This window comes from Anomaloglossus baeobatrachus, chromosome 5, assembly GCF_048569485.1.
Source record: "Anomaloglossus baeobatrachus isolate aAnoBae1 chromosome 5, aAnoBae1.hap1, whole genome shotgun sequence".
In the NCBI taxonomy this organism is placed as follows: domain Eukaryota; kingdom Metazoa; phylum Chordata; class Amphibia; order Anura; family Aromobatidae; genus Anomaloglossus; species Anomaloglossus baeobatrachus.
In genome coordinates this window covers 427,319,910-427,464,088 of record NC_134357.1, presented here as the reverse complement: position 1 = coordinate 427,464,088, position 144,179 = coordinate 427,319,910, and the positions used below count along the sequence as shown (strand labels likewise).

The window sequence follows — 144,179 nt, the reverse complement described above, 5'->3', positions numbered from 1 at the left end:
AATGGCATTGTACTTGCTTGCTTTTTTTCCAAGCTCCACAAAGAAGCCTATAGAGAGATTCATGAGATCACATCCACATACAGAAGAGAAAAAAAGGCAAACGAGACATAATTTCACACAAAACTCCAAAAATGGGCCGGACAAAGTTTTTGGCATCTTCAACTTAATATTTGGTTGCACACACTTTGGAATAAATACCTGCAATGAATCTCTTCCTATAACCATCAACAAGCTTCTTACACCTCTCAAGGCCTAAAACACACTTCCGTAAAAAAAAGTCCGTGTGTATTCAGCGTTGGCCGCGAGTAACCTCAGTGACAGCTCAGCTGATCATGCTATTCCCTTCATTACCTGCGTGGAGCTGACAGGAGTGGCGGTGTCTTCTGCAGCTCCGGTCACCTTCATGCAGCAGAGCTGGAAGCTACGCTGGACCATCCTGGAGTACGCCGGACATGGAGGGCTTTTTCGGGCTTATTAAATTGGTGAACAAGGCAATTTGTTAGTGTTTTTTTTCTAATAAAGGATTGTTCGGGTGTGTGTGTTTATTTACTGTAATTTACAGATTAATCATGGAATGTATCTCGGGGAGACGCCTGACATGATTAATCTAGGACTTATTGGCAGCTATGGGCTGCCAAAAACTCCTTATTACCCCGATTTGTCAACGCACCAGGGCAAATCGGGAAGAGCCGGGTACAGTCCCAGAACTGTCGCATATAATGTATGCGGCAATTCTGGGCGGCTGCTGACTGATATTGTTAGGCTGGGGGGCTCCCCATAACGTGGGGCTCCCCATCCTGAGAATACCAGCCTTCAGCCGTATGGCTTTATCTGGCTGGTATTAAAATTGGGGGGGACTGCACGCCGTTTTTTTAATTATTTATTTATTTATTTTACTGCACAGTATAGACACGCTCACCGGCTGCTGTGATTGGTTGCAGTGAGACAGCTGTCACTCAGCGTGGGGGGCGTGTCTGACTGCAACCAATCACAAGCGTCTGTGGGTGGGGAAAGCAGGGAATACGAGATTGATTAATGAGCGGCTGGCATATTCAAAGTAATTGTTGCCGCGTATTCTCTGCACAGCTGTTCCTCGCCGCGCTGGTGATCGGGGAGCGGTATGAGCCGGGGGAAGAAAAAACCGAGCGCCAATGTAAGTATGACTGAGAACAGCAGAAAAAAAGGTAAGTATACTGACTTTAATTTAAAAACAAAACAAAAGAAAAGATCGCTAGTGTAAAAACGCACGCGCACAAAACGTGCTGAGCACGGACATACTCCGTGTGCGGTACGTTAAGGCACGGACCCATAGACTAAAGCGGGTCCGTGCCTGCGTGCTGCCGGCCAATAACGGACATGTCGTCCATGTAGAAAAGCGCACACACGTACTTATCACACGGTCACACGTTCCGTGTGATTTTACGTGTGTGTGCCATCTACCCTTGAATAACATGGGTCTCTGTGTGCACGTGTCTCCGGTACGTGCAAATACGTACCGCACACGTACAAATTAAACGGATGTGTGTTGCGGGTCAAACTGGAATTTTGGACTCTTCTTTTGGAAACTGTTCCAGTCTCTAATATTTGAAGGACGCCTTCTCCTGACATGCTTAAAACAAAGTTGTTTACCCACAATTTTGGAAAAGTAACATCAATTTTGTTTGGCCCATTTTGGTGGTTTATGTGAAATTATGTCCAATTTGCCTTTTTCTCTCTTTTTTGTGTTCTTCCAATACGCACAAAAAATAAACATTGGAATAATAAAACATGTGTAATTGCAATAATTTTCTGGGAGAAACACTTCATTTTCCAGAGTAATTTCAAGGGTGCCAACACTTCCGGCCATGACTGTATGTTCTGTCTTTTTTTAACTTAAGCGCTTCAGACTCAAAACCACAAAGCCGTTAAAAGAAGTTACCTGTCCATTCTTTTGGCGGCTTCCCCTTGGCGGCCACTCACTATTAAAACATACAATTTAAAAAAAAAACAAAAAACAAAATGCCAATCACGAAGCAGGCAAAAAAAAGACCTAAAAGAAGGCACTTCAGGAAAAAAACAGCAGATACGGGGGCTATAAGAAGCCGTGTGCACATGACACATAACCTTAGCTTATTTTCACCTACCCTAAGCTCTATTTTTCACTTCTGAAGTGTCACATTATGTGGTAATAACTCTGGAATGCTTCTTCCAATTCCAGTGATTCTGCCATTGTCGTTTTGTGACAAATTACTTTGTGAGTGCTATACTTATATTGATAATATTTGCATTTATTATGAAAAAATCTGAGATTTGCAAAAAAAACTTTTTTAAAAATTTTAAAAAGTTTTCAAACTTGGAATTTTTATGCCCTTAAAGGCTTGTTCACGCTAGCGTGTAGCTGGCATATAACTCAGATGAGTGCTATGCGATGTTTCATCGTATAGAACTCCTTCCAATGTTACAAAATCATGTTGACAGGTTCTCATTAAAAGGGTTGTTGTTGTATGTCCTTCACTCTGTATAGGGAGGATAGGAAGAGTAAACATAAGTTCTCTGGAAATTTGGAGGATCAACTCAGGGTACAATTAACCAGCATCTTTCATACATGAGGAGATGTAACAGTTTCCAGCAAGCACACTGCTATAACATTGTTCCAGACAGCAGTAGATGGAAGGCTATAATAATCTTCACTCAGGGCTTCCATAATAACATACATTACAGTCTGTTCACAGAATATCTTATTTTCTTACACAGAATCTTTCTCCTTACACAGTAGATGTACACAGAGCAGAACACTGTACCTTAAAGGGAACCTGTCAGCAGAAATTTCGACTAAAACCTAACAGATTCCCCCTCTGCAGCTCCTGGGCTGCATTCTAGAAAGGTCCCTGTTATTATAGTGCCCCCTTTCTGACCCAAAAAAAGAGTTTATATCGAGGTACCTTTTTGGCTTTTGATTCTCTAAATGTGTCACGGGGGCGGGCTGCCTGATGGCCGTTATTCTGCCCCCTGTTCCTGTATGCCGCCCCCATCGCCGATTTCTATACTTCTGGACGCCGCCCACTGCTCCAGCCATCCCCGCGCATGCCCAGTGCTCATCTCTCGTGGATGAGCACTGTGCCCAGTGTCACCGGTGGTGACGTGCACGCAGGGTTAAGATTATGGGCGGTGCTGTGATGTTAATTACCAAGCAACCGCCCATAATCGCGGGACCGCGCATTCCCCCTCGGCCTGCTTCTTTCTGCGCAAGCGCGCTGCAGCTGAACTCCTCCTGATCGGTGTAGTCACTGCTCCGCGCTCCTCCCATCTATTTCCTGCCTCAGGGCAAGATGGGAAGGAGGTGACGTGAGTTCAGCTGCAGCGCGCTTGCGCAGAAAGCAGGCCGAGGGGGAATGCGCGGTCCCGCGATTATGGGCGGTTGCTTGGTAATTAACATCACAGCACCGCCCATAATCTTAACCCTGCGTGCACGTCACCACCGGTGACACTGGGCACAGTGCTCATCCACGAGAGATGAGCACTGGGCATGCGCGGGGATGGCTGGAGCAGTGGGCGGCGTCCAGAAGTATAGAAATCGGCGATGCGGGCGGCATACAGGAACAGGGGGCAGAATAACGGCCATCAGGCAGCCCGCCCCCGTGACACATTTAGAGAATCAGAAGCCAAAAAGGTACCTCGATATAAACTCTTTTTTTGGGTCAGAAAGGGGGCACAATCATAACAGGGACCTTTCTAGAATGCAGCCCACGAGCTGCAGAGGGGGAATCTGTTAGGTTTTAGTCGAAATTTCTGCTGACAGGTTCCCTTTAACATGCAGTGAGGTGAGGGGAAGGGGTGAATTCGTGAATTCTGTACTAGGTTATATCTCTACTCTATACTTCTGCTGGCTGCACAACAAAGTTTGTTCTTGATCTGTCCTGTCTATTCTCCACTCCTGACAGTCTCTTTCCTGGACTGGTTGGACTCTGCAGCTTGACTCTTCTCAGAATATATACATTACACTTTCTGGGCACTGCTCCTTCTTTGCATAGAGACAAAAACACTTCTTTCCTATTGCAGAGAGGCAAATACACACTCACTGCTTCCCAGCATCCCCTGGGTCACTGCATTTCCTGTCTCCTACTGAAGTCTTAGCTCCCTAGTTGCTAGATTATTATTATTATTATTATTATTATTATTATTATTTATTATTATAGCGCCATTTATTCCATGGTGCTTTACAAGTGAAAGAGGGTGTACGTACAACAATCGTTAACAGTACAAGACAGACTGGTATATTAGGTAGATTATGGTAGATTATTTTAGATCATCTGTGCAGTTCCTACTTGTCACAGTAGTATATAGAGGATGTGTCCTGTGTTGTATAGTATATAGAGGCTCTGCGAGCTCTCCTGTGTGGTGTACTATATAGACAATCTAATCTGTGTGGTGTAATATATAGAGAATCTGTCCTGTGTTGTGTAGTATACAGGGGGTCTATTCTGTTCTGTGTATTATATTGAGGATATGTCCTGTGTGGTGAAGTATATAGAGGATCTGTCCTGTGTGGTACAGTATATAGGGGATCTGTCCTGTGTGGTACAGTATATAGGGGATCTGTCCTGTGTGATGTAGTATATAGAGGATGCATCCCATGTGAGAATTTGTCAGCTCTAGTGTATGGTTCTGTAAGGAGGATCCATTTTCTCACCTGATACCATACATGTAAGGCTAAGTTCACATTTCCGTTGATTTGTATCAGTCACATGCGTCGCTTGACGCATGTGACTGATGCGCTGTTCAACGCTGTACAACGGATGACAAAGAACAGAATTCTTTGTCGGATTCCGTTGTGTGCGGGGGGCGGAGTTCGGGGGCAGAGCCGAGCGGGGGGCGGGGCCAGGCGCTGAGGATGTCAGTGGAAGTGCTGCGGTCTGCATGGCTGGGGACAGGTGAGTGTATCTGTGAGTGAGTGTGTGTATGTGCATGTATGTATGTATGTGTGTGCACATGCAAAGTGCGGGAGGGGGCGGAGCCGAGCGGGGGGCGGGGCCAGGCGCTGAGGATGTCAGTAGAAGTGCTGCGGTCTGCATGGCTGGGGACAGGTGAGTGTATGTGTGAGTGTGTGTATGTGCATGTATGTATGTATGTGTGTGTGTGCACATGCAAAGTGCGGGAGGGGGCGGAGCCGAGCAGGGGGCGGGGCCAGACGAGGGTGTCAGTGGCAGTGCTTGTCTGCAAGGCTGGGGACAGGTGTGTGTGTGTGTGTGTGTGTAGATACATGTGTGGAGTGCGGGAGGGGGCGGGGCCGAGCGGGGAAGTGTCGGCCTCCCTGCACACGTGTCACGGCCAGGTGGACGGGCAGACCCAGGAGGTGGATCCACTGGGCCGAACTCCTAGATGGTAGTAAAGAGTCCGGTAGCTGGAGCACTATAAACAGCAGAACAGTCCGTGCACACGAGTATAGCGGAGAAGTCCCTGGAACCACGGAGTCACTGGTGGTAGTCCGGGTGACGCAGCTCTGGTTCGGAAGCCGAGATGATGTCAGGCGGGGTCCGGAACCTTTGGAGCGAGGTGATGAGTCACCGCAGGGATCCGGGATGGTGCGGACTGTCAGGATGGCAGATGGACAGCGTTCGGGGTTCGGGATACGACAGGACTGGATGGCGAGGCAGGCACGGCTCTACGAGAGAGATAGGTAAGTACATGCACAGAAACACCAGGAGACCTGACTCCTAGCTTAGGAAACACGAAGATCAGGCCCCGCCCCCTTGGACAATAACCCCCTTTATACCCTGTACCTGTTTAGCCTCATTTCCTGTTAATGGACGCTGGCCCTTTAAGAAAGGGTCAGTGACCGCGCGCGCGCCCTAATGCGCATGCGCGCCGCCCGGGTGCCAGAAGCCAGGGAAGGAGGCTGCGAGGAGGACGCAGGGGAGCCGGCCAGGACCTGGGAAGCCGTCGGGCGCCGGGATCGGGGACCAGGGGACCTGGGAAGGACGGGCACCGGAGGCTGGAGAGCGGGGAGCGTGGCAGGTGAGCCGGGGAGCGGGGGTGAGGACCCGGGGAGCGTGACAGTACCCCCCCCCCCACGCCCCCCTCCCCGCAACCGGGACATGAAGGCACGGATCAGAGGAGTGCCCACGTTCTCCCTGGGCTCCCAGGACCTATCCTCAGGACCATACCCTTCCCAGTCCACCAGGAAGAACTGTCGACCTCGTACGGTCTTCATGGCCACGATATCCCTTACCGCATAGATGTCGTCCTCGGCAATAGGTGGAGGAGCCGGACTGGCAGCAGCGGAGAAGGGACCAAGGACAACCGGCTTGAGCAGGGAGACGTGGAATGAGTTGGGTATCCTCATCGTGGCCGGGAGCTGTAGCTTGTAGGAGACCTCATTGATCTTGTTGAGGACTTTAAACGGCCCAATGTAGCGAGGGCCCAGCTTGTATGATGGTATCTTCAGGCGGACGTACTGGGAAGCAAGCCAGACGAGATCTCCAGGAGAGAAACACGGAGGGTCCAGACGTTTCTTGTCAGCGTGTCTTTTCATCCGCAGGGAAGCACGCCCAAGGGACGCTTTGACAGAGTCCCAAATAGTTGCAAAGTCACGGGCTACTGTATCTGCAGCAGGGACATCCGAAGAAGGAGATACAGGCAATGGGATGGAAGGCTGAAGTCCGTAAACGACATGGAAGGGAGAGCTGGAGGAGGACTCACTGACGTGGTGGTTGTGGGAGAATTCAGCCCAGGGAAGAAGAGCGGACCAGTCGTCGTGATGGGCGTTAACATAGTGACGTAAGAAAGAGGTCAAGATTTGATTGACCCTCTCTACCTGGCCATTAGACTGAGGATGGTATGCAGATGAAAAGTCCAGAGTCACTCCCAGATGTTTACAGAGAGCCCTCCAGAAGCGGGAGGTGAACTGAGTTCCTCTGTCGGATACGATGTGTAATGGAAAGCCATGCAAGCGGAAGATGTGTTGTATATAGGCGTCCGCGAGTTCCTGAGCAGAGGGCAGTCCAGCCATAGGGACGAAATGGGCCATTTTAGAGAACCGGTCCACCACGACCCATATGACTGTGTGTCCGGAGGACAATGGCAAGTCCGTAATAAAGTCCATTGCTATGTGTTGCCATGGAACTGACGGTATCGGCAGAGGCAGAAGACGGCCATATGGGAGGTGTTTGGGCGTCTTGTTCCTGGCACAAGAGGTACAGGCGGATACAAAAGCAGCGACGTCCGTGCGAAGGGATGGCCACCAGTAATGACGTACAATCGCTCCCCATGTCTTTTTCTGACCAGCATGACCGGCTGTTTTCGAGGCATGTCCCCAGTGTAACACTTTTTCTCTGTCTACCTCGGAGACATAGGTCTTCCCAGGCGGTATCTGGGCCAGGGTGACAGGGGCCACCGGAATGATTTTACTAGGACAAATGATGGGTTGGGTAGTCTCTTCCTCCTGCTCCATGGGCATGAAAGACCTGGACAAGGCATCAGCACGTACATTCTTGTCCGCGGGTCGGAAGTGAAGCTGGAAATCAAACCTGGCAAAGAATAGGGACCACCTGGCTTGCCGTGGGTTCAGTCGCTGAGCGGACCGCAGGTATTCCAAGTTCTTGTGGTCCGTGTAAATAATCACGGGGTACACTGCCCCTTCCAGGAGGTAGCGCCATTCCTCCAAAGCCAGTTTGACTGCCAAGAGCTCTCGGTCACCGATGGTGTAGTTGCGTTCAGGCGCTGAGAAGCCCTTGGAGAAGAATCCGCAAGTCACCATCTTCCCGGAGGAGGACTTTTGCATGAGCACTGCTCCGGCTCCTGAGGAGGAGGCATCCACCTCCAAGGTGAACTGGCGGTTTAACTCCGGACGGTGAAGTACAGGAGAGGAGGCAAATGCCCGCTTCAGAGAGCTAAACGCGGCGTCAGCCGCAGGTGACCAGTCCTTTGGATTAGCCTCCTTCTTAGTCAGGGCGGAGAGAGGAGCAGTCAAGGCAGAGAAGTGAGGGATAAACTGGCGGTAGTAGTTGGCGAATCCCAGGAAGCGTTGGATTGCCTTCAGTCCAGAAGGAGGAGGCCAGTTGAGAATGGCGGAGACCTTCTTGGGATCCATCTGCAGTCCGGTATCAGAGATGATGTACCCCAGGAAGGGGAGAGAAGACTGCTCAAAGACACACTTCTCATACTTTGCGTACAGACGATTCTCTCTCAGTCTTTGTAGAACCAGCTGTACGTTTTCTCTGTGGGTTTGGAGGTCCGGAGAGAAGACAAGGATGTCATCTAGATACACTACCACACAGATGTAGAGAAGGTCCCGGAACACGTCGTTCACCAGTTCTTGAAAGACAGCAGGAGCGTTACACAGGCCGAAGGGCATCACGCAGTATTCATAATGTCCATCGCGCGTATTGAACGCGGTTTTCCATTCGTCACCAGAGCGGATGCGGACCAGATTGTAAGCACCCCGAAGATCCAGCTTGGTGAACACACGAGCTCCTCTAAGCCGGTCAAACAATTCGGGAATGAGCGGCAGTGGGTACTTGTTTTTTACGGTGATTTGATTCAAACCCCGGTAGTCTATGCATGGGCGTAAGTCGCCCTCTTTCTTCTTGACAAAGAAGAAACCTGCTCCAGCAGGAGAGGAGGATCTCCGAATGAACCCCCTTGCCAGGCTCTCTGAGATGTAAGCAGACATGGCCCTTGTTTCGGCTGGAGATAAAGGATATATCCGTCCTCGTGGTGGTGTTGTTCCTGGGAGCAGGTCGATGGCACAATCGTATGGACGATGTGGCGGCAGTACCTCGGATTCCTTTTTATCAAAAACATCTGCAAAGGACCAATAGGCCGAGGGCAGCCCCGGTAGGTTCTCTGGAACCGGAGGTCGTCGGATGGGTTGTATGGACTTTAGGCACCTCTCATGACACGAAGAGCCCCATCGGGTGATTTCGCCAGTGCCCCAACTGACTGATGGTTCGTGTGTCCGCAACCATGGAAGTCCCAGCAGGATCTGGTGGGACATGTGTGGGAGGACGTAGAAAGCGATGTTCTCGGTGTGAAGGGCACCGATACGCAGTTCGACCGGCCTGGTGATCCAGGAGATGGTGTCAGAGAGGGGTCTCCCATCCACCGAGGCAATCACTAGGGGCTTGTCGAGTGGAATAACAGGCACCCGGTACTTGTCCACCGTGGTCTGCTGGATGAAATTGCCTGCTGCCCCGGAATCGAGGTAGGCATCAGCCGTGAACCGCGTCTCTCCTGTTGTCACTTGCACTGTCCATGTAACCGGGTCAGAGAGAGTCCCAGCACCTAGGGTGGCCTCTCCTACCAACCCTAGGCTTTGGAGTTTCCCGGCCTCTCTGGACAGGAGCGTAGCAGGTGTGTGCCCTCACCGCAGTAAAAGCAGAGACCCTTGGCGAGCCGCTCTGCTCGACGTTGTTCAGACTGACGCACTCGGTCGATCTGCATGGGCTCGTGGACGGGAGCCCCAGCTGTTGATGACTGAAGTACGGAGGGTTTCTGCGGAGGAGGGGAATGCCGTACCGGACGTCTCTCACGGGACGCTTCCTTGGATCGCTCCTGAAAGCGAATGTCCACTCGAGTCGCTAGGGCAATCAGGGCATCTAGGGTGGTCGGTACGTCACGACCCGCCAGCTCGTCTTTAATTCGCCCTGAGAGTCCTTCCCAGAAGGCGGCGGTTAGGGCCTCGTTGTTCCACCCTAGTTCTGAGGCCAGGGTGCGAAACCGGATCGCGTATTGACCCACCGTCAGAGTCCCCTGACGTAAGCGGAGAAGAGACGAAGCAGACGCGGAGGCGCGTCCGGGCTCATCGAAGGTGCCACGGAATGCCTGCAGGAAGTCCTGGATGTTCGTGGTCACAGGATCCCCCTTCTCCCACAAGGGGTTCATCCACGCCAGTGCCTCACCCTCTAGATGGGACATGATGAAGGCGACCTTGGCTTGGTCGGAGGCAAACAAATGCGGCAGCTGCGTGAAATGGAGGGAGCATTGGTTTAAGAATCCCCTGCAGGTCTTGGGGTCTCCGGCGTACCGGGGTGGTGAAGCCAACCGAAGTCTGGTGGTATCTGAAGAAGTCGCCACAGGAGCTGGAGCCGTGGCTTGACTAGTGGAAGCCCGGGATGTTGAAGTCGTAACTGCCGCTTGTAGCGTGTTCAGGCGGGCGTCCACAGAAGACATGAATTGCAGCATGCGGGTCTGAGTCTCACGCTGGCGTTGGAGTTCCTCCTGTACGGCTGCTAGTGCTGCAGCGGGATCCATGGCCTGATCTTACTGTCACGGCCAGGTGGACGGGCAGACCCAGGAGGTGGATCCACTGGGCCGAACTCCTAGATGGTAGTAAAGAGTCCGGTAGCTGGAGCACTATAAACAGCAGAACAGTCCGTGCACACGAGTATAGCGGAGAAGTCCCTGGGACCACGGAGTCACTGGTGGTAGTCCGGGTGACGCAGCTCTGGTTCGGAAGCCGAGATGATGTCAGGCGGGGTCCGGAACCTTTGGAGCGAGGTGATGAGTCACCGCAGGGATCCGGGATGGTGCGGACTGTCAGGATGGCAGATGGACAGCGTTCGGGGTTCGGGATACGACAGGACTGGATGGCGAGGCAGGCACGGCTCTACGAGAGAGATAGGTAAGTACATGCACAGAAACACCAGGAGACCTGACTCCTAGCTTAGGAAACACGAAGATCAGGCCCCGCCCCCTTGGACAATAACCCCCTTTATACCCTGTACCTGTTTAGCCTCATTTCCTGTTAATGGACGCTGGCCCTTTAAGAAAGGGTCAGTGGCCGCGCGCGCGCCCTAATGCGCATGCGCGCCGCCCGGGTGCCAGAAGCCAGGGAAGGAGGCTGCGAGGAGGACGCAGGGGAGCCGGCCAGGACCTGGGAAGCCGTCGGGCGCCGGGATCGGGGACCAGGGGACCTGGGAAGGACGGGCACCGGAGGCTGGAGAGCGGGGAGCGTGGCAGGTGAGCCGGGGAGCGGGGGTGAGGACCCGGGGAGCGTGACAACACGTAACCAGCCTAAATATCGGGTAACAGCAAAGCACCCGATGTTTACCTTGGTTACCCGATATTTACCTTGGTTACGGGCCTACACCGCTTAGCGCTGGCTCCTTGCACCGTAACCAGGGTAAATATCGGGTAACCAACCAAAGCTGGTGACGTGTGCAGGGAGCCAGAGAGCATGCGCAGCGAAATCCGACGGATCTCGCTGCTCAAAAAACGTTACATGCTGCGTTCACCCCGCCCGGCGGTCAGTCGTTCCACGACTGATCAGTCGGGCGGAGGGTGCAACGCAGCATCATCAGTCACAATCCGCTGCTCATACAAGTCTATGGGAGCAGCGGAATCCGCTAAACGGATTCCGCTGTTTACAAGAGCAGCGGATTGTGACTGATACATTTTAGCGGAAATGTGAACTTAGCCTAAGCTGACAAACTTGTATTATTTCTATATAACTGCATGGTGGGCTCGAGAATGATTTATCTGCTCTCCTGTCCTGTGTATATAGAGGATATATCCTGTGTGGTGTAGTATATAGAGGATCTGTCTTGTGTGGTGTAGTTTATAGAGGATCTATTGGCTCTCCTGTGGTATGTAGTACATAGAGGATGCATCCCGTGTGGTGTAGTGTATAGGGGATCTATCTGCTCTAGCGTATGGTTCTGTAAGGAGGACCCTTTTTCTCCTCTGATACCATACATGTATGCTACATGTATGCTGACAAGCTTGTATTATTTCTATATAACTGCATGGTGGGCTCGAGAATGATTTATCTGCTCTCCTGTCCTGTGTATATAGAGGATATATCCTGTGTGGTGTAGTATACTGTATAGAGGATCTATCCTGTGTGGTGAGGTATATAGAGGATCTGTCTTGTGTGGTGTACTATATAGAGGATCAATTTGCTCTCCTGTGGGATGTAGTATATAGAGGATGTGTCCCGTGTGGTGTAGTGTATAGGGGATCTATCCTGTGTGGTGTAGTATATAGAGGCTCTCTCTTGTGTAGTATATAGAGGATCTATTAGCTCTCCTGTGTGATGTAGTATATAGAGGATGCGTCCCGTGTGGTGTAGTGTATAGGGGATCTGTCTGCTCTAGCGTATGGTTCTGTAAGGAGGACCCTTTTTCTCCTCTGACACCATACATGTAAGATGACAAGTCTCCCAATTAGCTTGTATTATTTCTATATAACCGCATTCTGTGGCCGAGAATTGTTTTTTTCTCTAGTGGGCACAAGGTACTCCATCGGCAACAAAGACAGTGGTGCCAATGGCAGCATAAGAGCTAGAGCTAGGAGAAACACTGTCCTGTATTACATTTGCTTTTCAGTAGTTGCTCATGCAGTTAGTAACTTATTTCCCGGTACTGGGAAGTGAGCACACAATGATAAGATGCAGTTAATGTCCATTACTCTTTAATACACTACTGCCCTCTACCTGCAACAGTGAGAAGTAACCAATCAATGAAATGCAGAACTGTCAAACTAAAGACCACAGGGCCAGGTTCCCATGTGAGAAAACACTACTTTTTTTGCTGATGCTTTTTTTTTCTGCACCAAAATATGTAATAGCAATCTGTACTGATTATTGCCTTTTTTGTATGTTTGTTTTTTGTTTTTGCCATTTTTTGGTGCATTTTTTCTTAGTGTAGAAACATTGGATTCTGCACTTAAAAATGCAATTGTATTATTTACATGTTTTTTTCAGAAAGCCCCATGGAAACCTACAGGGAAAAAAAACTCACCAAAACATACACAGTTCTATAGGGTCTCAAATGCAGAGTGGCCACAAGTTTTCATTAAATCACATTCACTTTGCTTGAAATTTTAAGTGCAGCTGGTTTACTATAGAAAAAGAAATTTGGTAGGGAAAAAGTAGCATTTACCCTACTTGGGTATATGGTGAAGATATGTAGAATGTGCTCTTTTGGGGCAAGAAACACCTTCAAGAAAGGAATTATGCCCAGATGAATGGATTGTGTTGAGTTTCTCTTTACCTTATCCTTACTCCTTATCTTTTGAGCCAGTAATTATAATGGTATGAACCTGAGAGGACCCTAGAGGACGCTCCGTTCTGAATGAATCTAGTACTATCGTTGATGCAGGATACTTGAGGCCGCTTCAAGATTGGGGCCCAAGAACTCCAAGTGTGGCACCTTACACCCCTCTACCACAGTAAGGTACCAGGTTTGAAGGGCATCTATCAACACTCTGCCTTAGGCCCCCTTCACATGTCCGTTAAAAAACACATGTTTTTACAGTCTGTGTTGAAGGTGCGTATGGCCATCCGCGTGTCGTGATCTTGGCACGTGATAGCACACAGAGTTCAGGAACTTTTTGCTCACCTGTCCCCATGGCTGCTGTCTCCAGCGCTGCTGCTTTCGGGTCCGCAGGGCAGTATTGAATATTCATCAGCATAATGAGTGGGCCTGAAAGCTAAGGGCAGCAGTGCCAAAGACAGCATCACCGAAGACAGCAGGGCCGGAGACAGGTGAGTATAGAAAATCATTTTATTTCAAAGACATGTGTTTTCTCCGGTACGTGTCACACTGATGTCACGCAGATCATAACAGTAGTCTGTGTGATATCAATACTGCTGGAGAAAAATAGACTTGTCTCCGTGCAGAACACATGGACAAGTGTGTACTCCACATGGACTCACGATTGTGAGAAAACACTGATGTGTGCGCAGACCCATTAATTTTAATGTGTCTGCATATGTCCATGTCTCTGGTACGTATGAAAACGTGAATCACGGACGTGTGTGTGACACCCTGGCAAAACCAGGAAGTCACAAATAGGCCTCCGCATAACACCTTCCCTCACTAGGAAACATACAGCCAACAAGAAACCCTAGTCACCCCCCCAAGGGAAAGATAGACACACCAGTGGGCGTGACCAGGTGGTTGGGACACGCCCACCCAGGGGTCTAAACAGCCCGGGGTGGGAAAACAAGCAGTTTAGTTTCAGAGTTGAGTGTTGAAGTTCAGTTTGGAGAGGAGTGTAGGCTGGAGCTAAGTGTAGCTCCAGCAGGAAAGTTCAAGTTGAACGGTACCAGGGTAGGAGCCCTGGTGCCACTGGCTAGGAGGCAGACGGTGGTCTCCGTCAGCAGGAGACGGGAAGATGGCTCGGCAGAACCGAGGTGGACCGGGACAGGGTTGTAGCCCACCGGTACCGACACGGGGAACCGACCAGGAAACCGTAGCACAAAGGGGGGTAATCGGACCCTGAAGCCAGGACCGCAAACAAGTGGACTGGTTAATTCACCGATTGAGGCCAGGACTAGAGATTCTGTCCCACCCAAAGTCCCTCATAGAAGACAACAGCCCACTGATAGGGATAAGAGGTCACCGCCAGGGCCCATAGATCCCACGGGCCAGCGTCTGCGGGCACGGCTCCTTAGGGCACATCCAGCCGGGAGCGGACTCCTGAGTTTCATGCTACGAAGTCCACCTTACACAAAACAGTGCAGAGAAAAGGATAGAGACCACCAGCCGGGTGGGGGACCCGAATGCAACCGGCTGCGGCGGCCGGCCACTACCACCTTGGTTTACCAGAGACTTGTGTGGTTTATTAACAGTGAGTACACCAACACTCCCTGCGGTCGCTATCCTCTGCACCAGAGTCACTGGGTCCCGGGGCCACCATCTCTACCCACGGAGGGGTTAACAACTAGCTGCCGCAACATCTCCCTTGGGTGCCCTACAACAGCAGCGGTGGTGTCCCACTTCACCACACACTGTGGGTGGCATCACAAACTTACTACGGCCTAGCCCGTACATTTACGTCCCCCCATTTATTTGGCGTGTCCGCAAGACCCCCGAGTCCGGAGACCCTCGAGCCATCACCCCAGAAGGCTCGGACCCGAGCAGCGCCGGCTGCTGGCACAGGGGCTGCACATGTGAAGGGGATCTAAAGGCCACTTTACACGCAACGACGTATCTAACGATATGTCGTCGGGGTCACGGAATTCGTGACGCACATCTGGCATCGTTAGCGACGTCATTGCATGTGACACCTACGAGCGACCGCTAACGATCAGAAATACTCACCAAATCGTTGATCGTTGACACGTTGTTCATTTTCCAAATGTCGTTGCTCGTGCTGGATGCAGGTTGTTCGTCGTTCCTGAGGCAGCACACATCGCTACGTGTGACACCTCGGGAGCAATGAACAACAGCGTTCCTGCGTCCTCCGGCAACGAGGTGGGCGTGTAGTTAATGCGGCTTCTCTGCGCCCCTCTGCTTCTATTGGGGGGCCGCTGTGTGACATCGCTGTGACGCCGCACGAACCTCCCCCTTAAAAAAGAGGTTGTTCGCCGGCCACAGCGACGTTGTTAGGACGGTAAGTCCGTTTAACGCGTCCTAACGATATTGTTCGCCACAGGCAGCGATTTGCCCGTGACGCACAAACGACGGGGGCGGGTGCGATTGCTAGCGACATCGCTAGCGATGTCGCAGCGTGTAAAGCAGCCTTTAGTGCTCGTTCAAACAACCATTTTTGTAGCAAGAAAAATGGTCCTAGCTTCATCAGTGATTTTTTTTTCAGTTTCATTTGGTTCCAGTTTCATCAATTTTTCTCACGTGAGAAACAGAAAAATAAATTCTCTACTTTCTTCTATTTAGCAGTCCATGAAAAATGGACAGCACTCTGATGGCATTCGAGTGCTGTCTGATTTTCTCATGGAAGCATAGACTTGCCTTGATGAGTTTGATCCAACGATCAATCAATATTGGTCAAGTCTCCGTGAGTTGGCACATATCCGCTCAAAAAAATTGGACATGTGAGCAGCCCCATAGACTATTATAGGTACAAGTTTCATGTGTGAATAACATGAATAGAACTTCTATGGGAAAAGCTAACACCTGAGAGAGTCCTTAGTTGTCAATTTATATATTGATTTTAATACGAAACTGGCTATTTGCATAATGGGAATAAAAAATAACCATAATAATAAGAGAGCATGGGTGCCTAGAAAATAACCTACTATACATAGCATGAAAGTATATAAGGTAAGGGATGTAACTATTTGGAATATTTTGGGGTGATGACAGGTCCTTTGAATGGCACATAGAAGGTGAGGTCTATATTATCGATTTACGGTATATTATTGATTTTGCATTGGGGCCCTTTGAGTTAAGTCTAATGTTAGAACCTTTTGCAGTATTTAGTTTGATATCTTCTAAAACCAGTTAACATAATGTATTACTGATGATTATTGACACACACTGTTATAGCCTTTCACTGAGAACATGTAAGCGCACGGTGCCACCTACAGTCTGTTCAAAGAAAATCTTTGTGTTTTTTTTGTCCCAGTTTATAAAAGTATACCACAAAAGTGAGTACACCCCTCACATTTTTAAAAAAATATTTTATTATATGTTTTCATGGGACAATGTGACGCCCTGGACCCCAGGGGTCACAGGTAACAACACCTACCACATACACACACACCTCCACCCCCTGTGAGGTCAGACAACAGTCACCCGAAAGGGAGACCTGATGCCTCCCTCAGGGCCAGTAGGGCACACCAGGTGGGCGGAGTCAGGCGAAAGGCCCGCCCACAGGAGACTACTGTCCTGAGGCAGGAAGTTCAAACAGAACAGTTCTAGAGTTGACAGTGAGTGGGAGTAGATCAGCTGTCAGGGACCCGGGTAGGAGCCTGGGACCCTTGAAACGTCAGGCAGGCAGACGGTGGTGGCCGTCTGCAGGAGTACCGGCACAGCAACCGGCGGAACCTTAGGGACCAGGCCTGGGTTGGAGCCCGCCGGTCCTGAACTGGGGAGTCAACCGTGTACCGGAGCACCAGAAACCGGGTACTCAGACCCCATCCTAGCTTAGAAGCCACTGAGTTTAGGCAAATTGACTGATTGCTGGCTGGACCTCACAGGTTCATCCACACCCAAAGTCGCGAAAGAAGGCAAAAGCCCACCGATACCGGGTGAGTGCCACCACCAAGGGCCAAACACCCGACGGGCCAGCGTCTGCGGGCAACCGAGGGCTCCTCCGGCAGCTCAACGCCGGGGAGCGAGCTACCACTGCCCAGGCAGGGGAGCCGAAAAACCACAACAAGAGGTGCAAGGGAAAGGGGCCATCACCAGTCTCACAGGGGACACAGGGGTCTCATCAGCAGCCGGCTGCGGGACCCGACCATACCCGAACTTTAGTTTACCAGTGACTCTGAGTGTGAATTAATCGTGAGTACACCAGTGCCATCCGGGCACGACACTGCACCGCAGCACGGCACCCTGCACCCCGACAACAACATCAGCACTCCAGTCCCCTCACCACCAGGCCTCGGGAGACACCGCCCCTACCCACGGAGGGGCTAACATCTGGGCTGCGGCCGCAACACCGATCCCGGACGAGCCCACCTTACCACTCCAGCCGCAGCGGTGGTACATCCCGTCACCACGACCCGTGGGTGGCGTCACGACCCGTTAGACGACCGCGCGGCCCTCCCCAGCTGCGCGCCTCGTCCCACCTCACCACCACTACTACCTCCACTGCCTCCCCTTTAACAGAGCGACGTGGCCCCCGGTCCGGAGGCGCTTGTGCCACTGACAACCCGAGCCCGGACCTCGAGCGGCTTGGCCCGAGCAGTGGAGAAGCGGCTGGGCCCCTCTCAGGGCGGTACAACAACACTGACGATATGACACTTTGATCCAATGTAAAATAGTCAGTGCACAGCTTGTATAACAGTGTAAATTTGGCGTGTGCCCTAAATAACTCGACACAGAGCCATTAATGGCTAAACCGCTGACAGGAAAAGTGAGTACACCCTTAGGTGAAAATGGCCAACCAGTCTTGTTAAACTGCTGTATGGTCTTGGCCACCATTCTGCAGCTCAGATTCAGGGTGTTGACAATCTTCTTATAGCCTAGGCCCTCTTTGTGTATAATAACTATTGTTTTTTTCAGATCCTTTTTGCCATCAGATGCCATGTAAACCTTCCAATGACCAGTATGAGAGAATGTGTTAGCTATAACACCAAATTTACCACTCTGCTCCCCATTCACACCTGAGATCTTGTAACACTAATGAGTCACATGACACCGGGGAGGGAAAATGGCTAATAGGACACAATTTGGCTATTTTCATTTAGGAGTGTACTCATTTTTATTACCTGCAGTATAGACATTAATGACTGTGTGTTGAGTTATTTAGAGGGCACACCAAATTTACACTGTCACACAAATTGTACACTGACTACGGTACATTGTATTGTATATATAAATTACGTACCCAGTGATCCGAGGCAGATAGATTTTTAAGTGCTGATACAGATCAATGGAAATTACAGAGGGGCTGCTTATCTCTTCCTGAATTTAGAAGGAAGTTCTATCTCCAGTGCCAACCACTTATTGACCCTATTCCAGTCATCTTGTCAGTTTAGTTTGGCTCATGACAAAATCCCTGAGGTCTTTTAGCTTGCCCATTTTTAACCCCAAACTTTTAAGGGTTTGTTCCCTCTCATTAAAAGTTATTACCTGGCTGTAAGGCTTTTCTAAAAAACAAACAACACCCTACCTTGGTCCATGCTTGCCCCAAGTGTGTGTGGTGTCACCTCAACAGTGTGGAAGCCAATCAGTGCTCAGCGGCTCTGGGCAGTGCATTCCCATGTAGACGGGACGACCCGTTAGAGCCACTGAGCTCACGCATTGGCTGCCCCATTGTCAACATGACATTAGTGCAGCTGCCAATGGCAGACACTATGAGCACCGGCAAGACTCCGTCGGTGGAACTTTTTTGTTTAGTTGAATCGACCCGTGTGTAGACTTATTTTTTTGCATGACAAGCTGTACTTTTTACCATTTTGGGATACATATGATATTTTAATTGCTTTATATTGCAATACTCATAGTTTATTTTTTTCTTTATGGCTTTAACGCACAGGTTAATTTTATATTTTTGTAGATTTGACTTTTAGGGACATGGCAGAATTAAATATTCTTTTTTATTTAATTTTCTTTGAATATTTATTTCTTTTCAGATTGGGATAAAGGGAGTGAAGTAAACGTTTATCTATTTTTTTAATTTTAACTACTTAAGGCCCTGTGCGCACTTGCCGTTTTTTGCCACGGATTTCCTGCGGTTTTGCTGCATGTTTCGCTGCATGTTATGTTCATAACATCTCTGCAGTGATTCACCAAGAAAAACCTATGGGAAAAAAAAATGCTGTGCGCACTATGCGGATTTTGACAGCTGCATGTTTTGCTGCGGGATTCCCGCAGCAAAAATAATTGCATGTCACTTCTTTTCCACAGGTCGCTGCGGCATTTCACTCCATTGACTGCAATGTAATCGTGAAATCCCGCAGGGAATAACGCAGGCAGCAAATTCTGTGCAGTTCATTGCGTTTTCATGCGTTATTCCCTGCGGTATTTTGCGGTTTCGGGACATAATGTTCATCGCTGCCCTGCGGTTTGCAGGGAAGTGATGTCATTATGACAGGAAGAGGAAGCCGTGCAGAGAGAAAACACACACACATCACACACACAGACATAGACATATAGAATACACACATATCGCACTCACACACAGACACAGACATAGAGAATACACATACAAATCAAACGGACATATAAAAAAAAAACACGTGGGCTCCGTCGTATTTTTACTTTCCAGCCGCGGTAAACACACATCGGCGGCCCGGTATTCTCAGGCTGGGGAGAGCGAGGGACAGGGTTAATGCCCCCCTCCCGCAGCTGAGAATATCAGCCCGCAGCTGCCCCGGGACTGTCGCATCCATTATGCGGCAGTACCGGAGTGTCCCCGGCTCTTCCTGTTGCCGTGATGCGGTGGCAATCAGGGTAATATAAGGAGTTAATGGCGGCGGATCGCCGCCACTAAGTCCAGGCTTGATCATGGCAGCGTCTATGAGACAGCTTTCATGATTAACCTGTAATTAAAGTGAAAAAAACACACACACAATCCTTTATTTTAAATAAAACACAAAAAAGCCCCTGTTTCACCCCTTTATTAACCCCCCCAAACACACAGCTCCGGCATAATCCACGTCCTGCGATGCTTGCATCCAGCCGCGACTGACACACAGCACTGAATGCAGCCTCGCAACGAGACAGCAGAGGTAACCACAGGTCATTTCCCATGGCCGGTGATGTGAACACACAACCGCTTGGGAGAGATGCAGCATGTGCTCACAGGGACTCTATCTATCTATCCCTCTATCTATCTATCTATCTATCCCTCTCTCTATCTATCTATCTATTCTTCTATCTGTCTATTTATCTATCTACTATCTATCTCAGAAGGAAATGACTTTTTTTTTTCAATGTGCTTTATTGCATTGAATGCATTAAAACACATGTACCAACCCGCACGCGGCAAAACCGCGGCAAAAGCGCAAACAATACCACGGTAAAACCGCCGCAAACCGCATGCTTTTCGGGTGCGGTTAGCCGCGTTTTTTTACCGTGGGTGCGGTAATCTTTCAGACCCTGCAGAATTTTCTTAAGAAAATTCTGTTTTCCAGTGCGCACAAGGCCTTACAGATTGCTAGAGATTGACAGCAACATCTAAATGGTTAACAGCAGCTTTGGAGATAGCACACCTTTCACCCATCATGTATGGAGTGGAGTAAGCTCACGAGCTCACTGCATACACCTACATCAGACCTGGGATGTATATTTCACAGGTTGTTAAGGGGTTAAAAAAAATGTCCACTTGCTGGCTAATAAATGCCACACCTTGACAGGTGCCATTAACAATGAAAACCGCATGTGAGTGTGATTTTTGGCCACATAGCAGCCGCCTAGTGTGGCTCATTAATGCTATGACAGATTGGTTTATAGCCTTCTTTTGCGTGCAAAATCCCCGAAAAGCAAACTCTGTTTATTAAGAACGATTTACAACATTCCTCTTTTACAATCTACGTAAAATGTCGTTGATCCTGAGTTATGGGATTTTCTTCTGGTTTCCTGTTTCCAGGGAGCAGTGCATTGTGGGAGCTCAAAGGAAAAGTGCACAGAGGTAAACAGAGTTTAGAGGTCACATGACTGACAGCAGGGTGGACCAAAAACCCTGTCTGTTTCCAAGGGCAACCTGCAGCATCTTAAGCGCAGTTATAATAACAAACTTATAATAATTACAGTGAAGGAAATAAGTATTTGATCCTTTCTAATTTTGTAAGTTTGCCACTGACAAAGACATGAACAATCTATAACTTTAAGGGTAGGTTACTGTTAACAGTGAGAGATAGAATATACAAAATAAAATCCAGAACATCACATTGTATAATTAAATAAATTTATTTACATTTTGCAGAGACCAATAAGTATTTGATCCCCTACCATCCATTAAGAGTACTGACGTCTACATAGACGCTCCTAATCCACTCGCTACCTGCATTAAAGACCGCTGTCTTACATTGTCACCTGTATAAAAGACTCCTGTCCACAGACTCAATCAGTCAGACTGTAACCTCTACAACATGGGCAAAACCAAAGAGCTCTCTAAGGATGTCAGGGACAAGATCATAGACCTGCACAAGGCTGGAATGGGCTACAAAACCATAATTAAGACGCTGGGTGAGAAGGAGACAACTGTTGGTGCAATAGTAAGGAAATGGAAGAAATACAAAATGAGTGTCAATCGACATCGATCTGGGGCTTCATGCAAAATCTCACCACGTGGGGTATCCAGGGTCATGAGGAAGGTGAGAGATCAGCCTAAAACTACACGAGCCCCTGGGGGGAACTTGTTAATGATCTCAAGGCAGCTGGGACCACTGTCACCACAAAAACATTGGTAACAAAATCCTGCAGTGCCTGCAAAGTCCCACTGGAAGAAGGCACATATGCAGGCCCATCTAAAGTTTGCCAATGAACACCTGAATGATTCTGAGTGTGATTGGGAGAAGGTGCTGTGGTCAGAGGAGACAACAATTGAGCTCCTTGGCATTAACTCAACTCACCGTGTTTGGAGAAACAGAAATGCTGCCTATGACCCAAAGAACACCATCCCCACTGTCAAGCATGGAGATGGAAACATTATGTTTTGGGGGGGTTTCTCTGCTAAGAGCACAGGACTACTTCACCGCATCAATGGGACAATGGATGGAGCCATGTACCGTAAAATTCTGAGTGACAACCTTCTTACCTCCGCCAGGACATTAAAAAAGGATTGTAGCTGGGTCTTCCAGCACAACAATGACCCAAAACATACAGCCAAGGCAACAAAGGAGCGGCTCAAAAAGAAGCACATTAAGGTCAAGGAGTGGTCTAGCCAGTCTCCTGACCTTAATCCCATAGAAAACTTATGGAGGGAGCTGAAGCTTTGAGTTGCCAAGCGACAGCCTCAAAATCTTAATGATTTAGAGATGATCTGCAAGGAGGAGTGGACCAAAATTCCTCCAGATGTGTGTGCAAACCTCATCATCAACTACAAAAAACGTCTGACTGCTGAGGTTGCCAACAAGGGTTTTGCCACCAAGCATTAAATTATTATTATTATTTATTATTATAGCGCCATTTATTCCATGGCGCTTTACAAGTGAAAGGGTATACGTACAACAATCATTAACAGTACATAACAGACTGGTACAGGAGGAGAGAGGACCCTGCCCGCGAGGGCTTACAGTCTACAGGGAATGGGTGATGGTACAATAGGTGAGGACAGAGCTGGTTGCACAGTGGTCTACTGGACTGAGGGCTATTGTAGGTTGTAGGCTTGTTTGCCAGAGGGATCAAATACTTATTTCTCTCTGCAAAATGCAAATACATTTATATAATGTAGACAATGTGATTTTCTGGATTTTATATTGGATATTCTATCTCTCACCGTTAAAATTAACCTACCCTTAAAATTATAGACTGTTCATGTCTTTGTCAATGAGCAAATTTACAAAATCAGCAAGGGATCAAATAATTATTTCCTTCACTGTAGGTGTTGTTCAACACATTAACAACTTCAAGGTATTGGAAATGTTCCTGTGCAGTGAAGTTTATTGAAATCTTATATTTTAGTAAGGACACTTCTGAAAAACTAAAATGCCGCTGTTTGTTTTACATGGCAAATTATCAAAGGAAGAAGGGGAAATGAATAAATAGCACCTGACAAATAAGAGGTTTTATTATAGTTAGATATGTCCGCAGCTGATAACATGGTTGAGCTACGCAGCAGCAGGTCACATTCGCCAACCTCTGCGCCATATAACAATATAGTCAACAATCAGACCATTGTACAGAACAATAGCTGGTATCATCACATGTAACAGCCGGGCAATGATGTATTCTTCTATACGAGGAACAAAAAGGACCAGTAAGCAATAAAGAAATCAATTTTTGCATCTTCCCAGTCTGGTTAACAATATCAAATTGAAAGTTGAGATAGGCCAGCCATTTTGTGGCTTGTCAATGGTCATAAAGGGAAGAGATTCAAAATGGCCATCAACAGGTCTATGTTTCTTTTCTTTTTTTTTTTTAACCAAAATGGTTTTTGGGGTCCATTAGTCTCCTTTGTTTGCCAAGGCACAATGCTGTCATGTGATGTGTCATAAGCTTGCCAGCCTACCGGGTGCATTAGATTTGCTTCAGTAAGTTGTGCTCATTGTGTGATGAGTATGCTGTAAAAGACACAGGAGTGGACCCAAGTCCTCCCACACCCCAACACTCACCATTTACACATGGCCGCCGTATGTAGAGTAGTAGCTTGGCTTTCCTTCTGTTGTGGCCCTAGCCTTGTATCTACAAGAATGGGTAGCGGTGAGGGAAACTGCCCTCTTCTTCATTAAAGGACAATTATTTTTAAGCAATATTTCATAGACAATATATACATAAAGTGTTGAAAGGGATTTTTCAACTCTGCAGTATATCCCACAAATATCTGTACATCTGGATCCCTTCTCTGGGACTTAGTTTTACGTGGCCATGCATGCCATGCACTCTCCATTCACTTCTATGGGATTTCCAAAAATATGCTTGCACTATGACTGTAGGAAGTTAGGCATCTGCAGAGGTGTCAACCCGGGGAAACCTCTCACAGGTAGCAATCGAGCATTGGGTCATGCTGTATAAAAGAGGACTCTGGCTACTCTACTGCCTTGTCACTGAAAGATTCAGCTTAATTCTAAATACCACATGTCACCAGATTAATTTGGCTGGTTTTAACTTTAATTTTATTCCCACTGTTCCCCTGAGAATTATTATTTTTTAATCCAGAGATATGGGCCTCATTTCTTAGGGCAAATACTTTTTATCTCTACCAAGGGTGCATGGTTCACAAGAATATCCGAGGGCATGTCTTTAGGCTGCTCTGCATTATTACTGTTATGCGCACTGACGTGCACATGCGGAAAATGCCATAAAATGTCTAACTTAAAACTATTACAGCTGATGGTCCCAGTTCTTGTACAGTCTATAGGTCCCAGCTGCATAGTCCCTAAAAGCCCCTGTGCAGACTGAAATAACCCTACCTGGATGACTCAGATGACAACTCGGACCTTTGCTTCCAAAGCGGCCATTGAGGGTTCCCCGTACCACCTTATAAATCTGGGGGAAGTTGCAGAGTAATAATAAGGTAAACCAAAAGTAATAATCTACCAGGAGAAACACTAGTAGGAAATGGAAGCCCGGAGAGGCTTTAAATAGTTACCCCCACCGGGTGATAGGGCAAACTGAGTTACTGTATTGGAAACACTTACTGGCAGAAAGTCAATGAACACACAAACAAAGTGTTCAGAACCAGGACAGTGACTGAGCCTGACTGTGGCTCAGTGGAGAAGGAAACAGAGGATGCCAGATCAAATCTAAGGCATGACAATTATTTTGTGAACCATGCCCCTTTGTAAAGACCTTAATAAGTCCCACGAAATAAAAAGTTCGTATCTCTGGAACTGTGTGGTGGATAAAAAACAAACAAACTACAAAAACAAAACTGAGCAGCTGGAATAAAATGAGAACAAAAACTGTCCACTTTTGACATAGTAACAAGTTCTCTTTAAAAGAGTTTCCAAATTCATACATTTAGAGCCATTGAAAGGTGATGACTTGTGATGGTAGAGCGTGCTCGGTACTTGACGGAGCATCGGGGTACTCGACTGAGTATTACGGGTGCTTGGATGTATCGTCCCTCCATTCACTGAATGATACGAGACAATTGCAGTGTCTGAATGGCTCTCCTGGAGGATAAAAAGAACATTTTTGGATGTAATGTGTCAAGAAAAAAAAAAAGAAGATAAAACCCTGTCCTTCCTTCCCCTAGAAGTGCTGTGTATATGGCTAGTTGTATGTAGGCGGCGAGCCGAATCGCTCAATCATTGAGTTCCCTTATACTCGTTACTCGAGTTGAGCCCTTTCAGAGCGTTTGACTTGCTCAACTCGAGTAACTGACTCGCCCACCCCAGGGCTATGGGACACCTAGTGCCGGGCCGGACTAGTCCGGTGGTAGTCAGTGGTGGCTGGGCCCGGCTCCGTGGCCCTGGTGGGTGTCAGTAGAATATGTGGCTTGATGAATAAAGTTTGTGTTCGTGACGCCACCTGTGGTCTGCGGCTATTAAGCCGCCGCTGCTGTGTGAGGCCTCCGGGGTGATGTTAGGGCAGCAATGGTGGTACTGCTCCCCACAGGTGGAGCGGAGCCCCGGGGACACTGTTAGTGCTCGTGAAAGTCTATGGGATTGTGTGGCTAACACGGTGCAGGGCCGACAGGCAATGAAAGAACCAGGCACAAACAACAGTCTCTTTACCTTTTCCTCTTTTACTTTGGGAACAGTCCAGTCCTGGGAGACCGTTACAGGTGGTGATGGGGATCCGGTCGGCCTGGAAGTACTTGGGGTGATCTTTCTGGCCAGCTGAGTATGAGGCCTACTCCTGTGCTTTTCTTTGTTATGATAGGACCCTGCTTCTCTGAATCCAGCAATGGCCCTCTTTGCTGCTGGGACTGATGGTACGTCCCTTTCCCTCTGTAGCAGGCTGCGCAGGCCCTCTCTGGTGCTTCTCTGCTGGAGTCCACACCGGGCCCTGATGCTGCAGCTGTACCTTTGGGATGTTTATGGCCCAGGTGCTTGCAGCTCTCCTGCCCTTCGGATTCGGCTACCAGGGAGTATTTTAAGCCCTGGTGGCCACAGACTCCGATGTCCGAGTCTCTCCGCTGCCTCTCAGCTACTCCTACTTCCCTGGGCCAAGCTACTCTAGCTCTAGGCCCCAGATCCACAGGACAGCTCACTCTGCGTCTGCTTCCTTCCACTTCTCTCTACAGACTGACTACTACTTCCTCCCTTAGGCTAGACTTGAGGAAAGCTCCCTGGAATTCCAGGTTCAGAGCTCCCCCTGCTGGCCGGAGGGAGAACTGCGTTGGGTGTTAAACTTGCTGGCCAATGGACCTCCCCATTACCTCCAGGCTCAGCATTAACCCTTTGGAAGGTCAATGCTGTTGTGGTGACCAGGTCCTGGGGTGCCACACTCCCCCTTAGTTAAATTCAGTACTCCCGGACTGTGGAAAACAAAACAAGACATACATGTTACAACCTTAAACAACTTTAAGAGTCCAGTGTGGCTCCCTGCCGGGTGTCCATTACACTGCTCCATGGGGGACCCGCCGCGATCAAACCCCCAACGTAGGCTCTGAGCGTGCGTCAGAGCATTGATGACCCCACTCTATGCACGCCGGACGGGTTTTTCTTCAGGGGTGTTGAGCACACTGGTGCTAACTATGAACAATTTAGGGGTTGGCCACCCATAGTCCAGTGGCCCAATTGTCCATTTACTTAATCACCTAAGACAAAAAGCATTTTATACACAACATGACGGACATTTCACATAACTATTTACATTCTGTTAGGTATTTTATTTTCTATGTTCTATACCTTGGAGGGGGCTGTCCCCGAGTGCTACGTTGGGACCAGTGTAGCTCTGGGGTTTGTCCCTGACTACTTGGAGTGTCTGCCCCCCCCGTGTTATTGGTAGGCCTAACCCTGACAGGGATGCACGTTGGTTGCCTACGGGATCTCAGATTCGCCAAGGGTACGGCAGGTTCGCCACTGGCAGGGGGTTGAACCTCCTGTTCCACTGCTGGCGTGTCATCTTGTGTTGGAGCGGACGGTTCTTTAGGTGGATCTGGAACCTCTTCTGTTTCTGGCTCGACCAACTGCGGGAACGTCAAAACTGGTACCACTATGGCATTGTTTATTCGGGTCCAAGTTTTGGGGAATTTTCCAAGGATTGTTTGGATCATCTCCTCCTCTTTTTCTTGACTTTGGGGACTTTCTTGTACTTCTTCCACTTCCCTTTGGATCCTGCACCGTTCAGGGCACGCTTTCAGGCGGTTTCGAGAAACTGCTTGATAGGTCTTGCCTTCATCCTTGCTTATGAGGCATACCTTACTATTATCAAAGTTGGAGGGGATAATGGTGTAGGGTTCATTCTCCCACTGATCATCCAATTTATGCGCCCTCCGCTTCTTCTTGAGGACTTGTTCTCCAGGTGCTAAGGGAGTTGCTGGGGCTGTTTGATTGTAATGCTGCTCTTGTCTCGTTCTTGCTTGAGACAGACTCCTTTCTACGCATTCCTGGACCTTACGGTACTGCTGCTGCCGCTCTGTATCCCAATCCTCTATCTCCTGAACCGCTTCAGGTGACACAGTCCCCATCTCAAAGTCTACAGGTAACTTGCCAGGTCTTGCTCGCATCAGGTAAGCAGGGCTGCAGTTGGTCAAATTTACCGGGATATGGTTGTACAGGTCTACCAGATCTGGTAACTTCTCTGGCCATTGGTTTCTTTCTTCCAGAGGTAGAGTCTTGAGCATATCAATAACCACATGGTTCATCTTCTCGCACAATCCATTGTTTTGGGGGTGGTACGGTGTGGTTCTGATTTTCTTACAACCGTACATGTTACAGAACTCTTGGAATACTTCTGCCTCGAATGCAGGACCTTGATCGGTCAGTACCCTTTCAGGGTAACCGTGAGGTCGACAAAAGTATGCCTGAAATGCTCTAGCTGCTGTTCTGGCTGTCTGGTCCTTCACGGGCACTACTACCAGGAAACGAGAGTAATGGTCCACAATGGTGAGGGCGTACACATAGCCTGACCGGCTTGGTGTTAACTTCACGTGGTCCAGGGCCACCAACTCCAGGGGCTGCTTCGTGACAATTGGCTGTAGGGGAGACCTCTGGCTGGCATCATCTTTCCGCCTCAGGTTACACGGACCACAGTCTCGGCACCACTTCTCAACGGTCTTTCTCATGTGCACCCAGTAGAACCGATCACGGAGTAGGGTCTCCAACTTCTTCCACCCGAAGTGTCCTGCGTTATCATGATAAGCTGCTAGGACCATTGGAGCATCCCTCTGTGGGACCACTATCTGCAAGACGAGTTCATTCGTTCGCCAGTTGACATATCTCTTGCAGAGCTTGCCTTGGTATGTGAACAGTCGTCCCCTCTCCTTCCACAGCTGCTGGGCTTCTTCTGGAGCATCTGGGCCAAGATGGGTCTCAGCTTGTGCTAGCTTTTCTTTGACCAATCGCACGGCCGGGTCACCGTTCTGTGTCTCTTCCCAATTATGGTGGAGTAATGGGTTGACCGAGACCTCGTGCTGGCTCGAGCGCTTCACTCCTACAGCATGCTCACACTGGGACACACCTTGGTGATGGAAAGCCGGTAACTCTATCTCTTCGAGTTCATCCAGGTCTTCTCCAGACTCGGGTAAGTGAGGCATTCTGGACAGCGCATCAGCATTGTTATTCTTCTTGCCAGCCCGATACTTGATGGTAAAGTCAAAGTTAGACAACCGGGCCATCCATCGCTGTTCCAACGCACCTAACTTGGCTGTTGCCAGGTGTGTCAACGGATTGTTGTCCGTGAAGATGGTGAACTTGGCCGATGCCAGATAGTGCTTGAAGCGTTCAGTCACTGCCCAAACAATAGCGAGGAACTCCAGCTTGAAGGAACTGTAGTTTTCTGGATTCCTTTCTGTGGGCCGAAGCTTCCTACTGGCGTACGCTATCACCCTCTCTCTGCCTCCCTGCACCTGGGACAGAACTGCTCCCAGTCCCACGTTGCTGGCGTCTGTATACAGTACAAACGGCTGGCTGTAGTCAGGGTAGGCCAGAATTTCTTCTCCCGTGAGAGCCCCTTTCAGCCGGACAAAGGATGTTTCTAGTTGGCTGCTCCATTCAAATGGAGGGCTCTGCTTCTTAGCCTGCTTTGGCTGGCCCACCAGGAGATCTTGAAGGGGCGCTGCTATCTTGGTGAAACCATCAATGAACCTTCGGTAGTAGCCCACCAGCCCAAGGAACTGCCGCACCTCCTTTACCGTGGTGGGTCTTGGCCAGTCCTTGATTACGGTGACTTTCTCCGGATCAGGTGCCACACCTTCTGCGCTGACCACATGACCCAGGTACTGTACCTTTGGCTTCAAGAGGTGACATTTGGACGGCTTTATCTTCAGGCCATATTTCGACAAGGACTCAAACACTTCTGCTAAGTGCCTCAGGTGGTCTTCATAAGTCTTGGAGTAGACTATGACGTCATCCAGGTACAACAGCACGGTTTCAAAGTTGTGGTGGCCCAAGCAGCACTCCATCAACCTTTGGAATGTCCCTGGGGCGTTGCAGAGCCCGAATGGCATACAGTTGAACTCACAGAGGCCCATTGGTGTCGTGAATGCAGTCTTCTCCTTGTCCGCCTCTGCCACGGGAACCTGCCAATACCCACTGGTGAGATCCAAGGTGGAGAAATAGTTAGCTGACTTTAAGGCTGTTAGTGACTCCTCTATTCTGGGTAGTGGATAAGCATCTTTATGTGTAATGCGGTTAATTTGCCTGTAATCTACGCACATTCTCATTGTACCATCTTTTTTCTTTACGAGCACTAGTGGAGCTGCCCAGGGGCTACAACTATCTCTGATAACCCCAGCCTCCTTCATTTCCCGTAACATTTCTTTGGCACGCTGATACTGTGCGGGGGGTACAGGGCGGTATCTCTCTTTAATGGGATGATGATCACCCGTGGGGATTTGATGTTTAACCCCTTTCACCTGCCCAAAATCTAGGGGGTGTTTGCTGAAGACCCGCTCGTACTCCTGTACCACCCGGTAAACCCCATGCTTTTGGTGTGAGGGGGTGGAGTCAGTGCCCACATGTAATTTTTGGCACCAGTCTTCCAGCTGCCCCTTGGAGCCATTGTCTTCCGCCTGGTCAGACGGGATCAAGGGTTCCACTGCTTTGATGGTATTGTTGCTGACAGTGTACAGTTTTGCTACAGTGGCGTACCGGGGCAATTTGGCTTCCTCCTCCCCACAATTCAGGACACGGACGGGCACTCTCCCCTTGCGAACGTCTGCTACCCCTCTGGCTATCAGGACTCCAGACCTACTGTCTGAATACACCGGTTCTACCAAGGCATGGTAATCCTGACCCCTGAGGCCTATTGCTGCCCGACACCATATCAACATTTCACTTCTTGGGGGTATTGCAATGGGGAGGGGGTCACTTACCCTCACACTGCCAATTTCTCCTCCGGCCAGCTCTACCTGCTGCCTCCTCATCAGGGCTCTGATCTCCCTCTGTAGGGCACGCTGCTGCCCGGAGCTGGCAGTTTCAGACGCCTGTTGCAACAAAATTATCACTTCGGCAATACAATTTTCTATCACATTTGTACCAATGGTTAGCAGTGGGTCAGATTCCTTGCGATCAATATCTACAATTATCATCCCCTTACATGGCAATTCTACCCGCCCCACTTTAATGGTTACTTCTTTGTACCCAATTTGAGGTAAGGGCTGACCATTACTGGCCACAATTGTTAAATCATCATCTGGGCCATGGTCAATGTCTGAATCAGCCCAATATCTTTTGTACAGTTTATAAGGGATGGTTGTTACCTGGGACCCCGTATCCAGGAGGGCATTCAAAGGGATCCCATCCAGCACAATAGGAAGGACCGGTCGTCGTCCCACATATTTGCTGCGGCTGGGGGTTGAGCCGGGCTTCCTTACACCTGGGGGTTGGCTCCTGGCCCCAGGCTCGGCCCATTTAAAGGACAGTGTCGTGCAATGTGGCCCGCCTGGCTGCAGCGGCGGCAGATCGGTTATCTTTTCCTCGGGTCGGCGGAATCCTCCTCCGTCGCATCCATGGGACGTCATCTGGGCTCGAGGCCAACTCGATTCTTGCAGGCGATGGGGTCACTTGTAGAGACTGCACGGTCTTGGCAAGGGCAGCTACAGTCTTGGTCAGCTCCTGGACCTGCTGTCTGAGCTCTGCAGTGGGATCCTTATCCAGGGACTGCGCCTCAGCCCCTGCAGCAGCTCGTGTTGCAGGCACCACCCCGGGGTACGTGATAGCAAGAGGCCGGAGGGGTACTGGGTCATTCGGTGTAGATTCTCTCAGTACCCGGATGGCCTGGTCCTTAAACTTTGCAAAGTCTAGAGCAGGGTTCTGCAGGACCATGATACGCAGCTGGGTCCTGTGGGCATCTGACAGGAGCCCCTCTATGAACTGCTCAGTTAGGAGTTTGTGTTCTTCACGTACACTCTCTGGGTCCACCTGTTTAACTGCTTTCAGGGCCTCCTGCAAGTTTAAGGCATAGTCCCTTATGCTGTCTGTGGCCCGTTGTTTGCACCCAAAGAATCTCATCTTTATTTCTGCTGCGGTGCGGGTGTCAAAAGTACTCTTTAGCTTGGCCAGTATCTGGGTTGCTGTCCCTTTATCTGTATCAGGCCAGGACTTCACTTCACGCTGGGCCACGCCGGCTAGCTGCCCCATTAATATGCCCACCTTCTGGCTCTCAGTCAGAGGATACACCCGGAACAAGCTGTGCAGACTTTCTCTGAAGTCGCTCAAGGTATGGGACTCCCCGGAGTACTGCGGCAGCCATTCCGCTCCCGGGATGTACGGCATTGTGATCGGCATTACCGGCGCTACAGCGGGGGCTGGGGTGACGGCGACTGGGATTGCTTCGGCTGGCGCCTCGGCGTCTCGGGCTATGGCAGCCACCTGCCCTCCCTCCGAGTCGGACATCTTCCTCCCCCTTAGTGAACCTTACCAGGCTCCGTTCACTTTTCAAATTCCCTTCTGGGTCGCGCGTGGTTAACAGCGCTCTGCTCTGATGGCGCGCTCCCTTCGCGCTCTTTGTCAAGCACGGCCCCCTTCTTCCTGCGCTCAGCGAGGCTAATGGCAGCGGCAGTTTGCAACCAGTAACACAGTCTTTTAAGCACAGTTTCTGCAGGCGCACAGTACCCGGTGGGACCGGGCACGAAATCCTGTTCGTGACGCCAAAAGTTGACTCGCCCACCCCAGGGCTATGGGACACCCGGTGCCGGGCCGGACTAGTCCGGTGGTAGTCAGTGATGGCTGGGCCCGGCTCCGTGGCCCTGGTGGGTGTCAGTAGAATATGTGGCTTGATGAATAAAGTTTGTGTTCGTGACGCCACCTGTGGTCTGCGGCTATTAAGCCGCCGCTGCTGTGTGAGGCCTCCGGGGTGATGTTATGGCAGCAATGGTGGTACTGCTTCCCACAGGTGGAGCGGAGCCCCGGGGACACTGTTAGTGCTCGTGAAAGTCTATGGAGTTGTGTGGTTAACATGGTGCAGGGCCGACAGGCAATGAAAGAACCAGGCACAAACAACAGTCTCTTTACCTTTTCCTCTTTTACTTTGGGAACAGTCCAGTCCTGGGAGACCGTTACAGGTGGTGATGGGGATCCGGTCGGCCTGGAAGTACTTGGGGTGATCTTTCTGGCCAGCTGAGTATGAGGCCTACTCCTGTGCTTTTCTTTGTTATGATAGGACCCTGCTTCTCTGAATCCAGCAATGGCCCTCTTTGCTGCTGGGACTGATGGTACGTCCCTTTCCCTCTGTAGCAGGCTGCGCAGGCCCTCTCTGGTGCTTCTCTGCTGGAGTCCACACCGGGCCCTGATGCTGCAGCTGTACCTTTGGGATGTTTATGGGCCAGGTGCTTGCAGCTCTCCTGCCCTTCGGATTCGGCTACCAGGGAGTATTTTAAGCCCTGGTGGCCACAGACTCCGATGTCCGAGTCTCTCCGCTGCCTCTCAGCTACTCCTACTTCCCTGGGCCAAGCTACTCTAGCTCTAGGCACCAGATCCACAGGACAGCTCACTCTGCGTCTGCTTCCTTCCACTTCTCTCTACAGACTGACTACTACTTCCTCCCTCAGGCCAGACTTGAGGAAAGCTCCCTGGAATTCCAAGTTCAGAGCTCCCCCTGCTGGCCGGAGGGAGAACTGTGTTGGGTGTTAAACTTGCTGGCCAATGGACCTCCCCATTACCTCCAGGCTCAGCATTAACCCTTTGGAAGGTCAATGCTGTTGTGGTGACCAGGTCCTGGGGCGCCACATAACAACACTCATGCATTTTAATGCTCGCTCATCTCTACAACAAGAATGTGTTGGAGATGTGGGTCGCACCACTGTGACCAACATCTAATTAAAAAACAGGGTCCCAAAGTACACCATCCATAATGGAGAGCTGACTTCATACCTCCCTCTGTTCATTTCTACAGGAGACAAAAAATTGCTTCTTTGCTTGGCAATTTTCCGAAGTCCCATAAAAATTATTGAAGAGAGCTGCGTATATTATGGGATATGACATAAATATTTGATAAAAGATAACCCATTTAACTCGATGCTCGAGATGCAATCCTCCTACCTAGCTCCATTCTACTCCTGAAGGCGACCATGGCACTTAAAGGGAATTTGTCACATTTTTGTGTTAATAATATGGGCATACAGGTTGTATACAGCTGAAATTAGTCATATCAGTATGACTAAAGTATCTTTAAAATCCATCATACGGTTCCACAGAAATGTTTACAAAGGGTTTGTTACCGGGAATTCTCTGCGTGTGTGTTTTTAGGCTGCCATGAAGCACCTGTGAGCACCACATTCTTGATAAAGAACATAAAAATACGCATATTGGATGAACTAAATAAAAAGGCCCATAGTTTGTGAACCATGTTTTGGATTTTAAAAAAGTGGCCACTTTTCGTAACAGGTTCCCTTTAGCTTAAAGGGAACCAATCACCTGGATTTTCGTATATAACCTAAAGCCAGTGCTCTACTGGCACTATCAGGCTGATTCTCTACATACCTGTAGTGGTCAGCTCGGATGTTTAGGTTTTGAAATCCAAGAAAGTAAAGTTTATAAAATCAGTGACAGCAGCTGAGGAGCAGATAATATCTGTGGGAGGGGAATGCATAGTTATCCCCTCCCTCTGCTAGAACTAGCATAAGTATAATACAATCAGCCTAGCAGGACCTGTGTGAGGTCATATCCATGTGACTAGAAGGGGCGGGGTCTCAGCTAACAGACAAATGGTGCTTCCTTGTATCAGCTCTGTTGGCTGAGGCCACGCCCCTTCTGGTCACATGGGTATGACCTCACCACAGGTTCTGCTAGGTCGATTGTATAATACTAATTCTAACAGGGGGAGGGGATAACTATGAACACCCCCAGATATTATCTGATCCTCAGCTTCTGTCACTTAACAAGCAGCTCATTTTATCATAGATTCATAGTATCATAGTTTTTAAGGTTGAAGGGAGACTCTAAGGCGGGCTTTGCACACTACGACATCGCAGGCCGATGCTGCGATGTCGAGTGCGATAGTGCCCGCCCCCGTCGCAGCAGCGATATGTGGTGATAGCTGGCGTAGCGAAAGTTATCGCTACGCCAGCTTCACACACACACTCACCTGCCGTGCGACGTCCCTGTGGCCGGCGACCCGCCTCCTTGTTAAGGGGGCGGGTCGTGCGGCGTCACTGCGACGTCACACGGCAGGCGGCCAATCAGAGCGGAGGGGCGGAGATGAGCAGGATGTAAACATCCTGCCCACCTCCTTCCTTCCGCATATCCTACGGAAGCCGCAGTGAGGCCGGTAGGAGACGTTCCTCGCTCCTGCGACTTCACACACAGCGATGTGTGCTGCCGCAGGAGCGAGGAACAACATCGGACCATTGCGTCAGCGTAATCATGGATTACGCCGACGCTGTACCGATGATACGATTACGACGCTTTTGCGCTCGTTAATCGTATCATCCAGCCTTTACACACTGCGATGTCGCATGCGATGCCGGAAGTGCGTCATTTTCAATTTGACCCCACCGACATCGCACTTGCGATGTCGCAGTGTGCAAAGTGCCCCTAAGTCCATCTAGTTCAACCCGTAGCCTAACATGTTGATCCAGAGCAAGGCAAAAAAAACCCAATGTGGCAAACAAGTTCCAATGGGGAAAAAATTTCCTTCCTGACTCCACATCCGGCAATCAGACTAGTTCCCTGGATCAATACCCTGTCATAAAATCTAATATACATAACTGGTAATATTAAATTTTTCAAGAAAGGCATCCAGGCTCTGCTTAAATGTTAGTAGTGAATCACTCATTACAACATCATGCGGCAGAGAGTTCCATAGTCTCACTGCTCGTACAGTAAAGAATCCTCGTCTGTGATTATGATTAAACCTTCTTACCTCAAGACGTAGCGGATGCCCCCGTGTTCCAGTCGCAGGCCTAGGTGTAAAAAGATCTTTGGAAAGGTCTCTGTACTGTCCCCTCATATATTTATACATTGTGATTAGATCCCCCCTAAGCCTTCGTTTTTCCAAACTAAATAACCCCAAGTTTAATAACCTGTCTTCGTATTGCAGCCCACCCATTCCTCTAATAATCTTGGTCGCTCTTCTCTGCACCCTCTCCAGTTCAGCTATGTCCTTCTTATATATCGGTGACCAGAATTGTACACAGTATTCTAAGTGCGGTCACACTAGTGACTTGTACAGAGGTAGAACTATATTTTTTTCATGAACACTTCTACCTCTTTTAATACATCCCATTATTTTATTAGCCCTGGCAGTTGCCTGACACTCTCCACTAAAGTGAAGTTTACCATCCACCCATACACCCAAGTCTTTTTCTGTGTCTGTTTTACCCAGTGTTCTACAATTAAGTACATAATCATAAATGTTATTTCCTCTACCCAAGTGCATGACCTTACATTTATCTACATTAAACTTCAATTGCCACTTCTCAGCCCAATCCTCCAATTTACATAAATCTCCCTGTAATATAAAATTATCCTCCTCTGTATTGATTACCCTGCAGAGTTTAGTATCATCTGCAAATATTGAAATTCTACTCCGCATGCCCCCAACAAGGTCATTTATAAATATGTTGAAAAGAAGCGGGCCCAATACTGACCCCTGTGGTACCCCACTATGAACTGAGACCCAGTCCGAGTACGTACCATTAATAACCACCCTTTGTTTCCTATCACTGAGCCAGTTTTTAACCCAGTTACACATATTTTCCCCTATCCCCATTATTCTCATTTTATGTACCAACCTTTTGTGTGGCACCGTATCAAAAGCTTTTGAAAAGTCCATATACACAACATCCACTTCATTTCCCTGGTCCAGGCTTGAACTTACCTCTTCATAGAAGCTGATCAAATTAGTTTGACAGGATCGATCCCTCATAAACCCATGTTGATACTCTGTCATAAGGTTATTTTTCTTGAGATACTCCAGTATAGCATCTCTCAAGAAACCCTCAAGGATTTTACCAACCGTAGAGGTTAAACTTACCGGCCTATAATTTCCCGGCTCAGTTTTTGTCCCCTTTTTGAATATTGGCACCACATTTGCTATGCGCCAGTCCTGCGGTACCGACCCTGTTATTAAGGAATCTGAGAAGATTAAAAATAATGGTCTATCTATCACAGAACTCAATTCCTGTAGTACTCTGGGGTGTATGCCATCCGGGCCCGGAGATTTGTCAACCTTAGTGATTTCGAGGCGGCGGCGTACTTCCTGCTGGGTTAAGCAGGTAATATTCAAGGGTGAATTTATGGTATCACTGGTCATGTCATCTGCCATGGCATTTTCTTGTATAAAAACCGTAGAAAAAAAGTCATTCAGCAGGTTGGCTTTACCCTCATCCCCTTCCACCATTTCACCAAGACTATTTTTAAGGGGGCCAACACTATCGCTTTTCAGTTTTTTACTGTTTATGTAGTTAAAGAATATTTTAGGATTATTTTTACTTTCTCTCGCAATGAGTCTCTCTGTCTCAAACTTAGCTAACTTAATTTTCTTTTTACATATTTTATTTAATTTTCTATAATTATATAATGCCTCATCACTACCTACCCTCTTTAATTCTTTTAAGGCTTTCTGTTTTTCTTTTATTGCTTCCCTTACAGCTCTATTTAGCCATAGGGGTTTCCTCCTATTTCTAGCATGTTTGTTCCCATAGGGTATATTTTCTGCACAAGCCCTATTCAGGATGCTCATAAAAGTCTCCCATTTGCTTTGTGTACTTTTATTACTTAGTACATCATCCCAGTTTATTGCACTAAGATCATCTCTCAACCGTTTAAAATTTGCTTTCCTGAAGTTTAGTGTCCTTGTAGCCCCTCTACTAGACATCTTACTAAAGAATACATGAAAACTTATTATTTTGTGATCACTATTCCCCAAGTAACCCCCAACTTGTATATTTGATATGCGGTCTGGCCTATTGGTTAGTACAAGGTCTAGTAGTGCTCCTCCTCTTGTGGGGTCCTGTACCATTTGTGAAAGGTAATTATCTTTCATTGTTATCAAAAATCTATTTCCTTTGCTGGAACTGCAAGTTTCTGTTCCCCAATTTATATCAGGATAGTTAAAGTCCCCCATAATAATTACCTCTCCGAGACTCGCTGCTTTATCAATTTGCTTTATGAGGAGATTCTCTACCTCTTCCATAATATTCGGCGTCTTATAACACACCCCTATCAGTATTTTATTATTCATTCTCCCCCCCCTTATCTCCACCCATAGGGACTCTACATTCTCAGTACCCTCACATATGTTGTCACGCAGGATGGGTTTTAAGGATGATTTTACATATAGACACACACCTCCCCCTCGCTTATTTGTATGGTCATTCCTGAATAGGCTATAACCCTGTAAATTAACAGCCCAGTCATAGCTCTCATCCAGCCATGTCTCTGATATCCCCACTATATCATAATTTTCTTCCAACAATATTAATTCTAATTCCTCCACCTTATTTTTGAGGCTTCGGGCATTAGTGTACATGCACGTTACGTATGACTCTGTACCTGTATTCCTGCTTACTGTATTAACTGTACTAACCCTTCCCCCCGTACCACCCCCAATTTCATTACTTGTGCCCTGGTCACTATCTGCACTACATTCCCCTTCTATAAAGTGAGTACCCTCGCCCCCCATTCCTAGTTTAAACACTCCTCCAACCTTCTAGCCATTTTCTGCCCCAGCAGAGCTGCACCTTCCCCATTAAGATGCAGCCCATCCCTAGCATAGAATCTGTAGCCAACTGAAAAGTCGGCCCAATTCTCCAGGAACCCAAAACCCTCTTTCCTACACCAATTCCTGAGCCACCTGTTAACCTCCCTGATCTCTCTTTGCCTCTCTGGTGTGGCTCGTGGCACAGGTAGTATTTCCGAAAATACCACCTTTGAGGTCCATGCTTTAAGCTTACAACCTAATTCCCTGAAATCATCTTTAAGGACCTTCCACCTACCTCTAACTTTGTCATTTGTGCCAATGTGTACAATGACCGCTGGGTCCTCTCCAGCCCCTCCCAGTAATCTGTCAACCCGATCAGCTATGTGCCGAACTCGAGCGCCAGGAAGACAACACACTGTTCGGCGATCCCTGTCTTTGTGACAGATTGCCCTATTTGTCCCCCTAATAATTGAGTCCCCCACTACCAGTACCTGTCTTGCCTGCCCTGCACTCCTATTCCCCCCCTTACTGGAGCAGACACTCCTCTGGCGTTCAGAGGTCATGCCTTGCTGCAGCAATGCTACCCCTGTAATGACATCCCCCTCATCTGCCAAGTTTGCAAACCTATTGGGGTGTGTCAGTTCAGGACTAGCCTTCCTAGCACTTTTCCCTTTACCCCCCTTTCTAACTGTCACCCAGCTACCTACCTCACCGTCCTGCCGCTCCCTACTACGATCCTCCCCCACATCTGACCCAGCAAGCTGCTGCTCAGTGCTGCTTATAATCTTTACTTTCTTGGATTTCAAAACCTATACATCCGAGCTGACCACTACAGGTATGTATAGAATCAGCCTGATAGTGCCAGTATAGCACTGGCTTTAGGTTATTTACCAAAATCCATGGTTTCCTTGAATCCCTGGGCTGGGGCGCTGCCTGGTCCTGCTATAGTACTAGCAATGGTATAAAGATCTTAATGAAAATGGATGAATATATATTTTTAATGAGTATTGGATACATCTGTTAAATAATACTATAAGAGATTAGCTATTCAGCAGGATGAGATACGTTGGTCAAGCAGTGCAGTATCATATACAGGATTAGATACACTTTTATCTGCACTGAACAAAAATATAAATGCAACACTTGTTTTTTGCTTCCATTTTTCATGAGCTGAACTCTAAGGGGCACTTTGCACACTACGACATCGCAAGCCGATGCTTGCGATGCCGAGCGCGATAGTCCCCGCCCCCGTCGCAGCTGCGATATCATGGTGATAGCTGGCGTAGCGAACATTATCGCTACGCCAGCTTCACATGCACTCACCTGCCCTGCGACGTCGCTCTGGCCGGCGACCCGCCTCTTTATTAAGGGGGCGAGTCATGCGGCGTCATAGCGACGTCACACGGCAGGCGGCCAATAGTAATGGAGGGGCGGAGATGAGCGGGACGTAAACATCCCGCCCCCTCTTTCCTTCTGCATAGCTGGCGTGAGCCGCAGGACGCAGGTAGGAGATGTTCCTCGCTCCTGCGGCTTCACACGCAGCGATGTGTGCTGCCACTGGGACGAGGAACAACATCGTAACATCGGTCATTTCCAAATTATGGAAATGACCGACACTACAGCGATGATACGATTACGACGATTTTGCGCTCGGTAATCGTATCAAAAAGGCTTTACACACTACGATATCGCCTGCGACGCCGGATGTGCGTCACTTTCAATTTGACCCCACTGACATCGCACCTGCGATGTCGTAGTGTGCAAATTGCCCCTAAGAGCTAAGACATTTTCTATGTAAAAGGCCTTTTTCGCTAAAACATTGTTCACAAATTTGTCTAAATCTGAATTGGTGAGCACTTCTCATTTGCAGAGATAATCCATTCACCTCACAGATGTAGCATATCAAGATGTTAATTAGACAGCATGATTATTGCACAGGTGTGCCTTAGGCTGGCCACAATAAAAGGCCTCTCTAAAATGTGCAGTTTTATCACACAGCACAATGTCACAGATGTCATAGGTTTTGAGGGAGCATGCAGTTGGCATGCTGACTGCAGGAATGTCCATCTGAGCTGTTGTCCATGAATTCAATAATCATTTCTCTACCATTAACCGTCTCCAAAGGCGTTTCAGAGAACTTGACAGCACATCACAACCGCAGACTAAATGTAACCACACCAGCCCAGGACCTCCACATCCAGCATCTTCACTTCCAAGATCATCTCAGACCGGCCAACTGGACAGCTACTGCAACAATCTATATAACAAAAGAATTTCTGCAAAAAACGTCAGAAACCGTCTCAAGGAAGTTCATGCATACACCGTCATCGTCATCGGGGTCTGCAGTGCATCGTCATAACAGACGAGTTGGAAAATTATCACAATCGACGGACAACGAAAACAGATGCATTTTATTGATGCCATTTTGAATGCACAGAGATAAGGGCACTTTACATGCTGCGATATCGCTATCGATATCGCTAGCGAGAGTACCCGCCACCGTCGGTTGTGCGTCACGGGCAAATCGATGCCCGTGGCGCACAACATCGCTTACACCCGTCACACGGACTTACCTTCCCTGCGACGTTGCTGTGGCCGGCGAACTGCCTCCTTTCTAAGGGGGCGGTTCGTGCGGTGTCACAGCGACGTCACACGGCAGCCGTCCAATAGAAGCGGAGGGGCAGAGATGAGCGGGCGGAATATCCCGCCCACCCCTTCCTTCCTCATTGCCGGTGGACGCAGGTAAGGAGATGTTTGTCGTTCCTGCGGTGTCACACATAGCGATGTGTGATGCCGCAGGAACGACGAACAACCAGCGGCATGCACCACCAACGATATTATGAAAAGGAGCGACGTGTCAACGATCAATGATTTTTGGCGTTTTTGCGATCGTTGATCGTCGCTCCTAGCTGTCACACGCTGCGATGTCGCTCACGACGCCGGATGTGCGTCACAAACACCGTGACCCCGACGATATATCGTTAGCGATGTCGCAGCGTGTAAAGCACCCTATACTGTGATGAGATCCTTAGAATGTTGTGCCATTCATCCACGGCCATCACATCATGTTTCAGCATGATAATGCACGGCCCCATGGTGCAAGAATCTGTACACAATTCCTGGACGATAAAAACATTGAGGTTCTTGCATGGCCAGCATACTCACCGGACATGTCACCCATTGAGCATGTTTTGGATGCTCTAGATCAGCTTATATGACACTGTGTTCAGGTACCTGCCAATATCCAGCAACTTTTCACATCCATTGAAGAGTAGTGGACCAATATTCCACAGGCCACAATCAACAACCTGATCAACTCTATGCAAAGGTGATGTATTGCACTGGTAGTCACTCCAGATATTGCCTGATTTTACTGTAAAACTGCACATTTTAGAGTGGCCTTTTATTGTGGCCAGCTTAAGGCACACCTGTGCAATAATCATGGTTCAACCAGCACCTTAACATGCCACACCTGAGAGGTGAATGTATTATTTCGGCAAAGGAGAAATACTCACTGACTCGGATTTAGGTGAACTTGTGAACCATAGAGAAAAAAGGCCTTTTGTGTACATAGAAAAAGCCTTAGATCTTAGAGTGCAGCTCAAGAAAAATGGGAGCAAAAACACGTGTTGTTTTTGTATTTTTGTTCAGTGTATAATGGTTTAGTAGCATGGTATCAGTATCACATAGAATTAGATACACTGGTTTGGCAACTTAATATCATATACAATTACCGTAGATACAACCGTTCAGTAGCAAATTACCAAACAGAAATTAGCATTGCACAGGATTAAATATAGATTAGCAGCTCAATATCACAGATTAAATATATTGTTCCATTCAGCATCAAGGTATCACACAGTATTAGGCTGTGTTCACAAATACATTTTGGAATTCTATGTCTGTTTTGTTCTAGGAACAAAGAAATTAAATTCATGTAAAATATAGATAGTACTTAAAAATGCAATCAAAAGGACCCCATTAATTATAAAGGGACTTGTCTGGTCTTCATTATGTTATCCATTATTTTTCTGGAAAAAAGGAGAATCTGGTGAAATCAGTGTATCCATCCAGAGAAACCTCCATGGTCTTCAACCATACGGTACCCAGCAATCCAAGCCCTTTCTTCCCTGATCCCTCTACTGTCTCTCTTTTGCATTAGTCCATAGTATTGTTGTATAGAGAAATGGCAACTTCTGCAGAAGACTATGCAGTTGGTAGCCATGTTTCTGCTAGTAACCATAGCCATGCACGAACATGGTGAAAACAGAAACCGATGATCATGGTGGGACTAAAAAGAAAAAAATGGATGACTCCTAATACATCCAGGTGAGATAAAATTTCTGCACCTGTGTTTTCATCAGATATCCAGATTTCTATAATAAAGGGTTTCATTTGTTGTTTTTTTTATAGATTATGTGTAAAGGGATTTTTACAATCCTTAAAGCTTTTATTATATAGACTCAAGATCGTGAAATAATAATAATATGTCTACCAAATTGTTTTCGACTCTAGTGCCTAGTTTGCCGAGACTGTATTAGCCAATCAATAGTGATTGTGATGACTTCACAAAATACATATGTGTAGGTAGTTACGGAGTGGTAGTTTTGGGCTTGGGATTGACTTCGGATGCCCCGCCACGCTACATGAAAGAGCTGGTCCTGCCTGGGTATATGGACTTGCGTAGTGTTTGCTGGCCAGGACCAAATGAAAAGTTGTTTCCTCAAAGGACACCACCAGTTCAAATCAAGCAACAGAACTTTACTCAATGGTTCCTCTTCATCAACAGCTTTACACACCAGATAGCGGGCACAGATCTTCCAGCATGATTCAATTGTGAAAGGCATATTCACACACATTTTCAGTTTCCACTGTGTTGTTTTCAATCTTACTGGTCCCATGAGTCCCAGTACCGTCCAATTTGTGCTGGTTAACTTCCCTTCTAGCGGCTCCATCTTCCTTGTAGAGGAAGTGATTGGGGGTTCTATTACTATGGCCAGAGTAGAGCCTTGTGCTCCCAGATGCTTCCGTAGCCACTTCCCTTCTCCTCGTAGAGGAGGGGGTGAGGGGTATCCAGTAGTACCAGAGAAGAGTTTTGCGCTCTTGGATGCTTGGGAAAAGTCAACTCTGCTTACGTCTCAGTCTGTTACGACCCATTATCTTTCATTACCTCTTTTTGGGGCCTAGTTGCTAAAGACCTTTTTATCTGGAGCCACTTTGTATGGACGCCGGTCTCTAGCCACAGTGTTCTTTAGCGTTCAGTGTTCCAGTCAGAACTTAGGGATTGCGTTATCTCGACTGAAGTCTCTTTTCTCTACCACAAGTCACCCGCTTCATGGGACCTTCATGACCTGTAGACTATCCGTCTATATCTATCAAACACTAGGTCTTCACCTAGTGAAAGAACATTCTCTTACCCTATCAGCTAACCTCTCCCATTGTGGGCTAGTGCCAAAGTATAACTATCTCTTACCCTATTGTCTGGTAACTACCTGTATAAGTGCTATGTAATATACATTATAACATATTATCGTATTACATATAGTCTTACTGTACATTACACAGGCACACACTACAATACTCTAAAGAGGGAGTGTGACGCCCTGGACTAGCCAGGTAGTCACAGACAGGCCCTTGCACAAACACCTGTCCCCTAACAAGGTAACAGCAGCCAACCTAAAAAACCCTGAGTCACCCCTCTCAGGTCTTGACGTACACACCAGGGGGCGGAGCCAGGTGGTTGGCCACGCCCACCGAGGAGTTCGGATAGCCTGAGGCGGGAAAAACACAGCAGATGAAGTTAGGGAGGAGAGGAGAGTAGTAGAAAAGCGAAAACGTCTGTCAGCGATCTGGGTCGCAGCCCGGATACCCTGTGGCCAGGAGGCAGATGGTGGTTGCCGTCTGCAGGAGCCAGGAAGACGGCTGGTGGAACCGTAAGGGACTGGGACAGGGTAGTGGCCCGCCGGTACCGAACCGGGGAACCAACTGGAAACCGGAGCACCAGAAGGGGTACTCAGACCCAGAACGAGGCCCAGAAGCCACTGGACCAAGTCGAATTCACTGATTGGGGTCTGGACCTTAGGTTCTTTCCCACAAAAGTCCCGACTGAAGACAACAGCCCAACGAGGGGGATAGAATGCCACCGCTCAGGCAGAGAGATCCCAAGGGCCAGCGTCTGCGGGCAAAGGGGCTCTCCCAGCACACACAAAGCTGGGGAGCGGACTACCGTCGCTGAAGCATAGGCAGTCAAAATCTACAAAACGAGGTGCAGGAAAAAGGCGGGAACCACCGAAACGGGTGGGGGACCAGACGCAGACGGCTGCGGGCACCGACCACCATCTTTTTGGTTTACCAGAGACTCCGGAGTATCTGTCATAGTGAGTACAACAGTGCCCTCAGGCCACGCACCGCACCGCACTAACACCCCCGCACCTCGCTACCACCGGGCCCCGGGACCATCACCCCCTGCCCATGGAGGGGTCAACACCAGGCTGCACAACACCATCCCCGGGAGTCTAGTTAACGGCAGCGGTGGTGTCCACACTCACCACAACCCGTGGGTGGCGTCACGAACTTAAATCCCTAAACACCATGGCCCCGGCCGTGAACCACCCCACCGAAGACCACCCCTCTCACGTAGCGCCAGCTTCCCTTCACAGCGACTGGGTCCGGAGGCGCTCGAGCCACCCACCGACGAGCCCGGATCTGAGCGGCTCGGCTGCCAACCGAGCCCTGGGGCGGTACAGGAGCACAGGGCAGTAGTCGCAGGTAAGGGATTCCCTCTGGTAGGAGCCCGAACCCCACTTCACATAGAAAGTTTTGTGGTCCTGGATGGGTGTGTGGCTAGGTGCGGTGCTGTTCATTCCTTTCAGGAGGCCACATGATGCGGCTGTTTTCGGCAAGTTAGGACCGGATCTTGGAGGCAACAGAGACGGAGGCTGATAGTTCTTATTGAAACAACTGTCTTTTACTTAACAGTGTCTGGTGACAAATACACAGAAAATGTACCAGGTACACTTCTTATCAGACAAGTTCACCTCAAGTTCACCTCAGCTGTTATTATCGTGGATGTTCCAAATCCTCCTGCCACCACCCAGCTTTACATAACAGAACGGCACGTGAAGGTCATTCTTGTCCACCCGTGGTTCAGCGTCCTCTCAGCAACAGGGACAAATGACAATCTCGGATCTGCCTCACAGGACTGTATACTCATTTGGCATCCAACATCATTCCATCTCATTACCTTTCATTTGTAAGCTACTCGTGGCCTGCTACTAAGCGCCCAAATTTAGATTAGCTTTCGGCTTCTTTACCAGTGTCAACTTTAGTTGCTGACCTCCGTTCTGAGTTACAACCACCCTCCATGTGTCTGTTCTCTCATGATACTCTTGTTCAATCTCAATGTTGCAGTCTCCATAAGTCACCCACAGAATGCGACCAAAACACAACTCGACAAACAGTATGTCTGCCCTCCTCACTAGCCGTTCCCTATCTGAATTCTATGATGGAGTCTGTCCTTTTTCTAAGGACTGGCTTCTCCCCTGTGAGCTAATCCCGCAGCTTAACTGTTTTTTACCCTGCAGTCACTTTAACGGTAAACCTATCTTACCTACATAAGCTTTTACCTTATATGTTGGCGCTATAGAAATAAAAATTATTATTATTACCTATATTCTTATAATGTTCGGCCACAAGATGGTGATGTTTTCTTACAGACACTAAACATTATACTACATTGCTTAACCAACACTGCTACATCTATACATTGCACGTCAACGTATACATTCTTATACCTTACATTACTTTCCTACATAACATTACTTTATATCTTATTGTGAAGCCCCGCAGGTGTTGTGTCGGTGCATTATCTTCAGGGACTCCACGTGGGATGGTATGGTCACAGGTAGGGAACCTTGTCTTTAGGATTTCCGTGACGCCACTCTCGGTATTGCGGTCAGGGGACCGCCACTGCAGGTTAAGGGACGCCTGGGGTTGTTGGTAGGTGCAGTTAGATGGTGTGGCCCCCCGAGAGTAGGGCTGGCCCCAGGGCCCGTTTGGAGTGGGTGGAACCACAAGGTGCAGAATGACTCAAACACAGTCCAGGCAGTCTTTCAGGGTTTTTACTCACAGTTGATGGTAGGGTGAGTAACCCGGGCGTAGCTGGGATTAACCAGGCTGGAACCAGGTATCCTTCTGGCTGGATGATGAGGGTGACTACCAACTCGCCTTCCTAGCCCTGTGTGTTTTGGGGTGACCCCTACTTGAAGTCCTGCTGGGGTCGCCCAGGGAAGTTGCTGATGCCTCTCTCCCCTTCTTTTTGGCCTGTTTGCTTGTAGCCTGGACCAGGTCACTCCGGCTGCCTGCCTCCTGTGAGCTATGGGCTCTCTCTTTGCTACGTGGCTGCGGACTCTGGTGTTATGGTGAGGGTCTGAAATGCCCCCTCCGGCAGGTTTGGCAGGGAAAAACTAAAAAAATCTCTGCACTGGGACCTGTAACCCTTGCGGGCTTGGTACCTCCCTGGCAGTCCCCGTACTCAGCCACCCCTTTGCTCTTTCTAGCCTTGGGTGGATTTCGGGCGGCACTACCAGGTGACCGATCTCCCCAGTTGGTAGTCACTGCGCGTACGTTGTCTGACCAGTGGCAGATTCAGGTCTCCTCTTTGTGTCTGCTCTCCCTGAGCTCCACTTCAGACTCAGCTCCCTCCTTCCTACTCTGTCTGCCTACGCAACCTAGCAACCAGGCTCTCTACCACACCCCTTGAGTGGACATGCAGGCTACGCCCCCTCCTGGATTCCCCAGGGGTCCCTATCAAAGGTAGATGTGTGAGACCTGATTACTATGTGCCTGTGTAGTCACACCTCGGTCAGCCTCCTGGATCACCTGTATTGTACTGCCCGCAGCATGGGAGCAGTACTCAGTGGTGCCTGACCAGGTCAGGGGCGCCACATTATCACACATATATATTGAAGAACACTTTTGGTGTCTTCAGGAGTAGTAACTCGACCACCATCTTACAATACCTCACATTATCATCACAGTTCACATTATTTACAAGAGATGCAGGACAGAATGCACATTACACTACATGACAATACAAAAACGCAATTGTTATCTTAGAAGGGAAAGAATGCGACGGCACCCAGTCCAATTCCTTACGTATGCCACCAACATGGGCAACATTTGGCTACTATGGATGTGTAATTATGGCAAAAACATTTTTGAAAGAGATCCATATGGCTGATACACAGAGTTGGATAGTGTACAGTATGAAACACCCCTTTAAATGAATAGAAAGCAGATTTGATTGGGTAGCGCATTATTAAAACATGTGCAGCTGGGGAGAAGAACTGGGAGGAACCAACCAGCATACCTGTGATAACTTGTCCCTTCACGGTATTAGGGGAGCTTTCACCTGATTCTTGGTGCCCAGACTAGTCTGGCTCTGCCCTAGCCGGCTTTTCTAAGCAATGAGGTGATTGACAGGTCTCTCGCTATAGAAGAGATCCAGCAATCACCTGGAGTGGACTGGTGTGTTTCAGAGAGAAATACTGTATATCTGGCTGCTATTGATGTAGCCAGGCTCTGATTCATGGTGCCTGTAGTTTGGGCGGCATAAATCAGGTGATAGTTTCCCTATAATACAAAGAAGGAGACGATGCTGAAGTTGGTTTCTTATTCGTCCAGTTTCTTATTCGGGGCTGAAGTTGGTTTCTTATTCGTCAGTTTCTTATTCGGCAATTTAGTTTTTTCAGTTTTTTATGCATTTATCAACAAAAATGACACATGACAATAATAAAATACAATGCACTGATGAGCCCTAATATACATACACTCAAAACCAGCTGCGAAAATTAAAAAACTGGCAAAAAAATGGGCATCAAAGTGGGCACCGAAGTATGTTAGTGAAAGGGTTAAATGGCTTTGGGCCACTGATCTAACACCAAAATTGCATATCTAGTGATGCCTCTAATCAAACTCAAGTGTCTCCAGCCTGGCCCAAAGGGGTTCTGGGCATCAAAACTGGCATCAAAGTGTGCACACAGCCAATTTTCACAGATTTGAATAAGTAACTGGTGTTTTTGAGGGGTTAAATGGCTTTGGGCCACTGATCTCACACCACATTTACATATCTAGTGATGCCACACATCAAATTCAGATCACTACAGCCTGGCCCAAACAGGTTCTGGGCATCAGAACTGGCATCAAAGTGGGCAAAACCCCAGTTTTCACAGATTTGAATAAGTAACCAGTGTTTTTGAGGGGTTAAATGGCTTTGGGCCACTGACCTCATACAACATTTACATACCCAGTGATACCACACATCAAATTCAGATCACTTCAGCCTGGCCCAAACAGGTTCTGGGCATCAGAACTGGCATCAATGTGGTAAAAATCCCAGTTTTCACAGATTTGAATAAGTAACTGGTGTTTTTGAAGGGTTAAATGGCTTTGGGCCACTGATCTCACACCACATTTACATACCTAGTGATGCCACACATCAAATTCAGATCACTCCAGCCTGGCCCAAACAGGTTCTGGGCATCAGAACTGGTATCAAGAAGGGCAAAACCCCAGTTTTCACAGATTTGAATAAGTAACCAGTGTTTTTGAGGGGTTAAATGGCTTTGGGCCACTGATCTGACACCACATTTACATACCTAGTGATGCCGCACATCAAATTCAGATCACTCCAGCCTGGCCCAAACAGGTTCTGGGCATCAGAACTGGCATCAAAGTGGGCAAAACCCACTTTTCACAGATTTGAATAAGTAACCAGTGTTTTTGAGGGGTTAAATGGCTTTAAGCCACTGATCTCACACCACATTTACATACCTAGTGATGACACACATCAAATTCAGATCACTCCATCCTGGCCCAAACAGGTTCTGGGCATCAGAACTGGCATCAAAGTGGGCAAAACCCACTTTTCACAGATTTGAATAAGTAACCAGTGTTTTTGAGGGGTTAAATGGCTTTGGGCCACTGACCTCACACCACATTTACATACCTAGTGATGCCACACATCAAATTCAGATCACTCCAGCCTTGCTCAAACAGGTTCTGGGCATCAGAACTGGCATCAAAGTGGGCAAAACCCACTTTTCACAGATTTGAATAAGTAACCAGTGTTTTTGAGGGGTTAAATGGCTTTGGGCCACTGACCTCACACCACATTTACATACCTAGTGATGACACACATAAAATTCAGATCACTTTAGCCTGGCCCAAACAGGTTCTGGGCATCAGAACTGGCATCAAAGTGGGCAAAACCCACTTTTCACAGATTTGAAAAAGTAACCAGTGTTTTTGAGGGGTTAAATGGCTTTGGGCCACTGACCGCACACCACATTTACATACCTAGTGATGACACACATAAAATTCAGATCACTTTAGCCTGGCCCAAACAGGTTCTGGGCATCAGAACTGGCATCAAAGTGGGCAAAACCCACTTTTCACAGATTTGAATAAGTAACTGGTGTTTTTGAGGGGTTAAATGGCTTTGGGCCACTGATCTCACACCACATTTACATACTTAGTGATGCCACACATCAAATTCAGATCACTTTAGCCTGGCCCAAACAGGTTCTGGGCATCAGAACTGGCATCAAAGTGGTAAAAATCCCAGTTTTCACAGATTTGAATAAGTAACTGGTGTTTTTGAAGGGTTAAATGGCTTTGGGCCACTGATCTCACACCACATTTACATACCTAGTGATGACACACATAAAATTCAGATCACTCCAGCCTGGCCCAAACAGGCTAAAGTGATCTGACTTTGATGTGTGGCATCACTAGGTATGTAAATGTGGTGTCAGATCAGTGGCCCAAAGCCATTTAACCCCTCAATAACACTGGTTACTTATTCAAATCTGTGAAAAGTGGGTTTTGCCCACTTTGATGCCAGTTCTGATGCCCAGAACCTGTTTGGGCCAGGCTGGAGTGATCTGAATTTGATGTGTGGCATCACTAGGTATGTAAATGTTGTGTGAGATCAGTGGCCCAAAGCCATTTAACCTTTCAAAAACACCAGTTACTTATTCAAATCTGTGAAAAGTGGGTTTTGCCCACTTTGATGCCAGTTCTGATGCCCAGAACCTGTTTGGGCCAGGCTGGAGTGATCTGAATTTGATGTGTGGCATCACTAGGTATGTAAATGTGGTGTGAGATCAGTGGCCCAAAGCCATTTAACCCCTCAAAAACACTGGTTACTTTTTCAAATCTGTGAAAACTGGGGTTTTGCCCACTTTGATGCCAGTTCTGATGCCCAGAACCTGTTTGAGCCAGGCTGGAGTGATCTGAATTTGATGTGCGGCATCACTAGGTATGTAATTGTGGTGTCAAATCAGTGGCCCAAAGCCATTTAACCCCTCAAAAACACTGGTTACTTATTCAAATCTGTGAAAAGTGGGTTTTGCCCACTTTGATGCCAGTTCTGATGCCCAGAACCTGTTTGGGCCAGGCTAAAGTGATCTGAATTTGATGTGTGGCATCACTAGGTATGTAAATGTGGTGTCAGATCAGTGGCCCAAAGCCATTTAACCCTTCAAAAACACCAGGTACTTATTCAAATCTGTGAAAACTGGGATTTTTACCAGGTTGATGCCAGTTCTGATGCCCAGAACCTGTTTGGGCCAGGCTGGAGTGATCTGAATTTGATGTGTGGCATCACTAGGTATGTAAATGTGGTGTGAGATCAGTGGCCCAAAGCCATTTAACCCCTCAAAAACACTGGTTACTTATTCAAATCTGTGAAAACTGGCCATTTGCCCACTTTGATGCCAGTTCTGATGCCCAGAACCTGTTTGGGCCAGGCTGGAGTGATCTGATTTTGATGTGGGACATCCCTAGGTATGTAAATGTGGTGTGAAATCAGTGGCCCAAAGCCATTTAACCCCTCAAAAACACTGGTTACTTATTCAAATCTGTGAAAACTGGGGTTTTGCCCACTTTGATGCCAGTTCTGATGCCCAGAACCTGTTTGGGCCAGGCTGGAGTGATCTGAATTTGATGTGTGGCATCACTAGGTATGTAAATGTGGTGTCAGATCAGTGGCCCAAAGCCATTTAACCCCTCAAAAACACTGGTTACTTATTCAAATCTGTGAAAAGTGGGTTTTGCCCACTTTGATGCCAGTTCTGATGCCCAGAACCTGTTTGGGCCAGGCTGGAGTGATCTGAATTTGATGTGTGGCATCACTAGGTATGTAAATGTGGTGTGAGATCAGTGGCCCAAAGCCATTTAACCCCTCAAAAACACTTGTTACTTATTCAAATCTGTGAAAACTGGCCATTTGCCCACTTTGATGCCAGTTCTGATGCCCAGAACCTGTTTGGGCCAGGCAGGAGTGATCTGAGTTTATGTGGGGCATCCCTAGGTATGTAAATGTGGTGTGAGATCAGTGGCCCAATGCCATTTAACCCCTCAAAAACACTGGTTACTTATTCAAATCTGTGAAAATTGGCTGTGTGCCCACTTTGATGCCAGTTCTGATGCCCAGAACCTGTTTGGGCCAGGCTGGAGTGATCTGAATTTGATGTGTGGCATCACTAGGTATGTAAATGTGGTGTGAGGTCAGTGGCCCAAAGCCATTTAACCCCTCAAAAACACTGGTTACTTATTGAAATCTGTGAAAAGTGGGTTTTGCCCACTTTGATGCCAATTCTGATGCCCAGAACCTGTTTGGGCCAGGCTAAAGTGATCTGAATTTGATGTGTGGCATCACTAGGTATGTAAATGTGGTGTCAGATCAGTGGCCCAAAGCCATTTAACCCCTCAAAAACACTGGTTACTTATTCAAATCTGTGAAAAGTGGGTTTTGCCCACTTTGATGCCAGTTCTGATGCCCAGAACCTGTTTGGGCCAGGCTGGAGTGATCTGAATTTGATGTGTGGCATCACTAGGTATGTAAATGTGGTGTCAGATCAGTGGCCCAAAGCCATTTAACCCCTCAATAACACTGGTTACTTATTCAAATCTGTGAAAAGTGGGTTTTGCCCACTTTGATGCCAGTTCTGATGCCCAGAACCTGTTTGGGCCAGGCTGGAGTGATCTGAATTTGATGTGTGGCATCACTAGGTATGTAAATGTTGTGTGAGATCAGTGGCCCAAAGCCATTTAACCCCTCAAAAACACCAGTTACTTATTCAAATCTGTGAAAAGTGGGTTTTGCCCACTTTGATGCCAGTTCTGATGCCCAGAACCTGTTTGGGCCAGGCTGGAGTGATCTGAATTTGATGTGTGGCATCACTAGGTATGTAAATGTGGTGTGAGATCAGTGGCCCAAAGCCATTTAACCCCTCAAAAACACTGGTTACTTATTCAAATCTGTGAAAACTGGGATTTTTACCACTTTGATGCCAGTTCTGATGCCCAGAACCTGTTTGGGCCAGGCTGGAGTGATCTGAATTTTATGTGTGTCATCACTAGGTATGTAAATGTGGTGTGAGGTCAGTGGCCCAAAGCCATTTAACCCTCAAAAACACTGGTTACTTATTCAAATCTGTGAAAACTGGGGTTTTGCCCACTTTGATGCCAGTTCTGATGCCCAGAACCTGTTTGGGCCAGGCTGGAGGGATCTGAATTTGATATGGGGCATCACTAGGTATGTAAATGTGGTGTCAGATCAGTGGCCCAAAGCCATTTAACCCCTCAAAAACACTGGTTACTTTTTCAAATCTGTGAAAACTGGGGTTTTTCCCACTTTGATGCCAGTTCTGATGCCCAGAACCTGTTTGGGCCAGGCTGGAGTGATCTGAATTTGATGTGTGGCATCACTAGGTATGTAATTGTGGTGTCAAATCAGTGGCCCAAAGCCATTTAACCCCTCAAAAACATTGGTTACTTATTCAAATCTGTGAAAAGTGGGTTTTGCCCACTTTGATGCCAGTTCTGATGCCCAGAACCTGTTTGGGCCAGGCTAAAGTGATCTGAATTTGATGTGTGGCATCACTAGGTATGTAAATGTGGTGTCAGATCAGTGGCCCAAAGCCATTTAACCCTTCAAAAACACCAGTTACTTATTCAAATCTGTGAAAACTGGGATTTTTACCACGTTGATGCCAGTTCTGATGCCCAGAACCTGTTTGGGCCAGGCTGGAGTGATCTGAATTTGATGTGTGGCATCACTAGGTATGTAAATGTGGTGTGAGATCAGTGGCCCAAAGCCATTTAACCCCTCAAAAACACTGGTTACTTATTCAAATCTGTGAAAACTGGCCATTTGCCCACTTTGATGCCAGTTCTGATGCCCAGAACCTGTTTGGGCCAGGCTGGAGTGATCTGATTTTGATGTGGGACATCCCTAGGTATGTAAATATGGTGTGAAATCAGTGGCCCAAAGCCATTTAACCCCTCAAAAACACTGGTTACTTATTCAAATCTGTGAAAACTGGGGTTTTGCCCACTTTGATGCCAGTTCTGATGCCCAGAACCTGTTTGGGCCAGGCTGGAGTGATCTGAATTTGATGTGTGGCATCACTAGGTATGTAAATGTGGTGTCAGATCAGTGGCCCAAAGCCATTTAACCCCTCAAAAACACTGGTTACTTATTCAAATCTGTGAAAAGTGGGTTTTGCCCACTTTGATGCCAGTTCTGATGCCCAGAACCTGTTTGGGCCAGGCTGGAGTGATCTGAATTTGATGTGTGGCATCACTAGGTATGTAAATGTGGTGTGAGATCAGTGGCCCAAAGCCATTTAACCCCTCAAAAACACTGGTTACTTATTCAAATCTGTGAAAACTGGCCATTTGCCCACTTTGATGCCAGTTCTGATGCCCAGAACCTGTTTGGGCCAGGATGGAGTGATCTGAGTTTGATATGGGGCATCCCTAGGTATGTAAATGTGGTGTGAGATCAGTGGCCCAAAGCCATTTAACCCCTCAAAAACACTGGTTACTTATTCAAATCTGTGAAAATTGGCTGTGTGCCCACTTTGATGCCAGTTTTGATGCCCAGAACCCCTTTGGGCCAGGCTGGAGACACTTGAGTTTGATTAGGGGCATCACTAGATAGGTAATTGTGTTGTTAGATCAGTGGCCCAAAGCCATTTAACCCTTTCACTAACATACTTTGGTGCCCACTTTGATGCCCATTTTTTTGCCAGTTTTATAATTTTCGCAGCTGGTTTTGAGTGTATGTATATTAGGGCTCATCAGTGCATTGTATTTTATTATTGTCATGTGTCATTTTTGTTGATAAATGCATAAAAAACTGAAAAAACTAAATTGCCGAATAAGAAACTGACGAATAAGAAACCAACTTCAGCCCCGAATAAGAAACTGGACGAATAAGAAACCAACTTCAGCATCGTAAGAAGGAGAAGGAAAATGTAACTGTAATGATGAGTGATCTCGATAATTCATCTTCTGAGCTGTGTACACAGTAATATTATATTACAAACACAATTTTCTTGTATAACGCTGCAATTCTTCTATCAAGGCATGCACATTATGTGCTGCTACACAGTGCCTCCAACCGTACCGCAGCATAAAACTGCATACGATAGGGACACAATTTTTCTTTTCCTATTTCTGTGGAATCTATGAGAAATTAGAGCATTTAGTATTAATTTTGCAATAGTTTATAGACACTGTATCGCATCATTTTGGGGATTTCCATGTTACTAGTACTAGAACATGACTATATGGATACTATATGGCACTACAGGGGCGAAACGGCCGTAGTCTTTTTGTGCTAACCATCCTCATTCCCTCCCTGTAACGCCGAAGCATGTATCCTCCGACCATGAAATAAACCTGAATACTTCACAGCAATTACCGGTGAGTGCTGTTCCTTTTTTCTCCCTTTGCTTAATACTATATGGCACTGTATGGTATTATTTGTACTCTGGGATAATATAATTTGGATACTTTATGGTTTTATTAGAGAACTGTATATCAATGTTTGTTAGCACTGTATGGCAATATTATTTCAGCACTGTATAGAAGTCTTATTTGGCTGCTCTATGCAGTAATATTTGTGCACCATGGCAATTTTATATGGGTGCTGTGTATTAGTCTGGATATGTGTAGTTTCAGAAATATTTGTATCCATTAAAGATCGAATCTGGGTTATGTTGTTTTTGAACATTGGGTTGGGCGGCTCCTCTATTGTTTCTCCTAGAAAATTATAAATAAATTGACAATGGTTGTTTTTGTCAAAGGGGTATTTCTTTACATTTCTGATACTACCAGTACTATGTGGAAAATATCACACTGTATAGGGACATTTCCGAACTTGCACCACCCAGTTGTTCATTTATTAATACATTTCTAGGAAGAATAACAGAGGAACAGGTTAATATATTGTTAAAAGAAAAGACGCTCAATATTTGCTTTATTATGGGGCATGGAATAATGCATTAGAATAGATATATCAGGGGAGCTGACCTGTCCTCTCTCATGTACAGATGGCATTTACGTTCCCGCTGCCCTTATCGGTAAAGCCCCATATATTACTGTAAACAAAAATCTCCGGGTATTTCCAGGCAACGTAATAAAAACTAAAACTGTCACGTCAAACCATTCTACGTGTAAAATATATTTACGGAGGATGCTACAGCTGTAACTGAATACTGTAAAGTCATATTAACACCAGTATGGAATGAAAGGGGCTTCTCAGTAATATGCATACTTCAAAGTGATGCCCTTGAACTATAGGGATAGATAAAGTGGTTGTCCTCTACTAAGACAACCCTACCAATTCTACGTTTCCCTAGTTAAATAATAAAGACCATACTCTCCTCCACGTGGGGTTGTGATGTCAAGGAAGCCCCAATCAGCACTGGCTTCCTTCTCCTCATCTTCAGATAAAATGAGCAATGAACAGGAATTGAGCGTAGCCACAGTGCTCACTTCCTGTTGATTAAGGCTAGGTTCACATTTCCGTTGTTTATGATCAGTCACAATCCGCCGCTCTGATAAACAACGCAATCCGTTTGGCGGATTCCGTTGTTTCCCATAGACTTGTATGAGCGGTGGATTGTGACTGATGCCCTTGTGTTGCATCCGCCGCCCGACTGATCAGTCGTGAAACGACTGACCGTCGGGCGGCAGGAACGCAGCATGTAACGTTTTTTGAGCAGCGGAATCCTTTTAATTTCGCTGCGCATGCTCTCTCTCGGCGGCCGAACGATCAGCTGATCGCCCGGCAGCCGACTTCTGTGAGCGACCAGCTGATCACCCGGCGGCCAGCTTCTGTGAGCAATCAGCTGATCTCCCGGCCGCCGGCTTTTGAGAGTGATCAGCTGATCGTTCACAATAGCCAGCCGCCGGGAGAACATCTGATCGCTCTCAAAAGCCGGCAGCCGGGAGATCAGCTGATCGCTCTCAAAAGCCGGCTGCCGGCTATTGTGAACGATCAGCTGTTCGCTCTCATTAGCCGGCCGCCGGGAGATCATCAGATTGCTCTCAAAAGCTGGCGGCTGGCTATTGTGAACGATCAGCTGATCGTTCTCGCTCTCTCGGAATCCGCTTTCTCATGACAATGAATTCCAATTCTTGTCATCCGTTGTAGAACGCATCAGTCAAAAGCGTCAAGCAACGCATGTGACTGATGCAAAACAACGGAAATGTGAACCTAGCCTAACTCATTTGGTCCAAAGGCATGGAGAATTAAGCTGTCGCTGATTGGACTTGGAGATCACGTGACGTCTCAACCTCATGTGGAGGTGAGTATAGGCTTTGTTATTTTACCTTGGAAAAACATGGAATCAGAAGGGTTTTATCTGGACTCCTCAAGAAAATATCTATCAGATCCCTAGAAACATTCATCCCCGACTTAAATTTAGCGCTCTGGGAAGCTAATGGCCCTCTTGCAGTAGCATACCTCTATTCCAGAGACAATCTTGCCCAATTCACAGATCTATCTAGGAAACTCGACCTACCGCAACACTCTTTCTTTCAATATCTTCAAATCAGACACCTTCTAAACCACTGCCAGTCCTTCTTTATTAGTAACGCCGACCCCTTCCTATCTAATTTTCTCAACAAAGAGTCAAATAAGGATAAGGGTTTAGCTCTATTGTATAACTTCTTGAATGCCCCGCCCGAAGATGGCTCTCTCTCCTACATGTCTAGATGGAAGAGTTTTCCTGCTCCCCCCCCTCATGGCAAGCCACTTCCAAATTGATTCATAACTCATCCTAATGTTTTAAACACCTTGAACAAATCAAGAAGGTTAATATAGGTTGGTATATGTTTCCAGTCAAGCTATCCAAATGTATCCCTAACTATTAGCCCCTATGTGGGAAGGGGTGTTGTCAAAAAGATTCTCAGAGTCATCTCAGGTGGTTTTGCCATAGAGTCTCAGAATTCTGGCAACAAGTTTTTAACCTAATCGCCGAAGTTACGAAGATCAAAATTGTCCTAGCTGCTCCATTAGCGGTCTTACATTTGGGTTTGGCGGATAACCTTTCCATAATCATCTCGCACATACATACTGTATCTCAACAAGGCAAATCTACAGACATACCTTCCCGGGTTGAGCTTATAGCAGAAATCAACACTCACTTTCATTATGAAACTTTACTGGTCCCCAATATTGTGAAAGCTTCCTATATTAAAAAACAGTGGGAGTCTTGGGCCTCTTCCCCCTTGGCATCGCAGACGATTTGCCATTAATTGGGAGACATTCCCCCTCCCCCTGATGGCTTCTCTCTTCTTGGACCTCCCACTCTCCTAGTTCTATTTCTAACCTCCTTTTTCCTCGTGAGAATGAATCCGTGATCTTTGTTACCTTCTTCCTCCTCTTCCCCTTCCCCAATTCTATGTTATCCCCATGGTTGTTTTTTTTATTTTTGTTCCAAATCTTTATTATTGTCAGCATCTGTATTGTATTGGTTATATTTGAAAATGCTCAAGAAAAAAACTATTTGATAAAAAAGTAGGGTTGTTCTAGTAGTGGACAACCACTTTAAAGATGCCACAAGAGACCAATGGGGATGCTTCAACAAAAACACTGAGGAAGAAATAACATGAATAAACGTAGGACCATGAATAGCAGTGCCTATAGATCTGTATAATGGTGTTATTGCCACACCATGTGCCACCAGACCAGAATACCACCATAAATAATATGGAATTTGATGTTCAGTGGAATTATGCTCTGAGTGCATAGTCGTGAGGGAATACACATAATGACATACAGAATAAGCAATAGACCCTGGATCCATAATAACATGGGTTCATAACAGAAGACCTAGAGGATAGGCCCTCTAAAAATGCTCTACTACCACCATGGTTCAATATGTGCACTTTACCATAAAATGAAATTAAGAGGAACAAAACATTTCCCATAAACCAAGGGCAGACAAGCCATTGTTGCAACCTGTGCAACGGCATAAGGGCCCAAGAGGTAATGGGGCCACTTCAATCTCCAAAACGGGTGGAATTGTGCATTATAATGAGCTATTGAACTGCGAAGGGACAATATATTATTTTTTCACAGGGTTCCCTTCTGTCTGAGTCCGCCCCTGCCATAACCTACCCATAAGATCAATTATTAGCTCAAACCATAGTTTATAATTTGTGTTTAAAAAAAAAGTGTCAGCTGCTGTAAACTGGTTGGTCCAATGGTCCAAAAGTCACCTCTGAATTGTGTTCTCTTCTACTGGACCCCACATGAGGAATGTCTGGCATTCTGGTAGGCCACATGGACCACAAACAATTAGGACTCACCTCTGGTATGCATGAGAACAGTGTTGTGAATAGCTCTCAGATTGTATCGCCACATGGTGTGATCATGTTTTATGGTATATCAGTAATAATTTAATATCTATTTTTAATCAATGATGACAACGCTAAACACTTCACTATGATACATGTTAATAATGACTTTTTTCCCTCCCCACAGGTTTCCTTTCACTTTGAACTTGAACTCTGCATTGAATTGTGATGAACAACTGGAAATTATCTATAGTAAATGAGACACACCAGGACAGTGTAATACTGATAATGCTACCAATTGTGAAAAAAAAAACCCAAGAAGCTGAATCGACCATAGACGGAAGAGTTTTGGAGAGTGAATTAGCTCATTTTATATTTATTTAACTCATATTATATATTTCAAAATGTTTAGAATTTTTAATTTAACCCTTTATACTCCACCAAAATAAAAAAATATACACTCACATTTTTATATGATATACTATCATGTAAAAATAGTGAATTATATATTTTTTAAAAGTAAAACAAATAAATCAAACATGACATAAAACAAAAATGCTAATAACAATAGTAATGCAATGTAATAATACTAATATTTTATTGTTCCCTATCAACATTTGATATTTGATCATTCTAGAAATCATCAACATTAATCCAAAGCATTCACTAAATTTCCGATCCTGTCTTTTAAATAATCTGCTTTAACAAGTATCTTGTTGATTTTAGAATAAGCTAATAATTCATTCAACGTCCCTGACACTTAACTTTCTATAAAGATCTGTTTGCTAACCACAGAATTTTATTTGCTTTGGATCTTTTTTTACATTAAGGTGTGTACTTCCTCTGTTCGATACTTCCCTATTGTTGAAGGATACTGACTATGTGAGAAAAACCATGTCTCCTTGATTAATCGGCGTTATATTCAGAAAAAAAATAACTAAAAATGTGAAAAATATTACATTTAGCATTATAAAAATGTGAAAAATATTACATTTTTCATTAGAATTTAGAAAATGGAATTACAATGGTAAAATAATAACTCTTTCTAAAGGACTCGTAGGTAAGACTTAAAAAATTGTAACTGTTAACAAAACTAAACTACAAATTATAAAATATAGAAACAGGATTTATTAAGATTTATAAAAAAAAAAAAAGTATTGGAGTAAATTACTTAAAATGTCCTTAGTATTTAAAAAAAACCCTCAAACAAACAAAAAAAATCTAAATCAAAAACCCAAACATCAATAATCTCGATAGTGTAAGGCAGTATGATAAAAATAATAAAAAGTCTGTCTTTGTTGATAGCACAGAAAGGAAAGCATGAGGCTAAAGATCAAAGTCTATTATGTTCACGCATTATATGAAAATTTGAACACAAAAGGTCTTGGAAATTCAAATTCAAATTCGAAATTTGAAAAACACCGAAACAGTAAATACACTTTTAAAAAGATTTTTTAAAAAATACAGGTCACATTAGATTTTAATTCTCAAGGTGGTCCCTTATGAGACATTTCGATCCAACACCATTTTTTTCTAACAAAAACAAAATAAAAATACAAAGATACTCAATTCAAATACAGTCATCATGAATTATGCAGTGTATCCCCCCTTACCGTATGTCAATTCCATGGTGGTGTTGATCTCAGTGTTGACATTGACCATGTCTTACAGCTTTCTTCAGTTTAGAAAATAGTTAACAGCCGAAATGGCGAAACAGGTCCAACCAAGTGAGCGCTGCGAGGCGAGGTGAGGTGTTGTAAAACAAGGCACGGTAGTGTGTGTGTGTCGTGCTGTTATCATATTGATTCTCATAATCAGGACTAATGTAGAATGACATGTTAAACAGTAACCAGCTTCTTATGGTGACCAACCTAAAAGGCTGTCGGTATAGCAACGGCAAAGCCTGAAACTCAAACATCCCTCATTACTGCGCCTCATCCCACCTCTCCTCAATATATGCATATTCTATAAATAAAAATTAACAATCAAATTCACATTTGATTACTTAACTCTCTAATTCTTAATGAAATTATTATTTTATGATTTATTTTATAAATAGCATGTATTTATCTTTTATCCAATTATCTTTGTAGGAGTGTAGTAGTAGGTTAATCTAGGCAGGGGGGACTGGAGCCATCTATCTATCTATCCCTCTATCTATCTATCTATATCGGACCCAGCGGGCACAGACAGAAAAGGCTCCCTGTGTCAGAACAATATATGGGCTCTTTTCAGTCCAATAACTCATCAAAATGGACAATTCCACCTGTTCCGGAGGTAGACATAGGCCCCCTTACTCCTTGGGCCCCTTTACAGCTGCACAGGCTGCACCAATGATCTGTCCGCTCCTATATCTATTTATTTATTTATCTATCTATCTCATTTCTATATTATACAGTCATATGAAAAAGTTTGGGCAACCCTATTAATGTTAACCTTTTTTCTTTATAACAATTTGGATTTTTGCAACAGCTATTTCAGTTTCATATATCTAATAACTGATGGACTGAGTAATATTTCTGGATTGAAATGAGGTTTATTGTACTAACAGAAAAGGTGCAATCCGCATTTAAACAAAATTTGACCGGTGCAAAAGTATGGGCACCTCAACATAAAAGTGACATTAATATTTTGTAGATCCTCCTTTTGCAAAAATCACAGCCTCTAGTCGCTTCCTGTAGCTTTTAATGAGTTCCTGGATCCTGGATGAAGGTATATTTGACCAGTCCTGTTTACAAAACAATTCCAGTTCAGTTAAGTTTGATGGTCGCTGAGCATGGACAGCACGCTTCAAATCATCCCACAGATTTTCAATGATATTCAGGTCTGGAGACTGGGATGGCCATTCCAGAACATTGTAATTGTTCTTCTGCATGAATGCCTGAGTAGATTTGGAGCAGTTTTTTGGATCATTGTCTAGCTGAAATATCCATCCCCTGCGTAACTTCAACTTCGTCACTGATTCTTGCACATTATTGTCAAGAATCTGCTGATACTGAGTTGAATCCATGCGACCCTCAACTTTAACAAGATTCCCGGTGCCGGCATTGGCCACACACCCCCAAAGCATGATGGAACCTCCACCAAATTTTACTGTGGGTAGCAAGTACTTTTCTTGCCGTGTTTTTTTGCCTCCATGCATAACGCCTTTTTGTATTACCAAACAACTCAATCTTTGTTTCATCAGTCCACAGGACCTTCTTCCAAAATGTAACTGGCTTGTCCAAATGTGCTTTTGCATACCTCACGCGACTCTGTTTGTTGTGTGCTTGCAGAAATGGCTTGTTTCGCATCACTCTCCCATACAGCTTCTCCTTGTGCAACGTGTGCTGTATTGTTGACCGATGCACATTGACACCATCTGCAGTAAGATGATGCTGCAGGTCTTTGGAGGTGGTCTGGGGATTGTCCTTGACTGTTCTCACCATTCTTCTCTGCCTTTCTGATATTTTTCTTGGCCTGTCACTTCTGGGCTTAACAAGAACTGTACCTGTGTTCTTCCATTTCCTTACTATGTTCCTCACAGGGGAAACTGACAGTTTAAATCTCTGAGACAATTTTTTGTATCCTTCCCCTGAACAACTATGTGGAATAATCTTTGTTTTCAGATCATTTGAGAGTTGTTTTGAGGAGCCCATGATGCCACTCTTCATAGGAGATTCAAATAGGAGAACAACTTGCAAGTGGCCACCTTAAATACCTTTTCTCATGATTTGATACACCTGCCTATGAAGTTCAAAGCTCAATGAGGTTACAAAACCAATTTAGTGCTTTAGTAAGTCAGTAAAAAGTAGTTATTAGTGTTCAAATCAAGAAATTGATAAGGGTGCCCATACTTTTGCATCGGTCAAATTTTGTTTAAATGCAGATTGCACATTTTCTGTTAGTACAATAAACCTCATTTCAATCCAGAAATATTACTCAGTCCATCAGTTATTAGATATATGAAACTGAAATAGCTGTTGCAAAAACCCAAATTGTTATAAAGAAAAAAAGTTAACATTAATAGGGGTGCCCAAACGTTTTCATATGACTGTATGTATCTACATATGTGATATCTATCTATCTATCTATCTATCTATCTATCTATCTATCTATCTATCTATCATGATTATTGAAATATTTATTTTTATTTAGCTATTAAAAATAAAAAAGGAAAGCTATGTATGAAAAAATAGTAATTATTTTATTGTTTTGATTAGCCTTTCAGGGGCTGTCTAGGTTTGGGGTGCAAGTCTGCAGTCACTTTATGTGAATCATCACAGTGCACAATGTGTAGACACATGCCGAGTAGGGATGCACAGCCTTGAATAGAAGGGAATGCATGTCTTGTCTGAGTATTGCCAAAAGTATAGAAATTGCATACTTGCGGTTACACCACCACTCACTCCCAGTGTCAGTACCAGAGAATCCTGTCACTGCACGCTGTATGGATGCACAACTCAACAGTCACATAGAATAACTGCAGACTTGCTCCCAAAGATTGGCACACCCCTTTAAAGAGGCTTTGTTAACTATCTCTCTCTATATATCTATACTATCTGTAGCTATCTATCATGATTATTTTGTGACTTTATCAATTACATTTAAAGAAGGTAAAGTGAATTAAAAACATGTTAGTAATTATGTTATTTCAGGCACTGCCTTTCACTCTGTGTATCTATCTTAGAACAGGGGCAGGCAATTAATTTTCACGAGGGGCCATATGAGAGACCGTGACTGGTGTGGATGGCCAAACCCACAGGCTGAAATTAATTCTGATCAATATTAATATTAACATATTGATTATAATTATTATATTATTATTAATTGTATCACTTAATATTGAACAGAATTAAGTATGCTGACATCCCCTATATACATTATGAGCCGACACACAGCCCCCTATATGCACCATGAGCTCTCACATAGCTCCCTACGGACAGTATGAGCCCTCACAAAGCCCCTATAAACAGTTTTAGTCCACACACAGCCCCTATATATAGTATGAGCACCCACATAGCCCTTATATACATTATGAGCTCTCACACAGGCCCCTATATACAGTATGAGCCACCACATAGTTCACATTGTATACAGAGGGGCTATGTGGGGACATAGCCCCTCTATATACAGTTTGAGCCCGAACATAGCCCCTCTATTTAAAATGTTAGCCCACATATATCACCTCTATATACAGTGTGAGCCCCCACATAGCCCTTCTACATACGGTGTGAGCCCCCATATAGTCCCTCTATATACACTGTGAGCCCCTACGTAGCCTTCTATTAAAGTATGAGCCCCCACATAGCCTTGTATATACAGTATGTCTCCTAAATTCAGTTTGAGCCGATACATAGCCTCCTAAATATAGCATGAGCCCTCATATAGCTTCCTAAATACATTATGAGCCCCAAATAACCATCTACGTACATTTTGAGCCCCACATAGCCTCTTACATACATTATGAGCCCCAAATAACCATCTACGTACATTTTGAGCCCCACATAGCCTCTTACATACATTATGAGCCCCACATAGCTGCCTATATAGAGTTACACAGTATGAGCCCCATATAACCTCCTAAATACAGCCTGAGACATCGCATAGCCTCCTAAATAGATTATGAGACCCAAATAGCCTCCTACATAGATTATGAGCCCCACATAGCTGTCTATACACAGTAAGAGCCCCACATAGGCTCCTAAATACAGCATGAACCATCACAGCAGTGAGGCTCTGGAACTCTCTTCCTAAGGAAGTGGTGATGGCCAACTCACTGAATGAATTTAAGACAGGAATGGATGCTTTTCTTGTTAGTAACAGTATAGAAGGTTATGAATAACATAATATTAAGAGTAGATAGTTGACCAAGCTTTAGGAGTCGGGAAATGTTTTTTTTTTTTCCCCCTATGAAGAAAATTGGCTTCTACTCTGTGGGTTTTTGCCTTCCCCTGGTTTAACACTGCAGAACAGCTGCACTAAAAAAAAGGCTGAACTAGATGGACATAAGGTCTTCCTTCAGCCTTAGAAACTATGTTCTATGTTACATAGCCTCCTAAATACATTATGAGAACCAAATAGACTCCTATATATATTAGGAGCTCTACATAGCTCCTAAATACAGCATGAGACCCCACTTAGCCGCCTATATACATTAGAAGTCCCACTTAGTCTCATATATAAAGCATGAGACCCCATAGCCTCCTATATACATTTATTAGCCTCCACATTGCCTCCTATATACATTTTTGAGCCCCCATATAGCCTCCTATATACATTTCTGAGCTCTACATAGTATCCTAAATACAGCATGTGCCCTCACATAGCCTCCTATATACATTATTAGCCCCGAATAGCCTCCTATATAAAGTGTGAGCTCCACAGAGCCTCCTATTAAAGTGTGATCCCCATATAGCTTTCTATGTACTTTGAGCCACCCTCATAGCCTCCTATATACATTTCTGAGACCTCACATAGCCTCCTATATAAATTTCTGAGGTCCCACATAGTCTCCTATATACATTATGAGCCCCCACACAGCCTCATGCATAGATACAAATATCCCATAATCATGTAAAAAAAACACTTCCCATACTCACCTCGCTCCCGTTCCACTCGGCGGTCTGCTATGATGTCCAGTGCACTGACGCTCTGCACATCACACGAGATGATGTGACATCATCATGTCTGCTATGCCTTAAGCTGATTGGTGGAAGACATAGCCAACAGCACCGTCCTCCACCAACGTACTCACTGTTGTCTGAAGCCAGTGGATATAGATAGCAGTGACATCTGAAGGTGGTAGATGTGTACCGCCCCGCGCTCGGCTGCAGCCGAGCCGCTCGGATCCGGGCTTGTTGGTGGGTGGCTCGAGCGCCTCCGGACCCGGGGTCACTTCGCTCTGAAAGGATGCTGGCGCTACGTAGGGGGTTGGTAGGTAGGTGTACGGCCGGAGCCGTGTTTGAGTTTGAGACGCCACCCACGGGACGTGGTGAAGGTAAACACCACCGCTGCAGTTACGGGGCACCCGGGGGAGATGGTTATGCAGCAAGATGTTAACCCCTCCGTGGGCAGGGATGATGGCCCCGGGACCCGCTGGGGAGAAATAGAGCGGTGCAGGACGATGCGCGGCCGGAGGGCACTGTGGTATGATACTATTATTGACACACACAAGTCTCTGGTAAACAAAGTTGATGGTGGTCGGTGCCCGCAGCCGGCTGCGCCTGGTCCCCCACCCGGTTCGGTGGTCTTTGCCTTTCTCCTGCACCGTGTAGTGTGTATGTAGACTGCTTTCGCTTCAGCGACGGGAGTCTACTCCTCGGCGGTATGTGTGTCTGTAAAGCCCGTTTGCCTGCAGACGCTGGCCCGTGGGATCTTTCTGCCTGTGCAGTGGCTTTCTATCCCCCTCGGTGGGCTGTTGTCTTCAGTCGGGCCTTGGGTGGGAAAGGACTTATAGTCCAGACCTCAATCAGTAAATTAACTCAGTCCAGTGGCTTCTGGACCTCGTTTCAGGGTCTGAGTACCCCCCTGTGTGCTCCAGTTTCCAGTCGGTTCCCCGGGTCGGTACCGGCGGGCCACTACCCTGTCCTGGTCCACCACGGTTCCACCTGGCCGTCTTCCTGACTCCTGCAGGCTAAGGCCACCGTATGCCTCCTAGCCAAGGTACCAGGGCTACAACCCTGGCACCTGTCAGTTCCCACTGCAGACCTGTCACCACAGGCCTGCTGCACTCTCCTTCACTCCTCAACTCCACTGACTGTCTTGACTCACTGAACTTGACTAACTGCTTCCTGCCTCAGGCCCTCTGAACTATTCGGTGGGCGTGGCCAACCACCTGGCTCCGCCCCCCTGGTGTGTCCATCAAACTCTGAGGGAGGTGACTAGGGTTTATGTGTTTGGCTCGTGTTACCTATGTGGGACTAGTGTTGTGCGGGGCGCTATTTGTGACTACCTGGCTAGTCCAGGGCATCACAGTAGCAGTGGCAGGCGGGTGGCGGGGGAGGACATGGTGCAGCCCGCTGTCCACTGTGTTCAGCCCTTCAACTGTCTTGATCCGCGGGCCAGATTGGAACAGCCAGAGGCCCGGATGTGGCCCGTGAGCCGCACTGTGCTAAGCCCTGATCTTGAAAATAATGGCACAGCACAATGATTATAAAAGGATCTATGCAAGGACTCCCAAGCAGAAGCATCAATTGTTGTGATATATCAACAAATAAAAGAGAGGCAGCACTCCAAAATAAATGAAAAAAAAGTGGTGAACATTAATTAGCCCACGTGTCAAAGTTTTGGTCCACAAAACCTTTTTTTTCTCTAAGCCATCTATATCAGCTCAATTTATCGATATCTTTATATCTTTTTGAAATTTATATATATATTATATATAGGTGTAATATATAAAAGTTTATTATTATTATTATTTGTGCCATAATATTCTCATTTGTATGGCTCTTTATCTGTTCTTTTGTTTTCCAGCACATTGAAGCATCATCTTACATGGTGTGCACTATTTGTATTTTTTCGCATATTGAGCATCATTTTTGCATTATACAAGTTGTCTATGTAACATTGTATTTTCACTTTAAAAAAAAATATAATAAATAAAATACTGTCTTTTTTGTTATTTTTAATTTATTTATTGATTTATTTTTTAAAACTGGGCAGTCAATATAAAAGTCCATAAGACCACGAAGTTTTTTTTTATTAAGTCATATAGCATTCAAAATTGTAGACATACAATACTATATTTCACAAGATTCATATAGAGAAGAAATGGTATATACATAGACGGTAAACTGTACATCGGTCAAGGGTGGCATTTGCGCTTTATTGTCAAGCACATTTTTTAACAACCTTATACATTAGAACTCTATTGAACAGACCTAAATGTACTCATTTTAAGAAGTTGCATGAGATGAGGAGAACATCACTGATTTCTTTTAGAAACAGCGCCATTCTTGTGCAGTGGTTGTGTCTGGTATAGCAGCCTAGTGCTGTTTAAGTGAATGGGACTTAGCTGCAATAGGAAACACAACCACTTCACAAAGGTGGTGCTGTTGCCAAAAGAAAGGAGTCATGTTTTCCTCATCTCTTGCAACTCCTGCAAATGTTTAAAATAAAATAAAAAAAACAAATAGCTTCTGAAAAATATTCATTATAAATCTCAAACATTGGTGTGTCTACAACTTTTACGCTGAGATGTGTCTCCATGGTTACAGACTACAAACAAACCTCGTGTAGTCTGATTCTGCAGTTGCACTCCCATTCATACATGTCCCTTGTAAAAAGTAATCTGTTTGCAAACTTTCTTTTTATATTATTAGAAATCTATAATTTTGAGCTGCTATGCAGACCTATAAATCCTCTACGTAATGGATTAGAAATTACTATGTGAAGTTTGATCTTGCAGTCGTATATTAGTCCCTTCATCTGGCACAATTTGCACTACTCTTCTACTAATAAAGAATATGGTAGTAAAAGTATACTCATCTATATACATAGAGGTTACACTTTAATTTCCCATTTTCAGTTATATTTATAACGTTTCTAGGGTATATACAAAATAAAGAAACCCTGATATTATCTACAACAGCCAAAACACCCTCAAAGCACTAAGCAAAGGGGCACATGGCTTTGGGAGGGGTGCAACTATAACTCCTGTAGCTTTTATTGTACATCTGCATGGATTTTAAAGGGAACCTGTCACCGGTTTTTCGGCCTATAAGCTGTGGCCACCACCACTGGACTCTTATATACAGCATTCTACATGCTGTATATAAGAGCCCAGGCCGCTGTGTAGAATGTGAAAAACACTTTATAATACTCACTTAACGGTCGTGCTGCTTTGGATTTGAGTCAGATGGGCGTCTCCGTTGTCCGGTGCTGACACTGCCTCTTTCGGCCATCTTTGTCCTCCTTCTTCTGTAGCTGGGGTGCATGACGCATCCTACATCATCCACACGCCGGCATTAAGGTCCTGCACAGGCGCACTTTCATCTGCCCTGAGCAGGGTAGATCAAAGTATTGTAGTGCGCCTGCGCGGGACAAGCGAGTGTGTATGACGTAGGATGCATCATGCACACAAGCTTCAGAAGGGGGACAAAGCTGGCCAAAAGTGGAGGCGCCGGGACCAGACAAAAGAGACGCCCATATGACCCAACTCCACCACAGCGCGACCGTTAGGTAAGTATTAGAAAGTGCTTTTTACATTCTACACTGCAGCTTAGGCTCTTATATACAACATGTTAGAATGCTGTATATAAGAGCTCACTGGTGGTGTCCGCAGCCTATAGGCCAAAAAAACGGTGACAGGTTCCCTTTAAGCTAGAGTGATTCTGCTTAAAGAGGAAGGAGCACAGTATGTCTGTGCCTGGTGTCTTACTGGGAGGGTGGGGCTTATAAAGAGGATGTAAATCTTTGTCTAATCTGTCTCTCCCTCTGTCTCTCACCTGAAAAGCTGGAGGAAACATTACTCTCCCTGTTATAATCACTATCCTACAGCTCTTTATTTAAAGGGATTGTCCGGTCTAACACATGAAGTTTTAAATCACTCTTTGTGACTACAGACTTATGAATCCTCCCACACACTGTGCGCTGCAAGAATTGACTGGTTTCTGAACCAGGAACAGCAGTCACTTGACCACAAATGTGCAATATACATGTTCTCGGCCAGAACCCAACAAGTGAGAGAGAGCGCTTGGCTCAATACAAGTGTATTGAGCAAGGCTGCGCCCAATAGACGGTAGCACCTACTAGTCGGATGCGCCTGTTACATACATTTGTATTTAGCACCCACTAGTCAGGTTCTGGCCGGGAACATGCATATTGCACAATTATGGTCACGTGACCATCTTGCAGTGCACAGCGTGCGCTGGGAGAATTCATAAGTCTACAGTCACACAGAGTTACTGCAGACTTATCATTTTAGACTGGGCAACCCCTTTAACCATTACTTGTATAGTGATGAATGCCTTATTTTATTTTTTGAATTAGCTTTTGTATATCTCATACAATGTCCAATTCTATCTTGGCTATTAAGAGTTAACCTTCTAAGGCCAAGGGAAGGGCAATCCTCGGCCATGGTTCCCTAGCGGTTTCCTCCACTGAGGGTTTTTCCTCTTCTGAGAGCTGATTCCTTGTCAGATGGAGGTTTGCCAAGTTATGCTTTCCAAGGGCATCTACTTAGCAGTTTACCTAAGTGAAATAGCTGTTTAAATTATATTTTAAAAAATGGCCAAAAAGTGTCATATGTGGCTTGGAACTTATAATCCGCCACAGCTTTGCAGGGTAGGAGTCAGGTGGAAGTTGCAGACAAGTTAAGGTGGACTAATTTTAACTAATAGAGGATGTAAAACCTCATGGCGGTGAACTGGTTCGGCTTTGGTGGCCAGCCTGAAGGATGTCGTAATGGTAACGTCAATCAGGGGAGGGTGCGGTGGTTAAGCACAGGAGTGAGGAAAATAGGGTCATTGGTGCCCTGAAAGTTTACTGTCTCTGCTTGAATGACAAGCCAGTACGTGCTGCCCCCTTTACGGCTGTCCGGCTTGATGCTGTACATCAGACGGCTGAGGATATCACAGCACTTGTGAATTCCAATGTAGTAGCACTTCATCTGACTCCTGCTGTGATTGTTTTAACCCTGTTATTTAAATAAAGCTGTGGCCATTTTGACAACCAAAATAATGTGTTTTGTGTACTTATTCCAGTGTCTAGGTTTAGTATCGTTAGGGTTGCTTTAATGTGGAGTGTGGGCCACCCCATATCCAAAGGTCATGGTTATGGTATGGGGACCCCCTTTACCAATGTGCTTTATTTACATATCACCTACTATTAGGTCATTGTTTAATAGCTATGATTGAAATACAAGTCATTATACATAAAAAAAACAACCAATAAATCACCTAAAATAGTGTAAATGATCAATATAATAAATGGGTATGTATGAAATCAGAAAGCAATTTACGCCTCAGTAATTACAACTAATAGCATTTTCACTACAGCTAGTCTGAACCCTAGCATACTGCTTAGGAATAGGGTTGCTGACATATAAGTTAAACATATAAGTGCTTTAATATCATATGTAAATAATAGTAAAAAAAAATATAAATCAGAAATTCACAGCTTTATGAATGGTGAGCCAATGCCAAAAATGGTCAGATATGGGTACGCTTCAGATTGTTACAATTGGGCTGAACCAAAAAGCAGCCAATCAGTTTACACAGAAGCAGTGACATCACTGACACTACGACCAGTCGATTTCCATAGAAAGAGTTAAATCACGCAGAGTATAAGCTTCTGGGTCTCAGTGGGAAATCTGTAAAAGGTCCATTTTAAATACTAGTGACTTCTTTGACCTCCTTCATACCCAGATTTTAGGTGCACCTGATACTTCAATACCCTCTATAGCTCTATCCCTGACCTCACTGACAATACAACCAATTGGTTTAGATGGAAGCAAAAAAATCACTAATCGGACAACCAATCAATTAATCAGGCAGTGACCACATGACCAATTGACTTAGATGTCATTGACATCACTGATAATACAACTAGTTAGTGTAGAAGGAAAAAGTGACATCACCAATGATACAATGAGTAGGATTATTAGAAGCAGTGATGTCACTGACCAAATCAGTGACATCACTGCTCATACAAGCTGGTGACGAAACAAGCAGTCGATACATATGGAAGAGCTGACATCACTGATGACATAATCAAATTACAAAACCGTAATATCACTATGTATGCGACCAAAATATCTACCTATAAAGGTAGAGACATCACTAGCAATATACATGATCCACAGAAAGAAGAATGAGACCGCACCAAAGCTGTAATATTTCATCCGGTAAATCTTTATTCCATGTTAAAGGTTAAAGGTGTGAGCTGTAAACGGGTGGAGGAATGAATGACCGCAATGATTTATCAGTATTCTTGTAACAGTGAGGTTTTTGCTGCAGTAACAAATGGATTTATATGCCTAAAGATTAATGGGACCAATAACAATGTAAAAAATATATGAAAAAATCAATGCATGAATAAATTTCAAAAATTTCAACTATGTATAATAATTATGTACAAATTCATGTATTGAAGGAGCAGCATTACACTCTGTATTTTTGTTTATAATTCTACTCTGGTTTGCTTGCAACTTTGTTTTTAATGTGGTACATAATGTATTTAATTGATTGATGCATAGTGCCTTTTATTGTATTATACACTTCACTTTGTATATTTTATGTGCGGGGAGGTCACCTGGATGTCCTCTCCTATTTAAGGAGAGCTGGTCTTACCCCACATGTGGACCCGTAGAAGCCTAATTACAGGCGAAACGGCCGTCGTCCGCAGCGAGGGGCCGCATCCAGGTCTCCTCCTCCCGCTTACAGCCCACACCTTTAACCTTTAACATGGAATAAAGATTTACCGGATGAAATATTACAGCTTTGGTGCGGTCTCATTCTTCTTTCTGTGGATCATTGGGACTTTCTGCTCCTGCTTTGACCTGCACGCTGATCCGGATTCCGCATTGACAGCTGGTACTGTGTTTCCTTACCGACGAGTGAGCCCATGGTGTGACAGGTATGCACGTGTAGTGCAGGATTTCGCTCTTTCCGGATTACTAGCAATATACAACCTATTGATTTACAAGTCAGAGTGACATCACTGACGGTACAACTAATTTATACAATAATAATAATACAGCCAATCAATCTGCACAGTACCAGTAACATAATATATAACATAACCAACTAATGTATAATGGACCAGGAACATCACTAATGATTTGCCTAGTTGCACAGCCCTAGTGACATCATTGTTAATTAGTTTACATCAAAACGCTTTTGTCCAATCCATGGTCCGCCCAGGTTCAGATCCACCTAAACCACACCCTAAATGTACAATCACAAACCACACGCTGAAAATCCATGACGTGCTTATAAAAGGACACGCCACATTAATTCATCCTTTCTGAAAAGTTTTAAAACATAAATACAGTATATATTGACTGTCAGCGTATTGATTCTGATGGAACTCCCCTTTAAGCACTAAAGTTAAAAAAAATGGTTTTAATAAAAAAAATTACCTGTAAACAACATAGTTTAAATAAGGGGTCTGCATAGGATTAGAATAAGAGATCTGTCTTTTTCTAATAAAGTAGCACCACTCCTGTCCACTGTGCATGAAATTTGATGTTCTCCATGTGTTTGCATGGGTTTGTTCCAGGTACTCTGCTCCTCCACTCCTTCTTTAACACTAGAATTCCCAGAGAGGGGTCATTTAACATTTCTACCATTGGAACCCTATGGAGCTCAAAATTCCTGGGACTTCTAGTGTTAAGAAGAGTTTATAGAGAATGTAGAGTCCCATTGGGGAGAGTAACTCATATGAATAATAGCAATCTTTCTGTACTTCTCTGGGCTGAACAATATGTTGATGTTATATAAGTAACAATGTCTCCATTGTGTACAATACCAGACATGGCCATAGGCAAAAGTGGTGCTGTTTCAGACAACCTCCCCCTCCATACTGATAGGACCCTGTGCATGGTCAAGACTTTAATATCTATGGACCTATGTGACAATAATGACTGGCAGAGCAGATAATGGGTGAAAAATGTACCCATCACATATTTTTACATACCCCAGACAAATTACTATGCATGTAGTAAAGACATGTCTGGCCGTATGAGAGGCAACACCAAACAAATTTTCCTCCGCCAATCAGATATAAGACATTCATCGTTGTATGAAAGGAACGCCTATGGACCTTATACCTAAAACCAGCTAAGCTTATTGGACTTAACCCCAGAAAAGCACATGTTGTTGCTACACATTCCTCCATAACTTGGTGGACAGGCCGAGCATGGTCTTCCCAATTTGTAAGGAGCTTCTCCTATCCAATTACCCCTAGAAAGAGAAAAGAAGGTATTATTCAAGAGTATAACTACTATAATACTGAACTACTATAATACTGCCTCCTTTGTACAAGAATATAACTACTATAATACTGCCTCCTTTGTACAAGAATATAACTATTATAATACTGCCTCCTTTGTACAAGAATATAACTACTATAATACTGATCCCTATGTACAAGAAAATAACTACTATAATACTGATCCCTATGTACAAGAACATAACCACTTTAATACTGATCCCTATGTACAAGAATAGAACTACTATAATACTGATCCCTATGTACAAGAACATAACCACTTTAATACTGATCCCTATGTACAAGAACATAACTACTATAATACTGATCCCTATGTACAAGAACATAACCACTTTAATACTGATCCCTATGTACAAGAATAGAACTACTATAATACTGATCCCTATGTACAAGCCCATAGATCTTAATAGCATTTTTTTTTATTTCACTGCTGGAGTGGTGCTTTAAATCTAAGTTCCCTGCCCCCTATATTATACTCACCTTCTCACCGCTTCATCTTGTGTCATCACTGCTGAATTCGGTCTCCAGTGATTTGTGACCTGCCGGATGCTCCAGTGCATGCTGGAGAGTGCCGAAGGCACAACTCATTACATCTCTATGAGAGCTTCGTTCTGACTCTCATAAAGATGCATTGGGAGCTTGTAACGTAACTTCTGACTTACGGCCAGTCAGAAGTTACAGTCACAAGACGGCGTCTCAGAACGGTAACAGGGTCAGTAAAAAGGTGAAGTCGCTAGAAGGTGAGTATATGACAAGGGGCAAGGGAATTTCATTTAAAACGCCACTCCAGAGCTCAAAAAAGCACAAAATGCTGGAGTGGTGCTTTAAGAAAAATGTGTATTTCTCTGGAATAAAACACTGGATTGCAAATGTCAAGTCTAATTTGTTCAACTTTCTATGACCTACATGCCCATACAGTTGGCTTAGGAGGGTTGATCCTACTGACAGTTTACTTTAAAAGGGTAGTATGAAGTTTGGAAGTAATCCCCATTCCATTGGATAGGGGATAACCTGGAGAACGTGGCTCTCAAGAGGTTCGTGTGAATGGTGGTCCCATTAAGAATGCATGTAGTGGCAGTGTGCATGATGAACCTTTGCCCCATTCATACAGGGTTCTTCAGAGCCCTGGTTCTTGGGACTGGTAGTGGTCCCGGCTGTAGAGCCCCAGGTGATCGAGAAGTCATTCAAATGAATAGGGGATTATTTCCAAACATGAGAATATCACTTTAAATTTGAGACTTTGGAAGCCTGATTGTATCTTTCTAAATTCTCACTGAATAAAATGGGCCTTGTTAACTAACCCCTCTTGTACCAGGGTTAACATTATCCTGTTATGATTAGTTAATGTGAACTTATTTTCTTCAGATGAAATGGAAAAAGTTAAGGAAATTTTTACTTACTTTATGGAATAATTGCAAACCAGAAAGACAGCTTGTCTCCATGTACTTCCCCACACGTTAATGTTATTGCACGTGTTGATGGCGCAGCCTATTTTATTGGACGATGCCCATACCATCTGCAAAACAGGACACCTTAGCAGTTTCAAAAATAAACTTAAAATAATCTTTTGAGATATTTATATACTATCATGGTATAATACACAATCGGCCTAAATCTAAAAAAGTGCTGCTGATAAAGCATAGACTATTTTAATTTTTCCCATCGTAGTACCCTGTAGGATATCCCACGATTGGTGTTTCTGATTGTGCTGGGATTTCCCGCTGACAGGGAGAGATAAAGAGCTCTTTCAGTTAATTCTTGGACATTTGAGCTGTTGCTACAGAGGAACCATCCTTAAAATAAAGAGCCCTGAAAATGTTACATACATTAAAAGAGTAGGCCCCGATAAGAGTCACAAATAGGGCCCCGCATTACACCTGTCCCTCATAGGTAACATTCATCCAAACACTAAAACCCTAGTCACCCCCTCAGGGCTTGATGGACACACCAGGGGGCGGAACCAGGCGGTTGTAAGATGCCCACCGAGGAGTCTCAGACAGCCTGAGGCGGGAAAGTTCACAACAGTTTGAGAGTTCAAGTTGGAGAGGAGTGTGGGCTGGAGCTGTGTGCAGCTCCAGCAGAGGAGAGAACCCAATTTGAGCAGGTGCCGGGGTAGGAGCCCTGGTACCTTTGGGCTGGAGGCAGACGGTGGTCTCCGTCTGCAGGAGCCGGGAAGACGGCTTGGTGGAACCGAGGTGGACCAGGACAGGGTAGTGGCCCGCTGGTACTGACCCAGGGAACCGACTCGGAAACCGAAGCACAAAGGGCGGTGCTCAGACCCTGAAGCTAGGTCCAGAAGCTACTGGGGGCTAGCTAATTAACTGATTGCAGCCAGGACTAGAGGTCCTGTCCCACCCAAAGTCCCGACTGAAGGCAACAGCCCAACGAGGGGGATAAGAGGCTCAGAGATCCCATGGGCCAGCGCCTGCAGGCAAAGGGCTCCTTAGGCAACAACAAGCCAGGAGCGGACTCCTGAAGTTGCAAGCACAGGCAGTCCCACCATCCAACACAGGTGCGGGAGAAAGACAGAGACCACCAGCCAGGTGGGGGACCAGACCGCAGCCGGCTGCGGGCACCGACCACCATCACCTTGGTTTACCAGAGACTCGTGTGTTTACTAATAGTGAGTACATCAGCACCCTCCGGTCGCCCATCTCCCTGCACCGCAAGACACCCCCAATGGGTCCCGGGGCCACCATCCCTGCCCACGGAGGGGTTAACACCTTGCTGCGCAACATCTCCCCCGGGTGCCCCGTAACTGCAGCGGTGGTGTCCACCTTCACCACATCCCGTGGGTGGCGTCACAAACTTAACACGGCTCCGGCCGTACATCTACGTCCCCAAACCACAACCCCCCGTTTAGTTGAAGTGACCTCGAGACCCCCGGGTCTGGAGACCCTCGAGCCACCCACTGAAGATCCGGATCCGAGCAGCTCGGCTGCCGAGCACGGGGCGGTGCATTCCCATATCAGAGTATTGGATAGCTGGGTGCTGAGGGAAGATGTATAGCAGAGCATGGGAAAGCTGGGTGCTGAGGGAAAGTGGTGACACTTTGTAGAGCAGACTTTAGGATTCACATTTTCAGGAGAATGGGACCAAAAACAGAACAGTGTATTGACTTCCCATATGCTTAACTAGCTATTTCTGGATGAGAGTAGATCAGTATAATCAGCCACTGCCAATCAGCACATGCCCCTTTGTACCTCTTGAACACCAAATGAGGCAGAAAGCACATTAGGTCATGTTCTTATTTGTCAGATTTACATTTTGCAACTTTAACAGATATTGACTAGAGGATCTGTGGCAGCAATCTGTCGATGACATTCATCCTTCTATTACGGATCTACACTTTGATTTGCTATAGATCCAGTTGAGGATTAGCCTATTGAATGCGGATTAGACCAGTGTGTCTAATCTATCTGTTCTTCAGTGTAAAATTCACAGGATTAAGTGGTGTGCCACTCCACATAGTATGTTGGCCACAAATCCCAGCAGAAATTTTCCATTGCATGTGAACAAGGTTGTCTAAACCCAATTCACATGCATGAGATGCAGACTTTAGTAGATTTGCGTGTCGAAGATGATCAAATCTATGCCATGCAGTGTTCTGCCTCCCACTCACCAGGTGTCATGGTGATTCCAGACTCACATTGCAGAGTCTGGCAGGCAATCTGATGCTTCTTAGTTGCTAAGCCAGAGTCGGGCGTCAACTGTTTAGTGCGCTCTGGTCATTGGTTTAGCAGGAGTTAATTCCTGCTGGCTGGTGAATGGCTGCTGGGTCACAGGCTGCTGCCATCCTATCACAGCCGTAGTGGAACATAGCCTAACATGCTCAAGATAGCTCTAGCTTTGCTCCAGCGATATCAGTCTTTGTGCATGGTGATCCAGTTATTGGTGAACTGTTGTATGCAATGTGGTGTGCTATGGAAACATCCTTGTTATTTGTTTATTTCCTCCCTGTACTTTATTTCTGTCTGAGCAGATATTGAATTTTCCACCTTGTGTGCTCGAGTCTTGGTTTTCCCCTGTCTGTCGTTATTTGTGGGATTCTTTACTTCTGTCCCAGCCTTTCCCGGGCGTGGAGGGTGAGGGGTTTGTTGGACCAGGGCTACTCAGGAGCTAGAGCTACGATGGCGGTCGAGACCTCGCTGCCATCTGGTGTACCTTTGGAATAAGGGACAGTTTTATTCCTCTGTATAACTTACCTTTCTTTACTTTAGCTAATTTCTTTCTATAACTTCCCTTGTGTTTCATTAGCCCATTAGCTTCACGAGGTGACCAAATATTAGTCGCAATTTAGGGTAACGTCACACTTTAGCGATGCTCCAGCGATCCCACCAGCGATCTGACCTGGTCAGGATCGCTGGTGCGGAATTGAGGAAACAGAGGAAAGCTCATGCAAAACCGGCGCACAACCCAATCATGGAAATTAGTCAGTGACTGGTTCATATAATTATAAATTTATTAAGTCCAAAAACACACACTTACAAAGACATAATAAAATCAATTAAAATTGTGCAGAATAGCACAGGTGAGGACACGTTCCCTCTGGAATGATTGGAAATTTGCCAACATGAATACATGGAAGGGTCAGCATATAATCAAGGAAAAAAAAAAAAAAAAAATATACATATATATTTATGTGTGACTCATGTGTATCTCTCAATAATGATTACACAGCACATGCTTTCATTATGTGACAGGTGAATGATGACAATACGTAAACCCCAATGTTTCAATATATACAGATCAAGAATTCATCATGTATACACAGTGCATCTCATAGTAGTAAGATCTAAATGATCATAAGAATAGGGCTGTAGATAAGAGGCCCCAAGGGGGTAGCAATAATGTCCCAAGTATCCTGTTAGGTATACCTTATCAGAGTCAAACAATGAGACCCGATGGTGACAAAGCAAGGATTGTACAGTGAATGATCATCACCTAGTTATTCATCAGAAATACACTACCCATGTGTAGAGCATAAGCATGAAAGTCATGGCAGGGATAGCAATAATGCCTCAAATATCCTATTAGGTATACCTCATGAAGGTCAGATAATGAGACCTGCTGGTGACACAGCAGGGATTATACAATAAATGGTCATCACCTAGTTATTCATCAAAGATACACTACCCATGTATAGAGCATGAACATGAAAGTCATGGCAACACCAGGGGGAACGTGACCGAACGTGAACGTGACCCAGCTTTTTACTGCATTGAGCTGTGCATCCGGTTTTTTCTTCTATAGGATCGCTGGTGCGTCGCTACATGGTCGCTGGTGAGCTGTCACTCAGGCAGATCTCACCAGTGACCAGTGACCAGCCCCCAGCCACCAGCTACGCGTGGAAGCGATGCTGCGCTTGGTAACTAAGGTAAATATCGGGTAACCAAGCAAAGCCCTTCGCTTGGTTACCCGATATTTACCTTGGTTACAGCTTACCGCAGGCTGTCAGAAGCCGGCTCTCTGCTCCCTGCACATTCAGATCGTTGCTCTCTCGCTGTCAAACACAGCGATGTGTGCTTCACAGCGGGAGAGCAACGTCCAAAAAATGAACCAGCACTGTGTGTAACAAGCAGCGATTTCACAGAAGGGGCCATATCGCTGCTCAGTGTCACACACAGCGAGATTGCTAATGAGGTCACTGGTGCGTCACAAAAACCGTGACTCAGCACCGATCTCGCTAGCGATCTCGCTATGTGAGAAGTACCCCTTACCCTGGTGCTGCCACTTAAAAACAAACCTGAATGATAAATGGCACATAATAGGTGGGGGATGTGGGCTGGCTCATATTTTGCCTGTAATAATTTTCCTTCAAATAGTTCTGGATGTGCTATGAACAGATATCCATCACTCAAACACTAACCATTGTGGTTGGTTTCCTATATGAAACCCAAATTAAACAAAACCTGATCTTCACTGACGTTAACGAGCCCACAGAGACTAATTGTCGATTTGTCGTCTTTGAGCAGAAGTTTAGTTTCAAGAGTGAGCCTGGAGAAGTGAAACTGTAAATCAAGGGCTAAAAAGCAGAAGACCAGCTGTGGGCTGGAGGTCCAGGTCCAACAAAAACACTGCAATAGATATGTCTATATGAAACCCACCAAAGAACCTTGGATCAAGACTTGTGCGTCATGATCTGCACTTGCTGATTTCATAGTCCTGGTGTTTGGCAAAAAATATGTTGTAATGATTTATTTTTGAACTGATGTTATAATATCTGAAGGAAGAAAAAACAGCTTAAAAATAATACAAGTTTTATAATTCCTGCAAGACGATTTATTTTCAGAAGCCAAAGCAAATATTTTCTATTCTTTTTTTAAGTTCAAGCGGAGGATTGCAGAAAAATTAGCTGTTTGCAAAAGTGGTAGGTCTCGATGACCTTTAAAAGGACGAGAAGCCAACCTCAACACAAAAAATCTCAAATTGTGCAGAAAGGATTTTGCCGCTAGGCAGAGCCATTGAAAGCAGTAAGAAGAAGTGAATAGTGAAGATGAAGTCCTATATGATAACGAGCCACCTTACTTCAAAGTAAAGGGATATTTACACTGCAAGATAATGTTAAAAACACCAGTTGCATGACTATCTTGCCATGTAAACAAGCTTCCGATCACCCAATGAACAATCAGATCTCATCCGGTGACACGATCATTTGTGTCTCAAAAACGATCATCGATCTCAGCGGTGCATCATCCTGTGTAAACAGGACTCACACTGCCCAGAACGGTGACAGCCTATGTGCAATGAGCGATGTAGTATAGATCGTTAAGTGTGCATCGTTTACTTTGGTTTGCCTATGTAAACTGATCGGCAGTCATATCGTGTTGCTGGTCAGTCCATGTAAATGGACCTTTAGGCTAGGTTTAGACCATGTCAGTTACTCCGTACCTGATTTAAGGCCCTGTCACACACAGAGATAAATCTGTGGTAGATCTATGGTTGCAGTGAAATTGTGGACAATCAGTGCCAGGCTTGTGGCTGTGTACAAATGGAACAATATGTCCATGATTCCACAATCCACACACCACACAGTCAGTTTCCCTCCCTATGGGTGAGAACTAGAGCCAATACAAGGCAGAGGGTCCCAGTGTAGCTTCAGGCCGCAGGAACCCACACATCACAGCGCAAGGAGGAAGGACTCACAGAGCGAAGCACCGGCTCTGACCTCCGAACTATCCGGGATCGGCTGGAGCCCATGACAGCGGGACCCGTTACTCCAGAGGCGGTGATACTTTAGTGAGTAAAGAACTTTGACTGCAACCCCTGTGTCGTCCAATCCTTCCCACACCCTACCCTCGCCTTAAATGTACAGCAGCAGGAGACTACTACTCCCAATATCCCTGGGGCCTGAGCTCTGCCTGTGGAGAGCTGCACCAACTGAGCTGTGCAACCATCTGCCCCAGAGGATACCTCCCGCAGTGGCGGCTCCTATATTATCCGCAAACCACAGATGGCATCACGAATATAAACTCTACTCCCCTGTAAATAACCCCTCCATCTTTATGGTGACCGCCAGGCTCACGGAACCGGGCCTGGCAGCTGTGACATCCCAACCCCCTTACACCGGCCCGGTAATGAGTAACCCCCCCAGATCCCCGTGGGCGCGTCAACTTGGCGTCATGAACAGGATTTCATGCCTGCAACCACGGGTACTGTGCGCCTACAGACTGTATGTTGCGACCATTGCACAATGGTGGCCATTGAAGAACAACAGGCGCCATGTGTCATCCAGTGGTCTGGGTGTATCCGCCCTTCGTTGGTTGGGTGGCAGTTTGGTGCGAAAATCTGCACTCGCCCCCTGCAGCAGACCGAAAACAAAACTTACCCAAGGGGAATGGCCCTCCTCCTCGGGAAGTGAAGGAGTATGGGTTGATTGAGCAGTCAGATTCCGGAGGCAGCATGGCGAGCAGCAACCTGAGTACCCAGGAGCGCGTGGTGGAAGTGACCTGCTCCCCTGGCTGTCCCGAGGATGTACTGGTTCCACGACCCGTTATTGCCCCAGAGCTCTTGAAGGAAGAAGTGATGCGCCTGGGAGCCCAACTGCTGGAGCTACAAGCGGGAGCTATACGGAGGTGGCAGGCGACCCTGCTGGGAGTAGTGGCGGAATACTGCGGTCATGAGGAAGCAACACCGCCAACCCTGGAGGGGAGGAAAGCTGGCATCTACAAGGTACCCGAAGAATCGGCACCTGTGGCCCTGGAAACCGGAGGTAACGACCTGGTGGGACCGCTGGCAGCGCCCCCAGCCCTTGCACCCTGCAACAGCAGACAGAGCCTGGCCTGGGGCGCGATGGCTGACAGGGGGAGAGATCTGGAGGTGTGACGCCCTGGACTAGCCAGGTAGTCACATACATACCAACATACACCCCCCCCTCCCTAGACAGTTACACCCGTCAAAAACCCTTGTTGCCTCCCTCCAGGGTCTGATGTCCACACCAGGTGGGGCGGAGCCAGGCGGTTGGCCCCACCTACCAAGGAGTTCACAGGCCTGGAGGCGGGAAAAGCAGAGAGTGTAGTTGGAGAGTTGAAAGTGAGAGGACACGAACTGCAGGTGTCTGGGTAGGAGCCCAGGCACTGACAGCAAGGTTGGCAGACGGTGGTGGCCGTCTGCAGGAGTTGGTGGAACTTTGCAAAGCCGTAAGGACCTGGGGTCGGGCGTTGGCCTGCCGGTACCGAACCGGGGAGCGGAGTGAAGCTAAGCACGCAGGCAGGGCCATCGGACCCCGACCAGGCTTGGAGCCGACGACAATAGTCAAATCCGAGTGTGACAGGAACCCCAGGGGTTTCCCAACAACCAAGACCCGACAGAAGGCAACAGTCCACACCGTGAGGATATACAGCCACCGCCACAGGCTAGAGATGCAAGGGCCTGCCGGGGAGCAGACTACCGGTGGGCAACCACAGGAGTCAGAACATTCTACAAGGTGCAGGGAAAGACAGCCACCATCAGCCGTCCGGGGAGAGTACAACAACAACAACACTGCAGCCGGCTGCTGGACCCGTCCATCCGGCCGTTTTGGTTTACCAGAGACTCTGTCAGTGATTGTCTGAGTGAGTACACCAGTGCCGTCCGGCACCGCGCCGCGCAGTCCCTGCACCCCAGCCATCCAGCCTCCCCGTTACACCACCGGGCCCCGGGATCACCAACCCCCTACCCACGGAGGGGACAACATCCTTGCTGCTCCCTACCATCTCTCCCGGGATCCCCGTCACCAGCAGCGGTGGTGCCATCATCACCACATTCCGTGGGTGGCATCACGAACAAGCTACCTAATCAAACCACCCCTTTTCACTCACGGGTGAGGAGCGCTGCTTGAGCACCGGGTCCGGCCCACCGCTCGAGCCACCGAGCAGCAGCAGCAGAAGCCCCGGATCCGTGCGTGGTGAGCGCGTCCCCTCCGCCTGTGACAGACACTTTCTTGGAACCCACTCTGACAGCGGGCGCTATCAATGTGGCCTGTGAGCAGCAGCTCTGGAAACTGCTAGAGGGAGAGGGGGTGGTACACCCTGCATATGCGGGTAGATCCGTTGTATGGGGACCCCGATTCTGACTCTGAACTAGACCAAAGCAGTGCCGCTGAAGGACCTTGTGACCAGGGGACTCAGACTGTCATGTCCATGGCATACCTGAGACCCCAGAGGGCCTCAAAGCGGGACACCGCAGCAAAGTAATGGGTTCACTTGGACACTGTAAATAGTTGAGTAATGCTGCATAGTAAAATGTTGTGTTGAAATGGACAACTGGGTCACTGGACTAGGTGTAGCGAGGACTACAATGTATATAGTCAGCACCTGTTGTGCTCCCTATCAAAATTCACAGGACCCCAAAAAATGTTGCGTGTGCAGAAATAACGAAGATTGGTCTAGAACATTCTGAAGCACGCCTAGAGCCTACGTTGGGGGTTTGAGGCAGGTCCCCCATATTGCTATATTCTTCTAATTTGTTGCACTTGATCAGAGCAATGTAAGGTGCAAAAAGCTAAAGTTTTATTGTATTTTATGGTGCTAAAAGTTTTATTCATCTTAGTGTAAATGGTGTAAGAGATTGTAAAGTTCAAGAAACTGTGCCTCCCATAAAGGGAAGAAATGTTAATGTTTTACAGCATAACAAAATTTTGCAGTCATAACTACTGTATTGCTTATTTTCCAGCCCGCGGACGTGCTGGCATCCGCTGTGGCGGAGTGTGGCGCCCCTGAGGTTTCAGTTGCCACAGGCTGAGGTGCGATATTCATCCCGAGGAGGTCATTGCCGGTAACCACCACAATCCACACAACACACAGTCAGTTGCCCTTGCACTGGGACTGGGTTAGGGTAGGGTCCTGGGGGGTGGCCATCACAAGGTATCGGACCTCCTGCCCACTAGTTCAGCAACCCGGTTGGTGAAACATCTTCAAGGGGGAGTAAGGCGACACATACACATAGACAGAAAAAAAACAAGTGAGGGGTGGAGAGAAGATGGTCGCTGAGGAGAGAGCTGCGCCATAGCTCCCTCAGGACCGAGCACAGAAAGCAGGGTGCGGAGCCCTAGGATACTTCAAGTCCCACCAGAAGAATCCATAGGGCAGGAGATTGCAAGTCTCCTGGCCAACACAGAGTGCCCGGGGCACAGCAGCAAGCTAGAGCCAGGAGCTGTGACAAAAAAGTTGGCAGATGCCCCGTCCCTTCTGGTCACATGGGTATGACCTCAGACAGGTCCTGCAAGTGAAAAAGTGAATCAATTGTATAATACTTATGCTAATTCTAACAGGGGGAGTGGATAACTATGAATACCCCCCCAGATATTATCTGATCCTCAGATGCTGTCACTCAAAAAGCTGCTGATTTTATAAACTTTACTTTCTTGGATTTCAAAACCAATACATACAAGCTGTGTAGAGAATCAGTTTTAGGTTATATACGAAAATCCTGGTGATGGGTTCCCTTTAAGGGCACTGTCAGGATGATCTATGGAAGATTGGTGAAGATGGAAGTTTGCAAAGATGAGCTATGGATGTGAAAAGCTATCATGGCATCTGGACCAGATAGAGACTGAAGGAATGAGAATGACTCCAATGAGATGTCACCTATAAGTAATGTAAATGTTTAGTACTACTGCTTGGTTCTCATCACTACTGTGTTTCCTGTATGGTGGAAAGCATGATGATGGCTGGTAATAACAGCTCCATGTACCTCCTTACCATTTTTAAGGATATACTGGGAGTTGCAGGTGTATGTCATACAAATGTATATCATTGGGGCTGATTTAATATTGCAATTGATAGCTGTAGTAAAGGAATTGTTCCCATTAGGAAAATTCTGGTTCCCAAGAGCAGTTTGTTATATTAGAAAAACCTACACTTCACTCTCTATCCTCAGGTCCAGTGCTAAATCCCCAATGCCGGTGTCTGGAATTGGTTGCAGAGCTGATGTCCTGTTGACAGTGCAACAGCCAATCAATGAGCTCAGCAGTGGAGTGTTCCATCTATACTGACAGAGTTCATTGATGGACTGCTGCACTGTCGCCATGATGACAGCATAAATTCATCAGTGGACCCGGGAACAATTAGTCAAACAAGGTTTGTTTGTTTTTGAATAACAACCTACGCTTAAGGACTAGAATTTTTTCTGAAAGAAGTCAATCCTCTTAAGTTTGATACTGAATTAATTTATTGATGATGATTCTGGTGCTGTACGTATGTTACTGATGGTGGTACTTGGGATATATTCATGTATTGATTGTGGTTTTGGTGTTGTATTCACAAACTGATGGTTCTTGTGCTCTATTCATGTACTGATGATAGTTCTGGTGATGTATTAATGTACTGATAAAGGTTCTGGTCATTATTCATGTACTTAATGGTTCTGATAATGTAGTAATGTACTGATCATAGTTCTCTAGGCTGTATTCTTGTATAGATGATGGTTCTGATGATGTACATTGACGAGCAAAAGGGTAACAATGTTTTGAACCTTTGACTTTCAGGCTCCATACCTCACTCCATCTACTACAGCTTTTACCTTGAGACTACCTTCATTTTATAGACACTCATCTTGGCTATCTCATACGTAAATTTAACATTCAACTATTTAGAAAATAATTAGTTATGCAGATTCTTGTTATGACACTGCATTTTTATTGTCTTGCGCCTAAAAATCTAAATTTGAATTTGAATTATTTTCTTAGTATTTTGTAATCCACCTTTGGCTTTCAACACTGCCAGAATCCTTCTGGGAATACTATCAATCAGATTCAAGCATGACTTGAACAAAACCTGATGCCAGGTCTCTTCTATATGTTTCCAATGTTAATGTATACTAGTTGACTGACTTGGGTATGTATACAGCTTTTTCTTCACCCTTACCCTCAAGTGTTCAATTGAGTTGAGGTCTGGGGACTGTAGGGGCCAATCCAGCATCTTTACTTCAATGTAACTGAAACATTTCGCCAATCTCGACATATGCTTTGGGTCATTGTCCAGCTGGAACACTATGTCATGCTTTTCATACCCATAGTACTTGAGTGTACGAAGTAACTCGTCTTGTAGGATACTCTTATATAGCTCAGCATTAAGATCACCATCAATCATGGTCAAGTATCCAACGCCTTTGGCTGTGAAACAACTCAATATCATTAGACTTCAAACACCGAATTTAACAGTTCCATCAATTTCTCGATCCATTAGACCTTTTTTCCTTGCTTTTTCCAGATCCATTTGCACCCATTAGGGCCTAGTCTATTGACTTTCACTTCATTGCTCCAAATCACCCAATTCCAATCTTCTACTGTCCACTTTTCATACCTGTGTGCAAACTCAAGCCAATGTTTCATGCGACAATATTGAAGTCGAGGCTTCTTCACATTTTTTTGGTTGGCCACCATTCCAGACTTGTGGAATGTGTGCAGCACAATGCTGGCATGGACATTGTGATCTTACTATTACGAAGCATACACGCCACCTCCACTGCCGTGTATGTCATGCCAGAACTAATAGACAATGTGATGAGCTGACTTATTGACTGGACATCCACCTCTTGGCTTTTGAATTCATGGACAAACTCATTTCGTGTTCTTCTAACTGTCATGGTTCTCGTATAATGCAGGTTGGCAATTTTCTTGTCCAAGACACTGCTATTGATGACCTGGATGATGCGATTTCTCTTTTCTTGGTGAAATCTCCTTCATGGCTCCTCCTGGATTCAAACCAGCGATCATTCATTTTGGAATCAACCTGATAACACACTGAGCTATTAGGAATGTGAGAACAGGATGTAACTTGTAGGAAGAAAAAGATTTTTTCACCACCGGGAGCAAATCAGTAACACTGCAGTGAAATGACAAGAATCTTCATAACTAAATTATATGCTAAATAGTTGCAAGTCAAATTTATATAGGCCAGATAGCCAAGATGATTGTGTATAAAATGAAGGTAGTCTCATGCTTAAAGCTACAGTGGATTGTGAGATATGGGGCATGAAAGTCAAAAGTTTAAAACATTGTTTCCCTTTTGCTTGTCAGTGTATGTACTGATCATGGTTCTGGTGTTGTAGCCATGTATTGATGATGATTCTGGTGCTGTACTCATGTAATGATGGTGGTGCTGGTGATGTATCCATGTACTAATGGTGGTTTTGGTGTTGTATCCGTATGCTGATGGTGGTTCTGGTGATTTATTAATGTACTGATGGTGGTTTTGATGATGTATCCATGATGGCGGTTCTGGTGCTCTACTCTATACTGGTGGTAGTTTTGGTGATGTATTCATGTACTGATTGTGGTTCTGGTGATATAGTCATGTACTGATCAAAGTTCTGGTGCTGTATTACTGTATTGATGATAGTTTTAGCATTGTATGCATGTACTGATGATTGTTCTGATGATGCTTGCATGTATTGATGGTTTCTCTGGCGTTGTATTCATCTACTCATCACAGTTCTGGTGCTGTATTCATGTACTGATGATGATTCTGTTGCTGTATGCATGTACTGATGATGGTTCTAATGTTGTACTCATGAACTACTGATAGATCTTGCTCAAAGTACAAGGCCTAGCAAAATTTAAAGAAGGGATTGCAATACACCCTGCAAGACACTCTGAGGAGGGTCTCAGAATACATTTTGGTTATGTTTAAGAAGAGTGGGCCCCCTACACTGGTACAGCCTATGCATTATGTGCAAGGCCTAGCAGAAATTTAAAGGAGAGATTACAATAAACCCTGGGAGACATGTAGACGAGTGCCCCAGAATAAATTTTTGTTCCATTTTGAAAAGAGTGGGACTCCTACACTGGTAAAGCCTATGCAGTAAGTGCAAGGACAAAAAACATATACTTGTCTCGGCTTCAATGAGGTTTAGTGCACATGACCGGAAGTGCCGGGACTTCTGATAATGCACACTGACCCTAAACCCGGCATCTGAGGTGGTGACAACAGACACAGGTAAGCGCGTCACCACTGATGATGCTGGACAATATAAATTGAATAGCATGTTACCACGCCTCTGTGGGTGTGCTAACATGCTAAGAGGGTGGAGTAGTTGGGGGAAATAATGCCCTTGCGACAAGTCCCTATGCTCATTAGCATATCATAAAGGATCTTTAGAAATACTTTTTCTAAAGATCTCTTTATCTATGCTACTAAATGCAGGGATAGTTAGGCAGGGATTAGCAATATGCACCCAGAACTGCTCATGGTTCTGGGTGCATATTGGACCTTACAGGTTCCCTTTAAGGGATTTAAAATTGGGGATTGTGTACTACAAGAGGTCAGCCATAGATTGCCTGTGTTTTATATTCTAAAGAAATGAGCCTCGGCACATAAAAGAAGACAAAGATGTGAACAGTCCCACAGACTATAATGGGTATGCTCTCAATTAGTGAGGAATACGAATAGAAAACGTACATAAAAAATGGAAGTCTGAATGAAGCTTTACATTGATAGCAGTGAAACACAGTACGGCAGTGTTTGATACATCTCCAGCTCCACCATCTGCAAACTCCTTCAGCAGAAACACAGGACGCAACAAGACCCCGGACCAAGCACTAAAAACCATCTGTATTTCTACAGGTATTGCCAGCTGTCACTTAACACTTCTCTGCTGAAGGGAAAGTGAAATGTGAGAGGAAGCCGTTCTTCCCCAGAAAATAAATATCTGACTGTTAAGATCGGACGCAGGAAAACCGTTTATGGAAAAATATTTAACTGCCTGCAGATGGACGATGAGGTGCCAGAGACGGGGGAGGGAAGGCCGGTGAGCAGTGTAGTTACTAGAAAGTATTGGCAGGCTCCTGGACCATAGTGGGAAGAATATTACAAGCAATTTCTGGTGATTTTGTGTAAAAAGGGAGAAACATCTATTTTTTTGTAGATCACAAAGTAAGAACATTTTTTAAAATCAGTGAATTTATCCATTTTATCAACCTTTGAGGACATAGAGTTTTATTTATTAAGGTAAGCCTATCTACACTGTGTGCAGAATTATTAGGCAAATGAGTATTTTGATCACATGATACTTTTTATACATGTCCTACTCCAAGCTGTATAGGCTTGAGAGCCAACTACCAATTAAATCAGGTGATGTGCATCTCTGTAATGAGGAGGGGTGTAGTGTAATGACATCAACACCTTATATAAGGTGTGCTTAATTAGTCAACTTCCTTTCCTTTGGCAAAATGGGTCAAAAGAGAGATTTGACGGGCTCTGAAAAGTCCAAAATTGTGAGATGGCTTGCAGAGGGATGCAGCAGTCTTGAAATTGCCAAACTTTTGAAGCGTGATCACCGAACAATGAAGCGTTTCATGGCAAATAGCCAACAGGGTCGCAAGAAGCATGTTGGGCAAAAAAGGCGCAAAATAACTGCTCATGAATTGACGAAAATCAAGCGTAAAGCTGCCATTTGCCACCAGTTTGGCCATATTTCAGAGCTGCAACGTTACTGGAGTATCAAAAAGCACAAGGTGTGCCATACTCAGGGACATGGCCAAGGTAAGGAAGGCTGAATAACGACCACCTTTGAACAAGAAACATAAGATAAAACATCAAGACTGGGCCAACAAATATCTGAAGACTGATTTTTCAAAGGTTTTATGGACTGATGAAATGAGAGTCACTCTTGATGGGCCAGATGGAGGGCCAGAGGCTGATCAGTAAAGGGCAGAGAGCTCCACTGCGACTCAGACGCCAGCAAGGTGGAGGTGGGGTACTAGTATGGGCTGGTATCATCAAAGATGACCTTGTGGTACCTTTTCGGGTTGAGGGTGGAGTGAAGCTCAACTCCCAGACCTACTCTCAGTTTCTGGAAGACAACTTCTTCAAGCAGTGTTACAGGAAGAAGTCGGTATCGTTCAAGAAAAACATGATTTTCATGCAGGACAATGCTCCATTGTGCCACCCCCATGGAAGCAGCTGAGCTGCTCGGATCCAGGTTCGCTGTGACTCGAGGGTCTCCGGACCCGGGGGTCGTGCGGCCACTCAAATATAAGGGGAATATTTACAGGGGAATTGGTATGTAGTTCATGACTCCACCCATGGTGTACGGTAATTCGGGGAGTACCGCCTCTGCCGTTGGGAGTACACGGGGTGATGAAGTGGGGCAGCAAGGTGTTGTAACCCTCCACGGGTAGGGTGGTGCCCCGGGACTCGGTGAGGGGTGCCGTGGGGTGGTGATCCGTGACCTGCGTCCTGGTACTTAGTTTGACTTCAACTTGATGGCCTGGTAGCATGGAACTAGCCGGGCCCCGCTCCCTCCTATGCCTAAGTATGGGAGCTTGCTCTCAGGGCTCACGCTTGGGATTTTCTGGACCATTTTGGATTTGGAAAGTCCTATCCCCCTCGTTGCGCTAGTGCCCCGATTCTGGAGCAATGGGAACAGATTATAACGGCTCCGTTCTCCTCAGGTGAATTGTCGGGTTGCCTGAAGCTACTCCCCGACCTAGGGTCCGTGTACCTCATCGTGCCTTCGGTCCCAGACCGGTGATAGTACTAGGCTGTCGGCTGTCCTCCTCGACAGTTCCAGGCCCCTTTCCAGAATCCCCTGCGACCGGGGGTCCGACCTCCTCTAGGCCCAGACCACCGTCTGCGACCTAGCCAGTTCCTTCAGGAGTCACCACTCCCAACTTCCTCTCCTTCCACTCTATGACTCAACTCCCCACCGACTCACTACACTGGTCCCCTCCCGTCCCTGACCCCCTAGGTGGGCGACTATTCCACTGAAGCCGTCCACTGGTGTGTCTGGTGGGTGTGGTGCAGAGTGCATCTAGGATTTGATTTTCTGTTGGAGGCAACACCATTTAGTTAGGGACCCAGAACCAAGAGGGAGGCGGTATACTGTACAGAATGGCAGCTTGTGCAGTACCCTGTGACTACCTGATAGTCCAGGGGCATCACACCATCACATGCATCCAACAACTCCACAGCGTGGCTGGCCAGTAAAGGTCTAAAAGATTAAAAAATAATGACATGGCCCCCTTGTTCACCTGATCTGAACCCAATAGAGAATCTGTGGTCCCTCATAAAATGTGAGATCTACAGGGAGGGAAAACAGTATACCTCTCGGAACAGTTTCTGGGAGGCTGTGGTGGCTGCTGCACGCAATGTTGATCGTAAACAGCAATCAAGCAACGGACAGAATCTATGGATGGTAGGCTGTTGAGTGTCATCATAAAGAAAGGTGGCTATATTGGTCACTCATTTTTTTGGGGTTTGTTTTTGCATGTCAGAAATGTTTATTTCTAGATTTTGTGCAGTTATATTGGTTTACCTGGTGAAATTAAACAAATGAGATGGAATATATTTGGTTTTTATTAAGTTGCCTAATAATTCTGCACAGTAATAGTTACCTACACAAACAGATATCCTCCTAAGATAGCCAAATCTAAAAAAAAAAAACACTCAAACTTCCAAAAATAGTAAGCTTTGATATTTATGAGTCTTTTGGGTTGATTGAGAACATACTGTAGTTGTTGATCAATAATAAAAAAAAAATCCTCTAAAATACAACTTGCCTAATAATTCTGCACACGGTGTATTATATTGTGTTTGAATGATATTGCATCACTTTTGGTTTGTACTGTTACTCCTACCATGAACATGAAATACAAATCAAAAATTCCATATGGGGTGAAGGCAGGACCACCAGAAGGAAAGTAGTGACAAAACCAAAATATATTTATAAAATATCAAATTTTTAGCAGAAATTGCATTAAAAACAAATCATGTGTGTGATAAATATAAAATCAGGACAGGGATATACCCTAATAGCAGCAGAATGAAAGTGACAATACAAGTAAAGCAGGCTTTACACACTACGGTATCGTTAATGAATTATTGTCGGGGTAACGGTGTTTGTGACGCACATCCGGCATCATTAACGATATCGCAGTGTGTGACACTTACTGTATGAGCGACCTTAAACGATCGCAAAAGCAGTCAAAATCGTTTGCCGCGGAGAGGTCGTCCGGAATCAAAAAATCGTTTTCTGCTTATTAGTGATGTTGTTCCTCGTTCCTGCGGCACCACACATTGCATTGTGTGACACCGCAGGAGCAACGAACATCTCCTTACCTGCCTCCACCGGCAATGCGGAAGGAAGGAGGTGGGTGGGATGTTACGTCCAGCTCATCTCTGCCCCTCCGCTTCTACTGGACGCCTGCCGTGTGATGTCACTATGACGCCGCACGAACTGCCCCCTTAGAAAGGAGGCGGTTTGCCGGCCAGAGCGACGCCGCAGGGCAGGTAAGTGTGCGTGACGGGGGTAAGCAAGGTTGTGTGGCATGGGCAGCGATTTGCCCGTGTCGCACAACTGACGGGGGCGGGTACGATCGCTTGCGATCTCGCTAGCGAGATCGCAGCATGTAAAGTACCCTTAAGACTGCGTGTATATATATATATATATTTTTATATATATATATATATATATATATATATATATATATATATATATATATATAAAATATTATAAATAACCAATAAAGTGCCTAGATACATATGTAAGGTCTGAAGGACAAAAATGCTAAAATGAGCCCAATGATATTATGGCAAATTGATATAAGTGAATACCTTAGTAGATGGTCAAAACATGCTACATGGCACAGACCCTGACGTACGTTTCGTACTCAAGTGACATCCTTAGGGAGCGCTGGCTTTCTTATCTGTTTGCATATTTGTTTTTAATGCAATTTCTAATAAAAAATTTATATTTTACTCATATATTTTGGTTTTGTCACTATTTTCCTTCTTGTGGCTCTGCCTGCACCCCCTAGGGATTGTTTGATTTTCATATTCACTTATGGTATGTTTTTGATTCATGACATCAATATGAAAAGCCTAATGATGTCATCCCTGCTAGCAAATTGTGATTTGACCATCATTTGACAACAAATATTTCCCCCTAAAAGAGGACCTCAATGCCCCAACATTTGCAGTAATCATTTGTTTTTCTTATTGTAGGGACCCTCAAACAATTGACATACAATACATACTTCCATCAATCACATTTTTCATGAAACTGACTAGCAAAGGAGGCCAAAAAAGAGAACACTTTACGCAAATTAGTATTCAAATAATATTGCTCCACTCCTCCATTTGATCCCAGTAAAAGAGGAGGAGCAATGCAGTTTCAGGAGGTGAGTATTGTTTTTTTATTTTTTCCCCACCTTCGTGGGAATATTAATAAGGGGTTGTCCAGCAGTGCGTCAGTGGGACATACAGTATATGTTGCATACCTGTGTATAATGGCTGCAGACCGAGCCGCTGCATTTACTTGGACAGCTGGGATTACACTCTCGCGGGTAAGGAAAAGAGTAATGCTGTCTCTCGTCGTACCATGCCTTTACCAGGTCTACTACCGATCTATACCTGCAAGAAAAAGCCATACAAAATGGTAGAGGCATCACTGACAGCTCCTTGGCTCCAATACAAGATCTGTAACAGAGCTCCCATTTGCCATATGCTATTTATAGTACTGCTGGACCTGTGAATCCCCATAGTCATCAGGGCTCAAATGTAGCTCCTACCACTCGACTGCCTATAGTTTGCCTCTGTTAAAAGTTGTAGTTTCACAATAGCCATAGATTGAAGACGCATTATAACAAGGACAGTATGGTGCTCACTGCCATGGTAGTCGTGAGATCAGCAGTGTGTGGTGTAATGTCCCTGGGAACATGATAAAAACCCTTATGATCCACCAGCTTTATACTCTATAGATAACTACAAAGCTCTGGCCTTACATCTGCCACTCTACCTAGATCACTGTTTGCTTATCTCTATTTACTTATACAGGGAGGATAGGCTGGAATACCGATAATGTCACAGGTGCGACCTGATGTGCATTTAAAGGGCATGTTCCTTTAAATACATATTTTGTTAAAGCAATTGGCCACTACTTTAATATTAATGGCCTATCATTAGGAAAGGTGATCAATGTCTGATCAGCTGGGGCCCCACAGTCCGCACCCCCGCCGATCAGCTGGTCTCAGTGCAGCTGGAGATGCTCAGTTCCGGAGCTGCCCAGTCAACTGATAGTGGCCGTGGCCGGGTACTGCACATCCGCCTCCCATTCAAATCAATAGAAGGCGGATGTACTGTACCCGGCCGCAGTCGCTATCAGAAGATGGAGCAGCTTCGGAACTGAGCATTTCCAGCTGCATGCTGCCACCGCTGGCACCGACAACAGCTGATCTGTGGGGGTGTGGAGTGTCAGACCTCAGCCGATCAAACATTGATGACCTATCCTAAGGACAGCCATCAATGTAAAAGTAGCAGACAACCCTTTTAATTATGTTTGTGTGGCGCCCCTGAGTATATCAGGGTGCCACAGGGTACTGCAATCCTTACCCAGGGTGCAGGGCCTACCCCCCATGGTTCCAGGTTCCTAAAAAGCCGGTGTCACTACCATCAGCACCACAAATCCCAATCACATTTCACATCATGACCTGTCAGACACACCAGTGGGTTGATTAAGCTGGAATAGGGCCACCCACCTAGGGGTCAGGCAGACTGGTGGAAGGGAGGAAGCAAGAGAGTAGTGTGAGACCCCAAGGAGTGAGGAGCTGAAGTAGTAGCTCCCGGGGAGCTAGACCAAGCTAGCAGGTGGTGGTCCGGGACCAGAAGAGTCGGGGACCGGTAGCAGTGACATTGCAAGCAGGGGTGTAACTACCATGGTCGCAGCGGTCGCCACTGCGACCGGGCCCGGGAGGTTAGGGGCCCGCCCTGAAGATAAACAGCTGATCGTGTCAGGGAGAGGGAGCTGCGTTGCTTGTAAGTTGTAACTATACTATACGAGATCTTTTACAAGTGGCCGGCACCGCCCCCTCCAGCCTCTTCTAACCTGTGACCTCGGGCTGACTGCCTGCCGCGTCATCTACTCTTCTACAGCGAGGGTATGGAGACAATGACTGGTTGCTGTGAGTGACTGTGGATGCATGTCTGCTAGTGATGTGTCGGTCGTGAACGATCCGACACAAAGATCCGGCTCCCTGCAGTGAACGACAGGAGCCGGATCACCAGTGTGAGCCACTAAAATATCTAAACGGATCTTTTCGCTGTCAAAACCACGCCCACCCGCGGCTATACTCCGCCTACTCAGCAATCTAATTGGCCGCTTGTAAGTGGGTGGGGCTTAGCAGCGGGTGGGCAGGGCTTTGGCGGCGTTACTATAATCTTAAATATGTGTTCACCGGGGGTGAACACATATTTAATAAAGAGCCGAGAACGATCTGAAAGATCCGGCTCTTTTTGGTGAACGGAGCCATAAGAACCGGCTCACCAAAAAAAGCCGGACTGCCCATCACTAATGTCGTCAGTGCAGGAAATGAAGATTCAGGTCAGGACTGGAGGCTGCAGATAGTGCGGTCTGAGTGGCAGACAGTGGCTGACACCGTTACAAAGTTTGTGACTTGTTGTGAGGCTCAGCCTCTGCTGCCTCCCCCTCCCACTAGCTCTGGTCAGTGACCCAATGTCGACCCTTAATTTATTTAGTAATGTGCAGGCAGCCATGTGCTGGACAGGGTCAACAGTAATTATAATGCAGAAGAGTGCATCTGGCCCTTTTTGCATTATATCTTTATTATAACATGTAAAGATTCACCAAGCTGCCAGTGCTTGGAACACTAGAATCTGGGGGGATGGGGGATAAGGGACTGAGGCTGAGATATGAGTTGGTGGGGTCACAACCCACAGAATCAGTCACATACAATGAGTGTGAGCAGTGGGGGACGCATTTGGAGCAGTTTGTTGAAGGCAGCCAGGTCCTTTGTGCTAAATATGGTTACATGACTGCACCGCTGAGTGCTAATACACTGTAACGCTATGTGCACAAGATCGAGAAATTTCTGCACCAAGTCTGCATCTATTGGCAGGAGAAATGCTGCAGCAAAAACAAGGGGTTTTGCCACAATTTGGTGCATTATATGTATTTTTGGTTTCGTTTTTTTTTCATTACATTTAATGGGGAAAACGCAGCAAAAACACAGAAATAATTGACATGCTGCAGTTTTTTTTCTACAACCAAATCTGCAAGGAAAAGATCCTGAACGTGTCCATAATAGTTCAGGATTCTTGTTTACCATAATTTTCGCTTTGTTAGACACACTTTTTTCCCCTGAAAACTGGCGGTAAAATGGGGATGCATGCATCTTACAAAACAGATATGGCTTATGAATGCGGCGGTGATCGAGCGGGCTCATAGGATGCGCTCAGAGGTGTCGCGTGGGCAGCATTGATCTGCGGGCAGGCGGGCTGTGAGGGTGTCTCGGCGGCGGGTGCATTGAGCTGACTGCAGGCTCAATTGAATCCCTCACAGTTCACGCGATGAACTTCAAGAAAATGGCCACAGAAGCAGCGCTTGCACAGATTGACACAATGGACTTCAAGAAAATGGCCGTGGAGTCCTATCTACGCACGCGCCACCTCCACGGCCATTTTCTTGAAGTCCATCTCGTCAAACGCGGATGATTCAATGGAGCCGGCAGTCAGCTTGATGCACCTGCCGCCGAGTTGCCTCCACAGACCACCTGCCGCCATGACACCCTGTGTTGTGACACCTCCACAGACTGCCCGCCCGTAGATCAATGGCGGCCGCTGCAACAACCTTGAGCGCATCCTGTGATCCTGCCCCACCGCCCTGGTAAGCCATACCCGGGGGATTCAAATGCGCCCATGGCTACACCCCGAGCCACAGCACCCCTGACCCTCCTGAACCGCAACACCCCTTCCTCCGAGCCTGCAGCATCGCCGACCCTCCTGTGACCTTCCCAAGCCACTACACCACCCCTCTGGTGAGCATTAGGATTAAGACGCACTGGGATTATAAAACGGACCCTCTTCAACATTAAAACTTATTTTTTCCTATTTTCCTCCTCTAAATCTGGGGTGCATCTTATGCCAGAAAAGTATTTTATTTTTCATTTTATAAGGATTTCCTGCAGCAGCATTTACTGAACTGTACACTGACCAGCTTCAGAATTTATGCTAAACTGTGAACTGTATATATACCTGTTCTCAGGGGCGTAACTACCGCGGTCGTTATTGCAACCAGGCCTGGGAGGTCAGGGGCCCGTGGCCGCCCGGCAGATCAGCAGCCAGCTCCTTTCTGTGAGAGGAGCTGCGCTGTTCTGCACCAGACCACGCGGTGTGGCGGCTGCTATATGACCCGGTCGCTGCCGCTGACACCGGGCCCCCCTGCCTGGTGTCAGCGGTGGCGTCACCGCGCTCCCGTCACTCACCGCGCTCCCGTCACTCACCGCGCTCCCGTCTCTCACCGCGCTCCCGTCTCTCACCGCGCTCCCGTCTCTCACCGCGCTCCCGTCTCTCACCGCGCTCCCGTCTCTCACCGCGCTCCCGTCTCTCACCGCGCTCCCGTCTCTCACCGCGCTCCCGTCTCTCACCGCGCTCCCGTCTCTCACCGCGCTCCCGTCTCTCACCGCGCTCCCGTCTCTCACCGCGCTCCCGTCTCTCACCGCGCTCCCGTCTCTCACCGCGCTCCCGTCTCTCACCGCGCTCCTGTCTCCCACCGCGCTCCCGTCTCTCACCGCGCTCCCGTCTCTCACCGCACTCCTGTTTCCCACTGCACTCCTGTCACCACGCTCTGCTTTGATATTGCATAGAGTGGCCGTTGCTGCTCTATGCATCATCAGTCTTCCCCCGTGTCTGCGCGGTGACGTCACTCCTCTGTGACTGCTGTGTGTGGTGAGAGCACAGAGCACAGGAGGACACCGACCGGAGCCACGGGGGAACGAGGACAGAAGTGAGGACGGGTAGCGGTGAAACAAGTAGAGGTGAGGACAGAACTGCGGTGGAAGGAGAAGAGAGGTGAGTACTTGTTTTTTTATTTTTTTTTTATAAATCAGTGAGTACACGGGGAGGCTGGCTGCAGGACACATGGAGGCCTGGTAAGGGGCTTGCTGCATGACACATGGAGACCCTTGGGGGGGCTGGCTGTATGACACATGGAGGCCCTAGGGGGGCTGGCTGCATGACACATGGAGTCCTTGGGGGGAGCTGGTTGCAAGACACATGGAGTCCTGGGGGGGGGCTGGCTGCATGACTCATGGAGTCCTGGTAAGGGGCTTGCTGCATGACACATGGAGACCCTGGGGGGGGGGCTGGCTGCATGACACATGGAGGTCTATGGGGCTGCATGGTACATGGAGGTCTGTGGGGCTGCATTATACATGGAGGTCTATGGGGCAGCATAATAAACATGAAGGACACCTTATACATGGACTATATGGGTGCATTGTACATGGGAATGAGGCTCTTTCCCTCAGCACCCAGATTTCCCATGCTCTGCTGTACATCTCTCAGCACCCAGCTTTCCCATGCTCTGATATGGGAAAGCTGGGTGCTGAGGGAATGATGTATAGCAGAGCATGGGAAAGCTGGGTGCCGAGGACAAGATGAATATCAGAACATGGGAAAGCTATGTGCTGAGGGTAAGAGCCAAGTGTCAACATCATTATCCTGTACCCCGAGTGTCAGTGCCATTATCCCGTACCCTAAGTGTCGGTGTACGTGGAGGGGGGGCCCCGGACCAAATTTTGCACCAGGGCCCATCAAACTCTAGTTACGCCACTGATTGCAAGGATGCGACGGACATAGTCTAGGAGATCTGTCGGCATCAGAAACCCAAAAGAACAGACCGGTACCGAGCACAACGGGGTACAGGACCCTAGGTCTGGAGCCGATTCAACATCCTGATAATTAACCTGGGAGGGAGGGTATCTTTATGAACTTCCCTAAGAGCTCAGAGATTGAAGGCGACAGCACACCGCGGGGAATAGGGCTTTCCAGTAATGCGGCCCACTAAAATCCCAAGTGCCAGCCATCAAGAGCACAGCTACACTAAAATATAGTGAGCGGGGCCCTAACAGCTTCAAGCCGAGGGGCCACAACAGAGAACTAAATTGTGCACGGACGCGACTACAGATTACCAAGTCACCCCAGTGGGAGTGGATACCTGGACGGGCTCCCCTGTAGAGACTGTGATACACAGAGTCTTTGGTTTATCTTCAGTGTGAGTGTCTGCTTTATAATCCTCATCCAGCACCATGACTACCCACAGTGAGTACCCTGGTTACCCTGCACCCTGTCCTCCCAAACATCTCACCAAAACCCTCAGAGGCCAGGGCCTTCCCTACTTGCGGTGGGACTGACACCTTGCTGCTCCCCACCATCTGCCCCATTACTCCTTCCAGCAGTGGCGGTACTCCCATTACCACAACCCGCAGGTGGCATCACAAACTTCTCCCCTGTAAATAATCCCCTTTCAAGGATCGGAGTGAGTGACGAGCCCGGGTCCGGACCCCTTGAGCCACGACCACCCCGGATCCGAGCACCCCGGTCTTGCGCCGAGGTAGCACATTTGTATCTGGGAAAACTGGATGATGACCAATCTCTATTACTACTATCACCCAGCTTTCCCAAATGACAACCAACAGTTATAGGTCAAACATCAAGAAAAAAAATGAGTGACAGCTGTGGTAATGTTAACAACAGGGGCGGACTGGCCCACCAGGAGGTCGGGAGAACCCCCGGTGGGCCCCTGCTATTGATGGCCACGCCCCCTAGGCCCCGCCCCTCTACCCCCCTGGGCCCCTATGGATGTGTGTGAGAGGCCCCCCTCCCGGCCGGTAATTTCACTAATCATATCGGCACATTGCCGATATGATTAGTGACAATCCCATTCCCTCTGGAGCGGCAAGCAGGGAGAGCGATCTCCAGCTCTGCCTGCTGTCACTGTCAGTGCCGAGCGGCTCTGACTCATCTGCGCAGCGACACTGCAGGAGGAGGCAGTCTCAGAGTGATGACTGCTTCCTTCCTGCGCAGGTGCTGGCAACATCGCGCTGCGCGCTGCGGAGGACGGACCGGCGTCACCCCAATGGCTGCAGCAGCATGTGAGTATAGAAGGCGGGGGCCCCGGGGTAGGGTGCGGGGGCCCGGGGAGCGAGCAGGGGCCCCGGGGGGGGGGGGGGGTGCGGGGGCCCGGAGAGCGAGCAGGGGCCCCTCATGCTCACCTGTCTGCAGCCTCCCGGTGCCATGTCCGCTCCCGGTACCGCGGCTCCGGCTGTGTGCAGACGGCCGGGACACCTCCGATAGCTGCAGGACCTGGCGCTGATCACCTGATGCGGTCACCTGATGGAATCAGCTGACAGTGATAGTGACAGCGGTGACGCCGGCTTTTTACTACCCGGCCGGCTAAACTATCAGCTGATGCCGTCAGGAGACTTTATCAGCTGATTACCGCCAGGTCCTGCATTGATCGGTCTGACAGGAGTCTGCACAGAAGTGTGTGGGGTTTTTTTCTTTTTTTGTTGCACTGATGCATCAGCTGATTGTATAAACGGCTTTTATACAATCAGCTGCTGTGTCATGGAATTCACATCCTTGATCCTGACACATCATCTGATCTCTCTGCCTTCCAGCAAACGATCAGATGATATTGGATCTGGATTGGACGGCGCGGGACCCTGACCCAGGATTACTGCGGAGGGGGGTTCTTTATTTCAATAAAGATGGAGTCACTAATTGTGTTGTGTTTTATTTCTAATAAAAATATTTTTCTGTGTGTTTTTTTTTTTTATCTTTACTAGAAATTCATGGTGGCCATGTCTAATATTGGCATGACACCATGAATTTCGGGCTTAGGGCCAGCTGATAATATACAGCTAGCCCTAACTCCATTATTACCCAGCGAGCCACCCGGCATCAGGGCCGCTGGAAGAGTTGGATACAGCGCCAGAAGATGGCGCTTCTATGAAAGCGCCATTTTCTGGGGTGGCTGCGGACTGCAATTCGCAGAGGGGGTGCCAAGAAAGCTTGGGCAACCTGCACTGTGGATTCCAATCCCCAGCTGCCTAGTTGTACCTGGCTGGACTAAAAAATATGGCGAAGCCCATGTCATTTTTTTTTTTAATTATTTAATGAAATTCATGAAAAAAAAAAAAATGGGCTTCCCTATATTTTTGGTTCACAGTCGGGTACAAATAGGCAGCTGGGGGTTGGGGGCAGCCCATAGCTGCCTGCTGTACCTGGCTAGCATACAAAAATATGGCGAAGCCCATGTCATTTTTTTGGAGGGCAAAAAACTCCTGCATACAGTCCTGGATGGAGAATGCTGAGCCTTGTAGTTCTGCAGCTGTCTGCTCTCCTGCATACACTAGTGGATGGAGTATGCTGAGCCTTGTAGTTCTGCAGCTGCCTGCTCTCCTGCATACACTAGTGGAGAATGAAGAACATATTGAAGAAGGAAATTACATCAGATCTTTTTTTTCAACAATCTTTAATGGCATTGTTCACTGATAAAAAACGCATAAAAAAACAGTGAGCAAAAACGCAGCCAAAAACGTGGTAAAAACGCATCGCGTTTTTACATCGGGTGCATTTTTGTGCGTTTTTCTGCGGCCAAAAACGCACAAAAAACACCTAGTGCGCACATACTCTTAGTGTGCAGAGAGCCGCGGAGGATGGAAGACAGAGGAGAGGCCACCGGTGCTTGGAGCAGGTAAGCGCTCAGTGACCCGAAGATGCAGGGAGAGGGGCCACATAAGATGGCAGCTATATGTGGCTATATGGGGAGAGGGGCCACATTAAGATGGCAGCTATATGTGACTATGGGGAGAGGCCACATAAGATGGGAGCTATATGTGGCTATATGGGGAGAGGGGCCACATTAAGATGGCAGCTATATGTGGTTATATGGGGAGAGGGGCCACATTAAGATTGCAGCTATATGTGGCTATATGGGGAGAGGGGCCACATTAAGATGGCAGCTATATGTGGCTATATGGGGAGAGGGGCCACATAAGATGGCAGCTATATGTAACTATATGGGGAGAGGAGCCGCATTAAGATGGCAGCTATATGGGGAGAGGGGCCACATAAGATGGGAGCTATATGGGAAAAGGAGCACATGGGATGTGATCTGCTGGGGAAAGAGGCCATAATGGGATGGGATCTGCTGGGGAAAGAGGCCATAATGGGATGGGATCTGCAGGGGAAAGAGGCCATAATGGGATGGGATCTGCAAGGGAAAGAGGCTATAATGGGATGAGATCTGCAGGGGAAAGAGGCCATAATGGGATGGGATCTGTATGGGGAAAGAGGCCATAATGGGATGGGATGTGTAGGGGGAAAGGAGCCACATGGGATGGGATGTGTAGGGGAAAAGAGGCCATAATGGGATGGGATCTGCAGGGGAAAGAGGCCATAATGGGATGAGATCTGTATGGGGAAGGTCGTCCATTCCTATTTTAGCAGGGCTCCTTTAGTAATAATTTTTAAAAACTGTAGAAAAATCATTTAATACAATAAGACTGACAGTGACTGGAACAACTGGTGCTGGACAGGGGAGTGCAGGTATTGGAGGGGAAGGAGATTTTACTTTAAATTACTTGTATTTTTTGGTTGAGGAAATTGCGTGAAAATGGGTGTGGTTACAGAATGGGTGTGGTTACAGAATGGGTGTGGTTTTCAAATGGGCGGGGTTTACAGATAACCTGCTAAAAATTTTAATCCCACCCCTGCTATATACAGTACGGTAACTGCATGGTGCTGGTGGGCCCCAAGATTGATTTTTCCTGGTGGGCCCCAGGTACTCCAGTCCGCCGCTGGTTAACAATACTTGTTACCACCCATCTTTCCCACAAAATGTTTTGATTAAGTAACAGATTAACAAATTGGGATTATTTAAAATGAGTTCTATGAAATTAAACACAAAGAAGCTTATTTTACCAGAACAATGCCACCCTTGTCCGTGGGCTATGTCTGGTATTACAGCCCATTCCTATTCAAGCAAAAGAAACAGTCCTGCCACTCCAGATTAAGTTTATGGATATGAATTATTTTCTAAATCCCTTTAAAGGGGCTGCCCTGGATTAGAAAACATGGCTGTTTGCATCAATTAAGTGAATGGGGCTCAGTTACAATGTACACATAACATGAGCGCGCAGTCCCATAGAGAATGAATGGAGAACCTTGAATAATGGTGTTCAATGATTCTAAATAGTGCTTTATATGAACACCACTGTTCATGAAGCCTAAAGGCCGCTTTACACGCTGCGACATCGCTGGCGATGTCGCTAGTGATAGCACCCGCCCACGTCGTTTGTGCGTCACGGGCAAACAATATCACCGGTATGCGTCACACATACTTACCTTCCTAACGATGTCGCTGTGTCTGGCGAACAACCTCTTTTTTAAGGGGGGGCGGTTCGTGCGGCGTCACAGCGACGTCACACAGCGGCCCGCCAATAGAAGCGGAGGGGCGGAGAGCAACAGCATTCACGTCACTCCCACCTCGTTGCCGGAGGACGCAGGTAAGCTGTTGTTCGTTGTTCCCGGGGTGTCACACGTAGCGATGTGTGCTGCCTCAGGAACTACGAACAACCTGCGTCCCAAACGAGCAACGATATTTTGAAATGAACGACGTGTCAACAATCAACGAATTGGTGAGTATTTCAGATCGTTAGCGGTCACTCGTGTCACACGCAACGACGTCGCTAACGAGGCCGGATGTATGTCACGAATTCCGTGACCCCAGCGACATCTCGTTAGCAACGTCGTTGCGTGTAACGGGGACTTTACACCACTTATGCCCACATATGTGCCCTACAGGTACTGATACACTTTCTTTATCAGGTGTCATTATCAAAACTGTAAAGCAGACATATTTTCTGTGTTGCCCATAGCAACTAATCACAGCTCAGCTTCCATTTTTCCAGAGCAGATAATCTAATCAAAGCTGATGTCTGATTGGTTACATTGAGCACAAAGTCAGTTTTTTGTGTGAGGTGATATTGATGACTGAGACCTAGTGGGGATGGGAAATGACAATGATAACTTGGGTAGTCGGGTAATATGGAGATGTCCCAAGCCAAGCCTTGTGTTCAGGGACACTTTGTAGCCTCTTATTTCAGATATCAACCAGTATTGATATGTACCACTATTTTGGTGTATACAGTGGCATGCAAAAGTTTGAGCACCCCTGGTCAAGTTTACTGCTATTCTGAACAATTAAGCAAGTTGAATATTAAATTATCTCTAAAAGCCATAAAGTTAAGGATAACACATATCCTCTGTATTTTAGACAAAAAAAAATAATATATATATTTTTTACATTTTTAAATTCACAACAAAAAATAAAAGTTGGCCAATGCAAAATATTGGGTACCCTGCATGGTTAGTACCCTGCAGCACCCCCTTTGGCAAGTATCAAATCTTGCAAATGTTTTTTGTAGCCAGCCAAGAGTCTTTCAATTCTTGTTTGAGGGATTTTCATGCTTTCTTCCTTGGAAAAGTCTTCTTGTTCAGTAAGATTCCTAGGTCATTTTGCATGCACTGCTCTTTTGCGGTCTAGCCACAGATTTTCAATGATGTTCAGATCAGGGGACTGTGAGGGCCATTGTAAACCCTTCAGCTTGTACGTTTTGACATAGGCTAATGTGGATTTCGAATTGTGTTTAGGATCCTTATCCATTTGTAGAAGTCATCTTTTCAACTTCAGCTTTTTTACAGATGGTGTTATGTTTGCTTGAAGAATTTGTTAAACTTTAATTGAATCCATTCTTCCCTCTACCCGTGAAATGTTCCCAGTGCCATTGGATAGAACACAACCCAAAGCATGATTAATCCACCCCCATGCTTAATGGTTGGCGAGATGTTCTTGTCATGACATTATGTCTCCTTTTTTTCCCACACATTTCGTTTGATCATTGTGGCCAAGGAGTTCTATTTTAACCTCATCAATTAACACGACTTGTTTCCAAGATACATCAGTCTTGTTTAGATGTTATTTTGCATACTTCTGATGCTAAATTTTATGGTTAGGACGCAGGAGAGGTTTTCTTCAGATGACTCTTCCATGAAGGCCATTTTTCTGTAGGTGTCTCTGAACAGTAGAACAATGTACCACAACTCCAGAGTCGGCTAAATCTTCCTGAAGGACTTTTGCAGTGAAGTGAAGGTTCTGATTTGCCTCTCTAGCAATCCTACGAGCAGCTCTCACAGAAATTTTGCTTGGTTTTCCAGACCTTATCCTGACCTCCACTGTTTCTGTAAGTGCCATTTCTGATTTACTGTTCGAACTGAGGAAAGGGCAACTTGAAAACGCTTTGCTATTGCCTTCTAGCTTTCTTCTGCTTTGTGGGCCTTCACCATTTTGATTTTCAGAGTGCTAGGCAGCTGCTTTCATGGCTGTTGTTTTATGTTGTTTGCACAAGGTTATAGGAAGCTGGGTTTTTATAAAGCTGTGAAATTTGCATTACCTGCACTTTCCTAACTATAATAATGAACAAGCCACAAACCTAACAGGCTAATTAAGGTCTGAAATGATAGTCAAAGTTATCTGAGCACACAAATCTCCAAGGGTGTTCAAACTTTTGCATTGGCCCATTTTCATTTTTGTAGTTTTTAAAATGTTAAAGATGAAAATTTTTTTTTGTTCTTACCTAAAACATAAAGGAAATGTGTCATCTTTAACTTTATGCCTTTTAGAGATCATTTCATTTTCAACTTGATTAACTGTTCACAATAATAGTAATTTTGACCAGTGGTGCTCAAACTTCTGCATAGCACTGTAATACAATTTCTAGAGACATAGCCATAGGGGTGTAGCGACCATACAAGATAACAGAAATTATAAATGACATATGGTAAATTGGGATTCCTTTAAGAAGAAGCTTTAAAGGGGTTGCCCACTACTTAGATAACCCCTTCTTAAATGACTGAGTCATCCAAACCCCACAAGTAAAATAAGAAAAATTTATACTCACCTCTCACACAGGCGCCATTTTCTGCAATGTTGGCAATGGTTTCCTGAATGCTTGCATGTTTTGTCATGTGGGTGCTGCAGCCAATCAATTATCACTGATTGACTGCAGCACTCACTATGCCTAACAATATCACACGGGTGCTGGGAGACCTGGCACTGACACTGCTGGAACGGTAAAGGGACTCAGGCTACTCGGGCCTTTAAGAAGGACTTGTCCAAGTAGTGGACAGCCCCATTAAATTCTTACACCTATTTCCAAAATGCTATATGTGTTTTTCTATGAATCAATAGTGACAAATGAATTACCTTCCAGAATGAATGGAGAGATTCTGACCCACGTAGCGCATGAGCTGGTTAGGTCCATGGTCCCATTTGCACTGGTTTGCCCATGATTCTGCAGACTTGGCTAGTCGTTCATCCCACACCTTTGGGAAGCAAAGAAATCAGCAAATATACTTAATTACAGACAGTATATATGGCTGAAATAACAGATAGTTTCAGTACACTCTTTCCTATGAAAGCCGATGGGGTGATCAGATGCTTTCCCCTGACCAGCCTTCTGGACCCCTGTATTCCCCTGCATTACATATTTTTATTATTTATTATTAGAGCATTTACCGTATTCCATTGCGCTTTACATGTGTACAACATACATAGACATGTACAATAATTGTGAACATTTCAAGTCACAGACTGGTACAGGGGGAGAGCGGACTCACAGTCTACTGGAAGGGGTTGAGGTTACAGAAGGTGAGGGTAGAGCGGATCCTGCGATGCTACGTTAGACTGAGGGTTATTGTAGGTTGTAGGCTTATCGGAAGAGGTGGGTCTTCAGGTTCATTTGGAAGGTTTCCATTGTAGGCGAAAGTCTGATGTGTTGGGGTAGAGAGTTCCAGAGTGTGCGGGATGTGCGGGAGAAATCTTGTATGCAATTGTGGGAAGAGGAGATAAGAGGGGTGAAAAGAAGGAGATTTTGTGACGATCAGAGGTTGCGTGCAGATAAATACCAGGAGAGTAGGTCACAGATGTATGGAGAAGACAGGTTGTGGGTGGCTTTATATGTCATAGTTAGGGTTTTGAAACGTTTTTGGACAATGGAAAGTCAGTGAAGAGATTTGCAGAGAGGAGAGGCTGAAGAATAGCCAGGGGACATGTGGATTAGTCGGGCAATAGAATTTAGCATAGATTGGAGGGGAGTAAGAGTGTTAAAAGGGAGGCCACAAAGCAGGAGGTTATAGTAATCCAGGTGGGAGATAATGGGGGCAAGCACTAGTGTTTTTGCAGATTCTTGGTCAAGGAATGCACCTATCTGGGAAATATTTTTGAGTTGGAGTCGGCAGGCGATAGAAAGGTCTTGGATATATGGCTTGAAGGAGAGAGCAGAGGCAAGGGTTACCCCCCAGGCAGCGAGCGCGCAGGACTGGGTAGTGTGTGCAGTCATATTGTCCATGTAAGTTTTGGATGTTCCTATTCCATGAATCAGCGGATCTCCACTCAGGCTAATACATGTCTTTAGTAGGACACAAATACAGTTGAATACAATGGGGGAGCGGGGTGTTACGCTGATCATGACAAAGGGGGTACGGGAGTATTTTATCTTGACATTGGGTTGGAGGCACCATACTGGTGATGAATTATGGGGAGACTGTGGAATCATCAATTTGCATGGTGGGCCTCATTGTGTGGGAGAGCAATACGATGACATCATATTGTGTGGGGGAGGCAATGATAGTGTCGCGGGCGGGGAGGACGCCGTCGCTGCTGCGCTCTCGCTAACGCTCGGGTCCGGCGCTGCTGCTGCTCGGTGGCTCGAGCGGTGGGCCAGATCCAGGGACTCGAGCGGCGCTCCTCGCCCGTAAGTGAAAGGGGTGGTTGGTTTAGGGGATTTAGTCCGTGACGCCACCCACGGGTCGTGGTGAAGATAGGCACCACCGCTGCTGGTGACGGGGATCCCGGGAGCGATGGTAGGGAGCAGCTGGGATGTTGTTTTCCCCCTCCGTGGGTAGGGGTCAGTGGTCCCACGGCCCGGTGATGTTGTGACGGGGAGGCAGGGTTGGTGAGGTGCAGGGTTGCAGGGACAGTGCGGCGCGGTGCCGGATGGCACAGGTGTACTCACTCAGCAAGAAAGGTACAAAGTCCTCGGTAAACCAAACGGCTGGATGGACGGGTCCCGCAGCCGGCTGCAGTGCTTCTCCCCGGACAGGTGATGGCGGCTGTCTTTCCCTGCACCTTGATGTTCTCTGACTACTATGGATTCCCAACGGTAGTCCGCTCCCCGGTGTATGGGTACCGGAGGAGCCCGTTTGCCTGCGGACGATGGCCCTTGGGTCTCTAGCCTTAGGCGGTAACTGTATACCCTCACGGTGTGGGCTGTTGCCTTCAATCGAGACTTTTGCTGTTGTGAAACCCCCCTGGGGTTCCAGTCACATTCAGATCTGACTATTGTCGGCGGCTCCAAGCCTGGTCGGGGTCCGATGGCCCTGCCTGTGTGTGCTGGCTTCACTTCGCTCCCCGGTCGGTACCGGCGGGCCGTCGCCCGTCCCCGGTCCTATGGTAATATGGCTGAAATAACAGATAGTTTCATGGTTCATTAGAGTCATTCAATCAAACTGCTGAGGGTCCCAACGGGGGACAACTTGCTTGCAACAGTGGACCGCTGCCTATTCCACCTCTTCCTCCGAGGTGGCCTCACCTTCCGATGTTAATATTGCAAACATCCGATGGCAGGCCTGGTGGGAGAGGGCCACCCGGTATCCATTCCCTCCACCGCGCAGGACATAGAAAGCCACTTGCGTATCGCCATTGGGAAGGCTCTCACCCGCTTCCTCGTACTCCGAGACCGGTTCTGTGTCAGCCCCCGAGCTGCTGCTGTCATCTTCCTCCAGGGAACTAACGGTGGGACTTGGCAGGCCGGTAACGGTTTCCAGCTGAGCCCAGACTCGTGGCTCCCCAGTGGCAAGTGACCCGTCATCGGTTGGGGTGGGGAGGTCTGCTACCGGTTCATCTACATTACCCGCTCCAGCGGTTGGTGGGCTGGCTTCTTCTCGGGCCTCCGGGCCCTGGCGGGGTAACACGGACTTTGCCACCTCCATCGGGGATGGTGATCTGGGTGGGGTTGTATGGGCGGTCAGCACAGGCGATGGGTCGGGCCCAGCTGGGGCCAGGGTTAGACCGAGTCCTTCAGCCGCAGCGGCCGGTCCTCTAGGGACACAAGGATGTGGGTCTCTCACCAGCTCCTCTAGCATGGTCTCTATTTCATGCGCCCGCACGACCGCAGCTAGCTCCTCCATCTCAGCGGTCCAGCGATCTAGCAGGTTCCGTACTTGGGCCCCGTTACGGCAGCACAACAGCATCACTTGGGTGTTCAGCCAAGCCGCCATCCCAGAGGCAGGCTCCGGAGACTCGGGCCTCACAGATGGTGCGGACATGTTGCAAGCTGGTTCCAGGAACCAATTAGCTCTGCAGAGTCCTGGCGTCCCCGCTTTTATAGCCTCGGCTACATCAGGCAGACACACTCTCGCGTCCCCTTGGTGCTCTTCAGCACTTCCATTTGTTGGGGGCGGGGCTTCGCTTTCGCGCCTTCCCTGCTCGGAGAAGATGCTTGAGTGGGAAATTTTCGCGCCAAGATGGCGGCGCTTCAAAATTTTCGGCCGGACGCCGCCGGCGGAGATCACAAGGCGCACTTCTACTGGTAAGTAGAGGGGTTCAGATCCTGTTCGTGACTCCAAGTTGTCGCGGGCGGGGAGGACGCCGTCGCTGCTGCACTCTCGCTAACGCTCGGGTCCGGCGCTGCTGCGGCTGCTGCTCAGTGGCTCGAGCGGTGGGCTGGATCCGGGGACTCGAGCGGCGCTCCTCGCCCGTGAGTGAGAGGGGTGGTTGGTTTGGGGGATTTAGTCCGTGACGCCACCCACGGGTCGTGGTGAAGATAGGCACCACCGCTTCTGGTGACGAGGATCCCGGGAGCGATGGTAGGGAGCAGCTGGGATGTTGTTTTCCCCCTCCGTGGGTAGGGGGTCGGTGGTCCCGGGGCCCGGTGATGTTGTGACGGGGAGGCAGGGTTGGTGAGGTGCAGGGTTGCAGGGACAGCGCGGCGCGGTGCCGGATGGCACGGGTGTACTCACTCAGCAAGAAAGGTATAAATTCCTCGGTAAACCAAACGGCTGGATGGACGGATCCCGCAGCCGGCTGCAGTGCTTCTCCCCGGACAGGTGATGGCGGCAGTCTTTCCCTGCACCTTGATGTTCTCTGACTACTATGGATTCCCAACGGTAGTCCGCTCCCCGGTGTATGGGTACCGGAGGAGCCCGTTTGCCCGCAGACGCTGGCCCTTGGGTCTTTAGCCTTAGGCGGTAGCTGTATACCTTCACGGTGTGGGCTGTTGCCTTCAATCGAGACTTTTGCTGTTGTGAAACCCCTGGGGTTCCAGTCACATTCGGATCTGACTATTGTTGGCGGCTCCAAGCCTGGTCGGGGTCCGATGGCCCTGCCTGTGTGTGCTGGCTTCACTTCGCTCCCCGGTCGGTACCGGCGGGCCGTCGCCCGTCCCTGGTCCTACGGTTCCGCGTTGCTCCACCACTCCTGCAGACGGCCACCACCGTCTGCCAACCTTGCTGTTAGTGCCTGGGCCACTACCCAGACACCCAAGTGTTTACTCCTCTCTCTTCCACCTCCTGAACTGATCTGTCACTTTTCCCGCCTCTGCGGCGTGTGCAGTGAGGGCATCACTGTGTTGTGTGGTACTCAAGACATTCATAATGTGTAAAGGAGGCATTCTTCGGCATCATGCTGTGAGGCAATTTGGGGGCTACATGCTGTGGTGCTATCATGTTTGGGGGACACTTTTGGGTAATTGTAATGTGTGGAGGATAGAATATAGGGGTTGTGTAGTAGAGGTACTGTGGGAACATCATATTGTCTGGGAGGGATAAACGTGCAGTGTGAGGGCATCATACTGTGTAGGGGCCATAAGATGAGGGAATACTATGGGATTTTACTAGAGGCACTATTTCTATGTGCGGAGTTAGGGGTGTTGTTTAAGTGTAAAAAGAATTTTACGTGTCTCTTTTTTTGTTTTTTAGAATTGGGAAGTACGTGGGAGCCTATGGTAGAGATGTAAGTCACGGTATGTCTATATTTCGAAGCAACACACGTCAGCCTTTCATCAGAAATCCTTAAACCTCTGATGGAAGGCTCAAATGTAATATGAGCATACACTACAATTGATTGTTGCTATATTGATCCCCACATCCACAGTGATATATAATGTACTGCCTCTGACCCCTAGGTGTCACCATAATACCAGGCAGGAAACCAAGTGTCAAACTATAATTGGTGCTTCAAAAAATTGTTCAAGCACCACTTCAGCATGTTTTTCTTTTCAGCCTGGAGTGGCGCTCTAAATGTAAGTCCCTTGCTCCCCCCCCCCTCCCCCCCGTTATTATACTCAATGTAAGTCCCTTGCTCCCTCCCGGTATTATACTTAATGTAAGTCCCTTCCCCCCAGGTATTATACTTAATGTAAGTCCCTTGCTCCCCTGGTATTATGTAGTGCCCCTGAGACTATCAGGGTGCTACAAGGTTCTGCATCCCCACAAGGGTTCAGGGCTTACCTTCTTAGGGACCCAGAACCCCAGTGCCGGTACCAACAAAAACCCAGGTAATCCCAGTTTTCCCCAACAATCTCCCATACAATGGTACCCAGCTAGGTGGAGCCAATCCACTAGTTGACCAGGTGTGAGGGGCAGACTGTGGAGAGTAGAGAGACTAGTGTCAGACAGGCGAGGAGTGAAGGTGAAGGCGAAGCGACATCCTGACTCGGGTTAACGGTGACCTGGTACCCAGGAGAAGTAGTTGCCGGTGGAATACGGTGCAGTACTCCCAGAACTACACACCGACGGGGTACAGGACCCTAGGACAGGAAAGATCTCCAAGCCAACCTGTTAACACCTGCACAGCAAGGAGACCATCAAGGACCTTGCTGATCCTAAAGAATCCTAAGACTCAGTAGCAAAGGGAGAACCAGGGATAGGACCAGAGACTCCAACCCCACAGGGTTCACGCTACCATCAGGCGGACAGAAGTGGACAAACCACAAAATGGGGACCCACTTACCAGAGACAGGTGCAGGGGAAATAGGTACCAGAGAACCAAACTGGCACTGGGATGAAGGGGACCTGGAGGCGAAACCAGCCGGCCTTGGGCAACCAGTCAACATCTACCAGCAGTGAGTAAACCAGTTGCACTGAACACCTGTGTGGACTACCTTCTTTCGACGCCCACTGCACCATACACCCTGTGGGGCAAAACCCTACTTGCGGAGGGACTACCATTCTAGCTGCCAATGCCACCAGCTCCAGTAGAGACATTCTGCAGCGGCGGCTCCCTACAATTAGCCGCAACACCACAAGTGGCGTCACAAGTGAACATTATCTTATTCACCCCTATAAATATCCCCATTACAAAAAGGCCCCAGGGCACGGAACCGTGATATTCCCAATAGAGACATTGCCCGGGACCGAGTACCCTATAGCCCTGGGCGCGACAATTATACTTACTCTCCGGCTGCTTCATTCTTTTTCGGTGTGGCTGTAGTACCACACCGCTATCTTGTGCCCATAACGTCTGACTGTCCGGAAGTCAGAAATTACGTCACAAGTGCTCATTACAACTCTATGAGAGCCACATTTAGGCTCTACACAGAGATATGTTGATTTCTTGTCTATGAAACATTGGAGTTGCTGGCAGGTTACAAATTGCCAGAGACAGACCAGAGAGACGCTGGAAACAGATGAAGACGGCGGCAGGTGAGTATAAGATAGAGGGCAAGGGACTTAGATTTAAAATACCATTCCAGCGTTGAAATAAATAAAAAACATATTCACATTTTTTTGTATTGAAAAAGTCAAAAGAATGAAACCCTGTACCCCATATGACTTATGTCCATGTACCAAATGGGCTGATAACTACAGTAGGTAATATTGCCTTAGGACTTGATTGAATGCAATAACCAGCGTGCATTGGCTTGGGGCCTTGTAAAAAAGTGTCTATGTTTTACCAAGTAAAATATATCTTTGTACCGTGTTAGCCAGTAGAGATAAAAAAAATTGTTTAAAAGAACAGAGAGTCCTCAGTGGTTGATACCTTTTAATGACTGCACTATTCTAAGTCCTGTTGTGTATAAATATGTGACTCTTCAGATTTTGTGTTATACCATGCCTGATGAAGAGACCTGAGTAGTCTCGAAAGCTTGCAATTATTACCATCTTTTCAGTTAGCCATTAAAAGGTATCAACCACTGAGGACTCTCTGTTCTTTTAAACAATTTTTTTTATGTTTTACCAGAAACAGCGCCACCCTTGTCAATGGGCTGGGTCAGGTATTGCATTTTAGACCCATTTTTGTGAAGATGGATAAGATGCTGTAAAAGCCATTAGCAATGGACAAGCAGACTAATTTTCTTCTATCCTGGACAGGTGTTACCCTACAGGGCCGTGTGAATGTAATGCATCACCCCTCACCCCCTTCACCAACCAGAGACCTGTGGTTCCAAGGTCGCATGCGTTTTTACCACGATTTGGTGCGTTTTTGGCTGCGCTTTGGATCTCTGCGTTTTTCCAATGCATTACATGGGCGGAAAACGCAGAAAAACGCAGGAAAGAATTGACATGTCCATTTTTTTTACAAGCTCAAAAAGGCAGCTTAAAAAAACAGTTGTGTGCGGACAGCAAAAATGAAAACTCATAGACTTTGCTGGGGAAGCAAAGTCATGCAGTTTTGAGACCAAAAACGCACCCGAAAAACGCGCAAAAACGACGCGAAAAACGCACCGTGCGCACATAGCCTAAGGAGTATGCTCCTCTGTTTTAACAGCTCTTGATGATCTGAAAAACGCTGATTTGTCGCCGGCAGCGGTGTTTATTTTTGGTTTCACTAATTATAGTTAGTGAATATATTCTTTTTTTTACACTCAGGCTGACCTGACACTGAGCTGCTCAATAAATATTTCCACTCATTGACAGCAGGTAGAGATGCTAAAAATGGGGAATACCATATCATAATAAAACTGATACATTTTTTACTTAAAGCAGGAAAATTATTTTAAAGAGGGCCAACCAGCAGGATTTTGTGATATGAACTAAAGGCAGTGCCATAGAGGCAGTAAGATGCTGAATCCAGGCATACCTGATATAGAAAGAGCACATGCTTGGTTGATTAAATATCTTTAATCAAAGTTGCAGACAAGCCCTGCATTTTTATTGATGTGTGCAATATGGGCGGGTCTTTGTTGGTCAGGTCCTTGCGTTTAATCCTCCTCTGGCGTCCTCTGCTTGCCCCCTTTTCTTTATTTGAATATCGCGCCGCGCCACCATTGCTGTTGTTGGCGGTGTGTGCAGATTGCCCCTGTACTCAGGTCTTTTTTAAAATAGCGCCGGAGTCAGTGCACGCGCCTACCACGATCTCTGGTGCCATTTTATAGAACACACTGTGGAAAAAACATTTAGAAGCATCGGCGCATGTGTGTTCAATAAAATGGCGTTGAAGATCGTGGTACGCGCATGCGCTTACTTTGGCGCCATTTTAATGAAGACCTGAGTACTAGGGCAATGTGCACATGTTGCCAACTATAGCAATGGTGGCACGGCATGATATTCAAATACAGATAGGGGAGCAAGTCAGAGGAAGGACACCGAAGGAGGTGGAATAAACGCAAGGATCCGACCCACAAAGGCCCACCCATGTTGCACCCGTCAATCAAAGTGCACTGCAATTCTGCAACTTTTATTAAGCATATGTAATCAACCAAGCATCCCATCTTTCTATAATAGGTATGCCTGGAGTCAGCATCTTACTGCCTGTATGGCACTGTCTGCACCTCATATAGCAAAATCCTGCTGGTTGGTCCTCTTTAAGAGTTAAGCTTGTGGCACTAAAGCAATTGGTTTTAGTTGGACTTTTGTGAGGATCAGTCATCTCAGGGCATCTCATAAAACTTGGCAATTAATGTATATGTATAGAGTATATACTATGACTCCTAAGGAATAGTATTGCTCAAATACATATCTATGATATTTTTATGGATATTGCGTGTCGCCACCATGTGGTCAGAGGCAGAACTACAGCTGTAAAAGTACAGAATGTATTGGAATGAATTGAAAGGTTTTATCCAAAATTAGAATGTGTCAGTTTTTTTTAACTGACAGATTTAATAGCGTATTACCGTATTTGTCAAATTCAGCTCTACTACATAAGTATGTTTTTAACCCTATCCAGAACTGTCCACTTACCATGTATTCCATATTAGCAGCTGGAGGGAAAACTTTGGAACGAACTTGGTTATGATAGTCCAACAAGGCGCTCATGTCTCTGGGAGATATGTAACGTTTCCTCCTGTTTCTAGGAATCCCAATGCCAAACATGAGGTCAGTGTCAGTGCTATTGGAAGGATGCAGCAGTTCAGTAGCACTGGCCAGCACAATAGAACTGGAGAGCTGTATAATCCACAGGAGCAAGCCAGGGAGGAAGGGATGGATGTGTATCAATGTCATGTCTGTGCTCTGGAGGATGCCGCAGCTACTGAGTACTCCTCACTTCTCTCTTCCCAAGACTTTTTCCTGGAAGTCAGAAATGTGTTACTCCTTGGTGACTCTACCATTATACTGTACTCTATAACTTGTAAGTCGTAAACCTAAATACAACATACTTTGCCAACTTTCCCGGAAAAAGGGGAGACCTCCTAGACTTCAGTAAGAGTTGGCAAATCTCCCGGGTGCACGCCGAATTCCCCAAAATCTGACAAGCGTAATGAACTTTCCGCCCAGAACAGCTTGTCGTAAAGTTGGCAAGTTTGATATACAGAAGTGTGACTATGACCGGTCGTAAAGCAAAAACTCTATCATGACCCCCACCTATGCCCCAATACTAGAGCCTACTTATGTCACAGAAGGGCCTTCGATTTCAACAGTAATCTTAGCAGCCACCTTTTCTGTCTTTGTCCACCAGTGGCCTAATGGATCTGACTTTTTGAAACGTACTTGTTAGGCCATGTGCACATGTTGCGTTCTGCTGAATGCGTCTCAGAACGCAGCTTTTTCGGCTGCATTCTGAGACGCACAAGCAGTGACTAATGCAGGCGTCACACAATACGATCTATTGTGCGATCGCACGAGCGATCGTATCCGCCCCCGTCATTTGTGCGTCACGGGCAAATCACTGCCCGTGTCGCACAAAGTCGTTAAACCCCCGTCACACGTACTTACCTGCTGAGCTACCTCGCTGTGGACGGCGATCATCCACTTCCTGAAGGGGGTGGGACGTTCGGCGTCACAGCGACGTCACACAGCCGCCGGCCAATAGAAGCTGAGGGGTGGAGATGAGCGGGACGTAAACATCCCGCCCACCTCCTTCCTTCAGCATTGCCGGCGGCCGCAGGTAAGCTGCAGTTCATCGTTCCCGGGGTGTCACACGGAGCGATGTGTGCTACCCCGGGTACGATGAACAACCGGCGCAAAGAAAAATAAATGATTTTTTAAAAATAAACGACGTTGCAAATGATGCCGGATGTGCGTCACGAAAACCATGACCCTGACGGCATATCGCACGATAGATCGTCTCGTGTGACGCCTGCATTACACGCTGCGGAATAGAATGCAACGTGCACACATAGCCTTACAGTTGCTGTAAATTGTGAGGCTATATTAACTTGCATTATGCTGCAATGTAGAAGCAACATACAGAAGTCTTTGGCCACAGTAGTACTGTCCTGACCAATCTCACCTTAGCCCTCATTCAGGAGTTGTTGATTTTTCACATGCGTAAAAAAAGTCCAACTTTCACCAGTATGTCTTCATTGTCGGTCTTTACCATTATTGTTTCACCAGTGAAAATCCCTGATGACAAAATAAATTAATTGCAAAGCTTCTCCTATCCATTGTAATGTTAGTCACGGACAGCGCATGGACTCAGACTGACGCCATCCATGTTCTGTCCGTGATCTTCACAGACCCATAGACTTGTATGGGTGATTTTGATCTGTGACTGATGAAAAATGGATTCCATGTCTTCATGACTTTTTTTGCGGAAACGTTCTGCAAAAAGACAAACATATGTGCTGTATCCAAGAAAATCACTTATAGAATATGTTCATGATTCACAGACATCAGAATGAAAACTAAAGGGGATAACTGGTGTGATATACATCAATTATTTATGATTACTATATACTATTTATTATTCAGACGTCCGTGTTGCTTGTATGTATTCTTCCCATGGTTTTCTTGGATACAACATGCACCTTTTATAGTCTAAGGGCTGTTCACATGTCCGTGTTTTTTTTTCCATAGACAATGTATCAGTACAAAACTTGTGTTGATGTCCATTTTTACTGGCAACATGGATGAAAAGTACCATGCAAATCTGTGGGTCCATGAAAAACATGTACAGCACACGGATGGCATCAGTGCGCCATCCGTGTACTGTCCGTATTTAACATTGCATAAGAAACTATAAAGCTTTTTTTTTCATATTTATTTAGTCATCTATCCGTGAAAAACACTGATCACACATGTACCTTTTTTTTTTTTTTTGCTTTCATGAAAAACACTTGACGTATCTATAAGGGATAAGCAGGTTACCATGCTAAACACCCCCATACCAATCTACCTAAATAAAGACGAGAACCACGACTTTATTGCAGGAATGGCCACAGTTTTATTTAACCGTATATATGTATACCAAAAACTCGTGGCCCAACATGCCACTCAATTGTTAAACTTAACCTTATACATATATACCCGTATAACCAGAAACACCGACAGATCCGTCCGAGAGGCCAACCATCATTCCTAACCCCCCGGCCGTAACCTCCAAACCGGCCCAGAGGACCACCTCGGCCGTGACCACCCGGCCCAAGGTGAGGGGTAACAACGTTCCATCGTTGATTACCCCTACCCAGAACCTGCGGGACCTCCGCCCACAAGTTCCCATCCAGTCCGAAGCCACTCCCCTTGAGCGACTTCGTACCAACAAACCGACTGTCGGTACTCCCAACCTCTCAGACGGACCTATCACCCCGCCACAGACCGGCCAAGTGACCCCTTACTTGGCCCGGGCCCCCCACACCCCTAGTGCTTGCTCCAGGCCATCCCTCAAACCCAACATCCATAAATCCAGACCCACATCGGTCAGATGAACCCCATCTCTCCTTAGATACTGCTCCGTGGACTCCTCCAATTCTCTATGCCGCACCACCAACCCACCATTCCTCGCCACAAACCTACCAATCGCCCGGTTCAGCTTGCTCCGAGCCCTATTAATACGGTCCACCGACCTACCAAAACGCCACTGCGTCCGAGCTATGATGTCCGACCACACAATAACTATGCCCGGGAATGCCCTCCACAAATGTAACAGGTCCAGCTTTATGTCCCTTTTCAATTCCCTCGCCGACCTTACTCCCAAATCGTTCCCACCCACGTGCAAAATTAACACATCAGGGTCACGATCCATACGGCTATAATAAGCCACCTCTGGGCGCACTCTACCCCAGGTCATGCCCCGAATTCCGAGCCACTTTACTCGGGCTTCCGACACCGACACTCCAAGCTGCCGACCGTCACGACGCACATCCGCTCGCAACGCTCCCCAATACACATAGGAGTGCCCGAGGATCCACACAAGGCATGGACCTACAAAATACAAAAACCACGAATAAAAACAGCAACAGAACAAGAAAATTACCACAAACCAGCATCAAACACAAACCAGGAATCCCCCACCCCTGACCATCACCTGACCAAGTGAGGCCTAATGTACAAGCGAAACCTGGAAGACTCCCACCTCCCAATCCGCCGGATACAATCCTCATTCAAACCCCACCTGGCGGCTTCCGTCGCCGCCCCTATCCGGAAGGAGTGAGACCCGTACTTACGTGGCTCCTCCCCCACCCTTGCTAAAGCCATCTTCAGCACCGCATTGAATTGGTAACGCGACAAAGCCAATCCGTCCGCATGTCTAAGAAAAACGCCAGGGAACCCGCCGCGCACCTTTAAAAACTCTGACACTTGTACCACTGGGCACAACTGGTGCCCCGGTAAAGCAAACAACACTACTAAGCGCCCCCGGCCCCTCTGATCCGTCTTCGAAAAGCGAAGGCGACATTCCACTCTATCCTCCCCCAGCATTACATCCTCCAACAGCAACCCACCCAACGCTTGCTTGGTCTGGCTGACCAATTCACCAATGCGAAAGGCCCCAAAAAACGCCAATACAAAAGCTACTGAAAACAACACCCGCTCATAAGAAGACGAACACAATTCCCCCAAACACCCCACTAAACGATCCAACAATGGCAATGACACCGGCCGCCTCATGTCACGCGACTGGGCCCCTTTTCGAAAACCCTTCATTGCCTGCCGCACCAGAAAATCCTTAGTCGCGTCCCGAACCCCTTGCATCTGAAACAAGAAGGCCAATGCCGCCAACTTGCCACCAATCACCGAAACGGACCGACCTGCCGAAAAATCCCCACTAATTAACATCAGGACCCCCAACACTCGGCCCTTGTAACCCGACTCCAAAAATTCCCCTCTCTCCAACTCTGCCCAAGCCTTCCACACCGCCTGATATCGGCACCAAGTAGCCTCAGACACCGATCTCCTAATTCCCTCAAATGCTATACCGATGCCAGGTCCCACAGCCATTCCGGGCAAGGTTCTCCATCCGCGTCCGCTCCCGGCACCAGCTTCCTGAACCTGCAAAACTGAAACCGTGATAGTGCGTCAGCCACCTCGTTTCGAATCCCTGGCACGTGCCGAGCCACCACGCAAATGTTCAACTCCAAGCAACGCAACACCAGGTGCCGTAAATACCCCACAACCGGTGGGGATTTTGCCGACAGTGCATTGATGGAATGCACCACCGCCATGTTGTCACAATGCATGCAAACCCCTCTTCCGGAAAAAACGGGGCCCCACAACTCCACTGCCACAATGATGGGAAACAATTCCAGCAGCGCCAAATTCCTCACCAAACCTGCTTCCACCCAAAGCCGTGGCCACTTTCCCACACACCAGCGCGTCTGAAAAATTGCCCCAAAACCTGTCGCTCCAGCCGCATCAGTATACAATTCCAACTGGCTATTGGACAATGCCTCGCTCATCCAAAGGGTCCGACCGTTGTACCGGTCCAAGAACTCCTCCCAAACCAACAAATCCCCCTTCATCACTTTGGTCACTCTGACAAAGTGATTTGGAGCTTTTACCCCCGCGGTTGCGCTCGCCAGTCTCTTATTAAATATCCGCCCCATCGGCATAATGCGACAAGCGAAATTCAATTTTCCGAGCACTGACTGCAAATCCCGCAACCGCACCTTCTTGGCCTGAGACAAAAACCGCACCGACGCCTTCAAATCCAAAAGCTTCCCCTCCGGCAACCGGCATTCCATCGCCAGTGTATCAATTTCGATACCTAAGAAACATAGGGCCGTCACCAGCCCTTCTGTTTTTTCTTTTGCCAACGGAATACCCAGACTCCGCGCGATCCGCTCTAACGTAAACAACAACAAGGAGCAAACCGAAGAGCCCGCCGGACCCACGCAAAAGAAATCATCCAAATAGTGAATCACTGAATGGACTCCTGCCACCTCCTTGACTACCCATTCCACAAAAGTACTGAATGCCTCAAAATAAGCACACGAAATGGAACAGCCCATCGGCAAGCAGCGATCCACATAGGGTGTATGTGGGATGGTGAATACTAAGAGATGAAGGCTCTCTGGATGTACCGGGAGTAAACGAAAAGCTGCTTCTACATCCGCCTTTGCCATCAGTGCCCCCCGCCCCGCAACCCTTACCAGCTCCAAGGCCCTATCGAACGATACATAACATACCGCGACAACTCTGGTGATATCCCATCATTCACCGACAATCCTGCCAGATAAGATAAATGATGAATGAGCCGAAATTTGTTCGGCTCCTTCTTAGGTACCACGCCAAGGGGGGAAATCCGTAAGTTGGAGAATGGCGGGTCCTGGAATGGGCCCGCCATCCTCCCCAACTCCACCTCCTTCTGCAGCTTTTCCTTCACCACCGCCGGATGTTCCTTTGCGGACCTCAAGTTTACCGGGCGAAACACCGGCGCCTCAGATTCAAACGGAATCCGGAAGCCCTCCGTAAAACCACGTTCCAACAACTCCGCCGCCCGAACATCCGGGTATCTATTTAAATACGGAAGCATCGCCTCTACCCTCACTGGCATCCTCCCTTTTTCCAGACCCTTCCCCCGCCTTTCCTTTTCCTTTCTTGAAGCACCTAGCCAGAGGGTGGGACCCTCCACATCCGGAACACTCATGTTTGAACCGACAAGAGGCCCCGAACTTACACTGTCCCTCGTTATATTGCCAACAAGCCCCTTTTTTCTGTCCAGCCGAGGACCCGCCACTCGCACCCGGGCTCCCGGCACCCCCTCGAAAGGGCTGAGCCGGAGCCGTCATTAACCGCATCCACAAAGAAATATCCTTGTGGCCCCACTGGACCCCAGGCCGCAGAGCCTTCCGTTGCCAGAACTGCTCATCATATCTTAGCCACCCTAAACCGCCGTATACTCTATACGCTTCCCCTATCGCGTCCATATATCCAAATAGGGCGGAACAATGCTCCGGCTCCTTTTCCCCGATCACGCTGGCTAAGATCGCAAAGGCCTGAAGCCAGTTAGTAAACGTCCTCGGGATCAACCTATACCTCAGTTTTTCCTCATCCTCTTTCTCCTTTTTTGTATCACTGGGTTTCACCTTATCCAAATTAAACTTCTCCAAAGGAAGCAGGGAAAAAATTTCCACATACTCCCCTTTCCAAATCTTTTCCCTCACCTCCTTTTTCAAATGAACTCCTAACTGACCTTCAAAACACACATAAATTTCACTCCGCGCCCTATCATCCAAACGCACAACCTCATCCTCCTTTTCTTTTTTCTTTTCCACCTCCTTACTCGCACCCACGTCAGCTGCCCCACCAGCCGCCTGTCCCGTAACTACCGCCGGGGTAGGGTCCCGCGCCGCAACCTCGCGCCCCGGCACCTCTGTTTGCACCACCTCCGTGGGGGCCACCCACGCCCCCACCGGGGCCCCAGGCCCAATCCGACTAACCCGTTCCGCAGACAACCCCTGCCACACCCCCAAAAGCTGCCCCCAAAACTCCGGGCCCGGTAAACCAGACTGTCCGACCGCACTCGCCCCCTGCGCAACGCTTCCCGCGACGGAACCCCCGCCCCCGCCCGCGCTACCCACAGCATAATACATTTCTGTCGTCCGCTCACCAGGCTGCTGTTGCACCAACTCCGGAACAGCCGTGCCACGATCTTCCTGCTGCCACTCTGTCCGACCTGCCGCTGCCGTTGCTCCTTCTTCCTCGCCGGAGTCTGACGAGCTGCCGAAATCCTCAGGGGGGACCAGCGAGGGGACAGCACGCACCTGGCGGCCGTCAACCCCCACGATCACCGCACCCTGCTCGTCCGGGCGACCCCTGCTGGACCTCTTCCTTTTTAGCCCGCCGTGGCGCCCTGCCGCCGTCCTTTCTCGCTGAAATCATGACAGACTGCTGCGCCGCTACTTCTCCTGTCCCTCTCAATGGGCTCCCTCCCTGCCGACTGCAGGAAGGCCGTGCAGAACTTGACCCTCGCTGGGAACACCCCCCAGCCCGATCCTCACTGGGGGGGGACCGTGATTACAGATCTCATCCGTGCCTGCGAGCCACCGTGCCCCTCCTCCGACCTCCCCACATCGCCGCTCCCATCCGCTCCATCCCTCCGTCCTGCGTCTCTCCCCTGCGGCCTGCAGGGAGTCTCCTCCGTCCGTCTGGAACGCCGAGCGCCACCCCCGGCCGGCACATCACTGGGGGCTGCTGTTATCACCGCTCCGGTCTGGGGCTGTGCAGGCCGCGGACCGGAAGTGGGCCTCGCCAAGGCTCCGCCCACCCCCAACCCGCGGGATCTCCGACGAGGATTCCTCCCGGTGGCCGGCAGCTCCCCTCGGTGAGTAGAAGGGCTCTGCCTCCACGGAGGGTCCCCGCAGGGGCTCCTGGATCTCATTCTCCCCCTCCAGCTGGGGGAGTAGCGCTCCGGCGGTCGCGCCCGCCGAGCACATAGCAACGGCCCGGGCGCAGGAGCAGCAGGCAGCGCCGCTCCAGGGCCACAGACCGCCGCCAGCTGCTGCCGCAGAGCGTCCACCCCGAATACCTCGGAGGCCCCACGCACCATCTCCAGCAGCTCAGCTAAGGCAGCCATGGCAGCAGGCAGCATACGTCCTGGGGACACAACTTTCCGGCGACAAAAGGGGAGGTAATCAGTACACCCCCTCTCTTATACCTCCCACAAACTCCCACCCCTTCCTTGCTCCCCTCCCAATCCCCTTACAGCTCCCTTCTACCAATCCCATAGCCCCATATATCCCCTATCCATGTAATCCAAATTAACCCCTTCCTAACCTGGCACCCTCCCGATCGTCATGGGGTCCATTCACCCCTATGGGGCTCACTGCCCTTCTGATGGCTGCATGAGGTTTAAAGTGCATGTTTTTTAAAGCATGACTCCAGCGGGAGTTTTACTTTAGTTTTATTTTAGTGCTGTTGATTTTGCTTAAAATTTAAGGCCCCTGCCACCATCCTTATATTCATACTGATCGTTTTTTAGTGTCGCTCCAGTCCCGCAGCGCCATCTTGTGACTGTAACTTCTGATTGGCCTGAAGTCAGAAGATACATTACAAGCACTCAATGCAAGTCTATGAGGTCTGTGAGAGTAAGAACGGAGTCACACTTGTGAGTGTCTCGCAGGTGACTCGCGCGAGTCTCGCATCGCATCACCCGGCACGGCCGCACATTCTCTGGCCACGAGCGTCTCAGCTGTATAGTAATACATGCAGCTGACCCGCTCCTGTCAGGAGAGTGTGCGTCCGTGCCGGGTGATGCGATGCGAGACTCACACGAGTCACATGCGAGACACTCACAAGTGTGACTTCGACCTAAGAATGAGGGTCTCATAGAGATGTATTGAGTTGTTACCTCCAGTGTGCTCCATGAATCACAGAAGCTGCCAGCAAATCACAAATCACCCAAGATCAACTGGAGCGACACTGGAAAAATATTAAAATGGTGACAGTGAGTATAAGACAGAGGTAGGGGACTTACATTTAAAGCACCACTCCAGCGGGGAAAAAAATAAATACTAAAAAAAAATTAAGTCTGCACCAACTTGGAACCAAAATTTGTACCACTTTTTTTTTACCTATAGGGGGCGAGTTACATGTTGTGGTTTACCAAATGGCTGAAACTATGCCCATCCAATGGCAGCACGATTGTGGCTTGCAAAGATGTAACCACTGACCCACCTAGGTGGGCAGACATTTGTCCGTGACGGTGGCGGTGCCCTAAATGTAGCCTGAACTACACCCGCTTTCAGACCCCGACCATTTTTCTGATCACTTTACAAATTCGTCCCTTGGCAAGGACAGTTGTCATTTTACAGAAAAACTGTCCAATTTATTGTGTCAGTTATTGTATACAATTTGAGTGGCACAGTGTATACACCCTGTATATTCGACAGAAGACACCTAACCATAAGTATGGGATACAACTGATGCACGATCGGAGTTGCAGAGTTTTCATGAAGTTGCAACTCTGTAAAATGTGACAGTCGCAACAACTGTTGTGCATTATGTGTTAGATTTTAGATTGTAGTATATATATATTTTTTGTATTATAAATAATTTAATATCAGTAATTTTATATATATATATATATATATATATATATATATATATATATAGTCACATATTATTATATATTTCCATTTTAACAATTTAATATTTCTACTTTTGTATTTAAAACAGCAAAAATAAAAAGCGTTGAAACAAAAATTCTAATATATAATTATGATTAATAATAATCTGTTATTAATACAGTAATAATGACAACACTAATAGGGATCCATGGGGGTTCAGCAGAGGGACTCCTAATAATCAGCAAGTTATCCCCCAACCTATAATTTGCCATGTTGGGAAGAACACCTTTAATATTATTACATTATGTACATTGAAGTTTTCTTATTAATTAAACAAAAAATGCAAAATGTCTTGTAATGCAGTATATTTGGATCATCATTTTGTATTGTATTGAATCATTTATGCAATTGTAATAATCTAATAATGTAATTAATAATAATATGAAAATATATTCTGTAATAATGCTATCAACTATATGACATATCAATTTTGTACTATTATTAGGATTATTATCCCTGCTAATGATCTTTTAACACAGACTAAGTGATAAAAGTGAAAAGTAAAAGTCAAAAATGATATTATTTTTGTTAATAAGCTGTATAATATAATCGTATAATGTAATAAAAATAATAATAATAATAACAATCAAGAAAATAGAATACTTGAAGCAAAATGTAAACAAATAAAATGATTAAATTAATAAGATAAAATAACAAGTACCATGTCCATATATATATATATATATATATGTGTATATATATATATATATATATAACCTGAATAAGTATATATATATATATATATATATATATATATATATATATATATATATATATACACATTTAAAATGCTTCCATTTTAAAAATAACAATAATTAATAAAAAATAAAATAAAAAATAAAAAAATAAATATAAATAAATATAAATAAATATATATATATATATATATATATATATATGTATATATATATATATATATATATATATATATAACCTGAATAAGTATATATATATATATATATATATATACACATTTAAAATGCTTCCATATTAAAAATAACAATAATTAATAACAAAAAAAATAAAAAATAAAAAAATTTATATAAATATATATATATGTATATATATATATATATATATATATATATATATATATATATATATATATATATATATCCACAGACATAGACTGGTGCAGCCAGCAGAGACATCTTCATACCTGAATCAGGAACAGCTGAGAAGTGTTAGCTGCAGCAGTTCTGGAGGATTGACCTCAGCAAGTAACCTGCTCATCCACTAGTAGCAGAAAGCTTTAGCTGGGGTAAATCCTACAAGTCTTTGATGGCATCTGCAACTGAATCTGCATCTTAACTCTTCCCCCTGGGGAATGTCTTGGAGTTGGAGAGGAGATGGGGTGGGTGATTTAGTGCCTTCTCAGTGTTAGCAAACAGTGACACACATATATATGTACACACATACACACATCTGAGCACACTTCTGCTGCTGTAGAAACCCCAGTGTGTAGAACGCAGACTGGGATTCATTAGAAATTCAGTAATATTCCACCAGAATGAAGTTAAATCCTTTGTTGTACAGCTTTCAACTTTTTTTTTTTGATATGACGATTGCATTTCCCCTTAAATGACCCTAACATCATTGTAAATATCCAAATATCCCCTAAATGGAAACAGAAGGATTTGTAAGTATGCGAGAGAAGCCTTGGCAGATCAGACAGTCCCAACCAAGTTTAACGGATTATTTAATGGAAAGGACATTTGTGATTTTTTTTCGGAGGTGGATGGTCATCCTAGAAAATTTCTCAAAAGAAACATATCGAACAATTTACCAGAAGTGCCTTGTCTTATATCCAGGCTGACAAATCACATCTGCAGATACCTAGAATATGACAGTAGCTTGGGCAGATTGTAAGGTCCAAATTCTCTAAATGTTTGATGTCTCGACAAGCCAAATAACATCCCTCAAGCCAGGTGATCAACGGCTTTTTAGCTTAAAGACCTCAGGCTGTCTTGGCGGAGATCGACAAGATGGTGAGTTGCCTGGAATATGATGGATCATTTTGATTACAAAAATAATGCATTGGTTTTGGAATCTTTGAAGCTTTCTGGACCAACTAAAACAATAAAGAGAAGTTTTTGGAACTAAGTTTTTTAACTTCAAGTATTTGGTCAGAATTTCCAACCTGATATGGTCTTCGTTGGATTCGATAGTGGCCAGTTTCATGACTGGGCAATGTTTGCATCTTCTTGACTCTTGGAAGGAATCATCCATCTGGCCCATATTTCTGCCAGTCCAAACACTCATATTTCAGTTCCCTTCTAACTGCTAAATTATTTAATTTCCCTGATGCATGTATTAGATTTGGGGCTTGGAAAGATGTAGTTCTAAAAATGACCATAAAGTGCTACACTCACTTTCCATGGTTACTATATTAATAGTAGACTAGAAAAGTGTTTTTCAATTTTCACAATTCTTTTTGCCAAAAAGATGTTGCACAATTTTAAAGGGGTGGTTCACTACTCTGCAATAGTGGCCCCATCCCCGTAAAACTGATAGGGAAGGCTTTTTTTAAACACCTTGTTCAGCCAATTCTGCCTCTGAGTGGTGCTATTGAGGTCCACTCATCCCCATGAAGTGACCCCCCTCGGGCTCTGTGACCTCTGAGATTCAGTGATGTCACATCAACTTCCAGTTGACCAGACATCACCAAGCCCAGCCCCAGTCGTCCTGAGTGACTGGGCTGTGGACGGCATTTCACCGCTTATCACAGCCCAGCATCTCGCACGCTCCATCCTTCGCTGCAGAGCGCCGCAAGCAAGAGCGATGCTGGGCTATGATGAGCGGCAAAACACCACCCACAGCCCAGCCACTCAGGAACACTGGGGCTGGACTCGGTGATGTCGAGTCAACTGGGAGTTGATGTGACATAACTGAATCTCAGAGGTCATGGAGCCCGGGGGTCACTTCATGGGGATGAGCGGACCGCAATACGCAGAATTGGCTGAACAAGGTATTTAGAAAAAGCCTTCGCTAATAGTTTTACAGAGATGTGGCCACTATTGCAGAGTAGTGAACCACCTCTTTAACTGCAGCATAATTAACAGGACTCAGACCCCATTGGGCCAAGGGATAGAGCTTCAAGCCACCCGACAGGGTCTGTGGACACCGGCTCGGAGCTCTGTGTGTGCAGTCGCGGGACAGGCAGGAGAGGTCAGCGCAGGAAGACGAACAGGAAAGGAACACAGAAGTGCCTCCAAACTATCCGAGATCGACTGGGGCCCATCACAGTAGGACTCAGCACCCCAAGGGCAGCATTTGTCTGGACGTGCTAATGTGACACCCCTGAACTAGTCAGGGTCTCACATGGTACTGCACTCCTATCTCTTTTGGTGCAGGGCTCAACCCCCCATGGTTCTGGGATCCTAACCTTTGATATTGCTCCATCAGCATTCAAATCCTAGCCACACCCCGCACCACACGCTGTCAAGCACACCAGTGGGTAGTCAGAGGAATGAGTGTGTAGAGTTGGAGGTGAAAGTGAGAGGAGGTCAGGAGCTGGGCTCCTTGGAACTAATAGGTGGCAGACGTTGGTCTGGGCCTGGTAGGAGCTGGACCCCCGGTCGCAGGGGATAATGACAAGGGGCATGGCATTGTCGTGGAGGACAGCCGGCGGCTTTGTACCATCACCGGGCTGGGAGCAGTGCACGACGGGGTACGTGGACCCTAGGTCAGGGAGTAGCTTCAGGCAACCTGACAATTTACCCGACAAGAATGGCGCCTTCAAGATCCGCTCTCCACCCGCTCCAAAATCGGGGTACTAGCACAATGAGAGGGATAGGAATTTCCACAAATATGGTCCAAGAAATCCCAAGCGTGAACCCTGAGAGCAAGCTCCCTCAGTTAGCCATACTGGGGAGCGGGACCCGACTAGTTTTAGGCTACAGGGACCAACCAGAAAGCAACAAGGTGCCACAGGAAAAGGTCACAGATCAACAGGCAACGCCAACAGAAACGGGACCCAAACGTGCTCCCCTCAGCGACAGCAGTGTCCAGAACTTTTGGTTTACTACAGTTGTCGGTGTCAGCGTTATTGGACTGAGTGATTACGTAAGTGACCCTTACCTCCCTGTCACCACCACTGAGTCCCGGGGCATCCCCCCCCTACCCGTGGAGGGGCTAAACACCTGGCTGCCCACTCCATCGCCACTGGGTACTCCCAGCCGCAGTGGTGGTACTCCATCTTACCACACACCACGGGTGGCGTCACAGACTCTTAATATACCATACACCCTGTAAATACCCCCCTTCATTCGAGTGGCCGTGAGACCCCTGGGTCCGGACGCTACTAGAGCCACCGCGGATCCGGATCCGAGCAGCTTGGCTGCTGACACGGAGGCGGTACAGTTGGAACTCCCTTGCAGACGTTGGCTAGGTCGCAGACAGTGGTCTGGGACTAAAGGAGTTGGAGACCCGGTTGCAGGGTATTAGAGAAGGGTGCCCAGACTTAATTTGGGAGACCGGTCGGCACCAGAACATCTAGTAACCGAACCAGTACCGAGCAGGGCGGGGTACTGGGCCCTAGATCAGGGAGTAGCTTCACGCAACCTGATAATTAACCTGTGGAGGATAGTCTCTTTATGAACTTTCCCCAAGATCTCAGAGATCGAAGGCATCAACACAACGAGGGGGATAGGGATTACCAGCTTATGCAGCCTACTGAGATCCCAATTGTCAGCCACCGAGAGCACAGCTCCTCTAACTAACCGTAGGGAGCGGGGCCCCGAAAGCTTCAGGCTGAGGGGTCACTCAGAATATCTAAATTCTAGTGCATGGAGGCAGGTTACAGACCATCAGCAATACCAACGGAAGCGAACTCCCGGACGAGCTCCCCTGAAGTGGCAGCGGCACCCAGAGACTTGGTTTACTACTGTGTCAGAGTCTGCTTTATGGTCGCATCAACACCAACACAGCCTGAGTGAGTACGCTGCCTTCCCCTGCGTCCAACCTGCACTACGCTCCCCTACACTCCACCATTCAGAGTCCTGGGGCCTCCCCTACCCATGGAGGGAACGTCATGTGGCTGCCCCGCTCCATCTCCTCCAGGTACTCCCATCGGCAGCGGCGGTACTCCTGTACCGCCCCAGGGCTCGGCCGGCTGCCGAGCCGCTCGGGTCCGTGCTCGTCGGTGGGTGGCTCGAGCTCCTCCCGGACCCGAGAGTCACGTCGCTCTGAAAGAGAGTTGGTGCTACGTGTAGGGATTTCAGTGGGGAAGGTTCACGGCCGAGGCCGTGGAGTTTAAAGGTGTAAGTTCGTGATGCCACCCATGGGTTGTGGTGAATGTGGACACCACCGCTGCCGTTAACTAGGCTCCTGGGGACGATGTTATGCAGCCTGATGTTGATCCCTCCATGGGCAGGGGGTGATGTTCCCGGGGCCCGGTGGTTGTGAGGTGTGGGTAAGATGGTGTGGTGTGGTGTGCGGCCCGAGGGCACTGTTGTACTCACTATGACAGATACACCGGAGTCTCTGGTAAACCAAAAAGGATGGTGGTCGGTGCCCGCAGCCGGCTGCGCTTTGCCCCTTTCTCAGGTTGGTGGTTCCCGCCTTCTCCTGCACCCCTTTGTAGAACTTGACTGCCTATGATTCAGCAACGTTAGTCCTCTCTCCGGCTTGATGTGTGTCGGGGAACCCGTTTGCACGCAGGCGCTGGCCCGTGGGATCCCTCTGCCTGTGCGGTGGCTTTCTATCCCCGTCGGTGGGCTGTTGCCGTCTTTCGGGTCTTGGGACAGGAAAGGACCTAAGGTCCAGACCTCAATCAGTGAATTCGACGTGGTCCAGTGGCTTCTGGACCTCGTTCTGGATCTGAGCACCCCTCCTGGTGCTCCAGTTTCCAGTTGGCTCCCTGGTTCGGTTCCGGCAGGTCACTACCCTGTCCCGGTCCCTTACGGTTCCACCAGCTGTCTTCCCGGCTCCTGCAGGCGGCAACCACCGTCTGCCTCCTTGCCACGGTACCAGGGCTATGACCCCGGCACCGGTCAGTGTTGTCGCTGCAGACCTGACGCCACAGGCCTGCTGCACTTGAACTCCACTCCACTCCACTGTACTGACTGCACTGACTACTGAACTTGAACTCTCTTTTTGTTATCTCTCTCAGGCCCTCTGGACTCCTCGGTGGGCATGGCCAACCACCTGGCTCCGCCTCCTGGCTTCTGTCACCTTATTAGGGGCTGGTGTTTGTGCAGGGGGTCTACTTGTGACTATCTGGCTAGTCATATGGCGAATATTAATCCCCTGTAAATAGCCCCCCTTTCATTTTCGGGTGACCCCGAGCCCCCGGGTCCTAAGACCTTCAAGTACACTAACTTGGAACTCAACTGTGAGTAAAGACCTTGTGACTGCATCCCTGTGTTGCCCAGTTATTTGCCTGTGCCTCCGGCCCTACACCCCGCCATTACAGACTACTACACCCAACAGCCCTGGGGCCTAGCTCTACATGTGGAGAGCTATTCCAACTCTGCTGTGACACCACCGACCCCAGGGGAACTGAACAACAGCGGCAGCACCTATCTTGCCACATACCACAGGTGGCGTCACAACATATTCCCTGTAAATAATACCCCCACCATCATCCATTAACGACACCGCTGGGGTCACGGAACCGGGCCTTGCTGCCGTGATTCTCCCAAACAGAAACCACGGCCCGGTAACGAGTGCCCCCAGGCCGTGGTGGGGCGTGTCAATCCTGAACAGGATTTCGTGCGCTAGCGTCCATTGAAAAAGAACAGATGCCATGTGCAATCAAAAGGGCTGAGTGTGCCTGCCCTTCGTGGGCTGGATTGCAGGATGGCGTGAAAAGCTGTGCCCGCCCCCTACAGCGCCAGAGGAGAAACGAAACTTATCAAAGGGCCCAGAGGTCCCACTTTCCCAGGAAGTAAGGAGGCATGGGAAAACTGCGCAGCACACAGACCCGGAGAGGGTGATGGCGAGGAACAACCGGAGGAACCTGGAGCGCAGGGTGGAAGCGACAAGCTCCCCTGGCTGTCCAGAGGATACACCGGTGCTACGGCCTGCACTTGACCCGGACTTCCTGGCGGAGGAGGTGGAGAGGCTCAGCTGCAGGTTGCTGGAGGCCCATGTGGCTGCTGAACAGAGATGGTGAGAGTCCCTATTGGGGAAGGAGTCAGAGGGACCCGCCGTCTTGGAACCGGCAAAGTCTACCCCATCGGAGGAGGAAACCGTCACTGGAGAGGTAATGGTAGTAAACCCCACTGTTGCCCCAGTGGAGGAGGACACTCAGGTGGGACCCCTCACGACCCCACAGGCTCTTGCACCCGGCCAGACTTCTCGATATTTAGTCTGGGACCAGATGACTGTCAGTGGGGAAGGACTGATGGCCCCTCTGCAACCCACCACCGTACACCAGGGGGCGGGAGGAGCCCAGGGTGCAACGACCAGCAGCGTCCGTGAGATGCTCTGCCAGCAACAAATAGCTAAGTTGGCAACCGAACGGGAGGAACGCCGGGCTCGGTGGGAGGCCATGGAGGCCCGAACGTGAACTCCGCAGTGTCAGATCTTCAGAGCGGGGAGCTTTGAGACATAGCAAGGTGGGCAGCTTCAACCTGGACAAGGGTTGGGGCTTCATTAAAGAACCCGGGTTCACGTCTAAAATCTTTGCCACCCGTCGTGACTTTGAATCCAACTTGTAGAAAGGAGACCCAAATAGGGACTTGTACCCAGGTGAATTAGTAACCAATACAAGGCACAAGGGAAAAAGGGGCGTCATAATCGACCGTCTGCAGGAGGAAGAAACCACACTGTGCGACCAGGCGACACAGACCCCAGTGGTAAGCTACGGCATGCCTAGATTACTGGAGTGCTCTCAGCTGGGATGCTGTGTACCTGGAGAGCAGCCAATAAAGAATTAAGACTGCTGCTGTAAGAAATATAAATAGGTATCTTGGCTTAAGGTGGTGTCACACACAGCGACGACGACAACGACATCGCTACTAAGTCGCCATTTTCTGTGACGTAGTAATGACCTCAACAGCGACGTCGCTGTGTGTGACATATAACAACGATCAGACCCCTGCTGCGAAATCGCTGCTCACTCCTGAATATTCCAGGTCATTTTTTGATCGCTGCTATCCCGCAGCGCCATGATGATAAGCTCAGCATCCTTGTGTTTGACACCGCAGCAGCGACGGTCGCGACGACACCGAAGGCAGTGACGTAAGACTGAAGGCAGGACAAGGGCGTGTTTTTGCGGTGTATTTTGCAACGCCCCTACTAGTGATTTCATTCTTTAAGTTCCATTCTTTGTTCCACGTAGTAGATTCTCTGTCTGGTGTCGCTAGTGTATCGTTCTTTGTGGATCTGAATGAAATGAAATAGAATGAATGAAAGCACTACTGCGTCTTCCTTTGTTTGGCACGGTCACCCAATCAGGCGCCGCTGTAGTGATCACCAATCGGAATAGAGGGGCGTGAAAAAAGGCAACACAAAGGTGCTGTAGCGATCACCAATCGGAACAGAGGGGCGTGAAAAGAGGCAACGCAAAACATGTCTAGAGGTAAACACCACGCCTCTATCAAGGTCTGAGTCGTCGCATAGCGACGCGTGTGACACCGCACAACGACCATCGAAGTCGCTATGATCGCTGCTCCGTCGCTGCTTAAAATTACATGTTTGACAGCTTACTAGCGATCATCTAAGGTCGCTGTTAGGTCACAGGAAATGGTGATGTAACAGCGACGTCGTTGTGTGTGAACCCAGCTTTAGACATAATAATAGTAATAGTAGTTTCCTTTTCACGAACAATAGATATGTACAGATAAGTAAAGTTAACCCGTTAATTTTCAAAAGACCTTAAGGATGTGGACGGTGAACATTTGAACTTATTGTATATAGTTTGCACTGGTCACAGTACCCTCTAGCAGAATTATGAGACCACAAGTTAAAACCCGTCTGGCGTGGCCGAAGGACTGAAGAGTGGTAAGGAACGCTCTGCCATCACGCCCAGAGCCTACTTTGGACGTTAATTGGAGATGGGTCCCCTATATTGCTGGTTATAATTTCTGCTTTTAATGCTTGTACCTGGAGCAGGTGACAAAGGACACTCGGAGAGTGAATCATCATGGACTCCTGAAAATGTTCATTATGTTAAAATGATGTTTTATCGCAAAGTCTTCTATTTTATTGCAAACGTTTTTATCATGTTTGAAACGTTAAAGAAATGGTGCCTCCCATAAAGGGAAGAAATGTTTTAATGTTACCTGTTAACAGCATTTCAAAATTTTGCAAGTCATAATGTAGCACCCAGGGATATGGGGTACTCGGTTCCGGGCAGAGTCTCTATTGGGAATGTCATGGTGGTGGCCGTTACCCGGTTCCGTGCCCTGGGCCCTTTTTGTAATGGGGATATTTACAGGGGAGAATAAAATAATGTTCACTTGTGACGCCACTTGCGGTGTTGCATCTAAGTATAGGAAGCCACCGCTGCAGAATGTCTCTTCTGGGGCTGGTGATATTGGCAGCTAGAAGGGTAGACCCTCCGCAAGTAGGGTTTTGTCCCAGAGGGTGTATGGTGCAGTGGGAGTTGGAAGAAGTGAGTCCACACAGGTGTTCAGTGTAAATGGTTTACTCACTGCTGGTAGATGTTGTCTGGTTGCCCGAGGCCGGCTGGATTTGCCTCCAGGTCCCCTTCTTCCCAGTGCCAGTTTGGTTCTCTGGTACCTTCTTCCCCTGCACCCGTCTCTGGTAAGTGGGTCCCCGTGGTATAGAACAACTGGGGGTCCACGTTCTGTGGTTTGTCCACTTCTGTCTGCCTGACGATAGCGTGAACCCTGTGGAGTTGGAGTCTCTGGTCCTGTCCCTGGTTCTCCCTTTGCTACTGAGTCTTCTGATTCTTTAGGGTCAGCAAGGTCCTTGATGGTCCCCTTGCTGTGCAGGTGTTAACAGGTCGGCTTGAAGCTCTTTTCTGTCCTAGGGTCCTGTACCCCGTCGGTGCGTAGTTCCGGAAGGGCTCCACCATACTACACCGGCAACCACTTCTCCTGGGTACCAGGTCACCGTTAACCCGAGTCAAGATGTTACTTTGCTTCCACCTTCACACTCCTACAGTGAACTCTCAACTCTCCACAGTCACTGCAGTTCTGACTTCCTGTGTTCTCTCTGTCCACAGTCTGCCCCTCACACCTGGTCAACTAGTGGACTGAATTGGCTCCACCTCTAGGCGGCCATCCATTGGTCCCACCCTAGCTGGGTACCATTGTATGGGGGATTGTCGGGGAAAACTGGGATTACCTGGGTTTTTGTTGGTACCAGCACTGGGGCTCTGGGTCCCTAAGGGGGTAGGCCCTGCATCCTTGTGGGGATGCAGAACTTTGTAGCACCCTGATGGTCTCAGGGGTGCTACAATAACACCACTGTATTTCTTTTTCTGTTCCACCACCAACCCCAGGGAAACTGAACAGCAGCAGCGGCACCTATCTTGCCGCATACCACAGGTGGCGTCACGACATCTCCCTTGTAAATATTCCCCAACCATCATCAGCCATTTATTAAAATGACACCGCTGGGGTCACGGAACTGGGCCCTGTCACCGTGACATCCTCTCAGACAGAACAGAGCCGCAACCAAGTAACGAGTAACCCCCAGGCCCCGGCACGGGTGTGTCAAGTGCACGTGCGCTGGAGCACAATGGTGGACTCTTTGTGGATGACATAGGACGTGTCATCCACATGGAGCAGGGAAGGAGGACAGCGATCGCAAGAAGAGAGGAGGTGCTGGACCAAAACCAGTGGCACCCATCGGACCAGACCACCCCGCAGGTATAATAAAAGGTGTTTTTTTACGTTATACAAAGCTGCCTGGGCTCTTATATAAAGGATTCTAGAATGCTGTATATAGGAGTTCACTGGTGGTTCCCGCAGCTTATACGGAACAAATCTAGTGACAGGTTACCTTTAACAGCATCTCTGCTATATGCTATATACAGTCCTCCACAGCATAAGCCTGCAGGCTTTGTAAACTCCATTACAAAAAAATCTTTGCAAATAGGCAATCACAGGGTTTTTTGTTGTGCTCAGACCAACCGTTAGCAGCTTGTATAAATGTACAGATAAAACTGCTAATGGGGTTGGGCCAAAGGGGGTTGGACAAAAGGGGCTGATCCACTATAGCAACATATCCATTATAAAAAGGATTGACGATCAATTGCTAATCATGCAGATAAGGGGACTGTCTGACTTCGGGGACCCTCACTAATCCTGGGTTTGTGATTGAGTGGCATTGTTTATGTTACTAGGCATAGTCAACCATCTCTGTCAGGCCCATAGACAATGAATGCTCAATCATTGCTTCATTCAAATATAGTATTATCGAGCACATTTATTGGTACCCAGTAGTTAGGCACCCATAAGTCAGCTACATATTACCTATCCTGTGCATAGGTGACAGGTTGTGCTGGTGAGCTAGCTTCTTTAATTTCTTTGCAGCCCCACCATAGGGTAAGCTTTACAAAATTCTCTTTTCAATGAGTAACCAGTACACGGCTGGAACCCCCCACCCCCAGGTGTGGGTGGAGGCCGGCATGACTTTGGCAGGGGGGAGGTGACCAGGGGGGAGGGGGTGGTGTTATAGGGACCGTTAGGGTATATGAGTCGCCCACCACAGCGCTGCAGCGTGACACTGCGGGGACAGCTCTTGGGAGATACCTACTGGCCACAGGTCAGTCAGGTTTTCTTTATATGAAGTCGTGACGCCACTCTTGGTATTTGCAGTCAGGGATGGGTGACCGCCACTGCAGTTTAACGAGCGTCTGGGGCTGATGGTATTGCAGTCGGGTGAGGCTGGCCCCAGGGGCTCGGATATATATGCGTGGAACCACAGGTCTCAGAATGACTCAAACACAGTCCAGAAAGTCTTTTAACTTGTTTACTCACTTTTTGGTTGTTTCTGTGAGATGCCTGGGCGATACTGTGTTAACCAGGTGGAACCAGGAATTCCTGTAGGCCGTTCTGTGGGTAGCTATCAACTCGCCTTCCTTGCACTCCTTTTATTTGGGAGGACCCCTTACTTGTAGTATGGTGGGATTCCTTCAAGGAAGCTGTTTCTGACTCCGCTCCCCTCCCTGGCCCGTCTGCCGGCAGCATAGACCTTGGTGAGATCGCTTCTGGCCCTGTCCCCTTGTTGGTCTCCTTGTTGCTGCTTGGGCTCGGACTCTGTGTTTCTGGTGAGGTACCGCAAGTACCCTCACTGGCAGGTTGAGCAGCTCCAGATGATTAGATTTCTGCTCTGGGGACCTGTATCCCCGTGCGTGCTGGAATACCAGCGGTCCCTGTACTCGGCCACCTCTCTGTAGGTGTCTTTCAGGCTGACCCACAGGTACCCGTTCTCCCCCGTTAACAGCTACCACACTCCGCAGGGTCTGGCTAGCATGGGTGTACGTCTGCTCCCTTCCACACTCTTGAACACGTTATCCCAGACTGCTTGCTCCTCCTCCTTTTCCAGTCTCTCTGCTTCTAGCTTCCAGCCCCTCCTCTACACCCCTTGCAGTGAATTGAAAGTTAACCTCTTCAGGGCTATCCAAGTGTCCCTTCTAATGGTGTGGGAGCCATGGTTTCTAGGTGTTTGTATGTGCACACCTCATCCCGGCCTTTGGAGTTTACCTGGAAGCACTGCCCCAGCATGGGTGCAGTACTCTGTGGTGCCTGACCAAGTCAGGGGTGCCACATTCCCCCTTAGTTATCATCAGCACGTCCTCGGGCTGCAAAGACAAGAAGAGCAAAGGGGTAAATACAACTTTTCCCACACAGGGGCAACTATTTACATTTAAACATACCAGGTACCATTCCACCACCAACCACCCACAAGTCCGAAACCCACCCAAAAACCTCCAGGAGGTAGGTCACCGGTCCTTATGGTGACCAGGTGTGGGCCATCCATTTCCCCAGACCTTTCCTCCAATCTTCCTCTCCTGAGGGTGGTGTAAGGTAGGCCCAATAAACAGGCGTACCCGCTTCCGAGTGTTGGAGGGCGGGCCCCATAAACAGGCGTGCCCCCTTGTTGGTGCAGAGCCATGCCCCTCAACAGGCAGACTCTGAGGTTGGTACCATTGAGGTAATGTTTTACACTGAGAGAGTTTGTGGTTATAGCCAGTTCATAACCTTTGGTACATTTTATAAGGGCACGTAGCCAGGTGCCACACATTTTAGCAGCAAAGTTCTCGCAATAGTCCTTGCGGGCACATTCTTAAACATTACTGAACTGTATACAGGTTAACATTCTTAAACTTAAAGAAATTTACTATAAAAACATTTTAGACTGTACTTTCTCTATACTGTAATGGGGGCTGACCAAAGTTGCTGCGGGTTGATCTACGCAGTACTATGCTGTCATCTGTCTGAGGTTGTATCCTCCCACCCAGTGTATGTGTCTCAATGTGAATGATAGGTGTACTGGGTGCTGATACTAGTGCATGGTCTTCTAGTTCAGCTTCGCTTGGCTCTTCAAGTACTTAATTCGCGATAGTCCCCACCCCCGTCGCAGCTACGATGTCATGGTGATAGCTGCCGTAGGGAACATTATCGCTATGGCAGCTTCACATGCACTCACCTGCCTTGCGATGTCGCTCTGGCCGGCGAACCGCCTCCTTATTAAGGGGGCAGGTCGTGTGGCGTCATAGCGACGTCACACGGCAGGCGGCCAATAGAAGCGGAGGGGCGGACCTGAGCGGGACGTAAACATCCCGCCCACCTCTGTCCTTCTGCATAGCCGACATGAGCCGCAGGACGCAGGTAAGGTGATGTTCCTTGCTCCTGCGGCTTCACACACAGTGATGTGTGCTGCCGCAGGAACGAGGAACAACATCGTAACATCGGTCCTTCCAAAATGATGGAAATGACCGACGCTACACCGATGATACGATTTGGACGTTTTTGCGCTCCTTAATCGTATCAAAAAGGATTTACACACTACGATATCGACTGCGCCACTTTCGATTTGACCCCACCGACATCGCAGCTGTGATATCGTAGTGTGCAAAGTGCCCCTAAGGGGGTCTATTGCTGTAGAGCAGGGTTTAGGGGGCCTATTGCTGTAGGATGGGGTTTAGGGGGCCTATTGCTGTAGGATGGGGGTTTAGGGGGCCTATTGCTGTAGGAGGGTGGTTTAAGGTGCCTATTGCTGTAGGAGGGGGGTTTAGGGGGCCTATTGCTATAGATGGGGGGGTTTAGGGGGCCTATTGTGTAAATGGGGGGTTTAGGGAGCCTATTGCTGTAGAGGGCGGTTTAGGGGGCCTATTGCTGTAGATGGAGGGTTTAGGGAGCCTATTGCTGTAGAGGGGGGTTTAGGGAGCCTATTGCTGTAGAGGGGGGTTTAGGGGGCCTATTGCTGTAGATGGGGGTTTAGGGAGCCTAATGCTGTAGAGGGGGGGGGTTAGGGAGCCTATTACTGTAGAGGGGGGTTTAGGGGGCCTATTGCTGTAGATGGGGTTTAGGGAGCCTATTACTGTAGAGTGGGGTTTAGGGAGCCTATTGCTGTAGAGGGGGGTTTATGGGGGCTTACAGAGTGAGGAATAGTGCAAGGGACAAAATCAATGGAGAAAAGTGTAAGACTCAGTATGTTGGTGGTCTCAGTATGGAGAGGGGCAGATGTAGAGACTTGGCACTCAAGATCAATGTGAACAGTGGTTTTTATTGTGAAGAACTTGTTGCACCAGCACAAGCACAAACGTTTTGGTCAAAAGACCTTCATCAGTGTGCATGCAAAGCGTCCCCAAAAGGTACAGTAGCGTGGCGAGCGGCGTAGCTGGGTATGACGTGGTGTTCACCGCTGTCTATGTGGCAATGATGTGCTTGTGTTGGTCCTACAAGTTCTTCACAATAAAAAACACTATTCACATTGATCTTGAGTGCTAAGTTTCTACATCTACTTGAGACAGTTTTGGACCCTACTTGTGCACCACCCCAGAAGTGCCATGTGTATCAACTCACTAAGTATGGAGAGGGGGAAGCATTGGGAGCTCATTATGGAAAAGGGGTAGCATGGGGTTCAATATAAACAGGGTTGGTGCGAGGGCTCAGTATGGGTGGGCTCAGTATGGAATGGAGCCCAGTTTGAAACGTGATGTAGTATGGGCGGGGCTCAGCATTAATCATGAGGTAGCATGGTGGTCGCTGTATGATGAGTGGGGCAGCATGGAGGTGTCATTATGTAAAAGAGGCAGGCAACATTTGGAGCGCATTAAGAAGGGGCAGTGTGAGAGCCCCATACGGAGAAGGACAGTGTGAGGGCTCTGTATGGAGAGGGGCAGCATGCATGGGACATTGTGAGGAGGTGGTAGCATGATGTGAGGACAATGGGCAGATCATATTTCATAATTGAGGAAGGTGTGGTGGGTATAGTTTATAATGGAGGACAGTGTGGTGTTTTAGTTTATTAGGGGGCAGTGTGGCGGTCATAGTATATAAGTGGGGATGGTGTGGTGGGAATATTTTATAGGAGAGGATAGCGTGGAGGCCATGTACGTTAAGAGGGATTGTGTGGAGTAATATTCTTTTGCGGGGAGCACAGTGAGAAGCAGTTATTTTTTTTCAGTCCACAGTATAGGGCTTATTTATAGCACAGCATTTGTGGTTATTGTTATTCAGGAACATTATAATGACATTGTTATTTTTCAGGGCACCATGGTGAGATGTTCTGCAGAAGACCGGAGAAGAGTGAAGTCTGCAGAGACGAGCTGTGGATTTGAAGTCATCATTGAGTCGGGTATATGAAAAAACAGCGATCGGCGAGTGAATTATCACAGACCTTACACTGCACTAACATTTACACAGGTTTTGGGGAAAAAATGACCTGAGTGTTTCTTTAAAGGGAACCTGTCACCAGATTTGTTGACTATAAGCTACCAGCAGTGGCCTCTTATATACAGCATTCTAACATGCTGTATATAAGAGCCCAGGCCGCTGTGTAGAATATAAAAATCACTTTATAATTCTCACGTAAAGGGCGGTGCTGAGCAGACTGGTCGATTGGGCGTCTCCGTTCTCCAGTATCAGCGCCTCCTCTTTCGGCCATCCACACTAGCCGGCACTAAGGTCGGCAGGACCACAATGCCGACTAGTGTGGATGACGTAAGACACGTCATGCACCCAGGCTTCAGAAGAAGGAGGACAAAGATGGCTGAAAGAGGAGGCGCCAGTACCGGAGAACAGAAACACCCATCCGACCAGTCGGCACAGTCCTTTAGGTGAGTATTATAAAGTGCTTTTTATGTTCTACACATAGGACTGGGCTCTTATATACAGCATGTTAGAAGGCTGTATATAAGAGGCCACTGGTGGTGTCCACAGCTTATAAGGGACAAATCTGGTAACAGGTTCCCTTTAATATTTGCAGAAAAATCTACTTTTATTTAATATCCAAATTAGGGCACTTTGGTGCACTATTGGTGTGGTCTTTGCTCTGGTGCACCATTGATGTGGTCTTTGCTTTGGTGCACCATTGGGGTGGTCTTTGCTTTGGTGCACCGTTGATGTGGTCTTTGCTTTGGTGCACCGTTGGGGTGGTCTTTACTTTGGTGCACCATTGGGGTGGTCTTTGCTTTGGTGCACCGTTGATGTGGTCTTTGCTTTGGTGCACCGTTGGGGTGGTCTTTGCTTTGGTGCACCATTGGGGTGGTTTTGCTTTGGTGCACCGTTACGCCCTCATATTTGTATTTTAAAGTCTTGTTTTTATTTACAGCGCTCCAATAGTAAAAGTGAAGAGTGCTGTCTAATATCAGCTTGTATGTCTGATTTTTACCACTCTTACTAAGTGAGTGTTGTCAATCAACACAAAGGACTGGCTTTCATATGCAAATATAAGAGTGCACCAAGGCATAGGTCACGCCAAGGGTGCACCAAAGCTCCCTCATTTGCATATTAAAAAATAGATTTTGAAGCAAACATTAAAGGGGTTGTCCAGTCTAGAATGACAAGCCTGCAGTCACTCTGTGTGTCACTCTGTGACTGCAGATTTGTGAATCCTCCCAGTGCACTCACTGTGTGCTACCAGGATTCTCCGGTGTCTGCACCGGGAACGGCGGTCAAGTATGCGATATGCAGAGCCCAAGCTAGAACCTGTCTAGGAGGCGCCACCTCGCTCAATACAAGTGCATTAAGTGAGGCCGTACTCACTAGACGAGTTCTGACTGGGAGTCTGCATATCGCATTTTTGACCACCATGAGTGCACTGGGAGGATTCACAGGTCTGCAGTCATAGAGTGACACATAGACAGACTGCAGACTTGTTATTTTAGACCGAACAACCCCTTTTGAGCTAAACTGTGATTTTTGTAGCGGAATCATCCCTTATCTAAATGTTTATGTAAATAGAAAAATCATTTCACCCGACAAACGAACATTTTGCTTGTGTCGGGTGATCTGACAGCCGATTTAGATAGTAAATCGATTTCCGATTATTGGCAGCATTGTAAATGCACCTCAAAGAGTAACCAAACTTTTGGGAGAATTTTTTGTTTTATGCCCAATAATTCTGAGCAGATTGGTGGGAAATCTGTTCCTGAAACACCCAATCACAGCTGAAGAGCGCACAAAGCGGATGCTGTGTAAAGTCATAGTCCTGTCTCCTGAGCCGTGCACTAAGGGTCTTTTGAGCAATTTATGGGGGTCTCAGGACCCAGACCCACATCAATGTGCTCAGAATTAATGGACTTAAAACATAGAAGATATCTCCCAAAAATTAGGCACTTTTTAAATGTTTAATAGTGCTCCTACCTGCACAATCAGTACTGTGGTTCCTGTATGGTTCACAGTCTGATGATGGCTGGTAACAACTCCTGGTATCTCCTTACCATTGTTACATTGTTACAGACATACTATACTAGGAGCTGCAGTTTCATGCCAGACAATTATATGTTGGGCTGGCTTTAGTTCTGGTGATGTAGTAGTGAATTGAGCTTGGTTCTGGTGATGCAGTCATGTACCAATGATGGTTCTGGTGATGTAGAAGTGATTTGCGCTTGGTTCTGGTGATTAGGTCATGTACCAGTGGTGGTTCTGGTGATGTAGCTATGTGCAGATGGTGGTTCTGGTGATGTAGCAGTGTGCAGATGGTGGTTCTGGTGATGTAGCAGTGTGCAGATGGTGGTTCTGATGATGTAGCAGTGTGCATGTGGTGGTTCTGGTGATGTAGCAGTGTGCAGATGGTGGTTCTAGTGATGTAGCAGTGTGCAGATGGTGGTTCTGGTGATGTAGCAGTGTGTAGATGGTGGTTTTGGTGATGTAGTAGTGATTTGAGGTTGGTTCTGGAGATGTTGTGTACAGATGGTGATTCTGGTAATGTTATCGTGATTTGAGGTTGGTTCTGGTGATGTATTTGTGTAGATGTAGCAATATTTAATTTATTAGATTTGATAGTAGATCATTATAGGGTCAGTGTGCCAGACTAAATAAATATCTCTCTTAATGAGGCCATACGTCTGCCAAACAAATAATTTGACTAAAGCCTCAATACGCTATAGACAGCTGTCCCATCATTCGGCTGGCAGTTATTTCCCTGACTTTCCCATACACAAAAGACTGATGTGTCATCATTCAGCTGGCAGCTATCTCCCTGACTCTTCCATACACTATAGACAGGTGTCCCATCATTCGGCTGGCTAGCTATCTCCCTGACTCTCCCATACACAGGAGCGCTCACTTTGAGTGCTCTTGTGTTCTCTATGAGAGCCGCTACTACACATCTCTGGTGGTGGCTCATCTCTTGGAGAAGAATGGATCCACAGTCCAAAATTGGACCTGCTGGGTTATCGCTTCTCTGACACTCAGACTGTCGGCCGAGCCTGTCTATCTCTGGGTTCTGCCAACTGTAGACTGTGTATGAGCACCTTAACTACTACCTAAAGTGTATGTGAACGGTTAGGATATGTGCACGCCATGGCCTTTACACATCTGTGAATCTATTGAGTTTTTCAGGCGGAGGACAGGTTAGGAAACACTGACATCTTTTTTAAATTGAAATTGTATTAAGTGCTAGTCAGCAACTTCTTGGTGGCAGCAACCCGAAAAATGATTCAGTTACCTGTTTTAACCACTTAGTGTATTTGAAAACCTGAAGCTGTTAAAATAAGCTAAATAAAACTGAAAGTATGTGTGGCGCCCTGGACAAGCCAGGACGTCACAAGCACAACACCAACACACCCCACACTCCCGGTCAGGCACACCGAAGTCAGACAGAAACTCTTGTTGCCTTCCTTCAGGGGCTGATGTCCACACCAGGGGGTGGGCCAGGCGGTTGGTCCCGCCCACCGAGGAGTTCACAGTCCTGGAGGCGGGAAAAGCAGGCAGTTCAGTTTGAGA

General features: G+C 47.1%; 1 protein-coding gene across 1 annotated transcript; it reads right to left on the bottom strand.

Moving 5' to 3' along the window:
• Nucleotides 1-73,611: 73,611 nt before the first annotated feature.
• R3HDML (R3H domain containing like) lies at nucleotides 73,612-115,579 on the bottom strand. Its single transcript, XM_075347750.1, has 5 exons — nucleotides 115,319-115,579; nucleotides 106,341-106,459; nucleotides 93,493-93,625; nucleotides 75,194-75,309; nucleotides 73,612-73,744 (listed from the first exon to the last, which is right to left on the bottom strand). Exons 1-5 carry the CDS (start codon nucleotides 115,577-115,579, stop codon nucleotides 73,612-73,614), a joined length of 762 nt encoding a protein of 253 aa, XP_075203865.1.
• Between the last annotated feature and the right edge of the window lie 28,600 nt (nucleotides 115,580-144,179).

What these genes read in the sequence shown, in the direction of transcription:
- R3HDML (XM_075347750.1), bottom strand. Translation starts at nt 115,579, where the DNA reads ATGACATTGATACACATCCATCCCTTCCTCCCTGGCTTGCTCCTGTGG. An exon ending in CTCTCCATTCATTCTGGAAG is followed by an intron (nt 93,626 to 106,340) that starts GTAATTCATTTG and finishes TTTTTCTTGCAG; the next exon opens with GTATAGATCGGTAGTAGACC. An exon ending in TCTGCAGCCATTATACACAG is followed by an intron (nt 75,310 to 93,492) that starts GTATGCAACATA and finishes CCTGTTTTGCAG; the next exon opens with ATGGTATGGGCATCGTCCAA.